General features: G+C 40.6%; 4 protein-coding genes across 5 annotated transcripts in view; 1 reads left to right on the top strand and 3 right to left on the bottom strand.

The window, feature by feature from the left end:
- ggh.2.L (gamma-glutamyl hydrolase (conjugase, folylpolygammaglutamyl hydrolase) L homeolog) overlaps window positions 1–5,423 on the bottom strand; it is a 9,014-nt gene extending 3,591 nt beyond the window's left edge. Inside the window, exons 1-5 of one of the 2 annotated variants that reach the window (XM_018253585.2) lie at window positions 5,323–5,423; window positions 4,237–4,343; window positions 718–832; window positions 455–505; window positions 1–38 (exon numbers count right to left, since the gene is read on the bottom strand). The exon at window positions 1–38 is cut by the window's left edge and continues 47 nt beyond it. In XM_018253585.2, the coding sequence (XP_018109074.1) occupies window positions 1–38; window positions 455–505; window positions 718–832; window positions 4,237–4,324 (292 nt within the window). In that variant the 5' untranslated portion in view covers window positions 4,325–4,343; window positions 5,323–5,423. Of the gene's footprint in view, window positions 39–454; window positions 506–717; window positions 833–4,236; window positions 4,344–4,607; window positions 4,813–5,322 lie in introns of those variants that run through there. The other variant, XM_018253586.2, reaches the window with a different exon arrangement.
- A 3,528-nt stretch (window positions 5,424–8,951) lies between these two features.
- adam9.L (ADAM metallopeptidase domain 9 L homeolog) lies at window positions 8,952–62,951 on the bottom strand. The gene is given in 23 exon segments (NM_001085604.1): window positions 8,952–9,071; window positions 14,583–14,714; window positions 15,743–15,810; window positions 18,528–18,804; window positions 19,791–19,932; window positions 21,271–21,376; window positions 21,743–21,823; window positions 22,575–22,764; window positions 25,680–25,785; window positions 26,465–26,660; window positions 28,767–28,859; window positions 29,220–29,391; window positions 31,166–31,299; window positions 31,405–31,486; window positions 32,023–32,192; window positions 33,080–33,151; window positions 34,912–34,977; window positions 37,917–38,100; window positions 39,275–39,351; window positions 45,813–45,891; window positions 46,618–46,682; window positions 48,692–48,786; window positions 62,691–62,951. Coding segments are annotated over 22 exon segments (2,622 nt in total). The 5' UTR covers window positions 62,782–62,951; the 3' UTR covers window positions 8,952–9,071; window positions 14,583–14,638.
- A 725-nt stretch (window positions 62,952–63,676) lies between these two features.
- On the top strand, window positions 63,677–68,475 carry tm2d2.L (TM2 domain containing 2 L homeolog). The gene is given in 4 exon segments (NM_001094853.1): window positions 63,677–63,882; window positions 65,193–65,280; window positions 65,453–65,568; window positions 67,236–68,475. Coding segments are annotated over 4 exon segments (597 nt in total). The 5' UTR covers window positions 63,677–63,703; the 3' UTR covers window positions 67,450–68,475.
- A 6,797-nt stretch (window positions 68,476–75,272) lies between these two features.
- htra4.L (HtrA serine peptidase 4 L homeolog) lies at window positions 75,273–93,289 on the bottom strand. The gene is made up of 9 exons (XM_018253588.2): window positions 92,040–93,289; window positions 82,883–82,982; window positions 82,337–82,541; window positions 82,047–82,241; window positions 80,203–80,235; window positions 79,938–80,052; window positions 79,597–79,654; window positions 78,480–78,575; window positions 75,273–75,864 (listed from the first exon to the last, which is right to left on the bottom strand). The coding sequence occupies exons 1-9, from the start codon at window positions 92,479–92,481 to the stop codon at window positions 75,699–75,701; spliced, it is 1,410 nt and encodes a 469-aa protein (XP_018109077.1). The 5' UTR covers window positions 92,482–93,289; the 3' UTR covers window positions 75,273–75,698.
- Between the last annotated feature and the right edge of the window lie 16,670 nt (window positions 93,290–109,959).

Raw genomic sequence — 109,959 nt, forward strand, 5'->3', positions numbered from 1 at the left:
ATATCTGAAGATCCACTGATCCCCCTGGAAACAGAACCCTGGCAAAGACATAGAAGGTTAAAGCAATGCCTAGTAATTAAGAAGAAACATGACCCAATCAAGGGCAACACTATTTACACAGAATTGAAGGCCAGTCCTTTTGGTTTGGTCCTATAAGAGACAACTGGTAGTAAGAGAAAAATATGGTGATGAGACCAGGGTGCACTAATTACCTCTACACTAACTCAGGGGATTAAGTCAAAGAGACTTATAGGTTTAATTAGTGATGAGGAATATACACTGGGCACTGGGCAACAACCCTGATTGGTCAGGATTAGTGATGGGCAAATTTTTGCGTTACGCCCCTGATAAATACACTCACAAAACTGCTGATTCGAAATTGACGCCGGTGTCAAAATTCGCGTTTTTTGACGATTTGTGAATTTTGCAGGATAAAAAGAGACTCCAAACTCACCCATTAATGGACCGGAAGAGCTTTCGATACTCCACTTCTGGCAAATTTAATCTGAAGAATGTGAAGAAAATGACAATGGATCATGATATACAACTGAACCCCAGAGCAGTTCTATTTCTATAGAACACATGTACTGTAGGGGCTGGATGGGACAATGGCTGCATGTCCAATTGTGCCCCCAATCTTTTCCCTGAAACACACTCTCCCAAATTATTATCAGAGCCATTATCAGTGCCAGATTTCTTATCTCCTCTCGTACTCACTGAATGGGCACCACCCGGCACCCGGCCGACTCCAGGAACTTCACATACGAGTCAGCAATGTATGTTGTGCCAAAGGGAAAGAATTCTTTGTCTGTCACTTCCTGGGCCACGATCCCTAGGAATATACAGAGCAGAATATATATAATTTATATAAATATAATTTCGTGCACCAAAAATTTGCTTGTATACTATAGGGTGAGCGGCATTACTGCTGACTATGTATATATAATATAAGGAGGTGGTTTCTCCTTTTAATGTTACCTCGTCCGTTATTTCCGTCCCATTAAAGGAGAACTAAACCCTAAAAATGAATATGGTTAAAAATGCCATATTTTATATAATGAACTTATTGCACGAGGCTAAAGTTTCAGCTTGTCAATAGCAGCAATGATCCAGGACTTCAAACTTGTCACAGGGGGTCACAATCTTGGAAAGTGTTTGTGACACTCACATGCTCAGTGGGCTCTGATTGGCTGTTGAGAAGCTAAGCTTAGGGCTCGTCACTAATTATCCAGCAGAAAATGAGCTTCCCCTGTAATATAAGCTGATGCTACAGGTTTGCTGATTATTAAATTCTGATGCTAATTGCACTGGTTTCTGTGCTGCCATGTAGTAATTATCTGTATTAATTACTAATCAGCGTTATATTGTGACATTTCTATTCTATGTGTACTGTATATTGTGAGTGGGTCCCTAAGCTCAGTAAGTGACAGCAGCACAGAGCATGTGCAGTGAATCAGCAGAAAAGAAGATGGGGAGCTACTGGGGCATCTTTGGAGACACAGATCTTTACTGCTAAAGGGCTGTGGTTGCCTTGGGCTGGTACAGAAGCCCAAAAGATAATGTACAACATTTCTAGCTACTTCTTTAGTTAGGCTTTAGTTCTCCTTTAAGGACTGTCGAATAGCTTTTAAACTAGCTTAGGACTAGAGCAAAGGATGCTGCCTTGACGGGCCGTGTCGGCTTACGCATGTCTGTACAAACGATGTGACCAAATGTGTCTCTTCTTCACTTGAATGCAGGTTAATTTGCTTTTTTCTTAACATGCATTTTTGCCACTTTATGTGTGCTGAGAAAGTTGTATGTGTGTGTGTATATATATATATATATATATATATATATATATATATATATATATATATATATATATATATATATATATATATATCAGGGAAAAACAGAAAAATGGCAAGGTATATACAGAGAACAATAAGGGAGGCAATGTTATTAAGTCTGGAGAACTAAATCACGGACAATATGCTGTATATAGGAAATATAAAAGTCACAATACAATAACAAGTAATTCAGATTCACATTACATGGCAGCACAGAAACCAGAATTGATGCCAAATCAGCCCTGCGGCATCAGCTTTTGTGAAAGGCAAGTCTTATTTTCTGCTTGATGCTTTCTCAACGACCCCTAAGCTCAGCTTCTCACTAGCTGCCCAGAGAACACTGAGCATGTGCAGTGCCGCTGACCCACAGAGATGGCCATACAAAGTTCAGGTTGAGGAGCTGCTGTGTACACTTGGATCATTGCTAATATACGGCTATGGAGCTTTGGGCTGGTAAAGTAAGTTCAGTATATTATTAGCTATATTGATTTTTTAGGCTTTATTTCTCCTGGCAACAGCCTGTAGTAGTGTAAATCCCCACTGCACAAAATACACAGTAAAAAATGATAATAAATTGACAAAAACGTTACAAACAACATTTTTAAAATTATTCCTCTGGTCGCCTAATGTTTTTTTCTTATGGAAAGCGAAATTTTCCCTTAACTGACAGTCAGTGAGTGGGGGTTCCACTGTACTAGGAAGCCCCGAGGAACTAAACAGCCGTGTAGTTGCCAGAAGCACTGACCCTAGTAACCAGGGAGTTGTTAGAACGGCAGATATAAATATTAATAGCAGCAACGGAAATTGAGCTTCTGAATAGATTGGCTTTGTGTTTGTGGATTTTATTTACTTGGGCAGCAGGGGCAGAACAGAAAGGCAAACTAAGCAAAAAAATAAATAAAGACCAGTTGCAAAGATGCTCAGTGTTTACCCACTAGGGGGAGCTGCGGCACTGCTTTGAGCTTTCTTGTATGTCTGTAAATGGAAGAAGGAAGGGAGGACTATTGTTGTCCCTCTGAAACTACGAAACTACAACTTCAGCTCTCACTGGGAATTGTAGTTTGGCTGGACTCGCCTACCATATTCTTCATAAAGCTTCTAATGTTCTTTTAACTGAGGAATACAGGTAGGAATAGCCAACACATACAGACAAATGCAGATGCTCTATAAAGGGGCAGGTTACCTTTTAGTAACATGTAGAGAGTGGCATTGGCAACCTTTATTGAATGCTGAGTAATTAATAAATTACCAGTACAAATACAGCCTCTGAATTAATCCAACGTCTGGTTGCCGGTGACACCAACCCTGACAACCAGTTGGCATTTTAAATCTTAGACAAAAGAAAATCAATTTGCTTAAAAACTGTGAGCACTAGAAAAATGTAATTGTTTTATTGACTAACTAGTCGTTCCCACTGTAACCCTCCCCCTTTTTCTCCCCCCCCTTTTCTCATTTTTTTAATTTTTTTAATTTTTTTCATTATTTTTTTCATTCACTTTTTTTATTCATCAATTCAGTTCAATCAATTTCTGATTGTTTTCTCAATTTATTCATTTTTTCTATTGTATGTCGCTTTTTCATTTGCTTGATCTTTTTTGTTTAAGTTTTCATTTGTATTTGCGTTTATATTTCATATATATCTTTCATGAACTACTTGTTTATTATTTTTTCGCTGGCATCATATTTAGATATATTTATTAATTATTATTTATTAATTATTTATTAATATTAATTAATATTGTATAATTAATGTATTGTCTAACTTAATTATTTATTGGATTCATAATATACCATTTATTAATTAATTTATTATACTACACATTACATATTTGATCATCAATTTATTGACGCAATAGTGACTGTCCCGTTTTTAAATTCAGATTGATTAAATCACCTGTGTGTGTTTTAACTTTTGTATAAGTATCTAATACTTTTGGCTTCTGATGAAGTGACCATGCAGTCACGAAACGCGTAGAGCCATGCACTCCCCTGTTCTATACATCCACTCCAAGTAACAATGATGTTTTTAACGTATATTTAATAAAATCGGATTTTTTACCAGCACAAGCTGTACCAGAGTACCTCATCCTATTTTGGATCCAGCTACGCTTTGAGTGCGCCTATCCGTTGTTGTTTTTTTCGAGCACTAGAAAAAGATCAGTATCACTGTCTCTGTCACACTAGGCGATAGCGAGGCGATTTCGAGCGACAATAGAAAAAAGATCGCCGCGTGTGTTTTTACGCTGGCGATTTGTCGCGATTCCCCATAGACGCCAGCGCAAAAGTTTCCCCAGCGATTGCGGCTTAAAAGTCGCCGCGAGTCAAATCGCGGCGCTATCGCCTAGTGTGGCCTTAGCCTATAATGAACTGCCCCAAGGCTAAAGAGGAAAGTTTCATTTCTCACCAATAATGGGCCTGTTGTTGGGTTCAGTCCCAGCAGGAGCAGGTAACACGCAGCCAAAGAGCAGGAGGAACAGCGAGAGGAGAACCATGGCCCGGCAGCGGCTGCACCTATAAATGTATCAGAAATGGAACATGAGCAAATACACCCAGTCCTCCTTTATAAAATACCCAGTCATACACATAAATGATACATGTGCCACGGGAATAGGTACCAATGTGCCCTGGCGGAGGTTCTGTAGCTCTAATCGCTATATTATAAGGGCCAGTTGGTTTAAAAGGTATAGGGGCAAATAAACTGGAGATCTGGGAAGTAAATTGAGAGAGGACAGAGAAGAGAAGACAGGAAAGCCAGAGTTTCTGGGTGATACTTACCTTGCTATACACACACAGAAAAGCAGAGTTAACTTGTTAATACACAAGGAAGCAGAGATAGCTTGTTATACACACAGGGCAGCAGAGTTACCTTGTTATACACACAGGGCAGCAGAGATAGCTTGTTATACACACAGAAAAGCAGAGTTAACTTGCTATACACAAGGAAGCAGAGTTACCTTGTTATACACACAGGGCAGCAAAGATACCTTGTTATACACACAGATCAGCAGAGATAGCTTGTTATACACACAGGGCAGCAGCGATAGCTTGTTATGCACACAGATCAGCAGAGATAGCTTGTTATACACATAGGGCAGCAGAGTTACCTTGTTATACACACAGGGCAGCAGAGATAGCTTGTTATACACACAGAAAAGCAGAGTTATCTTGCTATACACAAGGAAGCAGAGTTACCTTGTTATACACACAGGGCAGCAGAGATAGCTTGTTATACACACAGATCAGCAGAGATAGCTTGTTATACACACAGATCAGCAGAGATAGCTTGTTATACACACAGATCAGCAGAGATAGCTTGTTATACACACAGGGCAGCAGAGATAGCTTGTTATACACACAGATCAGCAGAGTTACATTGTTATACACACAGATCAGCAGAGTAACCTTGTTATACACACAGGGCAGCAAAGATAGCTTGTTATACACACAGAAAAGCAGAGTTAACTTGCTATACACAGGGAAGCAGAGTTACCTTGCTATACACACAGATCAGCAGAGTTGGGTTCTATGAGGAAGAGGAGCGCAATTTAGTCTGTCCCCTGTGTGGGAGGAGCTAGTAGACAGACAACATTACTCAGCACACTCAGTACAGGGAAGTGAACTCTGCTTCTGCTTTCACATTTACCCCACTCTGTCTCTCCCTGTCCCTGGAAATGCCCCTGTTTTATAACATTGGCATCAGCCGACAGTAGGCACGAGTCTGGAGCCCATAATGTACATTCCTGTAGGATTCTAACCCCAAGAGCATATTCTAGAGCTAGAGGTAAGAAAGTTAAGCAAGACTTAGGGGCACTGGCACCCTGGAAGTTCCAAAGTTGGAATTTTTTTTTCACATCAGCGATTTACATTATTGACATTGGTACAAAGAATGTTTTCTTTGCTAAGAAGCCAGAAGTTACCTTGTGTGCAAAAGGCAGTTTGAATGTGTTTTCGCCTGTGTTGACGGAGATTAAAAGAAGGCAACAAACTTTTAATTTAGGGGGAGTCTAGTTTGCCAGTCAGTACAGGGCAACAGAAGCTCCAGGACCTTGCCACAGTTCCCAAGGCACTATAAAGCAATTATCCGGCTCACATGTTAGATCAGCTAACAATCTACTTGCATTTCTATGATATGAGGAATACTGTGAATACTAGTACCCTGTGAAGGGGTAACCTTAACGAGATAGAGGTGGGGTCAATCTTATTGATTGGCTGTAGTAGGATAGGGTGGGATCACCCTGGTTTTAAATTTTGTGATGTAAAGACACTTATGACTAAATACTGGAGGGTACGAAACACGTAGAATGTATTATTGGAGGAGCAGTATGTATTTTTTTTTTTAAACATGTCTAATTAATAAAGATACTCTTTGACTTTTATATCTAGCAGCTTCCGGGATATTGTTTTTTGAATAACAAATTTAATTTGTGTCTAGTCCTGAGGCAGAAATTTACTTTCCTAAAATAGAGCACAAAGTGTCTCTCTCTCTCTCTCTCTCTCTGGGGTATATTTATCAAAGAGTGAAGTTAATAGTGAAGTTCCGCCACTAGAGTGAAATTCTGCTACTCTCCATTAATTTCTATGGGATTTTTATAGGCGTATTTATCAATGGGTGAACTTTCACTTTCACCCATTGATAAATACGCCTTTCAAAATCCCATAGAAATGAATTGAGAGCTGCAGAATTTCACTCTAGTGGCGGAATTTCAATCTTTGATAAATTTACCCCTATGTGCATAAAGCTCTGCACTGGCCATTGCTATGAAACTGCCCTGGATTCAAGGAGATACATGTGTGTGGGGTGAGAAGCAGGGGCGATCCTGGCCCCTCTGCCGCCTGAGGCAGCAGCATTTGCTGCTGCCCCCCCTCCCCCAGAAATTCGCTCTTAAAGTACCAGGAGCAGCATTTTTGCTGCCCCTGGTACCTAGTGGGGTGCTGCTGCCTGAGGCGACAGCCTCAACTCGCCTCATTGGCGAAGCACCCCTGGTCAGAAGTAGTTGAGTGGGGGGCTAATAATATTCCCACGGAGCTGCCCTGAAGTGGAATTACAGTTATATATGAGATAATAAATTACCTCTCTCTAGAAATCTTATTTATTATACTATTTGCCTTTATACTTCCAGCATTGCAACATAAACCACATTGTCTCAAGACAGCGAATGTCACATGACAACAAAAATTACAGAGTTACCACATTGCGCCCAGGAAATTGCTTTCTCTTGCCGGATAAAGGATCTTATTGTAATTTGGATCTCCATACTAAGGGGGTTATTTATTAAAGGTTGTGTTGCGTTTTTGAGTTTCACAAAAAATCTGAAATTTTTCAGGAACATTTTTTTTTCTTCAAGATTTATTATGCCCTGAAGCTGCTTAAAGTCCAAATCAGAAAACACTCCAGCTAAAACCTGTCAAATTCAATGGCAGAGGTCCTTTTAACCATTTGAAGATTTTTTTGCCTTCGTGATGTTCGTGTGTTTAAGCTGGTTTGCACTTGAAAAGTCAATAAATTCGAGGTAGTCAGGGTTTTTTAGCTTATAAATTCAATAAATTCGAGGTATTCAGGGTTTTTTTTTTAGTTTATTAACTCAAATTCGAGGTATTCCATTTTTTTTTTAGTTTATAAACTAAATAAATTCGAGGTACTCTGGTTTTTTAGCTTCTAAACTCAATAAATTCAAGGTATTCAGGGGTTTTAGCTTATAAACTCAATAAATTCAAGGTATTCAGGGGTTTTAGCTTATAAACTCAATAAATTCAAGGTATTCAGGGGTTTTAGCTTATAAACTCGATAAATTCAAGGTATTCAGGGTTTTTTTAGTTTATAAACTCAATAAATTCGAGGTATTCAGGGTTTTTAGCTTATAAACTCAATAAATTCAAGGTATTCAGGGTTTTTTTTAGCTTATAAACTCAATAAATTCAAGGTATTCAGAGTTTTTAGTTTATAAACTCAATAAATTCAAGGTATTCAGGTTTTTTTAGCTTATAAACTCAATAAATTCGAGGTATTCAGTGTTTTTTTTTAGCTTTTAAACTCAAGCCATTCGAGGTATTCAAGTGTTTTCCTCCGATTGCACTCAATCGAGTTTTTTACATTCTGATCTTTTTCATAAATAAGCCAACATTCGAGTTTGTTTAAACTGTGAGTTTATTCCATGTAGAAAAGAACCTCACAAACTCGACCTTTAATTAATAACCCACTAAGTCTACTAGAAAATCATGGAAAATAAATTAAACCCAATAGGCTGGTTTTGCTTCCAATAAGGATTAATTATATCTTAGTTGGGATCAAGTACAAGCTACTGTTTTATTATTACAGAGAAAAAGGAAAATCATTTTGAAAATTTTGGATTATTTGGATAAAACGGAGTCTATGGGAGACGGCCCAGCAGCAAACACTGCACTTTCTATTTCATTACCCCCACAATGCACTCAGCAGCCGAGGGACCCCCATTGAAATCCCTGCTGAGGACTATGGAGGGTACAATTCAACTCTATCCTTATAGTGTGTGGGAACTGGTGACCCGTGGCCCGACCCGCAGAACCGGCAACCCGCGTCGATACCCACACCTGGAACTTCTACCCACAGGTTTTTGTGGGTAATACGTAGGTACCTGACCCGCGTTAGCGTTTAAACAGATATAAGCCCCACTTTCAGAAGCCCTCACCACTCCAGACAAATGAAGAGAAGAGACGTTTGCTCACGTAAGGCACATGTATGAACAGCACACACAGAGTTTCATATAAAACATGTTTATTCATTACGGAGTGTAATCACGTTACACATTTCATAAAAGCCCTTCCATAAGATCAAACAATACAAAAGACAGAGTGAAAAGGTCTGACGGGTGCAAATAAAACCTCAGGGATGGAGCCCGGGGCGATTAGACGTTATTTAGGGAAAGGTACAGATCATGTGAGAGTTGGAGGTTTCCCTCATTTCTAAACAATCTCTGTACAAACACAGGAGTCTGATCCCCAATACTGCAGCCCCCTCTCTATTGCCCATGAACATCATGTATTGTATGTTACAGGCACAATCCACATTTATGTTAAACAATAATGTCATTTAATGACATTGCATGTACACACACACACATTTAGTATTAGTTTGACAAGGAATAGGCAGCCCTCTGTCTTTCCGCTGGACTACATCTCCCAGCATTCTCAGCTACACTGCTTGAAGGTGTCGTTTACACAGGGCTCACATCTCAATGCTGATTGTGTGTTGAGGACAACTGCCTGTATTGCAAGTGTGAAACAGAGATTGGTGATGTGTTTTAAATCAAAATATCTACACGTACATGGCTGATTAATTTGGATAATACATAGAATGTAAAACAGAAATGTGTCTTAATATTGTCAGTGCTATAAATAATAGGACCAAAAAAAAGAAAGAAAAATAATCTGCTTCTAATTATTCTTTATGGAAATCAAAAATCAATGATCAGAAATCAATTCTCATATTTGGTGGGTGCATATAAAGTGACTACATATAAAGTGTATGAGGGATAAAGTATATATGGCATCTCTCATGTCTGGAATTCACTTGTACCAGGTATATAATATAATGTCAGTGGGTCTCATTTATATACACTGGGCAAATTTGTACCTCAGCAGTAACCCATGACAACCAATCAGTAATTAGATTTGTTCTCAGCCAGCTGCAGGTTGAGCACTGAAAGCAATCATCTGATTGGTTGTCATGGGTTACTGCCTAGGTGCACATTTGCCCAGTGTTTCTAAATGACCCCCAGTGTGTCTATATTAGCGATGTGGGGGGTCGACAAGAATTTGACACCCACCCACCCACTCAAACTGTAGCCAAACAGCAACACAATTTAATGTAGCAAAAGTGGATGGGCAGGCGTGCAGCTATAAATGGGGCTGCCGGAGATGATATCCAACAGCATATGGTTGCGTGAGGGAGAACAGAAGAGGAGCTCAATCCAAACCCACCAGTGATCTGCAGAGTTTCCGTGGCAGTCCTGAACCCTCCCAATCCACGGGTCCTGCAGGTGTAGGGCCGGCCTTCACATCACTAGTCTGTATCAGAACGATTGTTTCCCTTCCCCCGGTGTAACCAATTATGCAATTAGGAGAGTTTGTAAAGCCAATGGAGAACTGTGCTACCAAGGAAGCCATCTTGTCTAAGTTAAGCTGGCCACAGACGCAAAGATCCGATCGTATGAATCAACGTACAATCGGACTTCCCCATCTCCCGACCCGCCACTAACCATTCAGATCAAATAAAGTAGAAAAAGAACAGATGAGCCGATGTTCTGCCCCTGACAGCAATCGTACGAAAGTTATGTCCGACCAAAGCTAGTGACAGTCTCCCTCTATGATCGGCAATACACGCAGAGATATTATCAGCAGCCGACAGAAATCTTTTAACCTGTCCGATCGACTAAACGACCGATCTCCGCCGGACAAAAAATGTCGGGACTCTCCACACACGGTCCGAAAATCATACGAATCCTTGATTCGTAACATCAGATTTTTGCATCTAGCTTAAGCCATCGATCTTTTAGAAGTAAAAATCAAAGTATGGGTTTCCGAATCTATTTTTCTTGAGCTGAAATGAATGGGAATTCAATGGGAGCAAGACATAGCTCACACAAAATAACTGAAGTAGGTTAAGAGTATCAGGAACAGACAAGTCCTTCCTGACCCGCTACACAATACAACAATTTCAGTTTTATTTCCAAGTTATCTTTAACTCTGTTTTAGTGCAAGCCTGGAGATATGGGGAATGTCTGATCTCATCCCATGATCTGGTTGGAGGATCATGGACTCACACCTACTAAAGTGCAGCCCCTAAACGCATAAGACTTGGCTGAAATGCACCGTTCCTTGGCTTCTGAGAACACATTCACTAGGGTGAAGAGAGTGAACTACAATCAATGAGGAACATCTTTATGAAATGTGGGAAGCTTCATGCGGGACAGGCGTAAAAGCCAAAATTAGTTGTGATTCCAGCTATGAGAAGATCTGACTTGTTAGACATGGATGAAGGCCAACAAGAAATATTGTCGCACAAATAACTGGCTCCATTGGATGATGGCCAACAAGCAAGATAGTTATATAAATGATTGATTCATATGGTTGAAGGCCATCAAGAAAGATAGTCATACAAATAATGGGCTCCCAAACACCCAATCACTCGGACATTCCAGGGCATCAGAAGCAATTTCCCATCTAGACATTTATGTTCTCACAAAGTGTAAAGGAATTGAATCTACTATGTACTCCTCACTGGTACAAGCTGAAGCCTAAAGTGCATAACCAGTACCTGGGCATCATATCACCAAGTGGTCTTCTCCAGGAGAAGTGCATCTGTAGAGCCTTAACTATAAATGGTGCAAACATATAATGTTCTCCCCTTCTAAATACACATTGGCCCCATTAGATCACTGTGGACCTCAAGAGCCAGACGACTTTCGATAGAAAAAGGAATCTCGCTGGGGTAAATGCAAATCCAAGAGGCAACAATGATCAGCGTCACAGAAAGCGATTCAATAATTCTCACAAATGAAATGAAACGGCACTATTTAAAATGAAATTTACTCGGCTAAATTAAAGTGAATTTCATATGTACATAGGTTGCACCATTTCAAGTACAATATCAAGATAACAATCAATCAGATCAGTCATAGGCAGTGAGGGGGATTATGGGAAAAGAGAAAAAGAAAATGTGCAGTCCGTTAATCAGAATTAAGGATTTTATATAACAAAATCCAGTGGTATCTTCCAAACAAACCCATGAAATTATCCCTACCATATAGGAGCTCTCCTCTTTTCAACAATGGTTCGTACCAGAGATAGACACACTTTGGCACCCTGCATACTGCTGAACTCTATCTCTCAGCATCTTCTACTGATTCAGGCATGCTGGGTAATGTAGTTATGGAGTAGCAGAGAATGCATATATATGATCTAGAACAGTGGTCCCCAACCAGTGGCTTGTGAGCAACCAGTGGCTCGTGAGCAACCAGTTGCTCTTTGACCCCTTGGATTTTGCTCCCAGTGGCCTCAAAACACAGACTTATTTTTGAAATTCCTGGTTTGGAGGCTTTAGTTTCATAAAAACCAAGTGTATTGCTAAACAGAGCCTCCTATAGGCTACAAGTCCTTATAGGGGCTACCAATAGCCAATCGTAGCCCATATTTGGCATTCCCAGGAACTTTTTGCAACTTATTTCTACATTTGAATGTGGCTCACGGGTAAAACAAAAGGTTGGGGACCTCTGATTTAGAATAATGCTTTGCCTTCCCAGAATCCTTTGCTATACATTTCAATCATATTTAATCCCACAGAAAATAAACAGCGATATTTCTCATCTGCCATGGCATAATATGATCAGTAGCCTGAACAGATTTCGATATGAGGGTCTCCTTTTAAGGGCAGAGACACATGTGGCAATTGGGGGAGATTAGTCACCTGGTGACAAATCTCTTCTTCTTTGAGTCTCTGCGCCAAAAAATTTCAGACGCGCGTCCAAAAAGTCTATTACGTCAAAATCGCAGAGCGTCAACACTATTCTGACGCCCATTGACTTTAACGCCAAAGTGTGTCACTGCCCTAAAGAGGCAATATTAACCTTCATACAACCTAAAGCGGTCACAGAGCATTGTTTTGCTTTTCAAACTTACAAGCTCATCTGTAATTAGTTGATAATGAGCTCCGTATTAACATCCCTTCCTGCTGTAATAAAAGAGTCCATCCGGAGTCCGGCATGCAGGGCCAATGATCTATCTCGCAAGAACCAGGAAGTGAGAAACATCATGGAGTAGTTACTTCACTACTTGCCTGGTTTTGCTCAAGAAATAACAAAAACATGTTTTTTTCCTTAGTTTAAACAACAGACAAAAGCCTATTCCTTGAACTCATGTTGAACGAGGGCCATGCAAAGAATTGTGGGAGTTTCATTGTTAAAATCTTTAACTTTGGACATACCGTATATACTAGAGTATAAGCCGAGTTTTTCAGCCACCAAAATATGCTGAAAAACTGTACCTCGGCTTATACTCGGGTCAAGCGCAAAAACGGTCACCGGCATCTAAAAATAGTCACCAGCGTCCAAGAATAGTCTCCAAGAATATTCGCCGGGGTCCAAGAATGGTCGCCGGCATCCAAAAACGAGACGCTGGCACCTCCAATGGGAGCAGAAACCCTCAATTTTTTGATTGAAACTTACCAGAAGCTGCTGCATTTCTCATCATAGGCTTATACTCGAGTCAATAAGCTTTCCCAGTTTTTGGAGGTAAAATTAGGTACCTCGGCTTATACTCGGGACGGCTTATAATCAAGTATATACGGTAGATTCCTTTTCTAAGATATACACTGGTTATAAGATACACCTGGTTAGAAAGTATATTGGGAATAATCAGTGATGGGCGAATGTCTCCCGTTTCGATTCGCCAGAAAATTAGTGAATTTCCCACAAAATTCGCAAAATGGCAAAAAAAAGTGAAAAACTAAATGGACGCCCGCGTCAAAAAAGTCGATTGCGTCAACTTTGACGCTGGCGTTAAAGTCAATGGGCGTCTGAATAGTGTTGACACATGGCAATTTTGACGGAAGTGACTTTTCGGACGCGCGTCCGAAATTTTTGACGCAGGTGAATTTTTGGCGGAGATTCGCATATTTATTTGCCGGCAGCGAAATTTGGAAATTCACTGCGAATACGTGACAGCCGAATTTATTGTCCCATCACTAAGAATAATGTATCTATAGGAGTGATTGCTTTACTTTAAGCCAGTTCTGATAATACATTACAACCAATAAGATACTTACTGCTAAACAGCAAACCAGTAAATGCTACCTGCTGATTGGTTGCTGTGTGTTACTAGAGCTGCGGCATAACTTGCATCTGTTTTGCACTGCCCAGAGCCAGAAGTTAGTGGCATATATCAGTGGTGGTTACAGGTGTACTACAGCTTTAAGCTATCCCAGCACACACTGGGGCTCATTTATCAACATTGGGCATATTTGCCAGTGGGCAGCAACCCATGGCTACGAAAGAATTTACTGCATTCATTGCTCTACCTGCAGCTGGCTGAAAAAAGCCTATCACTGATTGGTTGCTATGGGTTACTGCCCATGGGCAAATTTGTCTTGTGTTGATAACTGGGCCCACTGTGCTTTGTTGGTTCACCAGGGGGACCCCCTGTGCTGCTGGACTACAAATCCCAGCATGCCTTATATGTTTATTAAATTTGAAGAATGCTGGGAGGTGTAGTGCAGCAACATCTCGGGACCCAAGAGTAAGAAAATGGGGTTAAGGGTCCAACTCAATGGATCCAACTGTCATTGCTTGTGGAGGGGATATAAAGGAAACTGTAGAGGTGGGAGGCACTCTAGTGAGCAGATTGCATCCTGGGAAGGCGAGCATGCAGTAGAACATATAACAGAACCTGTTGCAGGCGTGAGTGTTAATGTTACAACATACACAACCTTTTCAATCCCTACCAATAAAAACAAACTGTGTATTGGAATACTGAGGTCCAGCTGAAGGGTATTGAAGGGCACATTCATGCAAACAGCAGTCTGGTATATACCACTGTTACTGTGAAACAATCTTGCCAACCATTAGTCCCCACCGCCGCTCATGATTATCTGGCGGCAAAGTAACCAAATACCCAGCGGAGGATGGGCAAGCGTCTCGGATTCATGTGTGACCCTGGTGTCTGGTGCACCTTTCATAAAGGTTTTATTTCCAATGCTTCTCTACAGAAACACCGCTGTACCCCGTCATCATAAACGTCCCCAAGAGAATTCTACGTGGATCATCTGTGTAGAGTAGCTATAGTGGTGGAGCAGGGGCCGGGCGTGACGGTATTATATTGGCAGCTGCTTCTCTTTGGTGAGGCAGAGGAGGCCTGAAAAGAAGAAATGTACAGGATTAGGCAAAGGTGCAAATATATGAAAACACAGGAGGAGTTATAGGGAGAGTTATATGGAGCAATAGGGAGGGTTATATGGAGCAATAGGAGGAGTTATAGGGAGGGTTATATGGAGCAATAGGAGGAGTTATAGGGAGGGTTATAATGAGAAATTAAATGGTTGTTTCACCTTTAAGATAACTTTTTGTATGTTATAGAATAGCTTATTTTAAGTTTTTTAATGATGTGCCTTCTTCTTCAAATTGGTACTTATTATTACTCATCTTTCTATTCAGTCCTCTCCTACTCATATTCCAGTCTCTTATTCAAATCAATGCATGGTTGTTAGTGTAATTTGGACCCTAACAACCAGATTGCTAATATTGTGAACTGGAGAGCTGCTGAATAAAAAGCTAAATAACTCAAAAACCACGAATAATAAAAAATTAAAGGCAATTACAAATTGTCTCAAATCACTCTCTGCAGCATACTAAAATTTAAAGGACCAGTAACATAAAAAATATATATACATAAAAAAAAAAAAGAATTTGTACTTAACGAAAACAAAAACACCAAGACACTTTAATCTTTAAATTCGCAAAGTCTGTATTAAGAAATAAGTTACCGATTCTCCACTTATGCTCCATTTCAAAAATGGCGACAGGGCAACGATCCATCGTGCGACTCCTGACTTTTCCTCCCTGCCTTCTACAGGAGATTGCCAAGGAGGAGAAATTGAGCGCCGCACGATGGATCGTTGCCCTGTCGCCGTTTCTGAAGAGGAGCGCAAGTGGAGAATCGGTAAGTTATTTCTTAATAAAGACTTTGCGAATATAAAGTTAAATGTGTCTTAGTGGTTTTTTTGTTATGTTTTTTTTTTATGTTACTGGTCTTTTAAGGGTGAACAACCCCTTTAAGGGAAAACTATATATGAAAAGCTACATAACAATGTAACATTTTCAATGAAACTGGGGTACACAGGGAACAAAGGCATTTTATATACAGGAATAAATCACACTACTAACCTGGATGGCGTATGCTGAGGCTGCTTCACTGTATATGTTGGAACAGCAAAGCTATTGGGTTGATAGGGCTGCAAATAAGAAAAAAGCTGTAGCCTGTACAAACACAATGCAGTATGTGGAGCAACTTTGCATCAAAACATAACATGATGTCATAATGATGTCACAGATAACATCAGAAAATCCAAGGACAGTGTTAATCTTATACAGGTGTTACAGAGTATCACTAGCAGATTCCCTCTTCTCTCCCTTCCAATGCCAGAGGTGTTCAGTTCTCTGGATGTAAGCACAAACTCACCAGGTCCAGGCCCTTCACCCGATTGTTCTACCCTTAAACTATCACTTCTAGAGAAGTAATCCTCCCAGACTCCCACCTTTCCTCTGGTTCCTTACTAAAGGTGGCCATACACAGGGAGATCCGCTCGTTTGGCGATGTCGTCAGACAAGCAGATCTCTCCCCGATATGCCCACATTGAGGTGGGCGATATCGGGCTGACCTATCGTGGGCCCAACGATCGGATCTGAATGGAGGCGATGCCGGTGGTCAGATCGCGTGACCGCATCAACATACAAATGCGCCCGCGATCCGACTGGATTTTTATCGTGCCCGATTGCCATCTGCCCGACTTTCGGCCAGGTATCGATCGGGGACGCCTGTCGGATGGCCCCACACACGGGCCAATAAGCTGCCAACTCGGTCTGTCAGCAGCTTTCATCGGTCCGAGTACGGGGGCCTTAAAGGGGACCCGTCACCCGAAAAAAAATATTCAAAATCCTATTTTATCACATTAGTCATTATTTGAATCTTGTTTCCTTCACTCTGGGTATTAAAAATTATAACAAGCAGGCAGGAGCCATTTTGTGGACACTGTTATTAAGACAAGCCTTGTATCATCTCAGAATCTTGTTTGTGCACCAGAATGGGGGAACTGATGTCCATCCCCATGTCCTGGCTACACAATTAAATGGTGAAGAGAACGGGGGAATGTGGGGAGAGCAGTGACATCTAGGAAGTGCTGAATGGAAAGTGAAAGTAATTATCTGACTAAGGCATAGAGGCGGGGCAGACAATATTTGATTGACAGCTGAGATGTTTAAATGAGTTTACAACAGCTACGAATGCTTTAATAAAAAATAGAAATTGGATTTCATTAATTTGAAAAGGACTTTTATTATGCAGATTTTTGTGTCTGGGTGACAGGTCCACTTTAAAGGAGAAGGAAAGCTACAGAGGCATTTTATTGCCAATAGATTAGCTGCAATAGTGCAAGCTAGAATGCTATATTTATTCTGTAGAATGTGTTACCATATCTGAGTAAAAAGCTCTAGAAACTCTGTTTGTTTAGGATAGGAGCTGCAGTATTAACATGGTGTGACATCACTTCCTGCCTGAGTCTCTCCCTGCTCTGGGCTCAGATTACAGTAGAGAAGGGAGGGGGAGGGGAAGAGGCGCAAACTGAGCATGCTCTTGCCCAGGGCAATGAGGTTTAAGCTGAAGGCAGGAAGTCTGATACAGAAGCCCATGAGTACACAATAGAAGGAAGAAATGTGGTGTTTCTTTTGACAGGGGACTCAGAGCAGCATTACTTTGAGGGTTTACTGGTATATTTAGGTGGACCTTTCTGATAAGGCTTACTTAGTTTTAACCTTTCCTTCTCCTTTAAGGAACTCTCCTTCAGCCTCTTGGAAACTAAACTTAGAGCAAAGCTCCTGTGACAGAATCCCTTGAAGCCAAACAATCACCAAGTTCACTTTCAGAAATAATATTGGTGCACGTCAAATGGTGTCCACTTCAACCGACTTCAAGTATCCAGTAGCAGACAGTTCCATCAAAGGATATGTTTAAAAAGCTTTTTATTGCTTCTCATGACTTTATATTCTGGATTATAGACTATAGCCATGAGAAGCAAATAAAGGCTTTTTAAACATATCCTTTGATGGTGCTGTCTGCTACATTTCCCTTAAAGCACTAGCATGGTATCTGGTCCAATCTTGGCCCTTAAAGGAACAGCTTAGTGTAAAAATAAAAACTGGGTAAATCGCTAGGCTGTGCAAAATAAAAAATATTTACAATATAGTTAGTTAACCAAAAATGCAGGAAGTAGTGTTCTGGCTATTATGCTAGACATTTAGTCACTCCAGCCTTTATACATTACATTTTTGCCTTACTAACTATATTAGAAACATTTTTTATTTTGCACAGCCTATCTATTTACTCGACAGGCTGAACTGTTTATACTGAACTGTTCCTTTAAGGATTGTGAATAGATTAATTTCCTCTTATTTTGACTGGAAGTAACGCACTGACTGTGGCTGCAAGCTCTAGAGGACCTGGACCAGCTTCCCCTTCTGTCTTGTAACACATGCCATTCAATCTGTGTTACTGTGTATATTATTGTTACTCAGCACTATTATTTCTTATTACTTATATATTGGTGCTGTTACTGTATTGTGAAATGTACAGGGCTGATTAATAGAGAAATATACATACAAACCTATATAACAGCGAATACAAACCTGGGAAACTCTGCAGATGACTAAAACCTTGTCTACGATTCCCAAGGGCCAAATATATATCTGGGGTTATAGTAAGGCTGAATGGGGTCTGGTTAATACTCTGGCTTTTAAATCACACCTATTCTCGATCAATACACTAAGTAGCAACCATGCCAGACTTATGTAATTTCATATCATAAATATCAGCCCCATGAAACATTTTGTGGATACTATTTGGGATGAAGGCCGAGTGAAATTAATGAACTATTCTTGTGACACACACAGAACTTACAGTGTTGTGAGGGGGTGAAGTAGCTGGCATACTTCTATAAGGTCCAGCAGGTGGCACATTTCTAGGGGGGCCGAGGGCAGAAGGCCTCTGACTCTGTGCTGGGTTTGGCATGTTCCTTGGTGGACCAGTAACCGGTGTCCCTCTATTGGGGGGAACATTGAGTGCATTCCTGGGTGGGCCTGCATTTGGAACACCCCTTCCAGGTGCTGTGCTTGGTGCATTCCTTGGTGTCCCTGATGCTAATCTCTCTCCTCCGGTGTCATTTTTGTTATCAACTCTGAAATGATAAAAGATTAATTAATAATGTGTAGGGTTATATGCAAAAAATTGCTTTTAACAACACCTTAGGAGTACCTTTTTAGAGGTAAAAGACCATGATTGCCACCACCCCCCAATGATGTCAGATCACACCCATGTGCAGATAAACCAAACACCTTGTTAGAAGATTAGAACATAATATGATGGTCATCAAAGGTGAAAAAAAGCAAAGCCCGAGAATGGTTGGATCAGGCTAAAGGTCAGGGCACACGCTCAGATTCAGGGAGATTAGTTGCACGGCGACAAATCTCCTCTTCTTTGGGGCGACTAATCGCCCTGAACTGCCTCTCCACTGGCCAGAATGTAAATTGCTGGTGGGATGGCACTCGGAGCGCTTCATTTTCCGAAGTTGCCTCACGAGGAAACTTCGGAAGACGAAGCGCTCCGAGAGCCATCCAGCTGGTGATTTACATTATAGCCGGCGGGAGGCAGTTTGGGGAGATTAGTCGCCCTGAAGAGGAGATTAGTCGCCGGGCGACTAATCTCCCCGAATCTGAGCGTGTGCCCTGACCCTTAACCTGCAAGTTGAGAAAGTAATACCTTCACTGAAAAATCAATTAAAAAAATTATATATATATATATATATATATATATATATATATATATATATATATATATATATATATATATATTTTTTTTTTTATTATTTTTTTTTCAGGGGTGCACGGCCAAATATCAATCATATACTCACAATATTCCCAGGCCAGCTCTTCCCTAAGTAAATCAAGTGATTTTATTTTTCACACATCACAGTGCTCTGTGCACTAGAATTCATGCCAACTTACAAAAGTGTCTTCACTTTTTGCCTTATATAACTACTCCCTAAGGGCAATGGCACCAGGATATTATTATCACCGGCGATTGATCTCCTGGTGCCATTGCCCTAAACCTCTTCCCGCTCATATAACCATCCCTATTTAATCCTCATCCCCCCATTTAACTCACTCGTGGGCCTGGGAGCGTTTTTTTCTGCAGAATCTTCTTTTTAGTTCATTTCTCCTGAAGAAAACAAAAGCGCCAAGGCCCAAAAGAGGAACAATAAGGAAGAAGAAAACCAGCAGCCCGTCCCTGAGAGACGTGTCTTTATCTAGGGAGAAGAAAAAGAATATACTTTAATTACTTTATATATATATATATATATATATACCCCCTTGTTCCAGATGAGTGCAAAGAATAGGGCTTGTGCTGAATATATGTTGGCCTATTGTTTTAATGAGGAAATAGCTATGGTCCTCCTTGTTATTTCTTCATGAAAATAAAGTTACATTCCACTTCCTGTTTGTATAAGCACAAGCAAAATCCATCTGCAGTTCATCAAAAAGCCTCTGCATTATGAGCTGCTTCACATTTCACTGTCTATCAGGCAATAGCTTGGGGAAGGGAGGGTTGAAGACGTTTAGCGAAGCTTCTCATTGGACAGCTGATTTCTTTAGAATGTGGTTATATGAACCAGGAAATAGAATACGACTTTTAGGGGGTTATTTTTAGGGGTTGAATTTTAGAGTTTTTTATGGCTAGAATGAACTCACAACTCGAATGGTTTCTAATTTAAGAAAAAACTTGAATCAGTGAGTTTGGGGTTAAAAACCCAAAAATTCTAATTAAGTTTTCAGCGAGAAAAAACTTTAATTGCTCCAATTGCTCGAGTTTTCGGCCAAAACCCACAAAAAAAAAACTTGAACATCATGAAGGCTATTAATATCTTCAAATGGTTAAAAGGGGCCTCTGCCATTGACTTCAACTTGACCGGTTTTAGATGGTGTATTTTTGAGTGATTCCCAGGGTCAGGTATAATAAATCTCAAAAAATAAATATATAAAAAATGATGTGATATATATGAACCCATTCTCAGTTGGAAAATAGATTAGCAATTGAGTCCTATGTAGGTGCAATACAATCACATATTCTGCAGGATTGGGAAACATTTTGGAAAGATCTTTAGCCACATCCTGAAGGAGGGTATTCTAGTTTAAAATAGGGATGCAGTGAATCCAGGATTCGGTTCGGGATTCAGCCAGGATTCTGCCTTTTTCACAAGGATTTGGGTTCAGCCAAATCCTTCTGCCCTGCCGAACCAAATCTGAATTTGCATATGCAAATTAGGGGTGGGGAGGGAAATCACATGACTTTTTGTCACAAAACAAATGTTTTCCCCATCCCACCCATAATTTGCATTTGCATATGCAAAGTAGAATTCAGATTTGGTTTAGTATTTGGCTGAATCTTTCCCGAAGGATTCTGGGGTTCGGCCGAATCCAAAATAGTGGATTCTGTGCACCCCTAGTTTAAAGGAAAAGGAATGTGAGATTCCTATGGCACAGGAATAGAAGATCTTTAACAACAATCTTAATTTATGGGTGTGTACGTATATATGTCAGTGTACAGTTGCATTTCTGGCAGCTCAGACACAGCAGATACTCATTACCATTATATGTTGGTCCGCTGTCAATGCTGCCCCCGTAGCCTTCAGTTTGGCAATTTGGGAAGGCCCAGCCCTCGTTACAATGACAGTTCTTATTGCTGTTGCAAACCTGTAAAACAAAGACATTGTTCAGTTCACTTAATTCCATTTATGCACATTGAATTGTTCTATTAAGTATTATGGCAGACCAGGCATTTGCTCTGCCAGTGAAAATATACTTCAGTGGTAACCGCCTGTTACCAGTCACCATCTGATGTAGAGCCTGGTACCCTAGATCTCCGAGTGGCACACTCTATACGACTATGACTGCAAGACAGGACTGTAACAGGCATATATTGCTGTTGGACACAGAAAAGGCTATATTTTGCCACTAATCGTTAAAAAAGGTACAGAGGATGATGCCAATGGTAAACGCTCCATGGCTTTTGTTGAAAAAAACAAAACAAAAAAAACTGTACCACAAATTCACACTCACCCCATTTCCTCCACATTTCTTCTGTACATCGCAGTCATACTGAAGCACAGAGGCATCAACACACTGGAATTTACTGCAGACCTAGGAGAGAGAGAGAAAAGAGAATGATGTTAGAAGCAGCTCCCACATACTCAGCCAGGCAGAAGATGCAGTTAAATGATCCCAGCACTCCCCCTGATTTTAAGGAGATATAACAAAAGACATATTGCTTATCTAGAACATAAACATGTTGCAAGACATACACCTATAAATGCCAATGCATCCAGAATTTTCCTGAATAATAATAGTACAGCTGCCCATTTCATATTTAACGATGATGTTTGTTACTTACTTGATACTTCCAGTTGAACAGAAAAGGGATTGTGCAAAGAATAATTGCCACCTCCATGCTATAAGTATGAAAACTCCCACTTAAAGAGATACTGATAGCAGAAAATAACCTTAATAACTTAAATATAACGACTAACTTAATAACTTTAATATAAATATGCAGACATGGGCTGTATTATGCATAACAGCAGGGGTGCCCAACCTTCTAATACCACATTCAAATGTAACACAAGCATGAAGGTGCCAAATAAGGGCTGAGATTGGTTATTTGGTAGCCCCTATGTTGACTGGCAGCCTACAGGAGTCTCAGTTTGGCAGTACACCTGGTTTTTATACAACCAAAACTTGCCTCCAAACGTGGAATTTAAAAAAAGCAGCTGCTTTGAGGCCCCTGACAGCAACACCCAAGGGGTTGGAGAGTAACATGTGCTTGTGAGCAGAGTATAGGAGATAAATGTGCTGTATTTCCTCTAGGACACACATCATCACCCTAATTTCTCACCTTGCTCTCATCACACTTGGTGCCTTCATTCACCATGGCAGGATCGGGGACATCAGAGCCGAGCTGGAAATCCACTCCCCAGCAAACGGTACTGGTGCCGTGGATGGGAGTTTGAATGTAGGAAGGTCGTATCCCAAACACAGGCATAGACTCCACATTCTCACACTGCAGCTTTCCACAGCGGGCATTCCTGAAACAGACACAGAAGAGAGGCCAATGTTGCGGTAAACTGTAAATATGGAGAGGATGGTCATATTCATAACTATCAGGCTGCATTGTAGGTCTTAGGTAGGCACAGACAGAGGCATGTATATGAATAATATGGATCTTTAGCCACCAGGCATTATTAAAGAGTCAAAAGTAACCAATACAAAATATTGGGAATGACTGCAAAAAAAACAAAACAAAACATTCCCTGGTCTCACAGCTGTAGGAGATAAACAATATAGCTGAAAGAGATAAATAGTGCTCATTCCTAGGAGTTCTTTTAAGGAAATGCCAGCCTTCTTAATGTACAATTGCTCAGGGCCCAATATTACATTTTTTTTTCTAGTTTTACAGATATTAGCACTTTTTTAAACTGCTAGTATTAAAGTGCTGCTCCAGCAGAATTCTGCACTGAAATCCATTTCTCAAAAGAGCAAACAGATTTTTTTATATTCAATTTTGAAATCTAACATGGGGCTAGACATATTGTCAATTTCCCAGCTGCCCCAAGTCATGTGACTTGTGCTCGGATAAACTTCAATCACTCTTTACTGCTGTACTGCAAGTTGGAGTGATATCACCCCCCTCCCTTTCCCCCCCCCCCAGCAGCCAAACAAAAGAACAATGGGAAGGTAACCAGATAACAGCTCCCTAACACAAGATAACAGCTGCCTGGTAGATCTAAGAACAACACTCAATAGTAAAAACCAATGTCTCACTGAGACACATTCAGTTACATTGAGAAGGAAAAACAGCAGCCTGCCAGAAAGCATTTCTCCCCTAAAGTGCAGGCACAAGTCACATGACCAGGGGCAGCTGGGAAATTGACAAAATGTCTGGACCCATGTCAGATTTCAAAATTGAATATAAAAAAATCTGTTTGCTCTTTGGAGAAATGGATTTCAGTGCAGAATTCTGCTGGAGCAGCACTATTAACTGATTCCTTTTGAAAAATGTTTTTTCCCCATGACAGTATTTCATAAAACACCACCAGCTGCTGGTCTTTTTGGCAAGCTGCAAAATTCACAGTCACGTGGAACTCGAATGATCTGATATCAGACAAGACCCTTCGGTCATTTTCTAAAGAACCTTTTCTATCGCAGTGTTATTCGTAAAGTTCCGAAGAATCTAGTATCTGGTGTACCAAATATCTGGGGCTATATTCTCAAACAGAGGACCCCAATCTTTTTTATATTTGTGAGCCACATTAAAATGTAAAAAGACTTGGAGAGTATCATAAGCACGAAGTTCTTCTGTGATTGGCCATTTGGTCACCTCTATGTGGACTGGCTTGGTTGTCTGACCTAATAAATTCAACGTTGCACTTTTTGCTACAAAGAGGTGCTGCAGCTGTTATTTTTTTCTCGAATGTCTATGTAATCCCTTGCAAGGGCTTCCAGACTTTGCTCCCAACTCACAAGGTTATACAGTACAAGGTGGTTGAAGCACACATAAATTCTACTATTCTGGGTATTTTTTTCTCGAATGACTATGTGGACTGGCAGCCTACAGGAAGCTCTATTTTGCAGTACACGTGGTTTCTATGCAAATAAAACTTGCCTCCAAGACTGAAATTCAAAAATAAAAGTAGAAAATGAAGATTTCACTGGAGAGCTAATTTAGTGAAGCAGTGAAGACGTTTATTCAAGATGCATTTAGCACTACATGTTTCGGACCTCTAGGGTCCTTCTTCTGGTGCAGTTACCTAGAGGTCCGAAACATGTAGTGCTAAATGCATCTTGAATAAACGTCTTCACTGCTTCACTAAATTAGCTCTCCAGTGAAATCTTCATTTTTCTACATGATAGCTCTTCTCTGGACATGGCAAAACCAGATCACTGTTGGATTGAGCTATTACTGATACATACGGTTTGTATTTTTGGACAATTCAAAAATAAACACTTGCTGTGAGGCCACTGGGAGCAACATCCATCGGGTTGGTGAGCAACATGGTGCTCATGACGAGCCACTAGTTGAGGATCACTGGTCTAAAAGTATAAGTATGTGAAGTAGGCAAATCTGGGGCCATAAAAATCCTTTGGAGCTGTGTTTTTTTCAGGGGACTAATTCTAGGACAGCTAGAATTAGTCCAAGAACAGGTTTAGAAACCTTAAATGTCTGTATGTTAAAAGGTTTGCTCACTTTTAGTATGATGTAGAGAATGAGATTCTGAGACAATTTTCAATTGGTTTTAATTTTTTCATTATTTTGTGGTTTTTGAGCTATTTAGCAGCTTTAAAGTTTGCAATTTCAGCAGGCTGGTTGCTAGGGTCCAAATTACCCTAGCCACCATGCATTGAATGAAGAGACTGGAATATGAATAGGAGAGGGGCTGAATAGAAAGATGAGTAATAAAAAGTAGCAATAACAATAAATGTGTAGCCTTACAGAGCATTTGTTTTTAGATGGAGTCAGTGAACCCGTTTTGAAAGCTGGAAAAAGTAAGAAGGCAAATAATTCAAAAACTATAATAAAATAAATTAATCAATAATAAATAAAGACCAACTGAAAGGTTGCTTAGAATTGGCCATTCTAGAACATACTAAAACTGAAAGGTGAACCACTTCTTTAAGTAAAGTATTTTAAGAAGAGATTATGAGAGATAATGAAACCTACAGGGCAATACGAGGTTCACATTCAACCCCATGCCTCCAGGTGAGCAGCCCCTAAAGAACAACTAGAGCTTCCCATGTACACACACCTCATAATCCACTTAATCTTTCTTGTTTTACCTTAATGGACTGTAAGCTCCTTGGGTCACAGTTATCAAATATACCATAAGCGACTCAATTAATCTATAGACACCTACCTAAATACTACGATAGAATTCTATTCCAGAACCCGTTTGCTAGCAACAGAACGGCCTTTCCAGAATGTTCGATAGGCAATATCACTTACCTGGTGTCGCATTTTCTGTAATCGTTGCCTTGGAACCCACAGTTCCCAAAGCGGTCCCCTTTGGAGTTTACTTCTTGGTAGCAAATTGGGGGAGCAGACTTGGCCTCTGCAGCAAAAAAAAACAATTCCATATAGCCATGTAAATGCTGGTGTGTAGCTCCATTCTTTGGAGTAAAGTCCAGCTTCGAAAATTAAACAAATAAATAATGAAATATACAATATATAATGAGAAAAAAACAAAAATGTTATTAAAAGAGAGTCTCTTACCAGGGTAACCCCCAGTCCAAGGGCTTGCCAATTTTTGGGAAAACACAAAGCATTCAAATGTAGTAAGAGGTCATTCTGTACATATGTAAATTTCTTTATTAGGACATATGAAAGCCTGACGCGTTCCGTGCCAGGGGTGGGCACTTGCTAATAGACTAGCCTATGAGTAAGTGCCCACCTCAGGCACGAAATGCTTGCATATGTCCTAATAAAGATTTTTTTACTTTAATAAAAACATTTTACAGCATGACCTCTTACTCCATTTGAATGCTTAATGTACTGAACTGGCAGCACTTTTTGGTGGCCAAATCAACTCCAATGTTGTCTTGGACTCTGGTGCCATTGTTCACATTTGAAAAACAAGATATGGCAGAACATGAATTATCTGGAACAGTGAATTAAATGTATGGAAGTAACAGCTAGCATAACAATATAGATGGGTAATAAGAAACATGGATAATGAGAAGAGAAAGAGTAACCTGTTGAGTGAACATTCTAGCTCAACACTGCATACTCACTGGATCCGAAGATGGCCTGGCATTGGGCATCATAAGACTGGCACATGCCATTGTAGCAGTAGGCTTTACTGTTCTGGCACGGGTTCCCATTCTGGATATAAACATCTGGCTGGCAGAAAGGGGAGGAGCCATTGCAGTACTCTGGGAGGTCACATTCATTGGCCACTGCCCTGCAGACTGTGCCGCCAGGGGAGAACTAGAATCGAGCATGAAAGTGTACGGTTTTAATACCCTCAGTGGAAGAACATTACAGTATGACTGAATAACAAATACAATGGCACCAGCAGGGTTTTCAGTCTTGTCACAATACAAGAATAATCTAAAGACCCTTATGCTGTGAAAAAAAGCTGTGCCCATTTACATCGGTGCCAAACAAGGTGTTTTGTGTTTTCCCTTCTAAAGGGAAGAATTATTCATTATTCTTGTAGCAATATATCTATATAATACACAAAAGCCATGAATATCCTGTAAATTATATCCTTATAAACGGTGAGTAGTGATGTCATTTCTGTCACATGACTCACTGAAACTTGTGTATTATAATAAATAAAGTACCCCCAGTTGTAAAATATGAGGATATTAGAAGTTACCTCGGAGTTCCATGACCTGTATAAAAACACTCGGCCTTCGGCCTCGTGTTTTTATATGGTCATGAAACTCCTCGGTAACTTATAATATCCTTATATTTTACAAAAGGGGGTACTTTATTCACTATATATATCTATATATCTATATATCTAGTCAATTTTGGGATATGCATTTGTGAATAAAGCACATTACTTTTCTTCACTAAGAACATTGGAGTGCGGGTCCATTTACTACTACTATCTATATATATAATATATATATATATATATATATATATATATATATCTATATATCTATATCTATATATATCTATATATAGATATATATATATATATAAATATATACACACATACATATATCTCTATCTATCGATCTATATCGAGAGAGAGAGAGAGAGAGAGAGAGAGAGAGAGAGAGAGAGAGAGAGAGAGAGAGAGAGAGAGAGAGAGAGAGAGAGAGAGAGAGAGAGAGAGAGAGAGAGAGAGAGAGAGAGAGAGAGAGAGAGAGAGAGAGAGAGAGAGAGAGAGAGAGAGAAAATTTTGTAAATTATAAGGATATTATCTGAGTAGTTTCATGACCATATAAAAACACGAGCCCGAGTGCTTTTATACAGGTCATGGAACACCGAAGTGACTTCTAATATCCTCATATTTTGCAACATGGGTACTTTTTTTATTATAAATACACAAGTTTCAGTGAGTCATGTGACAAAAATGACATCACTACTCAGCGTTTATAACTGATGACATCACTACTCACCGTTTATAAGGATATCATTAACAAGCTATTCATGGCTTTTGTGTATTATTCATATATAATATAATAACTGCTCCCTTGTTCAGCGTCAACTTTTCATGTGTGCCATTCTTACACAACTTGCAGCTGATTTTGACATACAGTATATTTACAATTGTTTTTGTTTATTTTGCAGCTTTTGTGGTTACTAGGATTCCACATACCATAGTAACCACAATGTTACTTGTGTATGCAGCATTTAACACATAAGAAATTAAACTTACCCTCCCCTAGACATATCATTACATACCTATGTCAGTCAACAATGGGACGGGCCAAATACTCAACTGCCTATATTTGTACTGCAATCAGCGGAAAACCTATAAGGGGAGCTGACCTCACAAGGGAGCCCAATAAAAACAGACAGAGGTAGAGGATATAGTGAATAAAGTACCCCCTCTTGTAAAATATAAGGATATTATAAGTTACCGAGGAGTTTCATGACCATATAAAAACACGAGGCCGAAGGCCGAGTGTTTTTATACAGGTCATGGATCTCCGAGGTTACTTCTAATATCCTCATATTTTACAACTGGGGGTACTTTATTTATTATAATACACAAATTTCAGTGAGTCATGTGACAGAAATGACATCAGAACTCACCGTTTATAACTGATGACATCAGAACTCACCGTTTATAAGGATATAATTTACAAGATATTCATGGCTTTTGTGTATTATAATGCATTACACGCGAGTGAGCATAGAGGGTCACAAACGCACATGCCACTCTCCAAAATGTACTTTATGGAGTGTAGGAGACCTAGGGGGGTCTGGGGCCATAAGGTTATGCCTCTACCTTCAGTTCACATTCAGAAATAAACAAAATGGCATCATCTGTTAATAAAATGTTGCAGACGTACATGACGTCATAGCTCCATAGTAATATACATAGAACACTTAACTGCGCATACCCACCCCGCAGTTTTGGCAGCAGGTTCCGTAGGCACACTGGGCTCCGGAGCGAAGCTTGCAGGTCCCGGGCTCACAGCACGGATCCTTTTCACATTCCTAGAGGAACAAAATCATGTGACAGAAATGAGCACTGTTTGTAATAGAAGGGAGTCGCAGTTTTAACAACAATAACGTCTCTTACAATTACCCACAAACTGGACAATGATAGAAAGCCAAGCAATGCTCAGTATATACAAAGTACCCTCCACTTTAAACTACAGGAAAGGAAAAGCAGATTTAAACTCAGGCTGTGATTGGTTTGTGGTTTAATTCCATCCCCTGATTTCACGAGCTGTCCAATTAAATTGTTTGTCTTTTGCTTGGTCTAGAAAGAGTTAATACAAGGTTTTGCTGGAACTCCTACTACTGTTGATGGGATTTGCCCTATATTTAATGGCCCAGTTATTTTTGGTTTACCTTGGGATTCCCACAGTCACACTCCTCTCCCACATCCACAAGTTTGTTTCCACAGAAGGGGGCGCTGTAAGCTTCATCGGGTTTAGGCACATTCAATAGGCAGGTCCCGCCCTTGTTGAGTGTCAGCTTCTCAAAGTCTTCTTCACTGCAGCTGCTGAAGTTTTTGGATCCCCTACAAAGATCAGATGAGGAAACCATTTTGCTTTTTTTAGTTGATATATAATTATATGGACAATATCACCTTTCATTCATTCTTTGATTGCTCCTTCATTGACATAAACAAAATGGATATAAATATACTGAGAAGTTTGTTATTTGTTAAAAAAAACTATATTTTCTTGAGAAAAGTTAGTCTTACCTAGGTCAGCCATAGATACCTTTTGGTCAAATTTAGACCTGATGTCAAGGAGTCTAATCAACGTGTTTGAGGTGAAGCTACACTAACTTGTATTTCTTATTCAGTAAGAGCTGTGGAAGGTGGTCGGAGGCACTTTTCAACCAAGTGAAAATAAATGTTAGTGCCATTTACCTAGGGCCAATACTGGGAATGGGATCTTTTACGCTGGCCCTGTAACTGCAGGGATTCCCAAAATTTTGGGAATATGCTATGAGGCCAAGTCTGAAGGCCAGTTGGCATGTAGAGAATGCCTCTTTGCTGTCCTACATACATCTAGAAGTTCATTGGGGGGGGGGGGGGTTGATTGAAAGTTTATTTTCTTTCCTAGATGATCTCAAAACTATGGCTGAATTGGCTTTATTTTAGGCATGCACCGAATCCAGGATTCGGCCTTTTTCAACCGGATTCGGACCAGCCAAATCCTTCTGCCCGGCCAAACCGAATACTAATTTGAATATGCAAATTAGGGGCGGGGAGGGAAATTGTATCACAATTTGTCACAAAACAAGGAAGTAAAAAATGTTTCCCCTGTCACACACCGAATTTGCATATGCAAATTAGAATTCGGTTCTCGGCCAAATCTCTCGTGAAGGATTCGGGGGTTCAGCCGAATCCAAAATAGTGGATTTGTGCATAACTACTTTATTTATACATAGGCATCCAAAGTCCACTGCCTAGGATGGTAGTCAATTAACAAGAGAGCTGAGAGAAAAGCAAACGAAGAGGCAGAACTTGCTGCTAGGTGCTCTTTATTGCACACAGCTCTCTTGTTAATTGACTTCATTTCCTACACCTGGAGCGGGGGTGCCTTGCTGAGATTGAGAGCACACCTGCCAATCCCCCAGTCACTCTAATACATTGCCTAGGATGGTAGCTTTCAGGGGAAAAAAACATTTCTCTAAATTATTAAAAGCCCCCAGGCTGCCAGTGGATATGCCTTGTTACCAAATAAGCCACCCTCCCTCCTATCCAATCAGCACACACATATAGACACATCTGGCAGCAGAATAGGAGCACCTGGGGCAGAGCCAGACATTGATCCAGGGCTGTGCTAAAGGGATGATATAGTAATGCTCTTTAAGTTTAAGCTTAGGTGGGCCCTGATAAAAAGTTGGGCATGTAAAGTGGAAGGGATGGGGCTGAAGCTCGGAGTGAACAGTTGCGTGAAATCAAATGTTTATGTAATCTGATGGTTCAGTTAACTAGTCCAACAAATTCAACAGTGTGAAACAGGACTATGGGTTCTGTAATGTTCTTTTCCCCCCATTTCCAAAAAGCACACATGCCTTTCGATCCAATGTGGTTTATATGTCCCTCCCCACCCTTCTAGTTCAGCAAATATATAAAGTACATTTATTTAATATAAAATAATGGCATGTTTCACACTGAGTAACCCCAGTGGGTCTCTATGCTTCCTCACAGCTGCAATGAGGTGGAGCAGCCTTTATCATTATGGCTCAGTCAGTAATTGTAACTTGGGGTGAATGTATGAATGTGAAGGGTCTTTGTATTGTGAGTATAGGCTGTAAAGCATTGGGGACATCCTTACGTGGCACCAGAGTTCATGATGCAGTTATCCACTGAACAAAAGCAGTTCCGGCCATCGTCGTGATTCATTCCCAGGTTGTGTCCCAGCTCGTGGGCAACAATGGAAGCAAAGGACTGGACATTGTAGTGAGAAAACTGACAACATAAAAAAAATGCAATTTGTATTTGCAAAACAGTTGATTCAGCAACATAAACCACTCACAAACACAAAACAGCTTATCTGATGTGATTGACACATACCACGTTGATACCACCGGCATGACTTCTGGAACATACTGTGCCCACAAACGCCATGCCTGCTGTGCCACCAAAGCCTTTCTTCCTATAAAAGAGATAAAGTCAGTTACAAAGACAGGAGAACATAGTACATGGCAAGGCAGGAAACCATCTCAGCGCTGTTCTAGCAGCCATGCAAACCTGTATTTAAAGGAATTGTTCAGTATAAACATAAAACTGGATAAATAAATAGGCTGTGCAAAATAAAAAAAGGTTTTGAATATAGTTATTTAGCCAAAAATGTTATGTATAAAGGCTGGAGTGACTGGATGTCTAACGGAACAGAACACTACTTCCTGCTTTGCAGCTCTCTTGGTTTCCAGATTGGTTACCAGGCTTCCACTGATAAGAGAGCTGAAAAGCAGGTGTTGTGTTCTGTTCTATTCTGTTAGACATCCAGTCACTGCAGCCTTTATACATTACATTTTTGGCTAAATAACTATATTAGATACATTTTTTGTTTTGCACAGCCTTTCTATTCAGCCAGTTTTGGTTTTTACACTGAACTGTTCCTAAAGGATTGTACCTATCCACTGTGCCAACGTAACAGGTTGGGTACTCCTGAGACAGCAAATCACTTACAGGACAAGCTGGGCGCTGTCATGTCTACGCAGGGAGACCAGGTTAGTCTCACGCCACTGTACGAAACGTCCAAGGACATCTCCTGCCGTCCCATCAATGGTGATCTTATTGCTGTCTGTCCAGATCATCAGGCCAACCAGGACAATCCGAATGTTCAGCATTGTGTACATCTGAAAGGTAGGACACACATGAGCCAAGCTGAAAGCCATTATTGTCACTCTGTACAGCCATACGTCTAGGGCTTAGGGGCTATCAATATAAAACAATATAAACTGCCAACTGCTCATCAAAATAAAACAAATGCATCCTATAACAAATAAAAGGGACAAGTAATCTTTCTCCTATAATCAATTGCAGCCAGGACAGTGAGAAGGAGACAGGTGATCAGTCTCTATAAGGGTGGTGGCACAAGGGAGATTAGTCACCCGCAACAAATGCATTCCCGCCAGCAAGAATGCTAATCGCCGGTGGGATGGCATACGTATCGCTTAGTTTTCCGAAGTCGCCCGAAGTTTCCTTGTGAGGCAAGATTTGACTAATCTCCCCGTGTGGCACCACCCTAAGAATCAATGGAAGATTGTTGTAAAGACAGATGGAAAAAGATATCTCTCTTAAGGGTTTAAGTACACGGGCAGATTCGGGGAGATTTAGTCGTCTGGCGACTAATCTCCTCTTCTGCGGGGCTACAATCTCCCTGAACTGCCTCCCCCCTGCTATAATGACAAAATGCCAGCGCCAATGCACTCGCAGCACTTCGATTTCCGAAGTCGCCAGAAGTTGCCTCACGAGGAAACTTCGGGCGACTTTGAACATCGAAGTGCCCCGAGCGCATTGGTGCTGGTGTTGTGTACACTAACAGGCACGGCATCTGCAGGTCAGTGCACAGAGAATAGATTTCAGAGTAGAAATGGTATAAATATGCACCAAAATCCACTGTGTGTGCACTGACAGGGGGACTTTTTCCTAGAAGATTGGGGACAGAGAGTGGGTAAAGAATGACTGAGTATCCTAGAGAGTCACATCTGCCAGTGTCTCACACATCATTTGTGTCCCTTACACTGTCCAGATAATTTGACAGTTGCACCATTTCCGCCCGCACAGCCGACTCGTTCCTGCTGAGCATGTCAAACTGAAATAAAAGAAATAATCATGTTAGCAAATAAAACATTCTCAAATCCACTATTCAGGCAAAGCACACAATATTAGATTATTTGGAGCATAATCCAGGTGGCCTGTGTGTAGCGTGGGTGGGACGCAGAGAGATTCCTTATTAAGGGTGGAGGCAGCTGTGGCTTTCTGAGAACTGATGGCGCTGATACAATAGCAACATACACAGAACATGAAGTCATGAAGAGGCCGATGCTCTTGTTCCAAGAGCACCACATGGGACCAAAACAATAAAACAGCCTTACTACAAACCTCACTACAAAAAGCGACAGCTTTATAAAGAAAAAATAAGCCCTGCAGAGTGGAATAAGCAGGGTCGGGTACAATACATGTTATTAAATGTAAACACTGAGCTGTGACACCTAGGAAATGTCTGGAACGTACCAGAGAATCCCAGATCAGTTCCAAACTCAAGCAGAAAACCTTTATTAAACGCAAGTTTTTTTGCTGATGTCACTGTTTGGATGAAACCCAAAGGGTGGATTAATAGCAGAGTTTCACAACGATGACTGCCTCGTACTATAAATCCGACAGCCACACAATGACAACTGTACTGCTCCTGCAGGCACATTTATATATCCCACAATTGGACTTTAGTTTTAGGACATAAGTGTGCCGTGTAGTGACAACCCACAGACATACACCTTGGCAAACACAAGCCGGAAACTGCTTTATTAATTAACCTTCCACACATCACATATGCAAAAATCGGAAAATGCCCATTGTAAAGTCTTATGAAGAAAAAGCATTGCCAAAACCCTGTGACCAAATTCATACGTAGACTAGTGTATTCTCAGCCACAATACAAACTATGATCCCACATCATTATATTGCAGATGGCAAAGACCCCTGGGAACAAGGGCTACTAAGATGAGAACTCGTGTGCCCCTTAGTGATCTTCAACCTGCTCACAGAGTGGGGAATGCCACTGAGGCTGTGGGTGCCCATTTCTGCCAAGCTGAAGTATATACAGGTATGGGATCTGTCATCCAGAAAGCTCCAAATTACAGAAAGGCTGTACTCCATAGACTCCATTTCATCCAGATTTTTAAAAATGATTTCCTTTGTAATAATAAAACAGTACCTTTTACTTGATCCAAACTAAGATATAATTAATACTTATTGGAAGCAAAACCAACCTATTAGGTTTATTAAATATTTATGATTTTCTAGCAGACTTAAAGGAACAGTAACACCAAAAAATTAAAGTGTTTTAAAGTAATGAGAATATAATGTAGTGTTGCCCTGCACTGGTAAAACTGGTGTGTTTGTTTCAGAAACACTACTATAGTTCATATAAACAAGCTGTTGTGTAGCAATGGCGGAAATTGAAAAAAGGCTATATGTCACCGGATAATTAGTGGATAAAAGATAACATTATGTTCTACATAGCTTACCTGCTGTGTAACTTGAGCCTTTTCTCCTTTGAATAGCTGCCCCCATGGCTACACAGCAGCTTATTTATATAAACAATGGTAGTGTTTCTGAAGCAAACACAGCAGTTTTACTAGTACAGGGCAACACTGCATTTTTTTTTTTTATTACTTTAAAACATTTGAATTTTTTGATGTTACTGGTCCTTTAAAGTATGAAGATCCAAATTAAGGAAAGATCTGTTATCTGGAAAACCCCAGGTTCCCAATATTCTGGATAACAGATGCCATACCTATATTATTATGGTTTGCCCATCACAGGAAGGTGCTTGAATAACCAGAAACCTACCCGTTCCTTGTCCACAACTATGAAGAGCTCCACATATCTTGTCTGGGGGAGAATGGCCCTCTTCCTCTGCAAAGAGAGTAATATTAGATGCTGTTACCAATTTATTGATGCATAATGAGGTGTCTGCATCATCTGCACAGTCCCCTGACATGTTTATACAGTGTACTACAATGGCAGCATTAGGAAGTCAGCGACTGAGTTGTAATTTGCCTTTAACAAATATTTGCCTATGAGTATGCCCCAGCAGGCACGAAACGAGTTAGGTCTTGCTCTGATGTCCTAATAAATTTTACAATTTTTTAATTGATTGATTATTTCGGGGGATACTCACATTTTCCTTTTTTGAAATGTTGACTTGGACCTACACCCTAGGACTGGGGTGAATTGTGAGTATATTCTCCATGATTAACTTTAATAATATTTGATTTTGAATTATTAATTAGTTTTGTAGTAGTACCAATACATACACATATTTTTTGGCACCAACATAAATGATATTATTTTAACAAATATTTGACAGATTCAACAGATTGCCAGCTTTCTGTGTTTTTTAGCTAAGGATATTATAAATGAATGAACGATAAAATAACAATGATAACAAGTCTACTGGTAACAGCACTCAGAACAGACCATGACACTTTTAACTGAATTCAGGGTAGCAGTCATTTTCCAATGTCAGAGACTAAAGCCTAACTAAAGAAGTAGGTAGAAATGTTGTACAGCTTCTGTATCAGCCCAAGGCAACATCAGCCTTTAGCAGTAAAGATCTGTGTCTCCAAAGATGCCCCAGTAGCTCCCCATCTTCTTTTCTGCTGATTCACTGCACATGCTCTGTGCTGCTGTCACTTACTGAGCTTAGGGACCCACTCACAATATACAGTACACATAGAATAGAAATGTCACAATATAAGGCTGATTAGTAATTAATACAGATAATTACTACATGGCAGCTCAGAAACCAGTGCAATTAGCATCAGAATTTAATAATCAGCCCTGTAGTATCAGCTTATATTACAGACCAACCTCATTTTCTGCTGGATAATTAGTGACGAGCCCTAAGCTTAGCTTCTCAACAGCTGCTCAGAGCCCACTGAGCATGTGAGTGTCACAGACACTTTCCAAGATGGTGACCCCCTGTGACAAGTCTGAAGTCCTGGATCATTGCTGCTATTGACAAGCTGAAACTTTAGGCTGGCGCAATAAGTTCATTATATAAAATATGGCATTTTTAAACATATTCATTTTCAGGGTTCAGTTCTCCTTTAAAGGCAATTTGTTGAGCACCCCACCATGAACCAAATTATTAAGCTAGGCTGTATAATATCCCAGTGCACTATACCACAATGTTTTGTCTTTATCTTGGTTATATCTAGTGTAGGTAAATCTAAAACAACTAGACTTGCTGAGTAATCAATGAAGACGTTTCACTACTCATCCGAGCAGCTTCTTCAGTTCAACTGACTGGTGTGGGAAGTTCTCGGCAATTTTTTCAGATGTCCTCTCTTTGAAGAGTTACAATGTGCCATTGTGATTGGATTAGTGGAAGAGTTTATATACAGAGGACTCAGAGAACCCATTGCACAGCCATGTTTCTGTCTATAAAAAAAGCTTCTTGTACTTGAAGTATGTGGCGTCCATTCATGCAACTCTCACAAGTAACACCTCTTTCTAGGAATTGCATGACACATTGGATGATCCTATCATAGTAACTACACAGAATCTCTCTTTGAAGAGTTACAATGTGCCATTGTGATTGGATTAGTGGAAAAGTTTATATGCCGAGAACTTCCCACACCAGTCAGTCGAAATGAAGAAGCTGCTCGGATGAGTAGTGAAACGTCTTCATTGATTACTCAGCAAGTCCAGTTGTTTTTAGATTTACCTATACTAGATATACCATGACCTGGATGAATGAAAATCTTCATAATCATATCTTGGTTATCACATCTATAGTACAGTTGATTACGCAGAAATACTATACAAACCATTCTACCCACCCATGGGCATATCTGGGAGCAAGGCAAAACATGAAGGTGCTGTGCAATACAATTCTGTAGGCCTGAGCTTTTGGTTTATGGAAGAGAGGCACTAGCCAGGGTCAGAAGGTTCAAATAAGTTTTTTAGTCAGCACTCACCCACTTATTAACCTCTTTATGCTTCTGGCGGAGCACGTGTCCAGTGGCCCACTGTCCAACCGACTTCACCAAGTATTCCAATATATGACACAGCTCCAGTCAGGATAATAATCTAAAAAGCCTTTATTTGCACATGGCTTCAAGATCTGCAACAAACATAACGTTTCGGGCTCACTTTTGAAAAAGGGCTACAGGTGAGCCCGAAACGTTATGTTTGTTGCAGATCTTGAAGCCATGTGCAAATAAAGGCTTTTTAGATTATTATCCTGACTGGAGCTGTGTCATATATTGGAATACAGGGTCAGAAGGTTCTTCATTTTTTTCCACTGAAGGATGCCCAACAATTGCCACCCCTAATTTGAAAATTAGTTTTGTCCAGACACTGGACATATGCCAGCACTGTGGTTACAGGAACAGAAACACCAAAAAATTAAAGTTTCCTAAATTAATGAAAATATAATGTACTTTTGTGCTGCACTGATAAAACTGGTGTGTTTGCTTCAGAAATTCTACTATTAGTTTATATAAACAAGTTGCTGTGTAGCCATGGGGGCAGCCATTTAAAGCCGAAAAGGCACAGGAAACACAGCAGATAACAGATAAGCTTTGAAGCACTTATCTGTTATATCTTCTGTATCCTGTGCCTGAATGGCTGTCCCATGGTTACACAGCAGTTTATTTATATAAACTATCATTGTTTTTCTGAAGCAAACAGTTTTACCAGTGCAGGGCAACACTACATTATAATGTCTTTTCTTATTTTAATTTTTTGGAGTTCCTGTTCCTTTAAAGAAAGGCGACTAAAGAAAATGAATGTGTGAGTTTATATTATACTGCCTGTCAGTATTATATAGGAATATATTAATGTACCCGCAGGAGCTGAGTCATACTGGGTGGGTTAAGCTCTGTCTCCGGCTCTTTGTCAGCAGCTTTCACTCCGCACACCATTGGCTCGCTCTTTACATCCTCCATGCGATATACCAGATGCTGGAACCTGTCCGAGTTGTCCAAGGGTTCGATCCCATAACTCGAGTTCTGCAGGTGTAGCATGCCCCTGTGTGAGAGACACAAGTGAGGGTCCTGGGTAATCGTTTCTATCATGGAACATGGTATGGTCTTCTGGTACATTACAGAGAAAACCTCATGTGTGCATGAAGAACATGTGAAAATAGCGCAGCAGGCAAAATGCCTCCACTTTCAAAGGCACTAAAATATCTCTAAATAATTACCCCAAATATGACATATTGCTTGCTATGGGGTAAAGTACATACCGTCAATTTAGAGGGGTGGTTCACCTTTATGTTAACTTTTAGTATGTTACAGAATGGCCAATTCTAAGTAACTTTGGAATTGGAATTCATTTTTCTCTTTGTTATATTTTTGCTTAATTTTCTTCTTCTTCTTCTTTTTCTGACTCTTTCCAGCTTTCAAATAGGGGTCAATGATCTCATCTAAAAACAAATGCCCTGTAAGGCTTTACATTTATTATTACTGCTACATTTTACTACAATCTCTTCAGGCACTCTCCAACTAATATTCCAGGTAATTTGGACCATAGCAACCAGACTGCGGACATTGCAAACTGGAGAGCTGCTGAAAAAAAGTTAAATAGTGCAAAAACCACAACTAATAAAAAAAAAAAAAACAATTGCAAATTGTCTAAGTATCACTCTCTACATCATACTAACAGTTAATTTAAAGGGGAGCATCCCCTTTAACTTAAACCTTGACTACTGTAACTTCCCAGGGAGAATGGAAACATTAGAGAGTTGCAGGATATGGGTCATCAAAGGCATAAGACATAAAGAGTGATTGTTTGGCTGTGATTGACATTAAGAAATTATTTAATAAGCTGTGTGGGACATTAGTAGGTTTCAGCAAATCAGCACTACACTTTATGGAAGCAAAATAAAGCGTGCATTAGCAGGGTAATATACCATAGAAGCAAACCTAGCTGGAATAAATAAATGATAATACTGCAGTCTTTGGGGAAAGGCATAGTAAAGAAATGTCAGCCCATATGTAAAAATGCAGTATGAACAAATGCTATATACACACACACACAACAATCTTTGCCCTGATAACTACTATATGTCTGGCAGATCATGTTAATTAATATTTTTTAATTTACCTTTAACAGTAAAACACTGCAGCAGTGAGCAAAATGTGAATAATGTTAAACTTGGATCAGTGTATGGTTCTTTAAAGGGACAAGTAAAGCAAGTTACCGTAAGCCGGAGCAGGTGCTAATGGCCACAACGGATTCAGGAACCCCCTCTGCATACCCCTGATAATGGCAGTGCTCCTGAAAGGAAGGGAAGTAGAACATTAATGTACAAAGATGGGGGGACAAAGCACACATTTTTAATAGTTGCTTATTCATTTAAAGACAAAGTAGGAATTCATCTTGTATATAATTGTAGCTGGATAGACAAACAACATGTGGAAAGGGAAAGGGAATAGCAGAATAGTAAAAGCAGCAGCAGGCTGAGGGGGGAATGAAGGACAGCAGGAGGTGGGAAAGCATGTGGGTAGAAGGAGTAAAAGCAGCAGCATCTGAATGAAGGTGTTATCAGCAGAGATGAGGGCACCATAGGTGAGAAGAATAGAAGTAGAGGCAAGAGGGAGGAGTATAATGCAAGGAGAGAATGGTCTAGAAAAGAAAGTACAGGATGGAGAGAGAAGTAGGCAGAGAATGTGTGTATGGGTGAAAATTAAAGAGTAGTCAGGTGAAGTTATGGGGGATAAAAGATTAGGCAGGGGAGGCCAAGGCATAAGCAGTGTTGGGTGGTAAAGCATGTAAGAGCTATAGAAAAGGAAGAGGCAGAGGAGGAGGTCATCTGAGGACAACCAGTTTAGCAAAGAGGAAAACAATTATGGGACACTGCACTTTACAGTAATGTTTTAAGCACTCTGGGACAAGATGAGAGTGAAAATGGAGATCAAATCATTTATTCAAGTTCCGAAGGAGCGGACATGGGGATCTGAATCAGCTTAATTTACCCAGAGAGCCCTCTCCTTATACACAATAACGAGTTGCTGAAATGTTAGTGCTTGGGCCTGTACCTATAGCGCCTCTCCATATTATGCAGATACTTCATAGGCTAAATGGTAGCAATTGAAAAACTTAGTACAGAAGTGGCTAACGGTCTCTGTTCTTCACGTGCAGCAGCATGACACTACTTAACCCAATAAATTGTTCTATATACACATTGGATAAACCTTGGACTCCATAAAACGCAATAAAAATGAAGCCTGCTTGGGCAGAAAAAAATGTCAACGCATTACTCAAGTGTTTTCTATGTGGAGTTATAACATTGACATAGCAGCGCTCGACAATAGGAAATGTCTTAACAAAGCAGAGTTGTGCCATTGAACCATTATAAAGAGGGAACTGCTGACAGTGTGTGATTAAAGGAAACCCATAAACCAAATAATGTGGCCCTTCTATGGAAGTTTATTTTTTACAGAGGAACATTTAACAGCTCGGAGCACAAAGAGATCTGACATATTTGGCCACCAGGGACCCAGAAGGAAGTAATTAGCAGCATGATACGATACAAAAATTCTAGGGTGGGGTTTCTGGCCTTTTTTTGGATCAGGCACCCAATTTAGTGTTTTAGCATTTGGTTAGACCCTCTTAGCTTATAACAAGGTTACACAAATATACAAACACTGAACCCTGGATTTATAGGAATATCAAGAACAACGGCATTCTCTCAGATATGTTGCAACTGGTCTTTAGGTTTGGCCCCTACTATTTACTAGTCTGGGACCATGTACTTGACAGTTGGACGGGCCTTACGTTTTGGAACACTGGTCTAAAGGTGGCCATACACTATAAGATCCGCTCGTTTGTCAAGGTTGCCAAACGAGCGGATCTTAACCCGATATGCCCACTAACGGCTGGGCGATATTGGATGAATCCGAACGGATTACAATACTACGAATGGGCTCCGACGGGTCGATGGATCGTACAAAAAAAATCAAACTTGAACAATCGATACCTGCCCGATTTTGGCCTGATATAGATCGGGAGGACCCGTCGGGAGCACCCACACATGGGCACATAAACTGCCAAATCGATCTACAGGACCGATATCAGCAGCTTTAATCTGCCCGTGTATGGCCACCTTTAGGCTTTAGAGTGGCCACACACAGGGCAATCTGATATGCTCATGGGTTGAACATATAGAGATCATACGAGGGGCCACACACAGTTTGGATGCTTTTCTATTGTTCCAGTCATGTGTGCAAAGAGCAGGAATGATCAGAATGATTTTTATCTGCCGACAAACTAGCCAACATGGTGCATCTGCAGATTACAAGATTTTCGAGCCTGCCTTATCCCTGAACTAGCAAATATTCATAGTACATGTATATCAGCCATGATCGGCAGGACTTTTTAGATAATCATATGAAATGCATGTATGGCCACCTTTAATCAGTATAGTTTGTAATAAAAAAAAAAAAAACATGCCAGGGTAATGCAAAGACATTATTAAAGCTTGTGTTGTCTCTTTAACCCAGGTTGTAACCAATCAGATGTTTAGACTCAATATTCTATGCAAACTAGTCCAGTAAAAGCAAAGTGCTTATTGGTTGTGATGGATTAAAGAACTGGTAAAACTAAAGTTGGCCATACACAAATATCTGCTCATTTAGTGAGGTCATCCTACAAGCCGATCTTTCCTAGATACATTGTGCTGGGTGTTATTGGGATGATCCGCAAATGATGTGAACACAGTGATGGGAATGCAGGACCTCATCAACAAGGCGATCTGTTTCCCACCCGGATCGGATTATTAAATTTGCCTGATCTACTGTATATCCGATTTTCACCAGATATTGGTTGGGCAACCCAATAAGCTGCCAAAAGGACTGGGTTGGCAGCTGTTACTGGCCTGTGAATGGCCACCTTATGTCATACTAAGATTTGCCTTTTTGAACCTCAAGTCCATTGCAAACACACCAAGAACAATACATGTGTGGGCTAAGTGGTTTTGGGTTTATATATCATTAGTGAAAACAACCCATATATTGGTTCTTTGAATCACTTCGGCTGCAACTAAATGCAAGCTGCACTCATTTGCTCATAGACCTACACATAAATATCATAGGGAGACATAAAAGGGAGCTAAATTGTGATTGCTTAAATGCTATTCCACTGGTGCTGCATACACTGAATACTGTGAAGTGTAGGGATGCACCAAATCCATGATTCGGTTCGGGATTCGGCCAGGATTCATCCTTTTTCAGCAGGATTCGGACGAATCCTTCTGCCCGGCGAAACTGAATCCTAATTTGCATATGCAAATTAGGGGCAGGGAGGGAAATCACGTGACTTTTTGTTACAAAACAAGGAAGTACAAAAATGTTTTCCCCTTCCAACCCCTAATTTGCTTATGCAAATTAGGATTCGGATCGGTATTCGGCCGAATCTTTGGTGAAGGATTCGGGGGTTCGGCCGAATCCAAAATAGTGGATTTGGTGCATCTCTAGTGAAGTGCGGCCTGGCCAAGTGCATGAGCCCTCAATTTATGTACCCAAACCTTCAGCCCAAATAGATATTAGGATTTATATCATAAAAAGTCACCTAGCAAAGACTCTTACTAAATTGGCCTATATCAGTAAATATTTCCCTTTTACATCATATGCATTGAGCCACCATTTTGTGATGCTTTGTGTGCTCCCTCACTGATCACCTGACAGGAAATAATGCAGGGTTTAACTCAAACAGGAAGTAGTGTGGGCTTAAACACACTGGGGCCCTTTATAAACAAACACTGGGCAAATCTGCTCCATAGAATCCAATCAGATGTTTGCTTTCAGTGTTCAAGCTGTAGATGGCTAGAAAAACAAACAAATGATTGGTTGCTATGAGTTACTGCCCAGGAACATATTTGCCCAGTGTTTACATACCTCTCAACTGTCCCGTTTTTTGCAGGACAGTCCTGATTTTGACAGCTCAACCTGCAGTCCCAGATTGTTACTGAAAATCTCCAGACTTTCTCTGATCTCCTGCACTGAACAGTTAGAAAAAGATACAAAGTTTCTAAAACTTTATTGGCTTTTGGCAGTGAGCCCAGAATACATGCACTTAGATACATTTGTTATAATTTTAAGATAAGCAAATAAACAATTGTAACTATTTAAGATAAGCCGGTCTCTTGGGGGAACTGTGACTTAAAGGGCAATTCACCTTCATTAGCAAAACTGTAATAACACATAAACCCGGACCCTAAATAAAACCACAGAAATATGTTCAAAACTTTCCATAACCCGACAAACGTTGGACATGGTAATCGGGGGTTGGCCATAAAATGGGCGCGGTCACAAATTTCCGCCACACTTCGAGCAGCAAATCTTTCTGTCACTCTTTCTATTTTCAAAATGTTGGGAGGAGGTATGTGTTGAATGAACCCCAATCATTTCTCATATATATGAACACAGTGCCTCATACAAGCCAGAGGGTGGACATAAAATGGCAGATAAAGATAACATATACACACACATACACATTTGAAGGATATATTTTTCATGAAAAGGGTTTATTTAAGTGAAAGTGTGGAGGGGTTTATTTAAATGAAAGTGTATTACAGGATATATTTTTATAGAGGCCCAATCCACTAGCAGTAAGAAAAGTTAGGTATTGATACTTGTCAGGGGTGTAACTATAGAGGAAGCAGACCCTGCGGCTGCAGGGGGGCCCAGGAGGTATAGGGGCCCCATGAGGCCCTAATTCATATACAATTTCAATAAATATTGAAGAAACAAGTCAACCTCTAAACATTTTGGGGGCCTGAAAAATAATTTGCTTTGGGGCCCAGTAATATCTAGTTACGCCACAGATACTTGTAGTTCAGTACCACTGAGAGAAGTCACGGTGATCACAAGCTATTTCCAGCACAATCACATGAAATGACAAGGCCTAGGTGATAATACACGGGAAATGTGGAAATCAAGCAGGATGTCACTAAAATCAATCATCTGCCACACAGACTGATATATCAACTAATTCCTCTAGCCACATCCTCCCTAGAACCATGTGACCGTTCAACTGACTGACAGTCACTTCCTGGGAATCTCACAAACAAATTAGTAACAGGATGACATGATGTTGGCCCAGGACAGATCATTATCATGTGTTACTGGAGACAGAGGAGTTACGGCAAAGGGCTGGGCCGCTCCAGTATCTAAGCAAAGATGTCGTCCATAAATACATGGGTTAGCTCTCACTGAAACTGAACATGACACTGGAAACTGAATTTCACTCCGAGGGGAGGGGAAAATGGGAGAATTAATTTAGCTGTAGAACACCAACATTATAGAACGTAAAAGGCTGGAAATAAAACAATCTGTGCTAGGATCGGGAAAAATAAAGGGCCACTTTATATTCCAGTCATGGCAGGAACTAGGGGTGCAGGGGCTCAAGGGGCAAAATTCCAGGGGAGAACAAGTCCAGCATGGTGGGGGGGTTGAGTGAGTTCACAAGTTCTGGCAGTGGATTCTGTGGTGGCAGGGGGGGGTTGTATTACAAAGTGGCATTGCCTTAGGCTCAAATACTACTTGGCCCATATTAACGTCTCAAAAAAAAGCTCATATCACACAGAGCATGTGCCACTGTTTTTAAAAGATGGCTTAAGAGGATCCAAGATGGGGGAGCTGCTATGGACAATTATAAAGGCCGGGATCATTACTGTTAAAGGGCCACTGAACCCTTAGGCTAAGACAGTGAGTCCAGTATATATAATACATTATTTCTAGTAATTTTGTTTCAGTTCTCCTTTAATACTGCCTTAAGCATAATGAAACCCACTTACAATATAGGGCCCCTGCATGGGCACCACTCCCACCTCCTGAAGATCCACAACCTTCCGACTTCCAAATAAATGCCTATTGAATCAGATTGCCAGTTGTCCAAAGAGCTTTCCATTCAAATCCACAACATTTGCATCTTATACACAAGGCATGTTGCATAAAATCAGCCACAAATGAACACAAACAAAACGGTAGAAAAGACAGAATAGGGATCGGTTCCCATTTGATGTCAAACTTGGCAAAACATGATTTAAAACTGTTGCTGCCAGTCAGAAATGTTGATCGCTGCTTTCTATGGAGCAAGGCACACACATAGCAGCACACAGACTGTGCGAATTTTACCCCTGTACATCTTGATTTCACATTGTCAGCTGCACGTTACTCACAGGCAGTGTACAGCAGTGGCAGGACCCAGGGCAACACAACAGTCAGGTGACTGTTGGTAATTGTAGTTTAGCAACATTGTAGGTTGGGCAATACAAAAAATTTTATGAGAACTGCTGCTGCTGCTTCATGGGGCACAGCCAAGAGAAAAAGTCACATTCTGTCGGCCGCTCTATTTTGAGGAAAAAAACACTTCAATGCAGACATGACAAGAGACCCTATGGATGGGGTACCTTTAAGTAGCACATAACTGGTTCTAAAGACATGTAGAATATTGAATCCCACATTGTGATATAAAGCAGATACTGGGCAAAGTAAAATTCGCAAGCACTCCCATGCCCTCCTATAATCCTGAAATCTGGTGCTCAGTCCTCTAGGGAGACGGCCCTACCCTAAATCCACTGGAAACGACAAACGCAGAATAAAATGCAAAAGGGGATTATCCCCTAAGTGTTTAATGTCTCAATCAATACACAACGTTTCAGGGGGCGGCCCCTTCGTCAGCTTTTAATTCTATGTGCCGGTTCCTCGTTTGTCGTTTCCAATAAAGCAGATACTGACCTTATCCTGAAGCCGGCTTGATATTATACTTCCATTTTCTGCATATGTATAGACCGCAAAGTCTCTGGCGATGAAATCTCTAAAAAAAAAAACCAAACAAAACATATTAGCAGCTTCAGGGGACCATATACAGTTATACTGAACCAAGCCATCTTAATGTCCTCTGCCTACAGCTTTAATTTCCAGGATATCATTGGTGTTTGCTATTTGCTGTAATACAAGTCCAGAAGAAGGGTTTACTCTGTATAATAAACTCCTCTTTCTCTCTTCTGCCTGAGACAAAGCAGCACTAAAAGGAGGGGTGATTATATGTCGTTACATGAATGGTGGCTATAATCAGGAATATATTTGGGATAGTCTATAATTCAGCAACATATATCAATTACCAAAAGGCATTCATCATCTTGCATGGACCCTTTCATTTCTGGGGTGGCTTATGACCTTCACCATGAATTTCTACTGTGGGAAAAACACATTTGATTGGTTGTTCTGCCTGACTTGGAGTAGAATTTGCAATTGTTATTTAATTGCTGCAATAGAATACATTGCAAAGGAGAATGTAGAATGTTGTCCCCTCTGGCATCAAGTACAGTTGCTTATTTAATGGGTCAGATATTACAATATAATTATATGGCTGTCTGGGGATGCTGGGAATTGTAGTTTAGCAACAGCTAGATAGATGAGATTGGAAAATGCTGTGTATTAGAACTACCTGTCTTACTAAAAGTCTCATTAAAAGTAAATTTATCCTACTGGACACACATCAACCGAAAGACGATTGGGTCTATTAACTAATCAGAATTACCTGTTCTTTTCCAAATGCAGGACATGTTTCTTGCCTTCTACCTCGATGGCATAAGAAAGTGAATTCTGCAAGGAAACACAGTCATTGTTATTATTAAGCAGTCAGAACAGATTACTAAGAAGAAGAAGATATCTTGGATATGTGCCGTGGATTGTGCCCACAGGAATATTTCCCCTTCAATAGCAAGTAAAGGGGCATGACAAATCAGGAGGTACATTGGCATCAGGAGCGAGTGCATTGGCACGGGGGCACGTGCATTACAGCTGCTGTTTCCCAGGGGCCTTTCTGGGGTCAGAGAGTTTTCCACAACCTTCCCATTGTGAAATGGATAACAAGCCTGAAATTCTGGGTTTGTCTTGGGTGGGGACTGCATTGTATTGATTTTAAAGGATAACTACAGCCTGCTAAAAGTATTAGGCGAGAAATAATGCACCTTATATGGAATTATAATCTTTGCTACTTTTGCAGTAGACAGGATGCAAATACTGTGTATTCAGGATACAATTCTGGGGAAAATAATGCAGAGTTGAAGGCTAGAAACATGGAACTCATATGCAATGCTCTACGCATAGTGTCAGTTTGGAGAGCTAAAGGGGTCATCTTTGGAGGCACAGTTATTCCCTGCTAAAGGGACAGTGTTTGCCTTGGGTTGGTATAGAACCCCAACATTTAAAGAAGTTATTCACCTTTGAGTTACCTTTTAGTATAATGTAGAGAAAGATATTCTGAGACAATTTGCATTTGGTTTTAATTTTTTATCATTTGTGGTTTTTGAGTTATTTAGCATTTTATTCAGCAGCACTCTCTCTCTCTAGTTTGCCATTTTAAGTAATCTGGTTGCTAGGATCCAAATTACCCTAGTAACAATGCATTGCATGAATAATAAGAGAATAAGAGATTGGAATATGAATAGGAGAGGGCCTCAATAGAGAGACCACTAATAAAAAAGTAGCAATAAATTGGTAGCTTTACAGAGCATTTGTTTTTAGACCCCATTTGGCTGGAAAAGAGTTAGGGGGCAGCAAACAATTAAAAAAAAAATATAAAAATAAAATAAACAATGAAGACCAATTGGAAAGTTTCTTAGAATTGTCCATTCTATAACATACTAAAACTTAACTCAAAGGATATCCACCCATTTAATAGGAGAAGGAACACTACCAAAGCAGTTTATTGCAAATAGATTAGCCACAATGGTGCAAGCTATAACACTATATTTATGCTGTAGAATGCTTTAACATTCTACAGAAGTAGAAACAGCTCTAGAAGCTCTCTCTGTTTGTTTACGATAGCAGCTGCCATATTAGCTTTGTGTGACATCACTTCCTGCCTGAGTCTCTCCCTGCTCACTCATAGCTCTGGGCTCAGATTACAGCAGGGAGGGGAGGAGGGAGGGGGGAATAAGGAGGAGGAGAGAGGAGCAAGCTGAGCATGCTCAAGCCCTAGCTCTGGAGGTTTAAGGTGAAAACAGGAAGTGTGATATAGAAACCCATATGTACACAATAGAAGGAAAGAAATGTGGTGTTTCTATTGTTTAATACTTCATCTACTGTTAATTTATTTGCACAATTCTAAAGGTTTACACATGTATAGATCCAATTTCTGCCAATATATTGCTCATTTCAAATGTTTACATATTTATTTTGTATTTGATGTGCCTTTTTGTGATCTGTACTAGCTGGAGCCACGCCGTCTCGTCTCACTGTGTATTCGTATACTGCCGAGATGACAATAAAGTTTACTTTGACTTTGACAAAGGACCCAGAGCAGCATTACTTTGATGGTTTACTGGTGTATTTATATAGACCTTTCTGATAAAGCTTACTTGATTGTAGCCTTTCCTTCAATGCAAACATTTCTAGCCTACTCCCTGATACTTCCTACAGCGGCTTTATCCGTGCAAACTTCTACTAATTGGCTCCCGGGAGTAGACCAGCGCCAGTTGCTACCCTCTTGCATAAATATCTATGAATGACCCCAAACATTCTCTTATACAATCACAGTTGGAATATTAGGAGTAGGTTGCTTTTAAACAGAAACCAATTGCAAAGAACGCAGGGGAGCAGTAAGTTACCTCTCCAGAGGAGCCAGATGTATCTCTTCGCGCCCGGGCTACTTTCTGAGGTATAATTATATTGTAGGAAGACAGGAAGGATGTCTGCTCTATTCCTGTAAAATACAAATAAAAACTATAAGCCTTTTCAGACCCTAGGGCAGCAAGGTTAATAAAAGCCACAGCAGGAAATAAACAAAAAAATAAAAACTGTTGTAAAGGGTCAGTTTCTAAGCCAGCTATCTAGCAGCTTCCATGGGCCTGGAGGCTTATAAAGTTTTATTTAAGCTCACAAGATGCTAGCCCTGCCCAAAAGAGCTTACAATCTAAAATCTTGTCAACTACATTCTAGGGATGGAAGAATTTGAGCCGTTTCATTTTGCCAAAAATTGCCGCCGGTGAAATGTCGCCAAAGCCCATTAAAGTCTATGATGCACAATGCCATACAAGTCTTTGGCTGTCATTTCCGTGGCGAAACAAGGCGAAAAAAATCGCCCATCCCTACTACATTCTATAAACAGCACTCAGTGATGTCAGCAGGTATAACTGGTGCTACGGGAAGTAATTTGTCTTGACTTTCTGAAACTTGTGTACCCTGTTGTATGCAAAACACAGTGACTTCTAATACAGGTATGGGATCCGTTATCCGGAAACGCGTAATCCAGAAAGTCCCCACATTTATTATTTTCCAACACATGGTCAATGGACAGAATCCTATCAATCAACATAAGTTGCCATTGGACCCTCAGGATAGAATGGAAAAGGAAGAACAACAGGAAACCAAAGAAAAGAGCTGGAAATGATTTATATATAAGATTACCAAACTGGGCCAGCCTAAGCTAATTGAAGGCCTAATTCTGGACAGTTCTGCTGCCCCCCCCAAGAAAAAAATCACCTGTTCTTTTTCGAGTTTTCCTTATTTTTCAAAGCTAGAGATGGCAACTGTAGGAGCTAGGCTCAGTCACATCTCGAAATGCCCCAAATCCCATTTATCGCTCAGCTGTCTTTTAGGGTTCTGGCACATGCAGTTGTTTTTCACGGAACTGTATCTCAATTGTATTGCATTAGGCGTGGTTTTGCTTTGACATTTCACACTCTATGGGCACAAGAAGGAAGAAGACCTAAGAGGAAATACATTTTTTTTTAGATTTTCTAGAGAAAAACCTTAATAGAAGAAGAAGTTGGTTTGGGTGATTGAGTCAAAGGGCAGATGAGGCATGCAGCTTATGCTTATTATATAAAAATTGATTTATGTACGATTATAAAGCAGTAACAGCATTGTTTTGGTTCACACTATCTCCCTCCCCTGTTAGTGTAACTAGAGATAAAGAACTCTGTATAACCAACCCCCCTCCTTTAGCTATTTTTGCATATGTGGGTTTTACCTGTGCACTGGCAATCTAATGGTCAACTGTATCTACCTTGCAAGATCCAGGAAGTTAGAAACATGGAGCAGCTTAATTTCCCAAGTCAGCTAAGGAAATAATAGAAGCCATAGATTTGCTTAATGAAAACTATAGGCAAAGAGAACATCTTACCAGCTTTATGCTCATTGAGGTAAATCACATTATTCACAGATAACTTCAAGCTCTTTTTATTCCATAACATTCAGCCCACAGGGGTCCCAGACCCTGCAATAACCACTTAATACATCTCTTAAGCACAATGTTTTTATAATTCAGATGTAAACAATCACCAAACAAATGCAGATTCCTAGGAATCAGCTCTCAGGGTAATGGAAACCGATTAAGCCCAATAAGGCCTTGCCATAATATTACCTTTATCTGCCCAAAGTGAGGTACAAAGCAGCACTGTCCTGACCGTGTTCTGGAAATGTTGACTCATGAGCCAGGTTGGTACATTTCCCAGCTAATTACTTGTTACTGGAAAAGTAGCAGTGCAGTGTACTAGAGTAACAAACTGTGCACCTAAAAATAGGAAAATGGAATAATACCCATAGCCGTACCTACAGTATAGCTTTATATCGGATTCTGACGATTTCTGCTAACGTTTTATATGCTTGGGCAGGGCCAGGCAACAGCTTTCATTCAATGGGTGGTTTGCCCAGTATATAACCTATTCACAGGTCTGCCTTATAAGTATGTTGTCCCAGTTGTGCAAAGCTGCTCACGCTTGAGCGGACATTAGATGCCAAGTCAATCATCGACTAGGTAGGGCAGTTGCTTATTTGGCCCACCACACTGGAGGACAAAGCAGGCCTACATCCACTTGTTTGGGAAGCTTGTCTATTAATTTTGGAGATACAGGAGAATGTCAGCTCTATATAAGGTATAATAATAGAGGCAATATAAATTTCCAGCAGTACTGTATATACTGTATATCCACCCCCCCCCCCCAAAAAAAAGTTTGTTTTCCCACAGATTAGCTCAGGAAGTAACTATTACATAATATAAAAACATGGGGTCGTAAACCAAAACCACCAAGTGAAATGATCTGATGAGTTCGTAGCTGAGAATACAGATATTCCTTTCAGGCCCTTCCACCACACAAACATGTAGGATTATTTATGTTTTGACTGCAGATGTGAGCGAGGAAGCAGGGAGCAGAGGCTTCAAACCCCTGTGGGAATGAAAACCTGGGAAAGCTATCCACTATGGACTGTACCAGCCGACTGGATCAGACATATGGCTCTGTGATTCACATATATCTGTTCCCAAAGCCAGAGGAATGATCTCACCCGTATAGAGAATAGGTTTGCTAGGAAAACAAAGGACAGTAAAGTGGTTCTTGGGCTTTCTGCACCAAATCTTTACAAATTCTTTGGAATTTCATAAGGAGATTTAATGAGAAAAGTTTTATTATGTAACACTGAGCCATAATTCAGCCAAGAGTTTACTCTGAATTAAATTCATGTAAAGGAAAAATTGTTTGCACTGTGCACTTTTCTTCGGTTGATGTGTTTATTATATTTTCCATTTAGTCATGTGCAGGCACAAAACCCATGAGACCTGTGGGACAGACATACATTCATGGTGGCATCAGTGTGCCCCACTTCATCCTCCAGCTGTAGTCTATTTAATCACCCCCACTTCAGTGACATTAGAGATGGACAGGTCCGGCATGGATATAGAAGTACCCGCAGATCTTCAGATTGGGTTAGGGAAGGTAGGGTTATGGTCGGGGGTGCAGGTCATGTCACTATCCCCGACACATTCTTCAACACCTGACAGTTTTCTCTCTCTAAGCCGCCCTTGGTTATGCCCCCATGTTTGATCTATTTCTCTTGTATCCCTAGTGCCAACTTAGGTTGTTCCATACTGTTGTAGTATAGTACTTTTCGATGAGTTTATTGTACTGGGCATGCACTTGAACTGGAAAGTGCAAGAAAAATAGCAACACATAGAAGACAAATCACCAGGAAGGTACAATTTTTATGGAGGACATTTACCATCCCCAGAACCCAAGGTTAGAGTTTTGGTGCCCAATATATTGGCACCTCCATGTTTTCACCTTTAACTATTGCAAGATTGCTCTTGTAACCGAGTTCCAGGCAATCTTTAAAGAATGGATTCTGAATAAACAAGTCAAAGGACCTGCAGAGAAGCCTGTTCCTTCCCCAATACAAATACCAGCCTTATCTCCCGTTAGCCTGATAATATGATAATAACAGGCATCATTACAGACAGGGTATAGAAGTACCGACAGATCACCAGATTGGGTTGGGAAAGGTAGGGTTAGGGTCAGTTGCAGGTCTCTATCTACCCAAATGTCACTATCCCCAACACCTGACAATTTTCTCTTTATGACCCGCCCTACCGCACTTGGTTATGCTTGATCTATTCCTCTTGTATCCACTGTTGTAGCATAGTACTTTTGGGTTAGTTTATTATACTGGGCATGCACCTGAACAGGGAAGTGCAAGGAAAATAGCAACACATAGAAGACAAAACACCAGGTAGGTACAATTGTTTACCATTCCCAGAAGCCAAGGTTACAGATTTGGGGCCCAATAGATTGGCACCTCCATGTTTTCACCTTTAACTATTGCACATGTGATTGCTCTTGTGACAGAGTTCCAGGCATTCTTTAAAGAGTGGATTCTGAATAAACAAGTCATAAAGGACCTGCAGAGAAGCCTGTTCCCTCCCCGATACAAATACCAGCCTTAGCTCCCGTTAGCCTGATAGAAATGATAATAACAGGCATCATTACAGACACAACTGGGCAGAACTAATATTTCAGTTGGTTCCAGCGAGTGCTGAAAGGCAAGGTCGGCAGAATAATAACTCCATTGTTAGCGTTTCCAGAAACAAATTCTCCCTGTACCACTTTCTTCTCATTCGATGTCTATGGAAGCCGTGCCCTGCTTAACCCAAGCACGTGGCAAGAATGGTCACATTTGTCACAAACAGGTGTAAGAATATGGGGGGAAATGCCATTCTAAGCAACTCAATTTTATTTTTTACATTCACTTTAAAGCGAAGTTAGAATCAAGTGGTAGCTATTCAGTATAATAGAAATATACAAAAAAGTATCATTATGTGACCATGTTCCTATATCTAATCAATTGGGTTGTAACCGATTAGCCACTCACGGATGGCTCAAGAATTGTTCTCATCTAACTGTTTGGCCAAGGATCAATCTCTGCCTTGTGTCAGGTTAATCAGTGGAAGTTGCCTCCTTTGCCAAACCTCTCAAGGATACGTTTTGTGAAGGTAAGTTGACCTATTAATTTAACAGACATTCATTTAAAGGGTCAACTTGCCTTTACAAAACATAAACGTGTTCAAAAAGTACTCATCAAATTATTATTGCTACTTTTTGTTACTCATCTTTCTATTCAGTCCTCTCCTATTCATTTTCCAGTCTTTTAATCAAATCAATGCATGGTTGCTAGGGTAGTTTGGACCCTAGCGACCAGATGGCTAAACCTGCAAACTAGAGGTAAAAAAACTCAAAAACCACAAAAATTGAAAACCAATTGCATCATAATAAAACGTGCACAACCCTTTGAAAGTAATTTACAAATATGACGAAAGTTATCTACAAAGAACCTTAAAACAATTTAACATGTAATGGAAAGTTGCCTATAATTACAATTTTCTTGTATTGAGCAAAAAAAATGTTATTTGGGTGGTGAACCTATCAAATTCCATATGAGTCAGTCAAAGCTACCCCAGGGTCTCCCCCCAGCAAAATGCTTTCATTGAACCCATATAAAATTACACAGTAATGGGCCCTGGCACAGGCTTGCTCTGTAACCAAGCTGCGTGAAATATTTCAGTGGAAGTATAGGATATCACACAGATCCTCTGCAAATTCTCTGCACTCGTCTGTGCCAAAAAAAGTCCCAAACACTGGCTAGCCATCCCCTCCCTGTGACTCTGAGAGCAGCCGCTATGCAACCTGCCCAAATAAAGGCTGCCTAGGCCTTCTTGTTTTTCGGAGCTGAATAAACACTTTATCTGGGCAGAAACCCAAACAGAACCCAAAATCATTATGTTGATACTGGGTGAGACGCAAGTAAAACACTCAAGGGCATGCAGGATTATCATTGCACAGCTGGGAACGTCATAAAGAGATACAATGGATTATGTACAACTACAAGTGTGGTGTACAAATATTGGACGCAAATTGCCATGATTTTTTTCTAACAATTCGAGAGTAATAGAGGCCTTGCGTGGTTTCAATTATGTTGCAGGGAATCTTCTGGAGCAGAGGAGGAGTGTACTTGCCCAGTCTGATCCGCTACCAACCCGAACTCACAATGGTTGGCCAAATGTCAACCCGAACCCACCTAAGGGTCACCATGAGCTCAGGTCAACCTGCACATCACTACTAGGGGTGCACGAAATCAGCCAAATACGGAATCCTCCACAAACGGTTTGGTTGATTATACTGTATAACCGAATCCAAATCCTAATTTGCATAATTAACAAAATCTCAATAACTGGCATTATCTGAAATAATTTTGCCACTAAAGTAAAAATAGCTAATACAGGTACATACTTAAGGTAATCATACAGCCAGCTCAGACAGGGTCGGCAGCTTATCTGCCTGTGTATGTGCCCTCCAGAAAGAACTTTCAGATAACTGCCTGAAACTTATTTATAAGTTGCAGGTAAAACTTAGTCCCTTTGTAAAATGTTTAATGAAGCAATAGAATTCTTAATGAATCAGATGAAAATTGAGCATATCTGGCCAGATATGGGATGACTTTGACTAGTTGGCCAGCTTAAATATATTGCAATATATGGACAAACAATCCCTGTTTTGTTTAAAGGGTAAGGCATTTTTCAGTAGCTGTATGCACAAAATGTCTCGGTCTTAAATATATTGATAATGGGTTGAGTGCAGAGGACCTCTTGTATTTGTGTGTATATCTATATATCTATATCTATATATATCTCTCTCTCTCTATATATATATATATATATATATCTCTATATATATCTATATCTATATCTCTCTCTATAATATATATATCTCTATATATCTCTATATATCTCTATATATCTCTATATATCTCTATATATCTCTATATATCTCTATATATCTCTATATATCTCTATATATCTCTATATATCTCTATATATCTCTATATATCTCTATATATCTCTATATATCTCTATATATCTCTATATATCTCTATATATCTCTATATATCTATATATATATATATATATATATATGAGTAGGCTTTTTTAGTTGGAAGCAAAATCATTGGTGCGTTGAAGCAGACCACTCCTGACGAGTTTGCAAAGGCACCCATTATGATCCAATCATTGGCCTGGGAGCCAAATGATTGGATCAGCCCGATTGGCCCAGAATGCAGGTAGCTAAATTGGCCAAAAATATTATTGTGTATGGCCAGATTAACAAGGTAACTTCAAGTTCAATATTTGTAAAAAGAGATGTCCTGTGTACATGTGCCCCTATTCTGCACAGGCAGAGCAATCTGTTGGTGACTGTTTTGTTCACATTCCTGACCTTTAAATTGACAGAAGGCAATAGTGCTTTCATTATTGCTATAGATAATTAAACTCAAGGCACTTGGCTCCAGACTCCCACACACGTCCCTGGGCAGCTTCACGCTTACTCCCACTTCTCTTAAACTCATGATTAACCTGAGAAAGGGATGATGGCTTTCTGCATGGAGGTATGCCTAGAACCACAAATGAACATTATACAGGGATACACCTGCGGCCTTGTGTCTTTATACAGTTACAGAACCCTTTATCCTCCTCAAATATCCTTATAATTTTCAGTAGGGGGTACAATATTCCTGAATGTGATGCGTTAGTTCCCTGTATAACTCAGCCTTCATTATAAAGCCTTTATATTGTCACAGATCTTCCCTGTGACTGCTAATATCCTTACAGGCAGTGATACAGTAATTAGTAATAATCAGAGCATATGTTATTCCTTATGATTACACCGTTTTGCTAATGACAAGTGTGCTAGCTAGAGAATTGTGCAAAATAACACAGTGCCAGGCAGAAGAAGGCAGTTCTTGGAAGAATTCTGTAACTTTTCTGAGCACCCCATGACGGTCACTTCTCAGAATCTTCAACCATACCAATCAGTCACTGCAGTCAGAGCAACAAACCAGCCATTAGATCAGCGCTTTGAGATTTTATACCATCAGATGTTAAATAAACTACAACCCCCAAAACCAGCCTTCAGTTTTTTTTTTGCCTTTCTGTGTAGTGTAGTGTTGTGTTGATAGTCTTACTATACACATTACAAAGCAGAGCAGTTAAATACAGTTACAGTGAATTTTAAAAAGGGGAAAATCCTCTTGACTACCTACTCCTTTATGTTTTTGGGTACAATTATTTGTATTTCCCTAATCAATATATTATTTTCATTTTCATTTCCCCCAACCTTCTTTCCTAGATGGGTTACAGACTCGGTTGGATTGTTAGCTTCCTTTTAGCTCTTCCATTGTGTTTTAATTAGGGGTTCACGGTATCCAGGATTCTGCCAAATGTCAGCTCTTTTTGCAGGATTCATTTTCTTCCAAATCGAACCGAAATCTAACCCCTTCAGCAAAATAACCTTTTAATCCCGCAGAACAAAATAATGATTTACCACTTCCTTATTCCACCCCAGCAACTTCCCTTATTCAGGAAGCGTCAGTCATTTACTGTTTGCAGTTATTTTTGTTGCTGGGGTAAATGAGGTTAGTAAAAGAAATACAGTTTATGGGGCATAATCCAGGACAGCAGGGAGATTGTATACAATATGAGATATACTTTAGCTAGGGTGCCTGGCTTTGTTTTCCAAAGTTGCCCGAAGTTTGCTTACGAGGAAATTTTGGACAACAAAGCGCTCCCGAGTGCCATCCCGCCGGGATTTTCATTCTAGCTGGCGGGAAGGCAGTTCGGGGTAGCCTCGAAGAAGAGGAGATTTGTCGCTGGGCGACTGTGTCTCTGCCCTTGGTCAATCGTAGTGCTGAAAAATGATCGATAAATGAGTTGAATTTGTGGATGGGAGTTTGGTCGACTTTCTTTTTATAAAAAAACGGAGACTAATTCGAGTTTTAGTAAATAACCGTCTTAAATGTATTGTTATCATTGACAGTAGTTTGAAGGAAAATAACAAAAATTACAAATATTGCCCAGGACTAGTAAGCTATATAGCACACAAGAGTGTTAGTGAGAGGCTATAGAAGTGTCATTGTTTCCTTTGCCAGAATAATGGGTTACTTTCTCTACAGGAAACAATGAAAACTATTTCCAGGCAGATAGAGACAGCTAATCTGCCTGTGTGCCAGAAGCCTTCAGGGAAATTCATCATATATATATATATATATATATAGAAACAAACTCTTCACTTGAAGAAATATTGTTTCCCTGAAACCTTTCTATCATTACCCTGCTATGTAAATAACCAGCCATTCCTCATGGTGCACATCCTCTCAATCTGTTGATTAGGCAGGACCTGGATTTGAGGATGATCTAATAAAGATGGCGATAAACATACAGATTATTAGCCTACTGTTGGACGAACGATCGCCCGTGACAATCTTACGACCTGCAACTAACCATTCAGATTAATATAAAGTAGTAAAGAGAACAAACGACACGATGCTCAGGCCATTAATTGACAGGCAGCACACACTGTCTGAAAATCATATGAACCTTCCTTTCGTACAATAGTATCTTTGCATCTATGGGCAGATTTAGGGCAGAGACACACGTGGAGATTGGCACACGTGGAACAAATCGCCTCTTCTTCGGGCGACTAATCTCCCCGAAATGCCTTGCCGCTGGCTAGAATCTAAATCACCGGCGGGATGGCACACAGAGCGCTTTGTTTTCCGAAGACGCCCGAAGTTTCCACAAAGCGATCAGAGTGCCATCCAGGCTGGCGATTTAGATCAGGGAGATTAGTCACCCGAAGAAGAGGCGATTTGTCGACGGGCGACTTAATCTCCCCAAATCTCCACGTGTGTCTCTGCCCTTAAACTCACGAGGTGGGACGTAGAGATAAACTAAGCCGTAGCCTACTTTTATGAAGGACCAAATTGGAACAATCTGATTTTTCAGCCTCAAGGGCCAATGATCCAATCCTAATAGATAAGAAGTGCATCACTGCTCGTTAACCAACAGGATTCTTTTTTACCTTTTCCAATAGATATCTGCCAGATTTAGAGAGTTTTGGTTTCAGCATAGACCTTTCTCGAGGTAACCTTGAGACTGAAACATTGGTTAAATAAATCACCACTTTTTTCACTTTGCAAAGACCTGTGAGTGTAGTTTATTAAGAGGTTACCGTATATACTCGTGTATAAGCCGACCCGTGTATAAGCCGAGGTACCTAATTTACCTAAGAAAACTGGAAAAATTTATTGACTCGTGTATAAGCCTAGGGGCTGATTGAAAATCAATCTGTACCTGCACCCACTGAATAACAATGAAAGGTAGGCCTGCCCACAGTTTAAAAAAAAAAAATTGTAAGCACACCAGTCACAGTAAAATAACTTATAATTCAACCAGGGGCAGAGAGATGGAGAGATGCAGCAACTACATACGAGGCTCCTTCTGCGGCCCCAACAGTGTGCAGGACACATGTAAATGTTTACAGTCCGCAGCAAGAGCTTTGAAATTCCTCTGCTTATTTTGGTCACAAACTCTTCTAGGAGAATATGGCCTGGATGGGGGAACCGGGTCCAATAATCCCATTATTATAAATAAGCCCCTGTTTAGCAGTTGGTGCTGCCATGCTGGTTCCTGTAGGGAGAAGATAATCCATATAGAATACAGGGCTAGCAGTGGGTGCTGGGAAATAACACAACACTTTATACAAAAGGGCCCTGGTCCTGCTACCTCCATGCCTGAATATGGTCAGGACTCTGTGACTGACTGTCACGATCGCCGCCCGGAGCAGGTCCAGGAGCTCCGGGCGGCGCGTCCTTCCCTGCCGGCGTCGCTCCCAAAATGGCGGCGCCCATGGCCGCCACGTGGGTAGCGGCGCCGGCGCCTCTACCCACGTGGCGGCCATGGGCGCCGCCATTTTGGAAGGACGCCGGCAGGGAAGGACGCGCCGCCCGGAGCTCCTGGACCTGCTCCGGGCGGCGATCGTGACAGTCAGTCACAGAGTCCTGATGCGCTATGGGAGAGGGAGGTGTGTTGGGGCCGCAGAAGGAGCCTCGTATCCGGTGAGGGATTGGCTACAGTATCCGGTGAGGGATTGGCTACAGTATGTGCGTATGACCCGCGTATAAGCCGAGGTCGAGTTTTTCAGCACATTTTGGGTGCTGAAAAACTCGGCTTATACGCGAGTATATACGGTATATCGTTTTTCTAAAATTAAAAACCCCACTGAAAATAATCAAATCAGATTTAAGCCTTTCTATGAAGGAGGATATGGCAAAAGCAATTCTGTTTCTAAGAACAATACTTTAGTTCATTTTGGATTGTATTTAACAGCTATTCTACAGCTATAGGCCAGGTTAAATTCATATACAAGTTGTTTTATGTTTTCCAATATGTAGTTTAACTTTGATTTTGGTTTAGAATTACCAAATGATGTGGTTTATATTTTTGAGCTTTAGGCAGTGATAAAATGCCTTGTATGTTGTGTACTTAACTTCTTTCAGTCAACATGAAAATACATTAGGAACAGTAACAGAGTTTAACAGAAATTAACAATACATAGTTAGCATGCACTGGTAAAAGCTGTGTTTGCCTCAGAATAACAACTATAGTTATACAGGTATGGGACCTGTTATCCAGAATGCTCGGGACCTGGGGTTTTCCGGATAAGGGATCTTTCCGTAATTTGGGTCTTCATGCCTTAAGTCTACTAGAAATTCATTTAAACATTAAATAAACCCAATAGGCTGGTTTTGCTTCTAAGAATTAATTATATCTAAGTTGGGATCAAGTACAAGCTACTGTTTTATTATTACAGAGAAAAAGGAAATCATTTTAAAAAATTTGGATTATTTGGATACAATGGAGTCTATGGGAGACAGCCATTCCGTAATCCAGAGCTTTCTGATATAGGGTTTCCGGATTAGGGATCCTATATCTGTATATAAACAAGCTGCTGTGTAGCCATGGGGGCAGCCATTCAAGCTGCTGGAAAAAAAGGAGAAAAGGCACAGGTTACATACACATAACAGTCCCTGTCCAATACAATAGTGTTTTATCTGTTATGTGCTATGTAAACTGTGCCTTTTCTTTTTATTTCCCAGCAGCTTGAATGGCTGCCCCCATGGCTACACAGCAATTTGTTTATATAAACTATAGTAGTCTTTCTGAAGCAAACACACGGTTTTTACCAGTGCAGAGCAACAGTACATTCAATTTTAATTAATTACTTTTATAGACTTTCAGTTGTTGGTGTTACTGTTCCTTTAAAAACAGAGGAGTCGGAGGTACCATAAACTTAGGAGTTGAAAGATTTATGTACCGACTTCACAGCCCTGATTTGGACCCTAGCAACCAGTAGCAAATTGTCTCAGAATATCATTCTCCACATCATACTAAGGGGGTTATTTATCAAACTCCGATTTTATCTCAATATTTTCTGCTACAAACTCTGATAAAATCTGCTCGAATTTTTGACGCTTATTTCCATGATTTTTTTGGATTTTCCACCCAAAAACTCAGATTTCTTATGCTTTTTGCCCAAAAACTGCGAAAACTGTGGGGTATTGCACCAAACCCAGCGCACATCAAAAAAAATCATTGGGACTTCAGGTCTGAGATGCTGGATTTTCTGATTCTGACTTTTCCCGTCCTCAGGGTTTAATAAATTCAGAAAAATTCGTGATTTTTTAAAAGTCTGATTTTATTTTTAAAAAAAATCCAGAATTTTTCGTGATTTTTGCATTCGGAGTTTTGTAAATGACCTCCTTAGAGTTCCTACAAAGGTAAACAATCCCTTTAAGCAGACCAGCCATGGGCAGATTTAAGCAGCTGATTTGGCCCCTTCAGAGCAGGTCAGCAGTTTATCTACCTGTGCATGAGCCCTCCCTGACTGTCCAATATCTATCGATCAGGTTTAAATTAAAGATGCACCGAATCCAGGATTTGGCCTTTTTCGGCAGGATTCGGCCAAATCCTTCTGCCAGGCAAAACCGAATCCGAATTTCCATATGCAAATTAGGGGCAGGGAGGTAAATCGCGTGACTTTTTATTAATACAAATAGGAGCCCTAAATGGCCTGTTCTACAAAATGCTTTCCCCTTCCCACCCCTAATTTGCATATGCAAATTAGGATTCGGAATTCGGTTCAGTAATTGGCCGAATCTTTCGCCAAGGATTCAGGGGTTCAGTCGAATCTAAAAAAGTGGATTCGGTGCATCCCTAGTTTAAATCCCATTAGACAGGGAATGCACTGATATGATAATGCACTCCTCTTCCAACAGACCTGCACAGGAACCCAATATGGTGAGATCATTGGCCCAGAATGTTGGAGGCCTATGCTCATTTGGTGACCTTGCATGACTAGTTTAACTGTTTCACCTCCCAATCACCATTTAGATTGCAAGCTCTTTCAAGCAGGACTCCATAACGCCGATAACCCCACGCGTGTAGTAAGTGACATTAATCCTTAATAATGAAACCCCTCCCTATATTTCATCTCTAATCTCCAAATACACTCCTTCACGAAACCTACGCTCTGCTTCTGATCTTCGCCTCACTTCTCCTCTGGTCACTTCTGCCCATTCTCGTCTACAAGACTTCTCTCGGGCTTCTGCTTTTCTCTGGAACTCTCTGCCACAAGCTGTCAGACTTTCTCCTTCCTTCCAAACTTTCAAGCGCTCCTTAAAGACCCATCTGTTTAAAGAGGCCTATTCATTGTACCTTAATTAATCATTGCTGTATCAAAAATGACAAAGTGTTTATATAATCCTAATGTCTCAATTGTACCCTAACCTTTTAGTTTTTAAACCCCATTGTACTCTGTAATCCTTGTCTGTTAGCCACCATTTATTCCCTGTTTGCTATAACTGCAGTAAAGCACTGCGTATCTTGACAGCGCTATATAAATAAATGATGATGATGATGATGATGATATAGACAAGAAAATGCTTGGCTGATTTACGAATGTAAACGCACAAGAGAAGTTGACAACAGCAACCAATCAGCAATCAGCTTTCAGCAGTCTGCCACAGGTGAGAAAATGAAAGCGATGATCTGATTGGTTACTTTAAGGAACTGCTCTGGTTCAGCACCCCACGTATGGTTCCTATGTGTATAGAACGTACTTCATTATAACTTATTTATACAGATTACACAGTGTCTTATAACGATAACAGCCAGGGGTCTGACAATACATGAACAAAGAAGGGTTAGAGAATTACACAGGGAGGGATTAAAGGGCCCTGCTCATAAAAGCTTACAATCTAAAGGAGCTGAGAAGGATTTACTTGCGCAGAAACTTAAACTTGATGGACGTCAGTCGGTATTTAACCCCAGAAGTATAGTTTAAGAACAGAATCCAAATGTATTGAGTGCTTAGCCTCTTGTTACAAGCATTGGGAGAGTAGATATTGTAGATAAAGTAGATAAAGTAAATAAAGGAGAATATGCCTTACCCTGGATGAGAGTGCAGATGGCTGATATCAGACAGATCCCTATAGAGAAGGGCTGAGATGGGCAGGTAGAAGCCATGGGGTGTCCCCTCATCTACATCCACTGAATGAAGCAGCAGCAGCAGTCTGGCCTCACAGTCCCACTAGATCAGTATGTAGGACCAAACTAAATTAGACGGGGGGAGTCCCTGTTAAACCCCTAAATTGTACATGCCAGGCCTGCAGCAGGCAGAGCCCTTGTTATACTGTAATATATGCGGCCCCTACTCTGACTGTGCCCCTATTGGAAGAGGATCCCCCTACACACTCCTCGTAACTCCTTTCCCTGCACTTCCTTCTTCTGCCTCCCCCTCCAGGCATGTACTACTATACCCGAGTCCCCACTCCCAGATAACCACAAAGTCCCGCCTCTGCCCGGGCTCTGGGAAAGATACACACACCGCACTCGGCTCAGCTGATCACGCTCTGACCTCAACGTGCTCACCGCGCAAGCGCGTCGCCTTCCTATTCCGTCTATAGACGTTACGACGCAGCGCCATCTGCTGCTTTCTTGCCTCAACTGCTGCAAAAGCCCAAAGACGAGCCTCGTGTGGTTTTGTCGTTCCTTTCCCATGCCAGAATGGGAATACATCGAGTAAATTTGTATATCAATTATATGAGATAATTTTTAACACCACTATATATTGAAAGTGTGTGTATATAAAAGGAAACAGATCATCCCCGATTCCGTATTGATTTGTGTCATTTTCTCTAAGCCTATTAGAAAAGCTCATCCGTTGCTACGGAAACTAAACCCTCCGGCTATAAGGTTCTAAAGGCGAATGGTGCACGTGACCCTATCTACGGCTTCGTATAGGCTCAGAGCTATAGGAAGAAGTATTCTCGGAACGCCATATTTGATTCTGTAAGGCGGCGTTGACGTTGTGCCGCTGACCAGTGATTGGTTAAGAGTACTGGCGGAAGAAGCCGAGCAATGGTTTTCAGGCCGCAGCGGAGGCTGTGCTAGTATAGTGAAGATGCGGTGGCCCGTACCGCCTCTTGGGTACCTGCTGCTGGGCGGACAGGGCCTGTTGCTCACCTTCTCGCTTATTTCCTCTCAGAATAACACCAGCCCTGTAACCTACCCGGACATCAACGTTAGTGCCGCTCCGGAGGCCAGGGACCCTCTGGGACCTCTAGTCTTGTGCTCTTACCTGTGAGTCACCCGCTTTTTTACATTTCACCTCAGGAAATCGCTGTCGTCTTGGCTGTACCTGGACTGAGGGGAGGGAGGCTCTTGTTGTGGCCCCTGCTTTAACCTTCCACTATATATATATATATAAAACAAATACAAGATTCCTCTGCGCTCAAACCATTATCAATATATTTAAGACAGCGACATTTTGTGCATACTGCTACTGAAAAATGCCTTACCCTTTAAACAAAACAGGGATTGTTTGTCCATATATTGCAATATATTTAAGCTGGCCAACTACGTCAAAGTCATCCCATATCTGGCCAGTCCTATGCTCAATTTTATCTGATTCATTAAGAATTCTATTGCTTCATTATACATTTTATAAAAGGGACGAATACGTTTTACCTGCAACTTACTAGCTGCTTTCAAAGTAAAACTCCCAAACTTGGCTGCCCTTTTATTAGACACCAGTGGGATCACCTGACTATAGTTGGAGGGGGTGGGAGCTACAACATGGAGCTGGTCACTGCTCCTGTATAACTATAACAAACAAAGGAAAGTTGTGCTCACCACTAGTTTTTAAAATCATTAGGCGGGGGTGCAATGAGGGTGTGACCACAAAATACATATAGACAAATACAAGATTCCTCTGTACTCAACCCATTATCAATATATTTAAGACAGAGACATTTTGTGCATACTGCTACTGAAAAATGCCTTACCCTTTAAACAAAACAGGGATTGTTTGTCCATATATTGCAATATATTTAAGCTGGCCAACTACGTCAAAGTATCTGGGAGAGATCCGCTCGTTTGGCGACATCGCCAAAGCGGATCTCTCAGTGTATGACCACCTTAACCCCTATAGTTTCTAGGCTCCATGGACTATTACATTCATTTGTAATGCTATTAATTCTGAGGATACCTGGCCACCCACAATGCATCTCATTTCCAGCAGCTGACAAATCAGGAACACAGCATCTCTAAGGAGGTTATGTAATAAAAGGCACTGTTTGCCCAGGGGCAGTGACCCATAGCAACCAATCAGCAGGTACCACTTACTGGTTACTGCTTATGGACAAACCTAGTACCTTTTGGCGGAAAAAGTTTTATAACCCTGACTTTACAGCTGCTGTGCTTCATCCTATAATGTCACAACATAGATCCCAGTCTTCGCTTGGTTCGCACTCTATCATCTACTCCTGCATCTGTTTATGTGCTGAACCTTCCTCATGCAATACCTCCTTTTTAAGTCTTTTTCATGTAAAATTCAGGGACTTGATGGCATCCTATATGTATGTATTGTCCTTTTTTTTTTTTCCTCTCAGGCCAGAAGAATTTGTAGAGTGTGATGATCCCGTGGACCACATGGGTAATGGAACTGCACAGCAAGAGCTTAGATATGGCTGTAAGAAGGTGATGAGCTATTACAAGTTATTAATCTGACACATACTATGTGGTTCATGTCTGGAAAAAGTTAATAAAGACATTAATACAAAAATAAAAAGGTGATGAGCAGGGACATTGCTGTGGGAGATGGCCTTCTACTTGTATTGTCACGGATTTTATGTTCTTTTTACAATTGCAGTTCGGAGGTCAGGCATATGGTGATGTGGAGCACACACAGGTGATGTGCCGGGCTTTAGATGGGATAGAATGTGACGGCTCTCGTTCTTTTCTGCGAGGGAACAGACCTTGTATTAAGTAAGTGGCCATGAACTATTCCGCCAGTTAAATAAGAAGAATACACAGGAAAAGGGATACTGTCATGGGAAAACATGTTTTCAAAGTGCATCAGTTAATAGTGCTGGTCCAGCAGACTTCTGCACTGAAATCCAAGAGCAAATTGATTTTTTTACATTTAATTTTGCAATCTGACATGAGACTAGACATATTGTCAGTTTCCCAGCTGCCCCCAGTCATGTGACTTGTGCTATGATAAACCTCAGTCACTGTTTACTGCAAGTCAGAGAGATATCACCCTTCTCCCTTCCCTCCCCAGCAGCCAATCAGCAGAACAATGGGAAGGTAACCAGATAAAAGAAGTTCCCTGGTAGATATAAGAACAGCATTCAATAGTAAATCCATGTCCCACAATGACTCAGTTACATTGAGTAGGAGAAACAATAACCTGCTAGAAAGCAGTTTCATAGTGCAGCACCAGCTCTTTCTGAGCACATGACAAGGCAAAATGACCTGAAATGGCGCCAATACACCAATATTACAAATAATATAATACCCATGTTGGGTTAGGAATGACATTTTATATGGTAGAGTGAATTATTTCCAATGAAAACAGTGTAATTTAGGAATTAAAACTACACCATAAAAATCATGACAGAATCCCTTTACTAATGAAAATAAAGTGGGTAGATCTGGCTTTGAATGGTTTCTTACCAGTAACTATATATTTAGGATAACATTACAGACATACCTATCCTGTCTCTGATGCTTTGCAGCCCTCTACTTAGTTATAGGATGTACTACTCAACTAATCTCTGTACAAAATGTTTTAACTAGTCCTCTATCCGTGTTGTAATAGCATTCCCAAAGCCAAACACTACTACAAGAGTCGGCCGTCCTGTACACCTGCTATTACCTAGTAACCCTGTCTTATGCGTTGTAAGTTCTTTGAATGTCATGCACGCTGTTCAATAAACATCTCCAGCCCTGGAGGCATTGGCAGTGTCTGTGGAATAAGCTCTTGTACTAATGCATGTGCACTTTAGATTGCTGGGTTAATGATCTTGATAAGTGTATATGATTAAAGGGGAACTATCACGAAAATAAAAATTTAAGGTAAGCATCATACTGAAATAAGAAACTTTGTAAATATAATCAATTAAATATTCTGCATTGTTTTCTGAAATAATCAAGTTTATCTTAACTGTCCCTCTTTCAGCATCGGTTTCTCCTCATTCTGTCTTCATGCAGCAGTTGGGTGTCAGATATTCATTGATAGTTAGATTCAATATATCTTAGGGTACGGGCACACGGGCAGATTCAGGGAGCTTCGCGGCACTTCATTTTCTGAAGTCATCTGAAATACTTCGGGAGACTTCGGAAAACGAAGCGCCGCGAGTGCCACCCAGCTAATGATTTTTCATTATAGCCGGTGGGAAGGTAGGGGAAGGCAGTTCGGGGAGATTGTCGCCCCGAAGAAGAGGTAACTAATCTGCCCGTATGCGCTGAGAGTGGGAACAGTGAAGATAAACTTGATTATTTCTGAAACGGTACAACATTTTTAATTGATTGTATTTACAAAGTTTCTTATTTCACTATGCTGAAGCTTATATAACATTTTCGGGATGATTCCCCTTTAACATATGAAGCCTCTATCAAATGTCCATCAATATCTCTTGTCTCGCCAGATACACAGGACACTATTTCATCACTACCCTCCTGTATTCCTTCTTCCTTGGCTGCTTTGGAGTCGATCGTTTCTGCTTGGGTCACACGGGCACAGCGGTGGGCAAGCTCCTCACATTGGGGGGGTTGGGAATCTGGTGGTTTGTGGATCTTATTTTGCTCATTACCGGGGGTCTCATGCCAAGTGACAACAGCAACTGGTGCACCATCTACTGACCTTCTCCTTGAGGATCATCCGTTCTGTAGGATTGCGACAACATCTCAGGACGGGGGGAGAAAGAAGACCGGGAGAGTGTATCACGGGCTTCCCTACCAGGGAATTTATGCCAAATACAGAATTTTAAACACAGTTTTGTAAACTAAAATCCAACTGATTGCCCTTCAAATAGTTACAACTGGAGGATTGTATCTAAAGCCTTTGTAGTCTGCCAAGGGGCAAAATTCAGCCCTGTGACTACTGAGGCCACCAGATATCAGACTGGCTGTAGGCAATTATTCTCCCTCTTAAAGGAGAACTAAAGCCTAACTAAATAATTAGGCTGGTGATTTTGTACATTATGTTTTGCGCTTCTGTACCAGCCCAAGGCAACTACAGCCCTTTAGCTGTAAAGATCTGTGTCTCCAAAGATGCCCCAGTAGCTCCCCATCTTCTTTTCTGCTGATTCACTGTACATGCTCTGTGCTGCTGTCACTTACTGAGCTTAGGGACCCACTCACAATATACAGTACACATAGAATAGAAATGTCACAATATAAGGCTGATTAGTAATTAATACAGATAATTACTACATGGCAGCACAGAAACCAGTGCAATTAGCATCAGAATTTAATAATCAGCCCTGTAGCATCAGCTTCTATTACAGACCAACCTCATTTTCTGCTGGATAATTAGTGACGAGCTCTAAGCTTAGCTTCTCAACAGCTGCTCAGAGCCCACTGAGCATGTGAGTGTCACAGACACTTTCCAAGATGGTGACCCCCTGTGACAAGTTTGAAGTCCTGGATCATTGCTGCTAGTAAGTTCATTATATAAAATATGCCATTTTTTTAGGGTTTAGTTCTTCTTTAAGGACAGAGTTTTACTCTCTGGCCTATGGTTTCTATGGGGTGGCTTTCTACATCTTTGTCTGTGACTATATCAACAGAGTATGTACCTGGATTTGCACTGATCCTTGTGTAATGTACAATGATGTAAATAAGTAGTACGTTGAATGCAATTTCATATAAATTATAATTAACACATTGCTTTAACCTTGTCAGTCTTTTGTTATTCCTGATGCTTGTGCATTTGTTGTACTTTTATAGCTGTACTTATTTGTGGCATTTTAATGGGGGTAGCATTTTATAAAACAAGGGGGTGTGCTGTTACAAGAAGTGTTTATATGTTATTGATGTTGAGGGGAGGGACGAACACTTGTTACCTTTTATCACCTTCAGCAATGACATTTGCTGCAGAGAAACTTTATCATTCAAAGGCATTGAGCTTTGTCTGCAGCGACTCCTAGAGGCACATTTATCAAACGTCGGATTTCGAATCCATGGGAGTTTTTAAAAACTCCCATAAATTCGAAATTAGACCAATCGAAACTTGTTTAAAAAAAAAAATCAAATTTTTTAAACTCTGATGGATGGAATCGCCCCGAAAACGCGAATCGAATCCGATTCAAATTTTAAAAACTCAATTAGAGGTAATAAAATCAAATGTCAGGAAGGCTGCAAACAACTCAAAATTGATCCTTGGACGTCTCCTGGACTGCAATTCGGCAGGTTTTAGGTGAAGAATAGCCTAAATCGAGTATGATAAATGTTGAAAATTAAATTAGAATTTTTATAAAAAAAACTTGAATCAAATTTCAATAACTCCCTAGTTGAATTTGACAGTTTTGACCATAAAAAAAATTGGTCCTTGATAAATCTACCCCCTAGTGTTTGTAGGGATGCACCGGATTCGGCTGAATCCCCGAATCCTTCGCGAAAGATTTTGCAGAACCAAATCCTAATTTGGATATGCAAATTAGGGGTGGGAAGGGGGAAAACGTTTTACTTGTTTTGTAACAAAAAGTCACGTGAAATCCCTCCCCAACCCAAATTTGCATATGCAAATTTGGTTCGGCTGGGCAGGAGGATTCAGTCGAATCCTGCTGAAAATGGCTAAATTGTTTGGCGCACTGACTATACACACCAATCAGCATGCAATGCACAGCTCTTGTACCTGCCACAAAATTCCTTGCTTTTCTTTAGGGATGCACCGAATCCAGGATTCGGTTTGATTCGGTAAAAAAAAACTTTGACTTCGATATTAAGTATAGCCATTCGATGGTCGAATTTCGAAGTATATTTCACTTCGAAATTCGACCTTTGATAAATCTGCCCCTGAATGTATGGTTGCTAGGGTAATTTGGACCCGAGTAGCCAGATTGCTGAAATTGCAAACTGCAGAGCTGCTGAATAACAAGCTAAATAATTCAAAAGCCACAAATAATGGGAGAAAAAACAATTGCAAATTGTCTCAGAATATCAGTCTCTACATCATGTTAAAGTTCACTGGTTGTTCTGTATGTGTCTCTGTATGTTCTATTTATGTAGTTAATGTGATTTGTTTGTAGAAACACATTAATTTTACAGCGTTGCACAATATGTTGGCTCTCTAATAATACGTAATAATAATTTAAAGCTGAACAACCCTTTAAAGGAAACCCTTCATAGACCGTTGTACTTAAAAATATTCACATCTTTTGAGTGCGGGCGTAGTCTTGGACTGAGCTTTTTGTTGTACTTTTTGAGTTTTGTCTTTTTCTTCTGACTCTTTCCAGCTTTCAAACGAGGGTCACTGACCCCATCTAAAAAAAAAAACATTATTGCTACTTTTTTTTATTATTCATCCTTCTACTGAGGCTCTCTTCTATTCATATTCCAGTCTCTTATTCAAATCAATGCATGGTTGCTAGGGGAATTTGGACCCCAGCAACCAGATTGCAGAAATTGCAAACTGGAGAGCAGCTGACAAAAAAGCTAAATAACTCAAAACCCAAAAAATAGTAAAAAAATTAAAACCAATTGCATACTGTCTCAGAATGTCAATCTCTACATCATAGTAAGAGTGAATTTAAAGGTGAACAACCACTTTAAGGTATTAGGATCCAAATTACAGAAAGATCCATTATCTGGAAAACCCCAGGTCCCGAGCATTCTGGATAACAGGTCCCATACCTGTACCATGTAATAATCTAAAAGTCAAAAGCAGTGCATAACACTGGGGGGAGAACTGGGAGTGGGAGGGTCTAGGTCTCTAGAGAAGTCCTGCTTCATAATAGAGATCACTGTGCAATGAAATGGTCATTTTATTAATGTTATAACCTTTGATATGGTGCTGACGTATTGTGCAGTGTAGTACAGGCATGGAACAACAATATGGCCCAGGTTTTATAGATTCATTTATAGAGAGGAATGTCTGTGCTTCGATCTCTCCCAGTCCAGAAACCATGGGGTAAATTCACTAACCTCCGAAAATTCGGCGTCTTCGCTCACAGCGCACAGCGCCACACCTCACCAGGTGTAGATTTGTCAGGACAACGATAATTCACTAAAATCCGAATTTGTGTCCAGGGCGCCGAATGCTGGCAAAGTTGCACTAGCGTTACTGCGTCAAGCGAAGCAAAGTTGTACTAGCGTTGGCTAATTTGCATACGGGGGGAAGTTAAAGTACAATGGACGTATATGTTGCAGCAAATACATTATATTACACAAGCCCAGGGAACCTTAATAAAATAAAATAGAGTTGTTATATTGCCCTACACATGAGCCCAGTGTATAGTTTATGTGCCATATGTTAGGAAATGTAGGGGGGAAGCCAGTTACCCTGAAAAAGTAAAAGACTCTAGCGTTTTCAACTATTTTTTGAGGAGCTCCTATCTAATTTATTGCACTTCGCAGGGTCTGAGGTGGCGAAGGCAAGTCTGGCGCAAGAGGTAACGTTCAATAAAATCCGAATCTTCGTGAATTTGCGTAGTTACGTCCATTCGCCAGAACACAAATTTGGCAGGCGTTAGGGAGCAAAGTACCAATAGAGTCTATCTCCTTCACTAGCGAAGTTACGCCAGCGACCGCATGCGTCCGAAATGACGTCACGGTGGTGAATCTTTGCTCGCGTTAATCACTTCACCTTTTAGTAAATTTGCCCCAAAGGATGGACAACTGTAGAGAGCTGAACACATCAGCTGCACTATCCTCTATCATAGGCAGGTGGCGATATTAACCTGTTCCGTTTATTTTGTTTCGTCAGCCAGCTCTAATTGACAGTTTGGCAGCCAATGAGCAGGTAGAATATACCTGTCCGAAAGTAAACGCTGGATTGGTCGCTGTGCTACTAGACTGTCTTTTATGACATCACTTATATATAGGATTATATAAAACATGTGGTACAGAAACGATGGTGTTGGACCAATTTTCCTATGTTGCCAGCTTCACTCATGGCAAGCGAAGGGTTAAATTGCAACAGCATTTTTGGAAAAAATACTTTTTCTCTATTGATATATATTTATCTTTCAGTGGGTTCTTTGTAGCCTGTCATAGATAGACACAACATGTGACATAAGAGCTGGGTGGAGGATATAGGCCCCCTCGTACAGGTATGGGATCCGTTATCTCGAAACCCGCTATCCAGAAAGCTCCGAATTACAGAATAACCGTCTGCCGTCGATTTTATCCAAATAATCACATTTTTACAAATGATTTCCTTTTTCAGAATATGTCGGAATATTAAAGGAACAGTAACACCAAAATATAAAGCATTTTAAAGTAATTAATATAATATACTGTTAGCATGCACTGGTAAAAGCTGTGTGCTTGCACAGGTTGCATAGCAGATAACACATAAAACACCATTGTATTGGGCAGGGTTTATCTGTTATGTGCAACATTACCACAGCCTTTTCTCCTTTTTTAGCTGGCTGCCCCCATGGGGCATTTAGTTTCGCTTCGCCGGGCGAAAAATTCGCAAAACGCAGATTTTGAAGCCGCTGACAATTCGCCATCAATGGGCGTCCGCCGCTGGCGTCTGAATTGTCACCAGCGTCAATGCCATCGCCAGCACAAAAAAAAAAACTTGACGCAGGCAAAACATTTTTTTTTTAACTGAAATGTATGACTGAAAAATCAACTTGAAAACTCGATTTTTTAGTGGAAAACATAACTCGTCCCTAAATAAACCTGCCCCTACGTTTTGTCCTTCTGTACCAGCCCAAGGAAAACACAGCCCTTTAGCAGTAAAGATCTGTGTCTCCAAAGATGCCCCAGTAGCTCCCCATCTTCTTTTCTGCTGATTCACTGCACATGCTCTGTGCTGCTGTCACTTAATGAGCTTAGGGACCCACTCACAATATACAGTATATATATATATATATATATATATATATATAGAATATAAATGTCATGTTACTTGATAAATCTTAGGGGAATAAAAAAATTAAAAAAATAAATAATTAAGACCAAAAAAGTCTCTTTGAATTGGCCATTCTATAACATACTAAAAGTTATCTTAAAGGTGAACCACCCCTTTAAATCAAACAGCTTATTGGCCGATCTAAAATTTAGACACAGATCCATAAGTCATTTGCTATTAGTCTTGAAACTGAAACAAACGTGAAACATGCTGAAACTCACTGCGAACAAACTATTTCCATTCGCGTGTCAGAATTTCCACTGTTAATTTAGCACAGTTTGATTTACATAGGAATGTGCCGCGAGGCTGAGAGAGTATGCCCACCGCCTTCCTTCGCTTATCCATATGAAGCTTTCTGTCTGTGTATTCGCTGCTGTGTGAGCGAGTTTATAAACTACACGTATGGGATCCGATATCCGGAAATTTTTTAACATTTTTCTCTGTTATAATAAAACAGTAGCTTATACTTGACCCCAACTAAGATATAATTAATCCTTATTGGAAGCAAAACCAGCCTATTGGATTTATTTAATGTTTACTGTACAGTACATGGTTTTCTTGTAGACTTAAAGGGATTATGTCATGCTTTTTATGATGTAGTTTTTATTTCTAAATGACACTGTTTACACTGCAAATAATTCACTCTACAATATAAAATTTAATTCCTGAACCAGCAAGTTTTTTTTATTTGTAATATTGGTGCATCTCAGGTCATTTTGCCTGGTCATGTGCTTTCAGAAAGAGCCAGAACTTTAGGATGGAAATGCTTTCTGGCAGGCTGTTGTTTCTCCTACTCAATGCAACTGAATGTGTCGCCATGGGACCTGGATTTTACTATTGAGTGTTGTTCTTAGATCTACCAGGCAGCTGTTATCTTGTGTTAGGGAGCTATTATCTGGTTACCTTCCCATTGTTCTGTTTTTAGGGTTTTAGGGCACATGGGCAGATTCGGGGAGGTTAGTCACTGCCTTCCCCTACCTTCTTACCGGCTATAATGAATTTTTTTTTTTTTGCTGTAAATCCCAACGTTGGTCTTAACATTGCATGATTGTAATCTGAAATACCAATAAAAAGTAAATTAAAAAAAAAAGAAAAATCACCAGTGGGATGGCACTCGTGGCTCTTCGTTTTTCTAAGTCGTCAAAAGTGCAATTTCGGGCGAGTTCGGAAAATGAAGAGCTGCGAGTGCCATCCCGCTGGCGATTTTCCATTATGGCCGGCAGGAAGGTAGGGGAAAGCAGTTCAGCGCGATTGTCGCCCCGACGAAGAGCTGATTAGTCACCAGAGTGACTAATCTCCCCAAATCTGCCTGTGTGCCCTTACCCTTAGGCTGCTGGGGGAAAGTGTTAGCACTCCAACTTGCAGTACAGCAGTAAAGAGTGACTGAAGTTTATCAGAGCACAAGTCACATGACTGGGGGCAGTTGGGAAACTGACAATATGTCTAGCCCCATGTCAGATTTCAAAATTAAAGGGATCCTGTCATCGGAAAACATGTTTTTTTCAAAACGCATCAGTTAATAGAGCTACTCCAGCAGAATTCTGCACTGAAATCCATTTCTCAAAAGAGCAAACAGATTTTTTTATATTCAATTTTGAAATGTGACATGGGGCTAGACATTTTGTCAATTTCCCAGCTGCCCCTGGTCATGTGACTTGTGCCTGCACTTTAGGAGAGAAATGCTTTCTGGCAGGCTGCTGTTTTTCCTTCTCAATGTAACTGAATGTGTCTCAGTGGGACATGGGTTTTTACTATTGAGTACTGTTCTTAGATCTACCAGGCAGCTGTTATCTTGTGTTAGGGAGCTGCTATCTGGTTACCTTCCCATTGCTCTTTTGTTTGGCTGCTGGGGGGGAAAAGGGAGGGGCTGATATCACTCCAAGTTTATCAGAGCACAAGTCACATGACTTGGGGCAGCTGGGAAATTGACAATATGTCTAGCCCCATGTTGGATTTCAAAATTGAATATAAAAAAATATGTTTGCTCTTTTGAGAAATGGATTTCAGTGCAGAATTCTGCTGGAGCAGCACTATTAAAGGGGTGGTTCACCTTTAAGGTAACTTTTAGTCATAAAATGGTCAATTGTAAGCAACTTTTCAATTGGTTTTCACTATTTATTTTTTTATAGTTATTTGCCTTTTTCTTCTGACTGTTTGCAGCTTTCAAATGGGCGTCGCTGACCCCTTCTATAAAACTAATGCTCTGCAAGGCTACATTTGTATTGTTATTGCTACTTTATATTTCTCATCTTTCTATTCAGGCCTCTCCTATTCATATTCCAGTCTCTTATTCAAATCAGTGCATGGTTGCCAGGGTAATTTGGACCCTAGCAACCAGATTGCTTAAAAAAACTCATAAACCTCAAATAATAAAAAATCAAAACCAATTGCAAACTATCTCAGATTATCAATCTTTATATGATACTAAAAGTTCTCTCAAAGGTGAACAACCGCTTTAACAAGCACAACGTTTCCCATTACAGTATCCCTTTAAGATCCAAATTACGGATAGATCAGTTATCCAGAAAACTCCAGGTCCCGAGCATTCTGGATAACAGGTCCAATACCTGTACAACAACATTTCCAGAAATAGAAAGTGTTACAACATTTTGCATTTTTATTTTATGTCCGTTGATACAGTGAGGTTCTACACTTTAGAGATATATCAAGATGAATACTTTACGGCTTTCATAGATACACTGACGTTTAGCTGTATAACACTTATTCCCATTGGACGATTAGCAGTACAGTCTGTAAATCTAATTAGCACTTCTTCATTTGCAAATTAGATCAGATAGAAAGCCTGTGGCTGGCATCAGAGCAACTCATGCACAGTCACAGCTACTTTGTATGAGTCAATAAACGTGAGCCCACCCAGCACATACCATATTCCTGGGTAATATTGAGAAGTCCCCAGACAATGAAATTACAAGGACTGGGTTGAAAACTTCTGTACCCAAAAAAAAACACAGCATAAAAGAGATGGTCGGGGGACAGAGGTGATGAAGATGGAAGAACTGACCCCCTATCCCATCTCCTCGGGCACCACGTTGAGGATAATATCTTCGTTTCCACGTCGCACCACGATGGATAAGGTTTCATTATTCCGCACGGCTTCACTCACTTCCTCGGTGCTGCTCACCATCTTTCCATTGAGGCTGATAATGACATCATGATCCTTCATGCCGGCACTAGAAAGAGCGAGATGATGGGGCTATTAAAGGAGAACTAAACACTAAAAATGAATATGGCTAAAAATGCCATATTTTATATACTGAACTTGTTGCATCAGCCTAAAGTTTCAGCTTGTCAATAGCAGCAATGATCCAGGACTTCAAACTTGTCACAGGGGGTCACCACCTTGGAAAGTGTCTGTGACACTCACATGCTCAGTGGGCTCTGAGCAGCTGTTGAGAAGCTAAGCTTAGGGCTCGTCGCTAATTATCCACCAGAAATGAGGTTGGTCTGTAATATAAGTTGATGCTACAGGGCTGATTATTAAATTCTGATGCTAATTGCACTGGTTTCTGTGCTGCCATGTAGTAATTATCGATATTAATTACTAATCAGCCTTATATTGTGACATTTCAATTCTATGTGTACTGTATATTGTGAGTGGGTCCCTAAGCTCAGTAATGTGCAGTGAATCAGCAGAAAAGAAAATGGGGAGCTACTGGGGCATCTTTGGAGACACAGATTATTACTGCTAAAGGGCTGTGGTTGCCTTGGGCTGGTACAGAAGCACAAAACATAATTTACAATATTTCTAGCTACTTCTTTAGTTAGGTTTAAGTTTTAGACTTTAGTTTTTGTTAACAACAACAAGGTCAGAAACAGAAAGAGCTAAATACTCCAGTTACTGCAGTAAGACCTTTGTTAACTTTTTTTTACAAAAAACTTGAATCCTTCTCAACCAGGGATGTATTTGCCATATAAACACTTGAGGGCCTGTGCTAAGGACATTGGCTTTAAAGGAGTTGTTCACCTTCAAACAACTAGTTGGTTTCAGATAGATCACCAAAAATAACGACTTTTTCCAATTACTTTCTATTTTCTATGTGTCACCGTTTTTGTAATATTTAAAGTGATACTGACACTAAAAAATGAATTTTAGCATATGAATGTACATTAAATGTTACCTATAGGTCATGTTGATCATTTGTTGCTGAGAGGTTTGTTTTTGTATATAATTGTTAGTTGAAGTTCCTAAGCCTGACTCTCTGACACTCTTTGCCAACCTGACTGTCCCATCTCAGCCTGTTAGTTACAGTTTCTAATGCTAACGGACTCCTGCTGCACAAATATGGCAGCCCCCTCATACAGGAACATGGGGGATCAGACAGGTAATGTAAAAGCATCATGCAAATACTTTATGGCAAAGTTAGAAGTAGCTTGCAAAGCCAATATTATATTAGATGTAAAAAATTTCAGGTGTCTGGGAGGGGGGGTCGCCGACCCTGTGAACTGTTCTAAATTGATACATTTAATTGATACATTTGTTATCTTTGTCCCTGCTGAGCAGAATCTCTGGGTTTCATTACAGGCAGCTGTTAGAATTGATACAATAGTTGCTAATACTCCAGAGATGCTGCTGAGAAATGGATCAACTAAATGTTGCAAAATTGTAACAGTTCAGAATCTGCACCTGAATTACTGAGCTGCCAGACTCAAACACCAGAGACACGGACATTCAACTTTACACTTAGATTTTAGAAAAACAGTAAAAAATAAATAATGGAAAGTAATTGAAAAAAGTCTTTATTTCTGGGGAACAATCTGAAAACAACTGAATTGAAAAAAAGTGTTTGGAAGGAGAACAACCCTTTTAAGGGGCGGCCCTTGGATTTCTATATGGTAAAAAAAACTTTGTAGAGGAAAGAGAAACCTACTTCCCCTGCTTCTACTACTAATTCAGCAGCCGAGTGATGTGTGGACTGACCCGTGGGTCTGGCAAGTTTGGGCTTAATTCTTGGCATCCATGGTGGGTGCGGGTCACGCTGGGGGTACTTCAATACTGTAGTGGCTGTGTTTTCTAAACTGTGGCATTTTGTGACTCTCACCATTGATTCGTGGGTGTCGGTTGGGGTACGGGTCTTACAATGGAAACATTTTGCGGGTTAGGGTCGGGTGCGAGTTGAGTTTTTCTGACCCACACATCACTAGTAGGGAGGTAGGTTGATCAGCACTCCACGGAAGTGACGTCATGCATGATGTGCTGTGACATCACTTCTGCTGATGTCACACAAGGGAGCTTGTTGGTCCGATGCCTGGGGCAACACCAAACCTAAATATGCTCTTGCTCTCTACAGAGGGATTTTTTTGGAAAAAAGTGCTGAGGGATATGCTACAAACCAGAAATTTGGATATGCAAATATAAATTGAATAGGGCCAAATACCCTCTTTTTTTCAAGTCAAGATCACTGAATAGGGTTTGTGTTGTATAATGAGTTGCTTCTTATCTCACAGCCCAACAGGCTGCAGTTGGGGGAAATGATTGTTTATATAGAGGGCTTCTCCGTGGACTGCATAACAAAAAATGTATATTTCTCAATTAAAACAATAGGCTCAAAAGTATGTTCAGCCCTACTGCACCTTACTGATAAGGTGATAAGGAAGGTTATGGACAGCCAGCCTGGAACAATGGCAACTTGGGCAAGGCTAAAACTGCAAGCTCATTGACAAAGTTATAGAATTCTGGAGAGGAAAACTAGTTGCCATAATACAGTGCCTATGGTAAAGTAATTTTCTATAGCTGCTAAGTCCACTCTTGGCAACATCACAAATCAAATCTAAAGTAGGTTCATACCTTGCAGCTGCCGTTCCAGGAATGACTTCAAACACATAAACTCCGGCATTGACATCAGGAAAGTCCTTATCTCGCATTTTGAGCTCACGGATTAGACTAAAAGAAATAACATATTGATTGTAATGAGAACAATAAATATTACAGCAGAAGTAAATGGCTCTACTGTCCTGAGTCCATAATGATATTAGAAAGCAGCTGAACTGGGCTCTTTTTTGGAAGGTGACACAAAGATTCTCCAGGTTTCTCCACCATTTGTGTGATAATGTGCAAACCCTATGTACTGTTTCTTGCTATGAGTCATTGGACTACAACTTCCATCATACAACAACTTTATGGAAGATATTGTCCAGTAACACTCCAGGGCCAGCAGCCCACTTCAAGTGGATCCTCCAGTGAAAATCCTTATTTACCTGCATACTTTTAGACAATTTAATTTACATGAGATCATCTCTTAAAGGAGAACTAAAACTTAACTAAAGAAGTCGCTAGAAATGTTGTTCAGGCCAGTCTGACCACCAAGTAGTCAAGGAAGTTGTCAGGAGAAAGAAAGAGAGAAAGAAAGAAAGAAAGAAAGAAAGAGGCTGTTCTGATGTTCTTCTAGTTAGAAAAACATTTGAAACCTTTCTGAGATCTTTCCTAACCAGAAAAACATCAGAGCAGCCTCTTTCTTCCTCCTGACAACTTCCTTGACTACTTGGTGGTCAGACTGGACTGGTCAGAAAATGACCAGCAGGTGGCGCTGTTGTAACAAAATTCATTCATATTAACAGTACATGTATCCTTTAATATCTTGGAATTTTTTAAAAAAAATGAATGTGCATTGCAAAAGTGCTTAGAATAGCACCCTTATCAATTATACATTCACTTATTTTTAAGGTTGACTTATCCTTTAACACATCTTCCAATTAGGGCAGAAACTGCTTTGTTCTCTCCAGCTCACCTTAATATGCACAGGCATACTGTCAATATGGACTGAAAAAAACACTTTCCCAACATTTCTGGCAGCCAAAGAGGCCAAATGGATCAGCTGCTTCCTAGTCAAGATCCTATAATACTTGTAAGCTTTATAGTACGTGCTAGACCTGCTGCTTTCAAACTGGGCACGTGCAATACTTACCTTGAGGAAAGCTGTAACATACGCACTCCCATGTATTTCTTCTTTGGCAGTACCTTTCCTACAAAACAAGTATAATGCTGTGATGTAAGAAACAGAAACCCAATTCGCCAATCCTATTACATTTGCACATGATCTTGTAACCTATAGTAACCAATCAGGAAGTATTATTTACTGATACTTTGAAAGCAAATATATGATTGGTTGCTATGGGTTACTAGACCTCATGCAAGCTCACCGTTACAATTAGATCATGGTTAAGGTGAATAATAAGCCCATACTTTGGGAACCAATTGTAATATTGTATTAGGGCCCTTGACCTGACCAGCTGGCTCATTGCCTACCTTTAAGTTGCCTGTCATGTGACTCTGCCAAAAACTGCCTTATGCGATCTGATGGAATGGCGAAGGATATGCCCGCTGTTACCTTTAATGTATTTATGCCTATAACCTCTCCATCCTGCAGGGAATATAAACATGGTGGTTCAGCTACAATTGTGATATCAAAGAATGACCTGGAAATATAGATATTTAAATAGTAATCCAGGATTACTTATAACGGCAATAGTTTATAGCTGAAGCTAAAAGTGTGAAGAAAGCTGATACTTACCAAATTTACAAGTGGTCCTCCGGAATTACCATACTATGAAAAAGCATTAATAGTAAGTGTTAATATGGTAACATTAGAATATTCTGATTCATCATACAAGACAGCAGTACTCCTTTATCAACCGCTTGAATCATTCTAAATACAGGAATAGGATACGTTATCCGAAAACCCATTATCCAGAAAGCTCAAAATTATGGAAAGTCCATTTCCCATAGATTCTATTGTATCCAAATAATTCCGATTTTCTTTTTTTGTGTTATTATAAAACAGTACCTTGTACTTGATGCAAACTAATATATAATTAATCCTTATTGGAAGCAAAACCAGCCTGTTCGGTTTATTTAATGTTTACATGATTTTTTAGTAGACTTGAAGAGCCAAATTACAGAAAGATCCTTTATTGGGAAAGCCTCAGGTCCTGAGCAGTCTGGATAACAGGTCCCATACCTGTACTGTTTTGATCTGTATCATTGCTCTGCAAAAGACCCATCTGGAAACCTAGGACTAGGGAAACACTTCTAGTCTTCTTATCTCTGCGCCTGAATTCTCTACTGTTTCTCTTCTTCTTCAACACTCCTCTGTTTTGTTCTCCTTATCCTATCTCCTGAGGTTTCTGCTTACCAAGCTTATTTAGGAACACAGAAAGCAGGTCACAGCTACAGATACAAGAAGATCAAGAGCCTCTTGCACATCTAGATTTGTAGGGGAAATGAGGACAACCTTGATGGTGGTAGAAGTCAAGCATCTCCGTTTACAGGAGAGCCTAAATGATGCCTTTAGGTCTCATGGTGGACCAATCTATCTCTATTAATCATGGATGACAATAACCAGTACTGCTTTCTGTGAGGTATGAAGGGTGACCTTAAATTGTATGTGTGGTTTTATTATTATAGGGGGCATGTATGCCATTGGCCACAAGACCACAACCCTTGCTAGTTTCTTGAAAGGGGTTACATTTTCCTTTATTGCTTTAGGAAATGATACACTAACAGACATTTTGCTATCTAAAGAGATGTTGGAGAACATTGTGCTACCCTGGTCAAATGTAGTTTTTTACCATTTTTACAGGGAGTTGACTGTTAACTTCAAAGACCAAGTTGCAGATATGCAATAAATAATTGCATAGAATAAGAAGGACCTCTGAAAGGAAAACGTGTCCTATATGGCAACATCAACTTATCTTCAGAAACACCTATAGGATAGGAAGCTGAGGATCCTGAAGGTTGCACCCTATATAAGGTGATACAACATTGAACTTGGTAATTAGGGAATTTAAATATGTTATTTTTGGCAATATTTTTGCTTTTATGTCCTATAGTGTTTCCTATAGGAGGAGTCTTCACTAAGAATCCAATCTCTTTCTGGTTAAAGATGACACCATGGATACCTAAGATCTAGAGCTGTCCTTAGGTGATCCAAATAGTATCAATTGCCCTACGCCTCGCACATAGCAGCAGTTGATGAAAAGTATCTTGGTGAGACAATGGGGCCAAGATGGAAAAAGTAACAATTTATATCAGCATTTATATCAGAGATTCTGTCCAGGGGTTCTGTGAATTGTAGTAGCAACATTTGAATAGCCAAAGCTATAAACCTTTACAATTACTAAATATGGCCTTGATCAGAGGTCTACAAGTTGTACAGTTGGAGCAGTGCCATGTACATACGATTGCTATATGACTTCTAAATCATGTGGGAAAGAGGCAGTCACTGAAACATGAGAGTCTTCTTCCATCACATATCCCTGAAACATGGCTTCCTAGCAGTAACAAGGCTACAGTAGTTTTAGGTTTATCTAACATGGATTCACTACAGTAATGGGGGTTCAGAACTTATGGGCTCACATTTATTATGGCATCAGTTTGAATATATTCCATGTCAGAGTCTTTCAAGCCCAATTCCTTGCCTCCTCGCTGTGTAGTGCTGATGATTCCGGTGGTAACCGTGTTCTGTAGGGAAAAGGGACTTCCCAATGCTACCACAAATTCTCCAGGCCTCAGGTCCGAAGATCTGCCCAGCATGAGAACTGGGAGAGGAGCCTGGGAATCAAAGAGAGCATCTTTAGACAATTTCAAGGGAGGTGTTATGACATGTATAAAAACATGAAAGAGCAAATGAAGATGTTCTAACTCACGTCTGGATCAATCTTAATCAGTGCAATATCCTGTTTCTGATCAATATCTTTGATCTTTGCATCATAGTGAGCACCATCTTTCACTTCTACTTTAATGCGCTGCTTGTTTGTAAGTACGTGGGCATTTGTTACTATGAGGCCATCATCGGACACAATAAAGCCAGAGCCACTGGACACAGCCATCTCCTGACCTGTGAATGGAGACCTACAATGGGAGAACAATCATCAGGCGTCACCAACACTTTTACAGCAGTTTCTTTAAGGGTTAGAAAGTAAGCCATGGTTGAGCTCATCACACACAACAATTGTGAAGCACACAGAAGATTTTTTGATGCACTGGTAAAATTCAGACTCGGACCCATCCAACAACAAATAGCAAATTAGAGGGCATTCCGTTGTAATGAACCAAAACTGAACTGGCAGAAAGTAATGGCACCCTGGAGTGAGCATCATCAATGAACCTGAAGTGAACTTTGCATCTGGTTCACAACTTGACCGCTATATTTATGTCTATGGCCAGTGCATAAACAATGGTTGGAAAGTTACCTTCTGAACAATTCCAGATGTACCACAGCTGGGGCAATCTTCTGCACAACATCAGCAATGAAATTAAACTTGTATCTCAGGCTGTCAGGATAATGGGAACCTATAAAGACATGTAGGAAATATTACTGATAATTACATTGCTAAAAACTGAGTTACAGGAATTACAGGAGGCAACTTCAAAGGTATGGATCTTCTGTGTCACGGTCCTACTGTATTTCTGCGGATGAAGTAAATCCTTTACATAAAGTATATCATTTTTATAGTAATCATTTGCTGGCTTTTGCTGCTTTTAGGGTTCATGGTTAGTCGTGTGTGTTTATTGAAGTGCACTTCTCACTTTCATAAAGGCTTATCATTTAGCTTTCCTGGACCTCTTGTCTTCAATAGAAACTCAAACATAAACAGGTGGGTACTGGGCAAACTGTCAACCAATGCAAAGTATACAAAGCGTTCATGGAGTTTATGAAGAAGTTATGGAACATTTTTCCTACCCACCATCACCATTATGTCCCTGTGCTGATGTAGCTGTCTAAAGACCACATTGGGTAATCTACTGTAGTTGTCTGTGTAGTGCTGGTTTAACATTGGACTGTTACAGAAGATTTCTGAACAGGTCAGTGCTGATCTGGAGAAATGTAATGGTGCAAAGTTGGCTACTGGTTTAGAAACTCATATCAACCATTTAGCTGCAATTACTGGTCAGGTGCCTAAAATAAACATCTAAGTTATTACTTCCAAGTTATTACTTCCAAGCCAACTTTGCACCATGGGCATAATTACAGGGCTCTGGCCCCTGGTGCAGGATCTGTGCCTTTGACTCTCTCCTTACTGTCCCAAGTGGGCTGACAGTCTCTTATCTTCATCTTGCATGAGACTGGAGGCACTTGTGACATGAGCTTAGGTTTGTGGCCTAAATGCATCATCCAAATGTGAGAAGAAACAAGCCTATATATATATATATTCTATGTAGTCACCAAATGGGTATGAATATGCCCCATGAGAGCTTGAAACATAATATGCCATGTCCAGTGACCATTATAAAATGTATGTTACTGAGACAAATGGGACAATCTGAAATTACAAGCAGAAATGGTGATGGGCAGGAGACCAAAATGGTCTCACAATTAGATAACTGTTAGTGGGCATATGGATAAATAATCAAATAATTTCGGGATTTAAGTACTAACACTTGATACCTCTTTCACATTCTCTTTTAATTAATTAATGCTACAGATTGCAACTGAAATCAATATCACAGACAATATCACAGACAGAGTGAGAGGTGGTGGGGGGGATGAGTGGCCTAGGGGCGCACAGTTTTCAAATCCAGCCCTGGGGTTGATGCACGCAATTCTTTCGATGCAGCTACACTCCAGTGATCGATGCAGGTCGCGGTAACCGCAGTCAATAGGTGCTACTATGCTCAATTCAGAATAGGAGACATGAAGGACTGATCAGTGCAGAGCTCAATAGTGCGGAAGTGCAAAGAGCACTATGTGATGCAAGTACCTTTCATATATGGGTGTTTTGGCTTAATTGACTTCTTCATGAGTGCAACTGTAATAGTGGACTTAAATGACCCCTATAGTTTATTTCAGTGAGGTCATTAGGGAAAGACACTAGTTGATTAAGGCAGTGGCAGACGGGGAGACTTGTTGCCCGAGATCAAAATGCACAACTGCGGGCAACAAATCTCCCGAAAATCCGTCTCCATTAGAAATAATTGAAATCACCGGCAGTAAAACCAACGCATTGCTTCATTCTTACGACGTTGCCTTGGGAGGCAGCTTTGGGTGACTTTGCATTATGTTGGTTTTACCACCAGAGATTTCAGTTATTTCCAATGGAGAGGCATTAGCCAATGCCCCAATAAATGTCGGAAATCTTTTGCCCAGCCACCAGATCCATCATTTATTAGGTTTATTTATCCTGTAGGACTATATGGTAAAAACCAAGTTCACAACAGTTCACCATAGGGGTCCACCACAGCTCTCAACTTACTTATACACATTTCTAAGCTTTGTTTTCACCCTTTGACAAATATGTTCATACAATCCTGTACAAGGAAAAAGAAAGACTTAATCCTGTACAAGGAAAAATAAAGACTAAAGACAAGCTTCTCTGTGTGTGCATGAACATGCTTGTATCTGATTCTGGTCTGGACAAGGTAAGTTCTGATCAAATATGAGAGGCCCTGTCATTTGGGAAAGTTGGGAACTAAACCCTTGAGTTCCTATGAGCTTTTTCTTCCCTTCCTGTAACCTTACATGCATTTAACAGACATGTTCCCACATGACAAGGACTCACAGTCATACACAGGTATTTCCCCTGCAGAAATCAACTTGTCACCTCTAGCATGGACACACGGAATGAACACGGCAACCGTTCTCAGGCAATGCAGCAGCCCCAGCCGGCCTAGCAAACACATTCCACATAGAAATACATGGAGGACATGCAGCAGTGTAACATAGAGATAGAAGTACAGCACCATGTAGTACATCCGATGCCATATTGCACATGAGTTGAGACTAAAGAAGAACCAACATGCGACCTATGAATCATTTTAATTGTCTCTTTCTCTGGAACAGGGACATCAATACCCCAACCCTCCAGCTGTCATTAAACTACACCCCCACAGCCAAACTGGGAGCAGTTATTCAGAGTAAGCTGGGGGCTATGGCATAACTAGATATTGGACATCTTTCCTCTATGACAAAATATTTCAAATATTTTGGTGCAACATTAAGGGGGTTATCTACTAAAATCCAAATTTATCTCATATTATATTTAAAAAAACCATGGCCAACTCCCATGCTCGATTTGACCTTATTCATAATAAAATAACCAGAATTATTAGGGTCATGGAAAAAAACTCGATAAAATCGAGCTAAAAAAACACGAATCGTTCATATTTTTCTGGCTTATTTGCAGAAAAGTCAAATTTTCAGGCTTAACCCACGAAAACTTCAAATTGAGATAGGTGCCTCTCCCACTGACTTAAGGTGGCCATACACGGGCAGATAAAGCTGCTGATATCGGTCCTATAGGCCAATTCAGCAATTTATCTACCCGTGTATAGGGGCTTCTGACGGGTGTTCCCGATTGATATCTGGCCACGATATCAACCAGAAAGGTTTAATTTTTCCGCTGACTGACCCCTAACATTTTTGTAAAGGTTTTTTTTTTCACAAAAAAATGTAGTTTTTGCCTGACCAGATAAATTCGAGGTTTAGTGAATAACCCCCCAAGTATGAGTATCCAGCAGTAAAGCAAACACAAGGATGCAACCCTTTTGAAATTACTACAGTTGTATGCTTGATCCCATCCGCTGGAGTGCCATTCACCATGTTTTATCCATAAATACCAGCATAATTATTGGATCATAATTTCTTGACAGATATTGGCGATGCAAAGACTTAGTAGTTAATAACTGTGCATGCTTGGACTTGACACCAGACCATTTGCTTTCTGACTCCAAGATAGCAATCAGATAAATCCATGGATTAACTCTGAATTAAGATCTGATATCAGTAACCCCTGTGTTTATTCACTTGATAAAAAGCCTCTTCTTAAAGCTATCTAATGTATCTGCTAGTAAAACCATTTCCACAACTTTACAGCCAGTGGTATAACTATAAGGGCAGAGACACACGAGGAGATTCGGGGAGATTTAGTCGCCCAGTGACAAATCGCCTCCTCTTCAGGTGAGTATTCTCCCCGAACTTCCTTCCCGCCGGCTAGAATCTAAATCGCCGGCTGGATGGCACTCGTGAGGCAACTTCTGGCGACTTCGGAGTTCCATCCTGCCAGCAATTACGATTCTAGCTGACGGGAAGGCAGTTTGGGGAGATAAGTCGCCTGAACAAAAGGCGGTTTGTCGCCAAGCGAGTAATCTCCCTGAATCTCCACGTGTGTCTCTGCTCTAAAGGAAGCAGACCCTGCAGTCACAGGGGGCCCGGACTGTGGGGTCTGCTTCCTCTATAGCTAATAATAAAAAAATCCCTCCTCCCCAGCTGATCTCTTACCTGGGACGAGGAAGGGGGCGCAATTTGGGTGGGAGTGGGCAGAGTTGGGGTGGGGCGGAGGCAGGATGGGAAGTGGGCAGAAGGATGGGGATCGGAGTGTGCTGGGCCCCTCTGAAGATTTTTTTTGCAGGGGGGCCGGCACACTCTAGTTACGGAACTGTTCACAGATCTCACTGTAAATAAATAACTCTTTCCACATCTTAAGATGGAACCTCATTTCTTCTAATCTAAAGCCCTTGTATATTTATATTTAGCTATCATGTCTCTTCTCCAGCATAAACAACCTCAACTTGGCCAGTCTTCATAACTGAGCCTCCCATACCCTTTACCAGCTTAGTTGCCCTTCTTTGGCCAAAACTGCCCAGCTCATTCTAGATTGGGCCTTACCAGCGTTTTGTAAACAGGTGGAATTACCCTATTCTTCCTATAATTCTGTACCCCTTTTTCTAAAGGATACTAAGAAAAAGGGGTACATTGCTTTGCCTATTGTGTTTATTAGAGCAGACTAATAGTAATATATATCTGTCCATTGTATAGCATTAGTTAGCATCTCTGCTGCTACAGCTTTTTCACAGCATTTTACATGTTTTTCTTATACAGTTGGATTTTAACTGTAATTTTAAACAGTGGCATAACTTGAAAGAACCGGGCCCCACAAAAAAATCTTCAGGGATGGGATTTGGCGTGCACAGTGCCTCATGAGGGCAACCCTTACCCACCCTCCATGGCCCACTTGCACCTTTTTGCTGTCACTAGTTTGCAGTGGGCAGCAAAGGTTAAGGTAGGAGAGTGTTTAGGGAGGGGGACTACTGTATATAAGATGTATATGTTTATATAATACACAAAAGCCATGAATATCTTGTAAATGATATCCTTATAAACGGTGAGTAGTGATGTAATTTCTGTCACATGACTCACTGAAACGTGTGTATTATAATAAATAAAGTACCCCCTGTTGCAAAATATGAGGATATTAGAAGTTACCTCGGAGTTCCATGACCTGGATAAAAACACTCAGCCTTTAGCCTCGTGTTTTTATATGGTCATGAAACTCCTCGGTAACTTATAATATTGTGAATAAAGTACCCCCTCTTGTAAACTATAAGGATATTATAAGTTACCGAGGAGTTTCATTACCATATAAAAACACGAGGCCGAAGGCTGAAGGGTATATTTATCAAAGAGTGAAGTTAATAGTGAAGTTCCGCCACTAGAGTGAAATTCCGCCACTCCCCATTCATTTCTATGGGATTTTTATAGGCGTATTTATCAAAGGGTGAACTTTCACTTCACCCATTGATAAATACGCCTTTCAAAATCCCATAGAAATGAATTGAGAGCTGCGGAATTTCACTCTAGTGGCGGAACTTCACTCTTTGATAAATTTACCCCAGATTGTTTTTATACAGGTCATGGAACTCCCAGGTAACTTCTAATATCCTCATATTTTGCAACTGGGGGTACTTTATTTATTATAATACACAAGTTTCAGTGAGTCATGTGACAGAAATGACATCAGAACTCACCGTTTATAACTGATGACATCAGAACTCACCGTTTATAACTGATGACTCACCGTTTATAAGGATATAATTTACAAGATATTTATGGCTTTTGTGTATTATATCCTTAGAATTTACAAGAGGGGGTACTTTATTCACTATTTATAGAGCAATACTATGCAGCACTGATTCTAAAGCATTCAAAGCTTGTCTGTTGTTTACAATAAATCTGTTTATTTCATATGTTATGTCCCTGTCAAACTGTCACCTCCTGCAATTAGTATATTGGTACCCAGTGATAGTCTTACCACGGTGTTAGTGTGTATTAACATGTTTATTACAGTGACTGTGTCGCATTGTGAGTGCTTGTGCTGTGAGCTCTTGAGTTTGGTCGTGTTAGAGTATTTGTTTGGGTTTCAAGTCAACCAATAGTGGGCCAGTGCAGCATAATAAAGTCACACAAAAGGTATGGTTGTATTATGCCTAAGAATAATTAGGCTGTCCATATTGAAAGGGAACTAGTAGGGGCATATTCAGTTTGCAGAGCTTGCAATGTACTGCTTAGTACTGCTATATAAAGTCTAGAACCTTAGATCAGGCGGTCCCCAACTGTTTTTTTTGCCCATAAACCACATTCAGATATAAAAAAGAGTTAGGGAGCAATACAGACATAAAAAAGTTCCAGAGTTCTGGAATTCAAAAATAAGCACCTGCTTTGGGGCCACTGGGGGGCAACATCCAAGGGGTTGGTGAACAACATGTTGCACATGAGCCACTGATTTGGTATTACTGCCTTGGACTAACCTATGCATTAATATAGCCCTTGGAACACCAATGAGAAGAGGAGCCCTTGTCCAAATTTAGCACATGGCCCTTGAGTGCTAGTTCCTCCACCCATCATTGTCAGGCTGAGAGTTGAGAGTATGAGCGATTTCATTGTAAAAGGAAAAAGGTAGGATGAGAGCTCATTAAAAATACATTAATATCTCAAACAGTACAAGAAAAAATAATTATACTAGTAACGGATCTATTAATCATCCACTACAGTTTGGTGGATTTTCATGTAACAGTGACAAGTTCCTTTCTCCTGCATCTGTCTGAGCAAGTCCCTGCTTCATGGAGAGCCTGAGGTTCAATGACAGTGCCAAGAAACTGTAGGATTAACTGTGCAAAGGAGACACACCATAGGGGCCCACAGAAAGTCTTGTGTGTCCGATATAAGGATCATGCCATGAGAGATGCTGTATGCGTTGGATATGTAATTAATTGGGCCCCTGTCTAAAGAGACAACAATGTGAAATGCGAGAGGTACGAGAAATGCAGCAACTATGCAACTCAAAGGAGAACTGGAAAGATGGGCGTATGAGGGCTATACAAATGCAAAAGATCTAAATATCATGTCGACGTGCAGTGAATGAAACCACATTAAAGAACTGACCAAGAGAATATATACAACTTTTCTAATAAGGATAGAAATATGGGGATATGGAATGATGCCAGAAACCCCAAACATATGTTCATGCACAGGACATTTTTAATGCATACAATAGTCACTCAACATTGAGAAGTGATATGTTACCATAACCTCTTACATGAAGATCAAAGTGTCCTGGTTTGCTGATTGGCTAAGCTCTCCTCCAATCAAGCGCTCCCAAAAATAAATTAATGGGGAATGAATCGGTTGAGATATAAATGAGAATAATAAACTGTCAACTGTCACACTGAAGCCTGATGGTACAGGTATGGGAGCAATTATCCGGAAAGCTCCCAATTATGGAAAGGCCGTTTCCCATAGACTCCATTTTATCCAAATTTTTAAAAATTATTTTCTCTGTAATAACAAAAAACATTAGCTTGTACTTGCTCTAAACTAAGATATAATTAATCCTTATTGGAAGCAAAACCAGGCTATTAGGTTTATTTCATGTTTACATAATTTTTTGAAGGTATAAAAATCCAAATAACGGAAAGATCCATTTTCCAGAAAACCCTAGGTCCCGAGCATTCTGGATAACAGGTCCCATACTGTAGTAAAACTAAAAGTGGTGCCAAAATATGAAGAAGTATAGTTTGTAAAACTAATGCAGTAACATAGAAGATATAGGGTAGGTGATAAATACTTATTAAGAGAGGAGAGCAAATGAGAAATCAGTGGCATACTCATGGTGATTCCCTCTGCATGGATTCTGTCATGATCTTTATGGTGTAGTTTTTATTCTAAATTACACTGTTTACACTGCTAATAATTCACTCTACAATATAAAATGTTATACTTGAACCAACAATTGAATTTTTAGTTGTAATATTGGTGTGTAGGTGCATCTCAGGTCATTTTGCCTGGTCATGTGCTTTCAGAAAGACCCAGCACTTTAGGATGGAACTGCTTTCTGGCAGGCTGTTGTTTCTCCTACTCAATGTAATTGGAGTCACAGTGGGACTGGGATTTTTACTATTGAGTGCTATACTCATATCTACCAGGGAGCTGTTATCTTGTGTTAAGGAGCTGCTATCTGGTTACCTTCCCATTGTTCTGTTGTTAGGCCGCTGGGGGGGGGAAATGGAGGGGGGTGATATCACTCCAACTTGCAGTACAGCAGTAAAGAGTGACTGAAGTTTATCAGAGCATAAGTCACATGACTGAGGGCACCTGGGATACTGACAATATGTCTAGCCCCGTTTTAGATTTTCACAATTAAAAATCTGTTAAATTAAAAGCTCTTTTAAAAAAAGGATTTCAATGCAGAATTCTGCTGGAGCAGCACTATTAACTGATGTATTTTTCTGTGACAGAATCACAGAAGCAATCTATCAAGATTACATAATATATACTAAAGGGTCGTAGGTAGCTAGCCATTGAGCAAAATTATTATGAATTATTTTTTTTTCTCCTGCCGTTTAGCTGCTGTTGAATTACAACTCTTGCTCCTTCTACTTCTTCTACCTTACTATATTATAAAACTTTTCTTTAGATATACAGTAGATAGCTGGTATATCTAGAGATAGATTGAGGGGTAGGAGAGGCAAAGAAATTACAAGAGGAAGACTGTGGAGCAAGGGTATGAGTAATAATGATTTACAACGTGATTAAAAGGAAAGCTATAACTGAAGCATATTTGGCTCCTGTGTGACAGACTATTTTGCAACGTTCCCAAATATTTATTTTACAGTTTTCACGCCTTTATGGAATGTATGATATTTGAAACCGTACAATATTAACTGTTTGAGGGCTGTTTTGGTCCATAAAAATAACCTTTCCACCTGTGCTAAACATAATTGAAGTAAGGTACAAAGTTTACCTCTGCATCTCCGATGCCATTTCAATAATCAGATATTATTTCTAGATAACAAAACAGTATTTACCTAGAAGGATAGGCAGCAATTCTTTCTTTGTGAAAGAGGGGCTTGAAGATCAGGAATAGATAACCTATCCTAGTGCTGGCCAATAATTGGACAGGCTCCTTTTGTTTATAACATACTGATTATTGTATTCTGATCCTAATATTGGACTCTGGAACAGACCCTTTTGATTCTATTCATTGATTATGTTCTCTTTTACAAAGGCAACCAATCCATTTTAAATGCCACCAATGAATCTCTCATCACCAGCCATGTGTTGTGCCAGCAGCTTACCTGTATCACATGGTCCCTTTTGTATGTGGATGGCAGGAGGAGAATTCTGCAGCCTTGCCAGCCTGTTCTCTGCTTTGAGGTGGCACAGGTTCCGGTAGGTCCTCCCATCGCTCCCACACACGGGTTCACTGGTACTGCAAACACACACTCCGACTCTTCTTCTAGCTGAGCCCCCAACAGCAGGAAGGACACATTCCATGCCCTCTCCACAAGGGGCACCCCCACGCTGCCCGCAGGCCTCCCCTTCATTTGCCCCACATACTGGACAGCAGCCACAGGAGTCCCGTACCTCACCTGCTTGGCATGGCATCTGGATACGTGGGCAGCGGGAAAGCTCACAGATCCGGGGGCAATTTGGTGTTTGCCGGCGAGAGATACCAGGGGCAGCAGAGGTGGAGAGGAAGAGGAAAAAAATAGGGAGAAAGGACCATGGAGGAGACATATCCTTGACTAAGTAAAGGCAAAAATGGACCCTACAACATTAACTCAACCAACTGACTCTTAGATGTGACCACCTCCAGACTCTCTGATCCTTAATCGTAATGATTTGGCTCCAACTCATGAATTTAACTTCTATATTTAATAAACAAAGGCACATTAAACCCTCTGGGCAAAATCCTCTCAGTCACCACTCAATATGAGACCCTTTCTTCTAAATCCCAACTCCCTTAGTTCTGCAACAGCTTGAACCCTAGATTTCCGATGTTACACCTCTATTGACTAAAGAATGACCTGAGAACCTCTTTCTCTTGATACACTAAACTCCATTCAGCCTCATTCTAACCCAAGATTTTCTTTTTTGTTGTAAATATTAAATTGCACCGAACCCTCTAATTCTTTTTTAGTTAGTTTTTTTTTACTAATTACAGCAATTTTAAGTTAAAAAAAAACCCACTAGAATCTCAACAGCCTCTTCATACATAGATCTAGAACTGGATTGTTTTGTTGTATTAATCTTCCCCCTTTGCTGTAAATATACCTGTCTAGCTTCCCCACCTTTCCCCTCTTGCAAGTTACCAAAGCAGCAGAATAAAACAGGAAAGTTGTCCCCTGTAATCTGTCTGATAGAGGGAAACTTAGCACCTCCAGCATCAGTTCTGCTCTCTGCTCTCCTCACTGCTTGCTCCTCTCTCTCTCTCTCTCTCTCTCTCTCTCTCTCTGTCCAGCCAAGAATTATCTGTACAGCCCCCAGACAAGGAGGTGTATAGAAATACAGCCCCACCTATCACTCACTTTACACCCACCCCCTAAATTCCGTCTCCCATCACAGTTCCCCTATCTCCCCAGCTATGTCTCACTGGGACAGTAAATACACGATAGAAATCATAAAGAGAATGAAGGTGAAAAGGGGCTATATAAAAGACTGTAGTCCAGGATCTGAAAAAAATTCTAGATCACATGATATAGAAGAACAGTATTGACATAAATATTAATATAGTAGCAGACTAGTTGAGCAAAGCAACACTTTCCTGTAATTATTTCCAGTGATTTTGCTTAATCAGAGGGCTGATGCCTGTTATTATTAGTTGCGGCACATGGACTGTCTCATTCCCAGATCAACTGGTAACAAATAGCCCAAAACAGTATACAAATATATTGGCAAGCTATTGATGTTCCATATTCTGTAGTATAAAGTGAATTACAGCAATCAACCTCATCCAAGGGTGCCATAACCCTTAGCCCAGTGATCCCCAACCAGTGGCTTGTGAGCAACATGTTGCTCACCAACCCCTTAGATGTTGCTTCCAGTGGCCTCAAAGCAGGAGCTTATTTTTGAATTTCTGTCTTGGAGGCAAGTTTTGGTTCCATAAAAACCATGTGCACTGCCAAATAGAGCCTCCTGTAGGCTGCCAGTCTACATAGGGGCTACCAAATAGCCAATCACAGCCCTTATTTGACACCCCAAGGTGCTTTTGTTGCTCCCCTACTCTTTTTACATTTGAATGTGGCTTACGGGTAAAAAAAGGTTGGGAACTACTGCCTTATCCTATGAACTGTGATTGTCCCACAGAGTACTGAACTACTAATTGGACAAAAAACAAATTATCATTAAAAATCATCCTCAGTGCTGCCACCTCAACACTGCCAGTATTCCATGAAAAATAAAGTCTCATGAGATGTTGAAAATTGGAGTCAACAACAGCTGAAGCTGAAGGGCCTCTAACACAGAGATCACGTTAAACACAGTGGCCTAGGGGCAAAGCTTAATCACACACTTGCTCTAACACAACACTTCTTATCATGGGGAGCCTAAAGTCGGTTATATCACATTAAGCTTTCTAATATTGGATTCATATGAACTGTAATAATGCCTTGACATGGAATGCCTCCCCACAGAATTGTCAGTGCATTTAAAGGAGAACTAAAGGCTAACTAAAGAAGTAGGTAGAAATGTTGTAAGAGAATCCTTTATGTTTTGTGCTTCTGTACCAGCCCAAGGCAACCACAGCCCTTTAGCAGTAAAGATCTGTGTCTCCAAAGATGCCCCAGTAGCTCCCCATCTTCTTTTCTGCTGATTCACTGCACATGCTCTGTGCTGCTGTCACTTACTGAGCTTAGGGACCCACTCACAATATACAGTACACATAGAATAGAAATGTCACAATATAAGGCTGATTAGTAATTAATACAGATAATTACTACATGGCAGCACAGAAACCAGTGCAATTAGCATCAGAATTTAATAATTAGCCCTGTAGCATCAGCTTATATTACAGACCAACCTCATTTTCTGCTGGATAATTAGTGACGAGCCCTAAGCTCAGCTTCTCAACAGCTGCTCAGAGCCCACTGAGCATGTGAGTGTCACAGACGCTTTCCAAGATGAAGACCCCCTGTGACAAGTCCTGGATCATTGCTGACAAGCTGAAACTTTAGGCTGGAGCAATATGTTCAGTATATAAATATGGCATTTTTAGCCACATTTATTTTTATGGTTTAGTTCTCCTTTAACAGTACTCTAGCTGGGTCTCCCTTCCCGTGGCTGTTTCTCCATCTGTGTGTTCTCTCTTGATGGCAGGGTCCCTCAGCCACACAGTGCTGTTCTCAGTCTTTGTGCCCAGGAGTCTCCTACATGATTGCCATTCAGCAAGGAACCCTTAAAGCAGTGATCCCCAACGAGTTGCTCATGTGCTCCCAGTGGCCTCAAAGCAGGTGCTTATTTTTGAATTCCTGTTTTGGAGGCAAGTTTTGCATAAAGACCAAGTCTGCTGCCAAACAGACATCACCAGCAGCTGTTGGCCCTCTGCAGCCTCCTACTATGGTCCTCCAACAGGTATTAGGACTTCCTCTACATCTTGTATTTGAAAACCGATGAGACCTATTATGGGTAGTTCCAGGTCAACCACCCACCAAAGGGTTTGGGGCTACCTCTACCACCTCCTTGCATTACCAGGAGGGGATTCTCATATAATAATATATCAGAAATATACACAGATACTTCTTAAAAAAAGAATAAACTAATGTCATCAAAGAATTGTGGAATTAAAGCTATTTTTCAAGATCAACCTGTATTTATTCCTTACGTGGAGATGCCTGGAGCAAGCAAAGCGTTCAGATTAATAGCAAAGCGCATTCTTTAGCGAATGAGTCGACATGCACATATGAGACTGCTGCGTAGTTGTTGGACAGGTGATGGGAAATTCATGCCTCTGGCACACTGAGAGATATTTTTGCATTACTTAATTTTTTACACTTACTACAGACTCATAAGAAAATGATTTAGTAAGAAGTTGGGTAGATCAAACAGCAGAATTGATTCCAAATAAAAACAGTTTATAGCACAAAGCATGGCTGTGATAATGGGTGTGACCAGTAGGTGGAAATAACACAGGCTCCCTGTAAACAATATAACTGATAATGTACCCTTACAGTCACGTAGGATATATTGGGATTTTAAGGTTATTAGAAATCAGGGCATTCGTAGAATTAGTGATGGGCAAATAAATACTCCAGGTGCGAATTCACGGTAAATTTCCATGTACATTCGCAAAAATGCCATGCGCAGATAGAATTTGGACGCGCATCAGAATAGTCGCGCATAAACATTGACGCGCGTCAAAATTATTCGGACGCCCATTGACTTTAATGCATTTGGCCAAAATAGGCGTGCGCATAGCAATTGTTGCAGGCATCAAAATTGATGTGCGTCAAAATAATTTTGACGCCCATTGAATTCAATTTGTTTCGTCAATTTTTCGGCAAAGCGAAACGGGACTAATTCGCCCGTCAATACATATGACCCTTCCATGACAAATATGTTTATAAATCGCCACCACTGGTTGGCAAATGACTCAAGAAAAGCAAAAAGGGGAAAGTTGTGCTCACCACTAAATTTTAAACCATTAAGTGGGGGTACAACGAGGCTGTGACCACAAAAATTCATACAGACAAAGACAAGAGGTCCTCAACTCATAAATGGGCGAGATTCAATTCAGTGAGAAAAAGTTATCTCATGGATAATCATATGAAATTTTTCAAGGCAAGATTCAATTCGATGAGAAAAATCTATTCTCCTAATTCAGTTTCAGTTTTTTCCCATAGACTTCAATAGAGTTTTCATGTTTTCAGAGAGATATGTTTTTGTGAACTGAATTGCATCTCAAATTGAATTTCATGCATTACTTTTCACGTGATAAACCTTTTCTTACTAAATCGAATCTGGTCCTTTGTGCATTAAGCTACTAATAAACGCCTTGTCTATACAAGCAGGGCCACCATTAGAAATCACGGGGCCCCATAACATTTTCGGGGCATTTTCGGGGCCCCCCCACCCTGGTGCCCAAGCCCTGCCCCACACACACAAGTTATAAAAAGCTATTGATGGTCAGAGCCCCCTTATAAGTTTTAAAAAAAAAAACATTGGCGGCAGGGCCACCCATAAAAGTTTTTTTTAAAAAGCATTGCTGCCAGGGCCCCCCTTACAAGAAAAAAAAATTGGGGCCCCAAAAAATATTTTTTTTAAAAAAACATTGGTGCCATGGCCCCCCTTACAAGTTAAAAAAATTGGGGCCCCAAAAAAATATTTAAAAAAAAAAAACCATTGGTGCCAGGGGCCTATAGAATATTAAAATAATACATTGGTGGCCGGGGGATTAAAAAAAACAAAAAACACAAACTGGTGTTCAGTAGAATTGAACTCGTGGCTTCAGGACTTCAACTTCGCCTCCTTTCGTGACTTCGGGTCTTTTCGCCGCTTCAGGACTTCGGCTATTTTCGTGACTTCGGGTCTTTTCACTTCTGCATTTTCGGCTGGCCTTCGGCGCTGGCAAGGGGGGCCTGGCTCTAAACTGCAGCACTGCCGGGCCCCCATTCATGCCCGGGCCCGGGACACTTGTTGCCCCTGTTCCCCCCTGATGGTGGCCCTGTATACAAGTAATGTATGTTACGTTCATTTGGTTATACCAATATAATACATTGGCTCCCAATGTCAATGTTATATATGGTATCCCAAAGCCAGAACAAACTCCAAGGTCCTTGCCTTGGCTCACTCTTCTGCCTATGCCAAACGCCTTTCGCTTCGGGAGGAGCCCTCCGCTACTCGGATGCCACCAGGTCTTTTAATGAGAGGACCAAGGAGAGTTCTGGGCAGACAATAGAACCAAATGCGAACTAAAGGAACAAGGTGAGTGGTCGAGGGACAGGCTGAGTCAATACCAACCAGGTAGAGCGGTACTAAATCAGGATACAAGAGCGTAGTCCAGGTGACAAGCCGGGTCAAACCAACAGTTTCACAGTACAAAAGCAGGATCCAAGAGAATGGTCAGTAAATGGGCAAAGGTCAGGACAGCCAGCAAACTAGGGATAGTTAAGAACAGGCTAGGTCAGGAACAGGCAAGACAGACCAGAAAACACACCCAGAAACTATTGAAAATAGACCTACAAGGGCCCTTTAAATATTTGAATTTTGCACCAAACGAGATGACGTCAGACACAGACGTGCATTTAAGCCCGGAAGCAGCGCGGGTGCTCGTCAAACCAAGATCGGAGCATACGGGGAAAGGAGTGGTGGGTATCTCTGCCACACTAGATCACCAGGTATTCTCTCAGGTCTATGATTTCTATATCCTCTGTTTTCTTATTTCTTTTTGTTTAAAGTTGTAAAGCATAATGCTAGAAGACTGGGATAAGATGCTAAAGCTGTGTACCATGGATGTTCTTTGTATATTTATGACTAATGATTTATGACTGACCTTGACTTAAGAACTGGTAGTGCTTCTAAGAATTGTTGATGGGGAAAAGTGACCATATAATATATCCCTTATTGCAGGATGAATGCACTGCAGTCAGGGGTGGAGTTTGTAACACCAACATCATCACTAAAATAAATAATCTTGAATGAATAGGAAAGATATAAAATGAGGCAAATGTTAATTAGCTGCTTATTTGGCGATGCTTTTCTTAAATAAGGAACTTTATCAGAGTTGCTTTAAATAGATAGAGAAGATGGCCAAACTTATCTGGACAACTGCCTCTCTAACATCTCATTCCAAATCCAAGTAGATTACTATGAAGTTGCTTCTCCCTAGGTTTCCACTAGATGTTGGAACATTGTTGGGGGGGATTTGCTTCCATTCAAGAACGGTAGTGAGGCTGGACACTGATGTAAGGTATCAGGCCTGGTTCGCAGTCATCATTCCTGGTCAGTTGGGTTGAGGTCAGGGCTCTGTGCAGGCCAAGTTCTTCCACTCTCATTCCAGCAGACCCATTCAATATGTACCTCACTTTGTGTCACAGGTTCCCTATTTCCCCATGTTCCCCGACGGGGTCTGCCCCTGTATACTTACCCAACTGGTCATAAGTGTGTCTGGGCAGAATATTTTGTATATTCAAATATTGTTCTGTACATTATTTTGTGGTACTTAGTATTATTCAGTTTGTGGAACTTCTATGACCTGGTGATGGGTTGGAAAGGGTCGGTGCAGTTTTGAGGCTAAAGTTACATATCTGTTTTCTAAAACACATTTACATAGTAGTGCATAAAAATGTATTTATTGAACTAACAATGTTTTATTTTGCAAAAAGTACACTTGACAAAGAACAGAGGCAGGAGTCTTGTGGGTCTACACGGGACCCCTTTGCCTGGAAGGGCAGCTTGTTTTGATACATTCTATATGAATTATGCATGGCAAGTGCACATAAATCTTAGGGATGATAATGAGAGCTGTCGCAATGAGGCAAGATTCTCTCCATGCTTAGCATGACAGGTCTTGTCTTAGTATCGGACCCCTCTGCTTCAGTTTGAGGTAGAGGTTTAGCATCTACTTCATACAGCTGACATAGGGTTCATGTAATAAAAGGCAAACTGCTTTCACCAGATATAATATTCCATGGCAAAAAAATCACTATACTGGTCACCTGATTAAGGCAGAGACACATGGGAAGATTTGGGGAGATTTTGTCGCCCGGCAACTAATCGCCTCCTCTTCGGGTGACTAATCTCCCAGAAAAGCCTTCCTGTCGGTTAGAATCGAAATCACCAACAGGATAGCACTCGGATTTCTTCGGCTTTCTGAAGTCGCCCGAAGGTACCTCGTGAGGCAACTTCGGACGTCTTCGGAAGACGAATCGTTCTGAGTGCCATCCCGCCGTGGATTTACATTCTAGCCAGCGGGAAGGCAGTTCGGGGAGATTAGTCTCCCGAAGAATAAGCGATTTGTCGCTGGGCGACTAATCTCCCGAAATAGCAGCGTGTGTCTCTGCCCTTAAAGTTCAACTTTTGATTGGCTCCTGTGTACTACTTGTCCTTGTGCAAACTTTGCAGCTTATTTTACATTCCCCACACCAGTCTAGCTACTTCCAACTTGATATCTGAGGACCTCCAAAATACAAGGGCTCATTTACAAAACCAGTGCAGAGTACTAAGTGCAAAAATCTGCTCCTTTCCACCACGTTTTTACCCATTGTTCTTCCCCATAATTCCACAGGTATTGGTGATGTACACGAAAAATATATCACTGTGTTTTTTATTGGCTAGGTTGTGCAACACTGACTGGGTGACAGCCCTAGTTGAATAGCTAATTCAAATTAACCTTTTGAGGATCCAAGTACCTGGTTCTACTTCCTCTTGGAGGATTAGTATCATTGGCGCCAGCTTGAATACATTGCAATATATAGACAAGCAATCGCTAATAAAATAAATTTTTGGTTCATGTACAAAGGCCCAGATTCAATTCAGTCGGAAAAAGGTTTATTAAGTGAAAACTCATGTACTGGATTCAATTTGAGATGAATTTCAAAGCAGAAAATCGTATCTCCCAGTTTAATACCTGAAACTCTATTTAAGTTCATGGGAAAAAAAACTGGAGCTGAATTTGGAGAAAAGTTTTTTTGTAACTGAATTGAATCTCGCCCTTGAGTTTTCATGTGATAAACCATGAGATAACTTTTTCTCACTGAATTGAATCTGGCCCAAAATGTCTTTAAGTCTCCTATCAATTATCCTGAGAAGAAAAGAAATACCTGAACACGTGAACATATCTGCAAAAAAAAGCCCACTAACATGCCAATGAAAGCTTTGAAATACAATCAGAAGATACACATTGCTCTAGTTGTTGATTATATAAATTGGCTGCTTAAAGGATGAGGGTGCTATTCTAAGCACTTTTGCAATTTACTCCTTATTTATTTATTTTTATTCCACGATATTAAGGGAAACATGTATAGTTAATGTGAATGAATTTTGTTACAATAGCTCCACCTGCTGGTCATTTTCTGACAAGTCTGACCATCAAGTAGTCAAGGAAGTTGTCAGGAGAAAGAAAGAGGCTGCTCTGATGTTCTTCTGCTTTTTGAGAAAGGTTTCTAATTGTTTTTCCTAAGCAGAAGAACATCAGAGCAGCCTCTTTCTTTCTCCTGACAACTTCCTTGACTACTTGGTGGTCAGACTGGTGGGAAAATGACCAGCAGGTGGCGCTGTTGTAACAAAATTCATTGATGACTGTCCATGAATCCTTTAATATCTTTGAATAAAAAAATAATGAATGAATGAATGTAAATTCCAAAGGTTCTTAGAATAGCACACTCATTCTTTTTACGTTCAATTATTTTTAAGCTTTACTTATCTTTTAACCAGACTCAAAGGTTTTGCCAGGGAGACTCACCAGTATTACAGCTGGAGAATATTTTCCCGGGCATAGGCCCTTTTACAAATGCTAAAGCAGATGATCATCTAATAGAATGACAGACACATGATGATGGAGTGGCAGGCAGTGGTGTAACTTGATGTTACCGGGCCAAATAAATTTTAGGGCCCCAAACATAACCAGATGTTGAAATTGCTCATTATTCAGGGCCTCATGGGGCCCTTTACTCCTGGGCCCCCTACGGCCTTTGCTAAAAATAATATAAATATGAGTTATACATTGAATGGTAGTCCTTAAATTGGCAGGATTTGTGGAGAACAGATTGTGCAGCTCTAGGCAGTGTCAGTTAGTGGTAGTTATGTACTAAGTGTAGATAATGATAATATGCCATGTTTTTTACACTTCACTTGCTTAGAACACTGCTATACTTGTATACATCTTTAGCACTAAAAAGGGGGAATGGGCTCTTTCAGTAACATTATTTCCATTCTTCATTTTATTTCTCCTGTAGCCACTGCCTTCACCAAGGCTTTTGTTGACTGGTGGCAATAAAAGGATATCACATCTGGCCCAGGGCCACGTAACGCTGGATCCCTTTATGCATTTTTACACAATACTTCAAACAGAGAACTGACTATTTTCTTATCCGCATAAAACATAGATGTAGTTCTGCAGACTCTGCAGACAACTGGCTATTCCTTTCTTTACAGTTAACAAAGTTAGGGTGACTTCTCCTGGAACAATGCTTTTTGTTAAAGAGGAAATCCGAGTGGCATTTGATTTTTACAACTATAATGGGATTTTCCACGTTTCAATTAATCATTTCTCTATTCTACCCAAACCCAGATGGGCACGGCTTCCGTTTTATTGTTTGCTCGGAAGTTGCCATTTCTCTTTCAGCTCCGAGTCTTACACTGCAGCTTTTCATGAGAGCTGTAACCCAGTGACCCAGTTCCTGAATTCATATTAATTTATGCAATTCAGCACCAGTTATTCCCATCATATAGTACGAACCCCCTCAAGGACTATCCCCAGCTGCTGGTGACTTCTCACTCAGGCATGCTCGTGCAAGCACACTGGGATCTGCTGTTTGCTCACTCACTGTGATCTAGGTTTCGTCTTCTACGAATATGGAAGATATGATACTTTTTAAAGGGGAAGTCCAATTAAATTTTCATTTTTAGTAAGCATATAGGGTTGCTACCTGGCCAGCAGTGTCGGACTGGGATGCCAGAGGCCCACAGAAAACCTTAGACCATGGGCCCACTGTCCAAACTATTGTTCCTTCTCTTCTCACTTAACCTCTTTATTCTCCAAGTCTTTTATATCTACTTACTATACAATTTTGCAACATTTAGTTGACATTTCTCAGCAGCATCTCTGGAGTATTAGCAACTATTGTATCAATTCTAACAGCTGCCTGTAATGAAAACCAGAGATTCTGCTCAGCAGGGACAAAGATAAGAAATGGATCAACTAAATGTATCCATTTAGAACAGTTTACAGGGTCGGCGACCCCCCTCCAGAGCTGCTTTAAAAGGCGAAAAATGACACTTTACACTTCTGTATTAGAAAAACGGTGACACATAGAAATAGAAAGTAATTTGAAAAAGTCGTTATTTCTGGTGATCTGAGAAAAATTGTTGTTTGAAGGTGAACAACCCCTTTAAGCCTCTTTTTTCCTAATAGGGAATGACCATGAAATAGGTTAAAGTAAAATACCCGTCAAGGCCAGGGCTGGTATTATAATTTTACCAGCAATTTAGTAGCTGTTTAATTTATATTCCACTTAAATTCAACCCTTGGCCCGCCCCCGATCAGCCCATAATCTATTGGAATCTTAACCATGTACTTCCTTTTCACTTTCCCTATGCGTCTGTGACATCATAGCCCCAGCCACTTTTAGCATCATCTTGCCCACTTGATGTCACTGACCACCCCCTTTGACACCACCCTCTGCTGGCCAGTAAATTAGATCTGAAAAGGTGGCAACCCTATATGCATACGATTCATACGAAAGATCCACACTTACAGGGCTTACAATGGCGTACAACAAGGAAACCAATACAGGTATGGGATCCATTATTCAGAAACACTTTATCCAGAAAGCTCCAAATTACAGAAAGGCCATCTCCCATAGAATCCATTTTTTCCAAATAATCAAAATTTTTAACAATGGTTTTCTTATTTCTCAGTAATAATAAAATGGTATCTTCTACTTGATCCAAACTAAGATATGAAAAGAAGTTATGGGATCAAAAGCCTATTGGGTTTTTTGAATGTTTACATGATTTTCTAGTAGACTTAAGGTATGAAGATCCAAAGTACAGAAAGATCTGTTATCCAGAAAACCCCAGGTCCCAAGCATCCTGGATAACAGGTCCCATAACTGTATTCAGCTATTCCCCTATAAAAAGTGGAAAGAAAATTAACACTGATGATGTCATACTGTTGTCTCACACTGATGACATCATACAATTGCCTCACACTGTTAGCATTGTTATCCATATGAACAGCCCTGCAGAAGAGAGGTTTTTAGCTAGAGCATGATTAGATAATAAGTTGAGGTGCAAGAGTAACACAAGACTGATGGAACTAGTGAGTCAACATTGGAAAGCTCCACCAATAAGTACTATTGGAAAAGTATTGTCCTGTGAAGAGATCCAGGTTTTGGGGTAGAGGTATATCCCTTTGAAGATCCTGGAGCGCTCCAGAAAGCGCTTAGAGAATTAGAGCAAATTTACATCTCCTTCACCTAAACGTCATGTATCTAGTAGCTCTAAGGAGCATTTTGGGGCCCACGTTTTACCAAAAACTTTAATTTTCCATTATTGGCATCAATAAGGGTAGATTAGAGGCAGATAGATTCAGAATATTCGGTGGACTGGGTATAAAAACAAATGCACATATGTATAACCAACAACAAAACCAATCCTGTTCTCACTTGTTTATTTACATTTTCCTCCCCAGCCAGAGGAAATTATGAAAATCATAAAGTTGTGTCATTATTTATGAAACTGAAATTTGGCTCGAATGCTGGAAGATTTAGGAAAAACACACACAGCATAACCGCTAAATCAGAGCATAACCTTTAAAATAGAGCCCTAATCTGGCCGGTACAGAAGTTTAACTGATCTTAACATCATCGTTGACACCATATCGCTCTCTTGACTCTGCAGAGTGGGTTCTGGGCTCAGGACTTGTTGTGCCAGTGAAAATAATTGAGTTATAGATATTGGATTAAAGTATTCTGCAGTATGTACAAGGGAGTCTACATGTGTAGGGGTCTGGTAAATTAGTAATTGACAGGCAAATCCCCAATGGTATAGATGCTTAAATGGGTCCTAACAGAGGACCTATTTCATTTTTCTGCCTTATGCTATGCCCCTGCTGTTCTCAATAGTGACCAGTAGATGGCTCTGTGCTAAAGTATAAAACCCTTTGTAAACATGCTCTCAGGGTCCATTTTGTGCTGACTCTAGCCTGAGCAGGCAGGCAGAGCTCTAGTGGAACTTAGACAGGTCAGGTCTAGTAAGGATAGGCTACTCACCTTATGAGGTCACTCTAGGAGTGACAGATAGACATGCTATTTAGCTGAGCAGCTCAAGGCTCCGACGAGGAGAGTCAGAGGGATTAAGATCCCGGGTACTAATTGCCCAGAATAGGGACAGTGTACAGACCTAGGGATGTAGTGATTCCCCTGGGTTCCACTTAGGGAAAAGGTTGAAAGCTGGGTGTACCATCATTGCTGATATGTGTGTCCTCTTCCCTGTGGGGACTAATACTGACCAAAGGTGCTGTGAGTATATGCCTATCCACTGTTCTGTATAATCCTGTTTGCTCTTATGTACAATCCATGAGGATTGTATTGTTCCATAAATATGTTCATTGGTTAAGTTGCAAGAACCACTGGTTCCCAATTCTTGCACCCTGCATAAAGGTACAGTTACACTACACCCTGCCTCCACATCGTTTGCAAGGGCTCATTCCCTAAGATTTAAGGTCAACAAAACCAATCCTGTTCTCACTTGTTTATTTACATTTTCCTCCCCAGCCAGAGGAAATTATGAAAATCATAAAGTTGTGTCATTATTTATGAAACTGAAATTTGGCTCGAATGCTGGAAGATTTAGGAAAAACACACACAGCATAACCGCTAAATCAGAGCATAACCTTTAAAATAGAGCCCTAATCTGGCCGGTACAGAAGTTTAACTGATCTTAACATCATCGTTGACACCATATCGCTCTCTTGACTCTGCAGAGTGGGTTCTGGGCTCAGGACTTGTTGTGCCAGTGAAAATAATTGAGTTATAGATATTGGATTAAAGTATTCTGCAGTATGTACAAGGGAGTCTACATGTGTAGGGGTCTGGTAAATTAGTAATTGACAGGCAAATCCCCAATGGTATAGATGCTTAAATGGGTCCTAACAGAGGACCTATTTCATTTTTCTGCCTTATGCTATGCCCCTGCTGTTCTCAATAGTGACCAGTAGATGGCTCTGTGCTAAAGTATAAAACCCTTTGTAAACATGCTCTCAGGGTCCATTTTGTGCTGACTCTAGCCTGAGCAGGCAGGCAGAGCTCTAGTGGAACTTAGACAGGTCAGGTCTAGTAAGGATAGGCTACTCACCTTATGAGGTCACTCTAGGAGTGACAGATAGACATGCTATTTAGCTGAGCAGCTCAAGGCTCCGACGAGGAGAGTCAGAGGGATTAAGATCCCGGGTACTAATTGCCCAGAATAGGGACAGTGTACAGACCTAGGGATGTAGTGATTCCCCTGGGTTCCACTTAGGGAAAAGGTTGAAAGCTGGGTGTACCATCATTGCTGATATGTGTGTCCTCTTCCCTGTGGGGACTAATACTGACCAAAGGTGCTGTGAGTATATGCCTATCCACTGTTCTGTATAATCCTGTTTGCTCTTATGTACAATCCATGAGGATTGTATTGTTCCATAAATATGTTCATTGGTTAAGTTGCAAGAACCACTGGTTCCCAATTCTTGCACCCTGCATAAAGGTACAGTTACACTACACCCTGCCTCCACATCGTTTGCAAGGGCTCATTCCCTAAGATTTAAGGTCTCATCCGGCACAATATTGGGAGTGGAGCTCATAGTAAGAGAACGGTGCACTCATTTTACTATAGCGCTACAACTGCCACAACTTTTCAGCTTTATCTGGGGGGGTTTCATCTCTTGATACTGCAGTACCAAGAGTGGAATTCTCCAGCTGGGCAAATGCCAAGTTCTAGACACCAGTCCAATGTACTTCAGTTGCTTTTTATGCACGTAGGACATGTTAAAGTTACTCTACATAAAGGCAAAAGTAAACGTTCCTTGGGTTGGGTCCACTGGCCACACTGAAGCCAAGCTATAACAGGCTGATCAGCCAGTCGTTCCCAAGCCGTAATTCCCATAATGTTTATCAAACACGACAATAAATCTTGATTTTACCAAATGTAATGTTTTCAAAGCAGTAAATTTTACAAGCAGGGGCACACCCTCTGTGTTAATTATTTGTGATGTCATTTAGAGCCTGTTACATCATCAGAAGAGAATGATATGTATATATTTTTTTACAAGGTATGACCTCAGTGTAGGAGATGCAGAGACATCCATTAGGATTAAACACGATGCCACTACATTATAATTTATTCATAGAGTCTTAAGTAAGAGAGACCTTGTAGGAAGATTTACACATAGAACGTGTTCACATGGAGTCTAACAAATTTTAAGATGAAGGAGGTGACATAATATCCTCTAATGCAATTAATTTGGTGTGACAAGAACACATGCAATTATTCTTACATTGCTGCCAAGAATACAAGATTGTGGTAGCACAACCTATAATAAATTGAACCACAAGAAGAATTTATTTGAAATGCTTTGCATCGAGACTGATCTTCACAGAAGTGGATCGAGTGGTGTTTATGTGGTTGTTGCAACAAGTTGCAAGCTTTTCAAGTGCAGTGGCGGGGAAGATGTTTCGGCACCCAAAGATGCCTCTTTGTGCCATTATTGGAAAGTTATAGTACCCCCCTGCAGTGCCTCCAGCAACACCTAACATTGTCTCTAGCAGTGCCTCACATTGCCTCCAGTGTTTCTAGTACTGACTCACATTGCCTCCAGTATCCCCAGCAGTGCCTTAAATTGCCTCCAGTATCTCCAGCAGTGCCTTAAATTGCCTCCAGTATCCCCAGCAGTGCCTTAAATTGCCTCCAGTATCTCCAGCAGTGCCTTGTATTGCCTCCTGTATCTCCAGCAGTGCCTTATATTGCCTCCAGTATCTTCACCAGTGCCTTGTATTGCCTCCAGTGTCTCTAGCAATGCCTTGTATTGCCTCCAGTATCCCCAGCAGTGCATTGTATTACCTCCAGTATCTCCAGCAGTGCCTTGTATTGCTTCCAGTATCCCCAGCAGTGCCTTGTTTTGCCTCCTGTATCTCCAGCAGTGCCTTGTATTGCCTCCTGAATCTCTAGCAGTGCCTTACAATACCTCCAGTGTCTCTAGCAATGTCTAACATTTTCTTTGCTGAACTTACCCAAAATGAAATGCCTCAGGCAGCAGTAAACCCAGAGCCCCCCTGGCCCTGTTACCATTACAGTGATTGCACTGCACATAGCTCCATCCATTTTTGCATTTAAGGACCAATATACCTACAGGGTATTGCCAGACAAACAGGTTCTTTCATGGGCCCTCTATAGCGGGAGCCAAGCTCTGGGTTTTCTCACCCATGCAAAGGTAAATGTTTGCCAACTTAGCCATCCCCAACTTAGCTAAACAAAATAAGTAGCAAGAAATGTTGTACATTATGTTTTGTGCTTCTGTACCAGCCCAAGGCAACCACAGCCCTTTAGCAGTAAAGATCTGTGTCTCCAAAGATGCCCCAGTAGCTCCCCATCTTCTTTTCTGCTGATTCACTGCACATGCTCTGTGCTGCTGTCACTTACTGAGCTTAGGGACCCACTCACAATATACAGTACACATAGAATAGAAATGTCACAATATAAGTCTGATTAGTAATTAATAGGGATGTAGCGAACGTCGGAAAAAAAGTTCGCGAACATATTCGCGAACTTGCGCAAAAACGCGAGCGGTTCGCGAACGGTTCGCGAACCCCATAGACTTCAATGGGAAGGCGAACTTTAACATCTAGAAAAGACATTTCTGGCCAGAAAAATGATTTTAAAGTTGTTTAAAGGGTGCAACGACCTGGACAGTGGCATGCCAGAGGGGGATCAAGGGCAAAAATGTATCTGAAAAATCTGCCTGTGTGTGCTTGGAAGAGATAGTGTAGGGGGAGAGCTGTTAGTGATTTCAGGGACAGATGATAGTAAGTTTGCTGGCTAGTAATCTGCTTGATACTGCTCTGTATTGGAGGGACAGAAGTCTGCAGGGATTTGAGGGACATTTTAGCTTAGGTAGCTTTGCTGGCTAGTAATCTACTGTTCTCTTTAAACAACTGCCATACGTTGACCTTGTAGGCATTGTTTGCCCAGTTTTTTTGGACGCAGCCACTGAAGCACAGTTGCCAGAAAAAATATGCCATATAAATGCTGAAAATAGTCATTTTTCGCCATACGTTGACCTTGTAGACATTGTTTGCCCAGTTTTTTTGGTTGCAGCCACTGAAGCACAGTTGCCAGAAAAAATATGCCATATAAATGCTGAAAATAGTCATTTTTCGCCATACGTTGACCTTGTAGACATTGTTTGCCCAGTTTTTTTGGTTGCAGCCACTGAAGCACAGTTGCCAGAAAAAATATGCCATATAAATGCTGAAAATAGTCATTTTTTGCCATACGTTGACCTTGTAGGCATTGTTTGCCCAGTTTTTTTGGTCGCAGCCACTGAAGCACAGTTGCCAGAAAAAATATGCCATATAAATGCTGAAAAAAGGTCACACAGCTCGATGGCGGGTTGAAGAAAACAGTGTGCAAATAATGCCTACAGGGCAAATAATGCCTAAAAGGTCAACTTATACACTACTACAGCGGTAGTAAAATAAAAAAAAGTAAAATAAAAAAAAAATGAATATTAAAAAAAAAAAATTAAAGTTGGTGCTGCTGAACTACTAGGAGCAGCAGATTAGCACACCAGTCCCACTCCCCAACACTGCTAGACTAATAGCACTGGGCTCTTATAGTAGTAGTAGTAGTAGTAGTAGTAAAACAACAAAAAAATAAATAAAAGCAGTCCTTACAAGGACTACTGTTATTGCAGCAGTCAGCAGATGAGATCAGAAGCAGGACAGCTGCCCACTGCAGCTACATACAGAGCACTGCAGTAGAAGGTAGATTACTAGCCAGCAAAGCTACCTAAGCTTAAATGTCCCTCAAACCCCTGCAGACTTCTGTCCCTCCAATAACAGAGCAGTATCAAAACGATTACTAGCCAGCAAACTTTCAACTGTCCCTGAAATCACTAACAGGCAGCAGCTCTCTCCCTACACTATCTCTTCAGCACACACAGGCAGAGTGAAAAAACGCTGCAGGGCTTCGGTTTTTATAGGGAAGGGGAGTGGTCCAGGGGAGAGCTTCCTGATTGGCTGCCATGTACCTGCTGGTCTGGGGTGAGAGGGCAAAAAAAAGCGCCAACAATGGCGAACCCAAAATGGCGAACGTCGCGCGACGTTCGCGAACTTCCGGCGAGCGCGAACACCCGATGTTCGCGCGAACAAGTTCGCCGGCGAACAGTTCGCGACATCTCTAGTAATTAATACATATAATTACTACATGGCAGCACAGAAACCAGTGCAATTAGCATCAGAATTTAATAATCAGCAAACCTGTAGCATCAGTTTATATTACAGGGGAAGCTCATTTTCTGCT

This window comes from Xenopus laevis, chromosome 3L, assembly GCF_017654675.1.
Source record: "Xenopus laevis strain J_2021 chromosome 3L, Xenopus_laevis_v10.1, whole genome shotgun sequence".
NCBI classification, from domain to species: domain Eukaryota; kingdom Metazoa; phylum Chordata; class Amphibia; order Anura; family Pipidae; genus Xenopus; species Xenopus laevis.

Bases quoted from the DNA above. Each gene is read 5' to 3' on its own strand.
- htra4.L (XM_018253588.2), bottom strand. From the start codon at position 92,481: ATGTCTCCTCCATGGTCCTTTCTCCCTATTTTTTTCCTCTTCCTCTCC. The intron at 82,983-92,039 runs GTAAGCTGCTGG...ATGTCTTTATAG, and splicing joins AAAGGGACCATGTGATACAG to GTTCCCATTATCCTGACAGC. The intron at 82,542-82,882 runs GTAACTTTCCAA...CTCCCATTGTAG, and splicing joins CATCTGGAATTGTTCAGAAG to GTCTCCATTCACAGGTCAGG.